Source organism: Pinus tabuliformis, chromosome 4_1 (assembly GCF_031772625.1).
Source record: "Pinus tabuliformis cultivar Carrire ecotype Pingquan chromosome 4_1, CPIR1, whole genome shotgun sequence".
Taxonomy (NCBI): domain Eukaryota; kingdom Viridiplantae; phylum Streptophyta; class Pinopsida; order Pinales; family Pinaceae; genus Pinus; species Pinus tabuliformis.
The window spans coordinates 995,230,437-995,374,615 of record NC_142303.1 but is presented as its reverse complement, the minus strand read 5'-3'; the positions used below and the strand labels follow the sequence as shown (position 1 = coordinate 995,374,615).

The following is a 144,179-nucleotide window of genomic DNA, read 5'->3' as shown; positions in this document are numbered from 1 at the left end:
AGGGTTGTAGCCCTCTGTAGGTTGTAGCCTGCATACTGGTAAAGGACTGCACCAGTATATTGTAAAAGAAGTTTCTCATTAAAGAAGAAAGAGACGAATTGCAGCAGGTGGTTTTCACCCACATTGGGTTTCCACCTTATATCATGGTGTTCATGTGTGTGGCTCTTGTGTGATGTTCTGTTCTGTTATACTGCACCTGTTTACTGTTAAATTGCTTAATAATGTTCTGATGCATTTACTGAAGATAAGATTAACTGAATCATAAGATATCTGCATATACGCTAGTTGCTTTAGACACAGTCGCGTGTACACACGGATTCACTTAACTGAAGTCGCGTATATGTTTCTGAGTATGAAATTGAAAAGGTTTTATTGATCTGATAATACTGATTCACCCCCCCTCTCAGTATTATTTCCAACATTCACCTCCCCCTCTCAGTATTATTTCCAACAATTGGAATCAGAGTAGGTCCTTTGGTAAAAGCTTGATCACTTGAAGGAGATCTCTAGAACAATGGGAAAGAAAGAGCGGCAAAAGAAGAAGACAGCTCAAAGGAACAATGACAACCTGCCATTAGGTGGAAGCAAGTATTCAGATCCTGAATCACCTCAGATTGAAGATGGACAAGCAAATGAAGCAACAGATAAAATCATAGATCAACAAGATCTACCTAGCAAAAGGGAGAGTGCCCTCAAAGAAGAAATTATCAGCTTAAAAGCTCAGTTGGGATGTGCCTCAAGAACTCGTCAAATGTTGTAGGTGCTGAATGAAGAACAAGAAAATGAGATTATCAAACTAAGGCAACAAATGGAAGAAGGAAGAAAGTCTGAAGAAATCTTGAAGAAGTAATGTCTGGAAAGAGAAGAACAACATCAGGTTGAGGTAAATATCTTGAAAGGTAAAAGAGAAGAAAAAGATAAACTATTACGATTTCAAGATAGTACTAAGATCTTGGATGATATTCTTAGTAGTCAAAGGTCTCCTGCTATCAAAACTGGTCTGGGTTTTCATGAATCTGTTGAAGGTGGATCTAGCTCACAAAGTAAGATAAGGAACTCTAATGCAAAATCTGAAGTCCTCAACAAGGACATGAGAGGACAACAGCCAAGGAAAGGAATTTCTCAAAGAAAATCTTTTGCTGCTAATTATGGAAGTGATAGATGATTATTTCCTTCTATGAATAATGTTGAATGTTATGTATGTCATAATCTTGGAAATGTTGCAGCCAGATGCAGAACTAGAATGGTTCAAGACCATCACACAGAAAGATCATCACATTCGAGGTACTTTAAGGGATATTGTTTTGCTTGCAATATGTTTGGTCACAAAGCCATTAACTACTATAGAAGGAATATGAAACATGTAAGATGTTATGCATGTAACAAGCTTGGACACATAGCAAAGGAATGTAGGAGAAGATTTTGGGCACCATACCAAAAGGAGAAAAATTCATCACAGTTAAAGATATGGAAGAAAAAGGAAGTACAGCCAGAAAGATGTGGCATAGCAGAGTACACAGACATGACAGACTCAGAGGAAGCTGAAAGTGTGGAACATCAGTGTTCTAAATCTCATATGCAGGTATCATGAAGATAAGTCGCGTATATACGCGAGTTAGACGCTGCACAGTCGTGTATATGATGTTCTGAAGAAAAGTAGCAGTACAGAAGTCTGATATGGTTCAGTCACTGCTTGATGATGACTTGGCACAGGCTCAGGGGGGGCATATACTTCAAATAATGCATTGTTGGCATTATTGTTAGAAGTCTTTGGTGATGATGCTTATGTGGCTAAATGATACATCTTGCTGATTGATCAAAAGAATGTTATTGCAGGTTACAGAACTGGATGCTGATGCTTATGGTGTAGATCATATTTAGTGTATGATAGTGGCTAATGACTATCATGGTCTTGAATGGATTGTTGGTTTTTAAAGAACTTGCATGTGCTTAGGGGGAGCATGGATGGATTGGTACATCTTGGCATATACAAAGGGGGAGCCCAATCAGAGATTTCAGCAGGTACTCAGGGGGAGTATGGACAACAGAGGGAGAGAACTTCTTGGTCTGCCCTTTTCCCTTGATGTCAAAGGGGGAGGGTGACTTGGTGTGGTGGTTGCCATCAAGTCCAAAGGGGGAGACTGTTGGCATTATGATACAGGTGTTGTCCTTGATGGCAACTCACTTAGAGGTATGATACAGGTGTTGTCCTTGATGGCAACTCACTCAGATGACAGATCACAGTGCAACAGGTCAAGAGAGATATATACGCATGTTAACCTTGATTAAAGTGTGTATACACGTGGGTCAGTAGAACAGAAGACACGTATACGTACACACGCAGGTTCACAGAAGGAAATGCATGTACATGTCGGAAAACTAAGTATTGGTCCATGGTATTTTGATATTGGTTCGTGGTATTTGGTCCGAAGTGTTGACCCCAGGTATTGGGTCCAAGGTATTGTTTCTACATGGTTTTGGACCATGGTATTGAGAGAAGCCTAAACCTAGATAAGGAGAAGATCATTAGGCCAAGGGAACTGTGCAAGTGATGGATATCTGATGGAGTGTGAGATCCAGATGTTGATTATGGGTTGGTGATGCCTTGCTTGATCTGAACCAAGGTTGAACTCATGTGGAGGATGATCAACGATGGAACAAGATCTTAAGGCTTATCATTGTATGGTTTGATTATGGATAGAATAGATCTATTGACGTATGTTTATTGTATGAATGTTATGATCTGGGTATGACTGATGTCTGGAATAGCTGCAAAGTTATGAGTAAATATTTGCAGATATGTACGTGGGTTGGATTTGGTTAAAGTGCGTATGTACGCGGGTTTGGTTCATCATAGTAGCGTATGCATTATATTTGAAGTTGTAATTGGATTTGGTTATTGTTGCAGAGTTTTGTTGTCTGTTATGCATTCTGGTGACTGTGCTGTTGACAGGGTTTTCAGAGATTCAATATTGGGTGATTCAGAGATTGATGATGGAAGTATAGTTGATGATTGTATTGCAGTGATGATTGTTTTGTATTTATGGATCCAGTATGAAAATGTATGAAACGTGGTCCATGGAAGATCGTAGAGTTCAGTAGGCCGGTGCTTACATACTGGTAAACATATTGGCCAGTATAAGATCCAGGGAGTTGTAGCTCCCTTCCAAGAGCAACTGGAAAACGAGTGAAGGTTGGAGCCTTCAGTAGGTGGGTGCCTACGCACTAGTAAATGAATTGGCTAGTACAAGAGCTAAGAAGGTTGTATCCTTGTATAGGTAGAAGCCTGTGCACTGGTATAAGAATGCACTAGTACTATTGTAAAAAGAAGTTTCTTATTAAAGGAATATAGAAACGAATTGCAGCAGGTGGTTTTCACCCACATTGGTTTCCAACCTTATATCATGGTGTTCATGTGTGCTTCACATCTGTTATGATCTGTTCTGTTTTACTACACTTGTTTACTGTTCATAATGTTTTGATGCATTCACTAAAGATGAACTAACTAAATCATAAGTTTACTGGATGTACGCTAGTTGCATTTAACATAGTTGCGTATATACGTGGATATCCTTAACTGAAGTAGCGTATATGAATCTGAGTATGAAAATGAAAAGGTATCTGATTTGCTAATACTGATTCACCCCCCGCCCCCCCTCTACGTATTATTTCCAACAAAAATGAAATAATGGTATTACCTTATTGAGCCAAAAGAAATTACATGGTTAATTACATTCAAACCAAGCTTTTCCTTTATAGATTTCACATACTCCAATGTTCCTCTCTAATTAGCAAAAATTCCATTAACTTCTTATCCCTTGGAACCCTTCACAAATGTTTAAAATCCTAACCTTTCTTCCATCCTAATTTACAAATTAGTCACCTTCGCATTGTTTAAATCATTTCCTTGGAAAATTTCAAGATCAAGCCTAATTCCTCAATTTTTCCCCTCTTCTCATTGTTTGAACTACTACGTTGACCAATTTCAATATTAGGCTTGATTACTTATTCAAGTTCCCTTATCATTATTTGAGTTGATGCTTTGGCTAATTTCAACATCAACCATAATTCCTCAATTGATCCCCCATCTCATTGTTTTGTTTGATGACTTGGTTGATTTCAAGATAGATCTCAATTCCTCAATCAATGCCCCCTCTCATTATTTAAGTTATTGCCTTGGCTTGATTACAATATCGATCTCAATTCTTTATTCAAGCCCCTTTCTCACTATTCAAACGATGTCCTTGGCCAATTACAAGATCAACTCTAATCTCTCAGCTATGCCCCTTTCTCATTGTTCAAACCACACCCCTGGCTAAGTTGAGTATTGGGCCTAATTCTTTAATCATGCACCCCATTATTGAGGTTTGAATTTATTTAAATGTGTCTATATTAAAAGCTAAATGAAGGATTATACTTTAAAGAAACATGTGTCACTATGAAGAGAAGACATAGTAAGGGATCTTTGTGTTAGCATCTTAACCATTTTCAGATGAAACTCGCATGCAAGGCCCTAATTTCCTAGTATTAAGAAAGAAAAATCACCAAAAAGTATGACTTAAGAAAACATTCATTTAGTATCCCACTAGATTAAAGGATAAAGAGAGAGATAAGTCCCCAAAGATTCTTTCTAAACCAAATATTTGACATTCCTTCCCCCAATGATGTATAAGGGAATATTCTCTTTTACATAGGAATTCCTTTCATTCAAGACTAAAATAAAAAGGGAAATAGTAGTTGAAGAGTGTGAAATAGAGATATAGGTGATCCGATATCAAAGATCTACCTAAAAGTATCACAATTTTGTAATAGTGAATGTCTTTCTCCTCTTTCCACTTCTCATCTCCTTCATTCTTATTCATATTTTAAGCATTCTTTGAGTAGTAAGCTTTGCAAAGGGAAACAAGAAGGCCTAGAAAATTATTTATAATCCTGATCCCCAGTTCATTTTTTGACTGATAAAATGATTGTTTCAATTCTGAGACTACAACCGTAGTCCCCAAAATTGGAACTACTAATTGATTATTGATCTACTGAATTTATTGTAAAATCAAGACTGAGGTTGCTACCATTGGTCAAGAATAAATTCAACCAAGTTATGTGTGTCTTAGCTCTTCATTTCATATTTTATATAAAGTAAGATAACACGTTCATGCTTGTCTTTCCCATTGGGTTTTTTTTCTAATGGATATATTCTAGGAAAGTAGTTCCATCTCCTCCTTAGCCCATATTTATTTACTCTAAGTTATTCTCTAGCCTAACTAGATTATTGTTCCCATAATTTAAAATTTCATAACCATAGTTGTATCATATTAAAAGTCCATTACTTATTTGAATTTCCTCAATATTAAAATTTGACATCCTATTCATATCTAAAATCAATGGAGCTTGACTCCATGCTCCACTTTTTCCTATTATAAATCCAATCTAAATTTAATTTGTTAAATAATTTCTATTTGGGAGACAAACAAGGAAACTTACCTTAAGAAATAATAAGGGTATCCCTTTGGCCCAAGAATTGACTTGACGACTTTGAGAGACATAAGAAGGTGTATCTTGCACACTATGTCATTGCATCCCCTCTATGAGAGATAGACGGCAATGTAACAAACAACAATGAAAAGTAATAAACTAATTAGATAACTTATGTGTAATACTTATCCATTAGTTACCTTTCCAATCAAAAAAAAAAACTATTTTAAAAAATCTCAAAAAATAAAGACCACTTTCCAACCATCATGGAAAAAAGAAAATAAGATAGTGGCGGGAAAGTAATATCTTACATGGATATTTGGTTGACATTTATCTAATTTAAAAATTAACCACCTTCTCAACTAACCAAATAAAATAATCACTTTCAACATTCTTAAAATTTATATTAAAATAAAACGACTTTCCAACCGTTATTTATTAACAAACCATGACGAAAATCCAACAAAAATGGAAAATAATAAATTAACAAATTATGTCTAACTTTTATTCCGTATAGATATAAGTATTAATAAGTAGGGTCGGCCTGGAGTATGCCCTAAAACTGCTTCTTCTTGGCTAAGAGCTCGTCTTCCTCGGACGTAAGGAAACAGGTTAACGGCCCAAGACCCAGAGGCATCTGGCAGGAGTGAGAGCCTGCTCCCGATTACGGACCACCAGCAGGGTTATGCCAGGTGGCGTGGTTTTCCTATTTAACAGTGATGAGTCAAACCTAGCATTCGCGGATAACAGCCAGAGATGGCTGTCCTCACTGTTGGTTTGACACCTGAGTTGATAGGTTTTACCACCTTCGGAAAAAAAAGTATTAATAAGTAGGGTAGTTGTTGTTTATAACAAATCACGACGAAAATCCAACAAAAATGGAAAATAATAAATTAACAAATTATGTCTTAACCTTTATTCCGTATAGATATAAGTATTAATAAGTAGGGTAGTTATTGTTTATATATATAGATAACCATTTTCAAAATTCTCCAAATTTATAAGGAAGAAAAACACAATTCTCCAACCATCATTGTAAAAAAGGAAAATCCAACAATTCTGGAAAAATATTAGATTAGTTTGAAAAATCATTACCATATTTATTCAATTTGAAAAATAATTGACCACTTTCTTAACCACTACAATAAAATGAATTTGAAAATTAATTCACTTTTTTAACCATTAAAATAAAATGAGTAGCAATGGTGAAAATAAGGACCAATTCCCAATTCATATAAGGAAATAAAATAAAATGAAGAACTACTTTTAGCAACTACCAAATTTAAGGTGAAATAAGGAACACTTTCCAATTTATATAAGGAAAAGAAAAAGTAGACGATAATAGAAAAAAAGTTATGGACAATTTTTTTTCAAATTATCATAATGTGTTGTATGTACTTCAAACAATAATAAAATTGTAAAATGAATTATATGAATATTTGTTTAATCTTTTTTTTATTAAATTTTTAATATAATTAAACATTTTTTTGGTAGATAAAGGTTATATATCTATATATATATATATATATATATATATATATATATATATATATATATATATATATATAATTGACATTGAAGAGAATGATAACAAGTTAACTGGGATGGGTGACCTCCGGGGAGGTCCTGGTTACAGGCTGCAAGCCTCTGAGGTTATGATTGACGCTATGTGATTTATTTCACTAGTTTCAATCCCACTTCTTCACCCTTGTGAGCATCACCCAATGCAATGAGCGCTAAGTGGACTATTCAAAATTCATGAGAAATTAGTCCATTACGACTACCTCTCATGGAAATGGACATAGATGAATGACTTACTTAACGCATTTGAATCCCAAAAAACGATATCTAATATAATGCACTACGAAAACCCCCAATACTTAATTCAAAAGAGTGAAGGGAACTCTATTTGAATGGTTCATGAGGCGCAATACTTGCTAAGGTTTTGCAAAAGGGGTAGCAAGCTAAGTGGGCTTGATTGTGGGGAAAACTCCACAGTTAAGCGCACTTGAGCCAGAGGCAAACTCATGGGTGACCTCCTGGGAAGTCCTTGTTATCGGGTGCAAGCCCTGGAAGTATCTAAGTTAATAATTATTTATTTAATATTGAATGATGGCAATTTTTTTTATATAATGTTCATATTATAGTACACATGTCATGTCATTAGAGTATAGATAGATATAATGAGAGTTGTACAAATTGTACACATGTTATTTTTACATATTTTTTAAAACTTATATTTTCTAAATTATTATTTTTAAACTAAAAAATAAAACTAATAAAAATGGTCTATTCAATACTTTACACCAATGAAGAAATGGAATTTTTGGATTTAATTATAAATCATTTTTGTTAATGGTACATAGTAATTAATATATAATGTTATTTTTCAAATTATTTATATCTATTGTAAATAGTAATTAGTGATATAGTACATAGTAATTGATAATAGAGTACACAAAAGTCAATTCTTGCCATCATTACACAACAAGAGGGAAGACATTTCAACCAATCATATTTTAGATAAATAGAAATAAATTTTATTTAAAAATAATAAATTTAATTTCATAATGTTAAACTTTGGATAGATTTTAAATTTTTTTAGTCAAAGAAAAACTAATACCAATTCAAAATCATGAAATTTACAATAAAAATAAAGAAATTATTTCTGGGAAAGTAATTATTCTAAGAAGCACTCAAAAAAATTATGTATTAAAATAAAAATAAGTATATATTAAAATATATTTTTACAGTGAAATAAAAATAATGTATTGATCTATGGTATTTATCTATAGTATTCATGTGGGCGAAAGACTCTTTAGAGTAGGAAACACCAGTTTTGGTCCAACTTAATTCTGTATCTACCAAGCGTAAAGAGGGATCAAATCTTTTTTCACTCTAAAAGACATTTGCATCTCAAGAGACTTGATCACTTAGGAATTTTGGTAGATCCAAAATTAAAATAAATCTAAATTGGTAACTTAGTTTAAAAATTTTAGTTAGAAAAAATATGCACGTTTCGGCTTTCCAAACTCAATATTCTAAAAATGATGAGAAAGCAATAACCTACCAAAAAATTGATACTTAATATTTTATTAATATAAACTTTGATCAGATTTCTAAGCAAAAGAAAATAGATACTGAATATTTTATTAGTATAAACATTGATCACTTTTCTTACCCAAAAAAATAGAAGAACCACTTTCAGCCCTGATGACCAAATTTACAATAAACGGAAGATTCATTTTGAAAATATTGTGGGAAAAAGAAAAATCTAATAATGAAATAATAGACTAATCATTTATATCTATCAGACTAATCATTTATATCTATCAATTATCCTAGGTACTCGTAATGGTTAAGTCCTTAAAATTTATTTTACAATTTTTTTTTTTAATTTTTAATCATTTTCATTTATTTTTAACATTGTATTAAGACCATTTCAATGTTTATGTATGTGATTAGGTTCCATATTTTCTTATGCATTTTTTCTAGCACATTAAGTGAGTTTATAATTAAATATGAGTGAAATAACATATTTTTACTTATCTTTATCATTTGTATTTTCCATTGGTATAATTTTGGTGATGGTTATTTTTATTTCATTTTCACTCATTTAAGATTTGTCATGGATTTGATCATCATTAAATATTAAATATATTGGATGTGAATTAATTTTAGAACATATATAAGGTTAATTTGATTAGTCTTAAATTATTAGCAAAGATTTTGTAATTATTTACCATTTGATTTTTAATGTCTACTTATTGGTAAATGGTTGTAACTAATCTGAACTAATTATTGTATATCTTATTTTCAAATCAACTTTATGTATAAATAAAAGTTTCTTTCCCATTTCAAAAGGAGGACTATTGGAACATATGCATGTTTGAAATTATGATGAAATATAATAAAACTTCTTGATATTTCTCTTTACATAGTTTGTCATTCTTTAATTATGTTAATAGTATGTTTTGATTTAGTTTACAATGTTATAAAGTAAGTTTATACCTTTCTCTTTGAAGAATTGAGCTCACTTCAAATATATCATGGTAGCCTTTTATTTCACATGTCTTCATTTAATTTCTTTATGCAAGTGTATTTCTCTTTATCAAAGTTTGTTAACCACATAGTAATGATTCATGAAAAGAAATAGTCTTATTGAGGTCAAAGATAACTTGGTGATAGAACGGTCTTAATAGCATGATATTGTTCAAATATGTGATCATTACCAAGATTGAATTAGTTTTCTTTGAGTTTAAAAATTATGGTGTTTCATTTATGCAATTTGATTCTTAACTATAGGAAAGCAGCCACATACATTGTTATTCAACCAAGTGAATAGATTGTTGAATGAGTACTCTAACTGTCAAGAGATTGTAAGGACTTATGGATCTACAATTCATGTAAATTCCAATTCAAGTGGATGATGTAGTCATGTAATGTTAGATAATTTATTGATTTGCATTTGATTATGAATTTACCTTTTAGTTTGGAGTCTTTCTCTATTAGAGTATTATATTATAGTGCACATACAATGTCCATATCTCACAAGCTTACAAATTTAAATATATAAATTGACTTAAAATAATTAGTGTAATTGACAAAAAAAAATAGAATAACTACTTCCAAAATTCAATATATTTATACTAAGGAGAAAAATCATTTTTGAACTGTCATTGAAAAGAAAACTAATAACTATGGAAATATAGAAAATTAGCTAGAAAAATGGTCACCATATTCTTATAGTTTGAGAATTAGTTACTTTTGCCAACTACTCAAATTTAAAAACCACTTTTAACAATTACCAATTCCAAATCTACAATGAAAATTGAAACTACTTTCCAACCCCTATAAGGAAAAAGAAAAGCTAATGGACCACATTTGTTCAATTTGGCCATTTCAACCATTTCAAAAATCATGAAACCTACAATAAAAATAAAGACCACATTCCAACCATTGGTGAAAAAAGAATGTTGTTAAAGGAAAATAAAAAATTAATGAAAAACATTTGTCCAATTTGGTCAATTGAACCACTTTAAAAAATCTTGAAACCTACGAAAAAATTAAGGCCACATTCCAACCATTGGCGAAAAAGAATTTTCCCACAAGACAATGTGGGAAAGTAATAGATAAAGTAGAGAAATCTTTATTTTATTTTTTCACAAGAAAAATATCTTTATATTCTATATGGGAATTATATATGTTTCGGCATGCCTTCAAGACACTAATTGTATTCAACAAGAGAGCTTAAAGTCATTACAATATATAGTAACCATTTTAAGCAATTTCAAAATTTATAATAAAAATAATGACTAATAGTGGGAAATTAGTACCCTAGTAAGAGAATATATGTTTGAAGTTTATGTAATTTGAGAATTAGCCACTTCTCAACTAACAAATAAAATAATCGCTTACAACAATCTCTAAATTTACATTAAAAATAAAAACCACTTTTCAATTTTTATGGAAATAAAGCAAAATCTGAAAATAGTGAAAAAAACACTAATCTACCTAGAAATCGATACTTTATATTTTGTTCAATATGAATATTGATCACTTTTGTAAATAAAAAGTAGAAAAACCATTTTCAAGAGACTCACTTTCAAACCATTTAAAAAAAAAAAACCATTAATGATGTAAAATAATAAACTTCTAACATTTATTCTTTAAAGATATTGGTAAATCATTATTGGAAAAAGCATCCCACAATTGTTGAAAAGTAATAGACCAGCTAGAAAATTGATTATCATATTTATCGATTTTTTAACGTGTAAAATTAATAAACCATTTTTAATAATCGTCAAATTTCTAACGAAAATAAAGATCACTTTCTAGCTCATAAGGAAAGGAAGAAGCTCATAATGATGTGAAAGGAAAAAATGTTATGGACAATTTTTCTAATTTGGTTATTTGAATTATTTTTCAAAATCATAAAATTTACAAAAAAAAAAAAAAAAACATATTCTGACTATTGTTTTATGAGAAAAATATATTTATAGTTCATATGAGGGATATATATTTTTGGGCCTTCAAAGGATTATTCAAACCCCAAAAAAAAGTTAGAAGCTATTATAATAGAGGTCATATGTCACTTGCAAGAATTAAATTGATTCATGTTCTCCTAACAAGAAGAATCATTCTCAACAATCACCATAACATTCTTTTTTTTCAAGAAAAAAAAAGCTATATCTTTCATTATAAAAAAAATCATTGACATATGGTCTTCTCCACTTCCTACCTGTTGTACCAAAATAGTTACATATACTTGTTGTGTCTTACATAGATTTTTGACAATATCTATCTCTCTATACTATCCTGCTTCTATCTCTATGAAGACAAGTTCTATTTTTTCCTTTACACATAAAGCTAACTACCTCTAAGTAGATGTCAAAAAACAAAATACATGATTTTCATAGTTTTATGCCAGAAATAACAATTAATATCACATGACACTCTAGTCCTATAACTTCCCATCATATCATGTTATATCTAGTCCACTAAAGGCATCCATTTTCAAAAGCCTAGAAGCTAATCTTTCGTTCTGTAATGCATCCTTCTATTAACAATAAGTTTGTGTGGTTATTTTGTTCTTTGTAGATATGGGTAATAGAAACCCTTCTGGTTCATTAATCAACACCCTGATCCCGCTCTTCTAACCCGCTCTTCCAGTTAGAAAGCTCAAGAGTTTCTAATTTATATCTCTTGCTTGCCCATTCAACAACTACCTTGGATTGTGCTTGCCCATTCAACAACTACCTTGGATTGTCTTAGAATATGACGATGTCCTCAATTCCAAGCCATTTGGAATAATATAAGACTCCCCACAATACAAAAAGTTTTTCCCTGGTGTTGAATCATTTATCGCTAAACTAGTGGAAACTATAAAAGTCTCCAGACCCAAATGGATGGTCATCTGGTTCCCACGGGACTTGAAAGACCACCATAAAATTATACATTTTTAGCCTTCTCCATTTTCGATCAACATAATCTAGTGAAACAATTTGAGAAGATTTTAATTTTGAATTGATAAGATGGTTGTTATTAACGAAGAAAAAAATTCAACACCATTGAATTCCCTATTACAACAAGATTGTGTAATATTAATATCAATTTATTTGCAATCCCGTCAAATTCAAAATAATTTCAGGCTAAAATTATTGATTATATTAATTTCCTTTCTCTTTTAAACAACCATAAAAATATCAATTCATAATATAAAAAACATCAAATTCACTTTTAAACAACCAATAAATATCATTTCATAATAGAAAAAAATTCAAACGTTAGAATTTTATTTTTAACTTATTCTTTCGGGGAAAATGGCCTTTCCAAGTCTATTCAAAATTAGATTTCACTCAAAACTTATGACGAAGAAATATAAAAACATAAAAAATATTTAAAATATGCCACTGAAATCTAATTAAAATTTTGGCAATTACATGTGATCCACTCAAAGAAACTGAAGGAAGGGCATTTCATTTTATTTTTTAAATTGTTTATGGTTAATATGAAACAAAACATGTATGATTCAGAGAAAGGTGTTTAAGTGCGCTTTATCTCATTATGTACGTTATTATAAATGGCTACGGTAAAATTGTTGTGTGTTCGAAGGATTTATGGTTTTGTTTGAAGTTATTGCACATAAAACAAGATTGATTTATTTTGGGCAAGTGAAACCGTTGAAAGAGAAGAAGATCAAGGTTATCAAAGATGTGGAGTTGTAGATTAATATAATATGGGGATTTTTTATGGAACCAGTGAAAGAGATGTCTGTGGTGTGGGTATAGTCATTTTCTTCTCCCAAAATCTGATGACTAAATGAAAAATAGGTATTGGCCAAGGCAAAAAAAAATCTTCTGAACTCCTTTCTAAGTGGTGTGCCATGAGGATTACCTTTTGGATTTAGGTAAAAGTATTCACACTATATGGGGATTCAAATTTTCTTATGGATTGGTTCAATGGAAGCATTGACTTAAGTGTCCTTCACTTAGATTTGTGGCAAAGGAAAGTCCAGCAGGTACATAAGACTTTTGATGATGTTCAAGTTCTTCCTACATATAGGGAAAATAGTGTCATGGCCGATAAGTTATCCAAGAAAGCTCTCCTATTAGATGTTGGTTTAATTTTCAATCTTAGATGTTTCTAATGGTAATTTATATTTTGTTTTATCCTTTAATTTTTTTTATCCTATTCAAATAAAATTTAGTTAAATTTCAAGATATTTTAAGGACTAAGATATGTCTGAGATTTTATTCTCATCTCAGTTATTTAAGTTAGGAATTGTACTACTATGCAACCAAGGCATTGTACATTTTGATTTCCTATGAATATCAAAAGTATGTTGCTTCTTAAAAAAAAAAGTTAAAGTCATTTTTATTTTAAATGTATATCTTAACTCTAGACTCTTTTTCTTCTATTAAAAAATTGTGCCTAGAGAAACTCTCAAGCAATCATAGTCCTACTCAGGATTGGACCACAAGACCTATGGGGACCAAACCTCCCCATCTAACTATTGGACCACATCCTGAGGACTATCTTAAAGTTGGACTTATCATACGATAAAATGGATCAAATCCCTTGAGGTGAAAACCTCCTTTTAGAGTGAAAAAATCGAAGAAAGGTTTACACCTCGAGGGATTTGACCCCTCTCAATGAATAATAGACAAAGTTAAAATGAAACTACATTGGTTCTAGTCATGAGTAGGAACTTGAAATTTTTAGTTGATCTTTATTGTGTATATGTATATGTTTGACATGAACATGATCCTTTGAAATTTACATCATTATGAATCCAAATAATAAGAAAGTAACAATATTTAGTGATGAAGACCCTAAATAATAACAAAATGAAATGATTAAGTTATTAAATCCTTCTCAATCTTCTAGGGAAGGATCATTGTCAACCTATCTTATTCAGTTTTTAATATAGTGACACTATCTCTAAATAATAAAAATATGTTTATGTCAAAGATGAATATGATCATTTAAAATTTACTTCATTTCTTCTATTTGTTGAGAACATATAGAGTATTATTCAAAAGTATATTTACAGAATTACATGAGAAATAAATTGAATAGAAATAAATTAACAATGATGAATGATAAATAAATGTACATTGAAATCAATGTATATACACATAAATCAATATGTTGATTTTGATGTGCATGTCAATTTCTAGATGTGTTGGTTTCAGTGTACATGTCGATTTTGAATGCATTAATTGAATATACATGTCAATTTCTATTTATATTTCAATTTCTATTCAATTTATAACATATGATTTCATTGTACATCTCAATTTTTATTTCTATTCAGTATACATAAACAAAATTCATGATTTAAATGTACATGTAAATTTCTATTTCTATTCAATATCAATTTCTATTTCTATTCCTATGTCAATTTCATTTTTTCTCGAAATAAAAAATCTTTATATTTTATTAGATAGAAATATAGATATTTCTCCCCTCGTAGGGGTCGGCTATTGATCCGTAGGTTTAGCTAAAAATGAGACATAAAATGTTGTATTTTAAAAATGTCTTGCATTGAGAAGTTTGTTTTATATCTTTCCTAACATAGGGAATTACTTAAAAGGCTCACTAGATTAAATATGACTATCGGGATCTACATAGTGGGTATTGATGTAGGAGCATCTAGCTAAGGCACCATGATCGGGTGTTGGTCCATGCCAGTTTGGAGAGTTGAGTTAGTATATTATTCGTTTTATATGTTTAGTTTGTCAGAGTAGGAGATAGGATTTGTTTTTATCTTAATCTCAGTATTAGTCAAAGGTAGGTTGGTCGGTTAGGGTTATTTACTTGTTTGTCTTTAATAAATAGTAGATTAATAATTGTCCTGTCATTTTAAGAGAAAAAGACAAATGTGTCTAAATGTAAAATCTTGCCATATAGACAGAACCAAATACTTAATAGTTATGTAACTATAAGGTCTACAACTGAAAGTAACTACACAGTTCCATTAAATGTAGACAAAGCATATAAATGTAACAATGAAAATCATGGACAAGGTTCAACATTTTTGGATACAAATAATAAAAAGAGACAGAGCACAAATTTAACTACCATCCATCTGTACTATCGTTTATATGCTGTGCAATTATATTTTTATCTATTGTTTAATTGATTCAGAAATAACAAGCAGAGTGCAGGCCTACAACATTATGTTTTTTCCTCTCTTAAAAGAAAACAGAGCACTGTAAGTCGCATGAAAGTTTCATGACCAGAACGGACAAGCACGCAAATAAAGCACGCGGCCAGGAGAATGTCCATACAACGAAAACAAGTGAACGAAGAAAACAGAGTCCAGGCACCGACTGAATAAACCAAGACAGAGGTAATTCATTACGAACTATCATACACCATTTTCTTTCCTTTTTAAACAAAACAGAGTCAGAGAGAATATATAATTGCTATTAAATAAGAGTCCAGTGTTACATTGTCAAAACGAATGGAGTAAACAACGACCGCGAGACAGGGCAGACCCTAGTCAAGGGTTTGACATTGTGAAACCCTCGAGCCTAACTAAAGAGCAAGACCAGAACGAAATACAAACTGGAAATTGTAAACAGAAGTATGCCCAGGTCGTGAAACGACTCAAATAATAGACAGCAACCGAATAGCGAGGTGCAGCCACTAGAGAACTACAAACCCTAGCTACAATTTAACAGAACTATGGTGACAGAGCCTACCAGCAGAGCATTGAAGGGTTTGAAAACCAAATTGTTGAAATCATCCATGCCCGAGGTTGAATTCCCGACCTGTGCAACTAGAATGAGCCAAAGTTAAACACACCACACATAATAGTGAACGAACAGTGAAACAATACAAGTAAGGGAAGAATATAACTCACCTGGGAGCGCGATAGAACAAAGACCCTCATGCAACAGAGCCACAGAACACCAGAAAGACCTGAGACAAGAGGAGCAGACGTTGATTAGTCCCTAAACCAGAAAAAGGTAGAGATAAAGCAAGGAGAGACAAATTACCTGAAGATATAGCCGAGTGAGCCATTGTGCCTGAGACCTGTGCACACAGGAACCATAACATAAAAACGATTTTAGCAGCAGAGCAGTATCAAGGAAAACAACCAACAGCAGGAAGGAATGGCTGGAAGTCTGGCCAACCAAACCAGAAATCGATTCTAGGTACCAGCAGACGAAATAACCCACTGTGCAGAAGAAAACAAGCAAACTAACCTCCAGAGTTCAAAATAGGTCATACAACAAGGAATAAAGTTGCCACAACAACATAGGCGAGTCCGTGAAACCATATACGTTCACAGACAGAACTAGCACAGAGCATTTCCATAGAAACGAGGACCAGAATAGAGCATTTCCAAGAAACCCTCGCAGAGCTCCCACAGCAGAGCGAAATACCGAAAATGACCAGAATGCCAAAGGGTTTTGTGTAATGACCAAGCGGGAAATGAGGACCGAGGCAGGAGTACAGGTCAATTTCATATTTATGAGCCTTATTAAATGATTGCAACCACCAACATAAATATCCACTATTCATATCCATAATCAAAAGCCAAATCATCAACCAAATCTGCATTTATCATTAGCACCGGACAACCTTATATTAAGTTATACGTTGGAGTGTGGGATGGGTCCCATCATATTGTTATCAGAGCCAGGTTGAAATTGACTGAAGAAATGGAGGTAGGAAGGCGAGGTCATGGCAGAGGTGTTCGAAGGATAGAAGAGGAAGGACTGAGAGAGAAGATCAGGATTCTTACTGCCCGTTTGGAGGCAGTTGAGGTAGGGAGAAGAAGAGATCCCGAAGTAGGTGATGATAGTGAAGAGGAAGCTGAAGCGACAACAGATGGATCGGATGGAGAGGGCCCAGAAATGAGACTATTGAGATCTGTCTTAGTGGCAAGCAGTAAACCCAACCCAGAACTCCCAAATTATGACGGTAGCCTATCCATAGAGGTTTTATTAGACTCGATCAGCGCGCTGGATAAGTATTTCAAATATGAGGAGGTTAATGAAGACCGCAGAGTTAAGTTCGCTGCAAAGAAGTTGAAGGGACATGCAGCCCTGTGGTGGGACAGTGTCCAAATAGAGAGAAGGAGATTGGAGAAGTTGCCAATCAAAACCTGGTCAAGGATGGTGGCCAAGTTGAAGGGAAAATTTCTACCAAAAGATTATCAGATTGCACTACATAGGCAAGTGCAGAATCTGAAACAGAAAGGAATGACAGTGAGGGAGTACACGAAAGAGTTTTATCGAGTGAACCTAAGGGCCGGTTATACAGAGGATACCACAAAAAATACAGCCAAGTATATAAATGGTTTAAGGCTAGAAATTTTAGATGAAATTAGTATTCTATCTCCAAAGAACATTGAAGAAGCGTATCAGAGTGTGATGAAAGCTGAAGAGAAAATTACTAGAAGGAAGAATGCCACGAGAGGATGAGGAACTGGCAGGGGAAAAGGCCAGCCATATGGTAGAGGGCAGACTACTAGTAGTAATGAGGAAGCCAATAGTTTCAGAGCTTCTAGATTAGCAGACAAAGGTGATAATGCGAGAGGTGGTAGGCCATATCAGCGAGGCAGAGGAAATGGCTGAGGTAGAGGAGTTGGTTATCAATGTTACATGTGTCATAAGTGGGGGCACAGATCATTTGAGTGTCCAAAGGTAGACCAAGCTGGACAGAGGGGTGCATATGTTGCACAACCAGAGGAAACATAGGCACCTCCCCAAGAAGCAGAGAATGCTGCAAAAATAGGTGAAGCCCTAGTGTTGAAAAAGGTGTTGTTAAAACCAACCAAGGAAGCCACCGAACAAACACAACGAAAGTCTTTGTTTCGAATAGTTTGTAAGTCACATGGTAAGTGTTGCAAACTAATTATTGATAGTGGTAGTACAGATAACTTAGTGGCCACAGAGATGGTGGAAAAGTTAGAATTGAAGCAATTGAAACATCGCAACCCTTACAAGGTTTCATGGCTGCAAAAAGGCCATCAGTTGTTGGTGGATGAACAATGGGAGGTGGAGCTTCAAATAGGTAGATATAAGGATAAGGTCATTTGTGACATCATGTCGATGAATGTATGTCACATACTTCTAGGCAAGCCATGGTAGTATGAAATAAAGGTGGTGCATGATGGATTGACGAATTGTTATAAGTTTGTCAAGGATGGAATCAAGCACACGCGTGTGCCCAACAAGGAGGAAGGGACATCAGGGACAAGTGAGCCAAGAGCATTGTTGGTTAGCCAAAAACAGTTTCTGAAGCAGGTTAAAGATAGCGAGATGGGTTATGCAGTTGTAAGAAGGGAAAAAACAATGTTGTTGTATATAGAGGCATTAGATTTACCCCCAGAAATTCAGCAGATGTTGAAGGAATTTACAGACATTGTGGTGGATGACTTGCCAGATAAACTGCCCCCCAAAGAAGCATAAGTCACCATATTGACATCATACCCGGAGCCAGTTTGCCGACTAAGGCAGCATACCGAATGAGCCCCAAGGACAATGAAGAAATTAGGAAGCAGGTACAGGAACTACTAGACGAAGGATTGATAAGGGAAAGTTTGAGCCTTTGCGCAGTTCCAACAGTTCTCACTCCTAAGAAAGGAGGAGAGTGGCGGATGTGCATAGACTCAAGGGCCATCAACAAAATCACCATCTGGAACAGGTTTCCACTGCCACAGATGGACGACATGATGGATTGTTTAAGCGAGGCAACATATTTTTATAAGATAGACTTGAAGAGCGGGTATCATCAGATCCGGATACAAGCGGGGGATGAGTGGAAGACAACCATTAAGATGAATGAGGGATTGTATGAATGGATGGTTATGCCATTTGGACTGAGCAATTCACCCAGTACATTTATGCAGCTAATGAATGAAATGTTGAAAGAATACATCGGAAAATTTGTGATAGTGTACCTGGACGACATATTAATTTTCAGCAGGACAAGGGAGGAGCACCTTCGACATGTTCATAGAATGTTGTAAAAATTACAGCAGAATAAACTGCTGATAAATCTAAAAAAGTGTACTTTTTTTCAAAAGGAACTGATTTATTTGGGCTTTGTAATAGCAGAAAATGAACTGAAGATGGATCCGGAGAAGATTGCATCGATAGTTAATTGGCCATCTCCGAAAAGCTTATTTGAAGGTACGTGGCTTTCATGGACTAGCGAGTTTTTACTAGAAATTCATAAGAAATTTTAGCAAAATTTGTGCACCTATGTTGGACACCATTAAAAAGGCCAGTCAGCCTTTTCGATGGACTGATGCAGCGGAGAGAAGTTTTCAGCTACTAAAGAAAAAGATCACAGAGAGGCTGATCGTGAGATTGGCAGATTTTAAGAAGCTTTTTCAGGTTTGTTGTGATGCTAGCGGTATAGCTATTGCAGCTGTACTCAGCTAGGAGGATTAGCTTGTTGCATTTTTCAGCAAGAAGTTAAATGAGAGCAGACAAAAATATTCGTCTCATGACAAGGAGTTCTATGCTGTTATACAGCCATTAAAACACTGGAGGCATTATTTGTTGGGAAATGAATTTGTGTTGTTTTCAGATAATTTTGCGCTACAGTATGTAATGCAACAGCAGAAGCTGAACCACAAACATGCCAAGTGGGTGGAATATTTGCAGAGTTTCACTTTCGTGTTGAAACACATCAGCGGGCAGGTCAACAAGGTGGTGGATGCGTTGAGTAGGAGGGCCTTACTTCTGCAGGAGAGTACTGTACAAGTGCTGGGTTTTGAGCACTTGAAGGATTTATATCAAATGGACATAAATTTTAAAGAAGCCCATGAGGTATGTCAGAATCCGTTGGTCAGAGATAACAGTCCATGCTTGGACTACAACTTGCAAGAGAAACTATTGTTTAAAGGAGGATAGCTATGCATTCGTGACTGCTCGATGAGAGAGAACATTATTCTAGAGAAGCACAGTGTAGGTCTAGCCGGACATTTCGGCATAGACAAGACACTCGAGCAGCTCAGTCATTTCTACTTTTGGCCAAAGATGCAAAGGGATGTACAATGATTTGTGACCAGATGTAAAGTGTGTCATTTGGCGAATGGTCACAGTCAGAACACGGGACTATATACACCGTTACCAGTTCCACGCAGACCATGGGACTCAGTTAGCTTGGACTTTGTCTTAGGTCTACCTAAGACACAGTGAGGTTACGACTCAGTGATGGTAGTAATGGACAGATTCTTGAAGATGGCACATTTTATCCCTTACAAAAAAACTAGTGATGCCACTCACGTGGCCCACTTGTTCTTCACGGAGATTGTCAGGCTACATGGGTTGCCTGAGTCTATTCTGTCGGACAGGGATGTGAAGTTTACAGGGATATTTTGGCGTACCCTGTGGAAGAAGATGGATACAAAGTTGAGTTACAGCTCTGCTTATCACCCGCAAAGCGACGGACAAACAGAGCTAGTAAACAGGAGTCTACGAAACCTACTACGAAGCTTGATTGGTGAGAATTCATGGATGTGGGATTGAGTTCTTGCTCAGGCAGAGTTTGCTTATAACAACTCACCTAATCGCAGCACCGGTTACAGTCCATTTCAGATCCTGTACGACATGCATCCTCACAGAGTGCATGAGTTGCGAGATCTCGGACTACAAGAAAGGAGAAACACAGATGGAGAAGATTTCACTAACTCGATGAGAGATTTGCATGAGCAGGTGAAAATTAAATTGCAAGATAGCAGCCAAAAGTATAAACAGAAAGCAGATTTGAAGAGAAGGGAAGTATAGTTCAATGTAGGAGATGAAGTCATTGCGCATTTGCACAAGGAACGCTTCCCTAGAGGTTCATACAATAAGTTGAAGTATAAGAAGATATGCCCCTGCAAAAATCCTCCGGAAATTTTCAGCGAATGCCTATGAGATACAGCTGCCACTAGGGATAGGGATTTCACCCATCTTTAGTGTAGCAGGCCTATTCCCTTACACTATTGACCTAGAAGAAGAAGAAGATAGAACCACACGGCCTACACGGAATACCCAGGATGGAGGAGAAACATGGATGTGACAGATGCCTTACGTTCAGCCTCCCAAGATCGAGAGCATCCTCGATACTCAGCTGGCCAAACGAACTCGGCGGAAGGAGTATCTGCAGTACCTAGTCAAGTGGAAGAACCATCCTATTGAGGTTAGTTCGTGGCTTGATGCCAGGCAGATTGAGCAGACAGGTTCTTCAGTCGAGAAGCTCATGGACCAAAGCCATGATTTCTTTTTACCGCGGGAGCCTGATGCATGAGCATCCAGCTAAGGCACCATGACCGGGTGTTTGTCTTTGCCAGGTTGGAGAGATGAGTTAGCATATTGTTTGTTTTATATGTTTAGTTTGTCATAGGAGGAGATATGATTTGTATGAAAAGGTCAAAGCTGGAAATGTTTTGTATGTTGATGGATTGAAGCACAATGTTCTGAGTGTCAGCCAGATGTCTGATCAAGGAACCGAGGTAATATTTAGATCAAATGGATGTCATGTTCATGATCTTAATACAGGTGAAACAGTAATCAAAGGTAGAAGAACTCCAAATAATCTATATATATTTGAAGAAGGACAACAACAATGCTATTTGAGCAAGGATGATGAACACTGGTTATGGCACCGGAGGTTGGGGCATCTAAGCTTTTCACAAATAAGGAAAGCATGCAAATATCAGGCAGTTCGTGGTCTTCCAGATATCAAAATTCCAGACAACACCATATGCAAATCATGTCAATTTGGAAAGCAAACCAGAACTAACTTCCCAGAGAAGGAAGGATCAGCTAGCATGCCTCTTGAGCTAGTCCATACGGATGTATGTGGTCCATTTAGGAAAAGGACACCTCGAGGAGAAGAATACTTGATATTATTCATTAACGATTTCTCCAGGTTTGTTTGGTTAGGACTTATGAAGCACAAAGACGAAGCATTCGAAAAATTCAAATCCTTCAAAGCCTTGGTTGAAAATGAATCAGGTTACAAAATTAGGTGCCTCAGGTCCGATAGAGGTAGGGAGTTTACCTCAAATGAATTTTTCGATTTCTGTGAAGAACATGGAATAAGAAGGGAATTCTCTAGAGCTAGGACTCCTCAGCAAAATGGAGTGGTGGAAAGAATGAACAGAACAGTCCAACAAATGGCTCGTGTTATGCTTGATGAGTCTGGAACTCCTGCAACTTTCTGGGGTGAAGCTGCATATGCTGCGATTGTTATTCTTAACAAAACAAATGTCCGAGTGAACAGCACTCAAACTCCTCATGAGCTCTGGTATGGTGAGACTCCTTCGGTAAAGCATTTCAAAATTTTTGGGAGCAAATGCTATATTAAGAATACTGATGAGCAGCTTGGCAAACTTGAACCTAGAGCAGATGAAGGCATTCTTCTTGGTTATTCTCCTTTCAGCAAAGCATATAAGTGTTACAATAAAAGACTTGGAAGAATTGTTGACAGTATTGATGTAGTGGTTGATGAAAAAGGATACATCCCCAGGCAAGTAAATCATGAAAATATGGATGAGGATGAAGACTACTCTCCAAATCAGGCAGATGATGAAGAAGAACCCCAAGAGGCACCAGAGGAATAGATAAGGATATAAGAGAAGACTCCATCCAGATATGTTCAAAAGAATCATCCAGAATCTCAAATTTTGGGGCACAAAGAGGCAGGTATACAAACAAGAAGAACAATAGCAGAAGCTTCAAGCTATCTGGCATTGCTCTCTTCCACTGAACCACAAAATGTAAAAGAAGCGCGCAAAGATGAATGCTGGGTCAAGGCAATGGATGAAGAACTCGAGCAGATCGAAAAGAACAACACTTGGGAGTTGGTCCCTAGACCAAAAGATAAGAATGTCATAGGAACAAAATGGATCTTCAAGAACAAGTTGAATGAAAATGGGGAAGTTATTAGAAACAAGGCCAGGCTTGTTTGCAAAGGGTATGCTCAACAGGAAGGAATAGACTTTGAAGAAGCTTTTGCTCCCGTAGCTATACTTGAGGCCATCAGAATGTTGCTTGCCCTCTCTAGCTTTCAAAAATTCAAAGTATTTCAAATGGACGTGAAATCAGCCTTTTTGAATGGAGACTTAGAAGAAGAAGTGTACATTGAGCAACCAGATGGCTTTATCCTTGGAAATGATCCAAATCTTGTATGCAGACTTAAAAAGGCTCTCTATGAGATTAAACAAGCTCCAAGGGCTTGGTACTATCGGTTGGACAAATACCTTCATCAACAAGGTTTTTCAAAAGGATCAGCAGATAGAAATCTCTATATAAAAATTGAAAATAACAAATTACTAATACTTGTTGTGTATGTAGATGACATTATCTTTGGAAGCAATGAAGAAGCTATGAGTCAAAGCTTTGCCTTGGTGATGCAGAAATAATTCGAAATGTCATTACTTGGAGAATTGACATATTTTGTTGGATTGCAAGTCTAACAAAATGAAGGCGGTATTTTCTTGTCTCAAACCAAGTACCTCAAGCAGATCTTGAAGAAGTATGGCATGGAAGATTCGAAACCAGTATGAACCCCCATGGTTACAGGATGCAGCCTTAACGTAAATGATGAATCAGCAGCAATGCATCAACCAACCTATAGATCCATGATTGGGAGTTTGCTTTATTTGATAGGTACACGACCAGATATTATGCATGCAGTGGGAATAGTTGGAAGGTTTTAGGCAAATCCAAAAGAAACTCATCTTCAGGAAGTAAAGAGAATCTTCAAGTACCTTCAAGGAACTCAAAACTATGGCTTATGGTATCCTAGAGATACAGATCTCACACTTCATGCTTACATAGATGCAGATTGGGCCGGAAGCGTGGATGATAGGAAGAGCACAAGTGGCGGTGCATTATTTATGGGTTCCAGATTAGTATCTTGGTTCTGCAAGAAACAGAGTTCGATTGCTTTATCTACAGCTGAAGTGGAATATGTGGCTATTGCATCTTGTTGCACACAACTCCTTTGGATGATGCAAACCTTGCAGGATTTTCAAATCACTTGTACTCCACCTGTTTCTATCTTATGTGATAATACAAGTGCAATAAGCATTTCAAAGCACCTAGTCATGCATTCAAAGACCAAGCACATACCGATCAAGTATCACTTTCTCCGGGAACAAGTGTTGGAACAAAAAGTCAAATTGGAGTATGTTCCTTCTAAGGAACAAATTGCTGATATTCTCACCAAATCACTAACGTTTGAATATCTCAGACAGAAGCTGGGAGTCGTTGACGCTTCATCCTGCTATTGAAGCTTGTCTGTTCCAAAGAAAAGTTGGTGTACACGGGTTGGATGAGGGGTATCCGCGTACATACGCTGATTTATGCAGGTGCAGTCACGTATATGGAGTTCTGAAGAAAATCAGCAAGGGCAGACTCTGTTTGGAGAGAGTCTGAGATGAGTCTGTCAGATACCATCAGGAACAGGTTCAGGGGGAGCAGTTAATCTCCTAACAATGCATTGTTGGCATTACCTTAGAAGTTCTTGGTTCTAGTATTCAAGATGTTTTGGTTCAGGTGGATCAGCTGTAGAAAGGAGATCAGAAGGATAACATGATTGCTGATATCTACCGTGATTGTTAGCGCTGCTGATAATTGTTATTGGTGATTTGCATAGTCCTGATATTTCATCTCTATGTCATGTATATCTTTTTCTTATCAAGGTCATGTAACGGCCTATTTTGGTTTCCCCACTATGCCTGGGATGATTGATGTGATAGGTTGTCACCCCACCCACTTGGTTGGGTGGATGATCCCCACTTGGTTGGGTGATGGTTGTATGTATTGAGTCTTTCGGTAGGAAGGTCTTTTATGATGTATAAGTCATGGTTCTCCTTGAAGAACATCTTTTTGCAGATCTTTCCTACAGTTAGGGGGAGCATGTTCAGCACGACAGAGCAGAGATTTCAGCATGTACTCAGGGGGAGCACAGCCCTTTGCCCTTGATGACAAAGGGGGAGAATGACTTTGAGGATTTTGGGGTTGCCATCAAGTCCAAAGGGGGAGATTGTTGGCATTTTGGCACAGGTGTGGCGCTATGGCACAGGTGTTGTCCTTGATGGCAACTCTCTTTGGTGACAGATCTCAGTTCAGGTGCTCAGAATGAAGGAAATCTTGTATACACAGGTACACCTTGTAGAAGACGTGTATACACGCGGGTTATACGTTCTGAAGTCGCGTATCCGTATACATGCACTTTTATGCACATAAAAGCGCGTACATGGTGGAAACTTACTTTTGGTCCGTGGTTGTTAGTCCTTGGAATTTGAACCCATGGTTGTGGACCATTGTATCTCGTCAGACGAGTTGACCCCAGGTTTTGGGCCCTTGGTATTGTTTATTATGGTTTTGGCCCGTGGTATTGTGCAAGGCCTATAACTATAAAAGAGGAAGGAGATCATGTGGCAAGGGATTATCTGAATTATTTGAATATCTGATATGGTGATAGATCTGGAATACTGGTGATTGGGTTATGGTGTAGATCTAGATCTGAATAAAGGAGGAACCTGAGCGCAAGAAGGATAAGGACTATTGATGGATCTAAATCTCAAGGCTTGAACATTGGTATCTCTGTATGATTTTGAACTTTTATATGTGGCGCACTCTCGATCTATAAATCTGGGCTAACTAATGTCTGAATACTTAAAAGAATAAATTATCCTTTATAGATCTTGTTGAAGCCCTGAAAATCGGGTCGACAACAAGGGGGATACCCACCCGGTCCGGACCTTGGTTGGCAGCTCCTTATCCGTTTGGTATAGCGGGTCCGACTGGGGATAATGGGACCAGTTTCCCAATCTAAGGGGTGTGTGTGTGTGTAGAGTTGGATGATGCTGATCTAGGAGTATTTTAAGCTAATTTAATTCAAACTTCTAAACTAACTCTATGCTATTGTAATCTAATAAGAAACAACACATCTAATCTACGCTAACCCGGGGTGTATTTCTTCTATTATACGATCTAAAAAGATTTCGAACAATAACTGGTAATAAAGATCATTCAGCTCTCATAAGAATAGAAATCAATTAAGATAAACCACTTTGCATAAAAAGTTAAGCAAAACAGTTGTGAACAGCATACTGCATAATAAGTTATTCATATATCAAGCACAAATAAGTGACTCCACCATACAGAAGTGCCAAAAGGTAACCCACACATTCATGCATTAACATATAAACAACTGAAAACTGCATATCACTTTAAGAATATAAGCAGAAATTGGTCAAGAGATAAAAGTACCATTTATGACTGGTTCCACTCATAAGCTTCAAGCAATAACGATTTATCTCTACTTGTTCTAACATGTACTAAGAGTACAAAAGTGCAACATCAGTAGAAGACATTAAATGCAAACATTGATAAATCTCGATCCATCCATTCATCAAAAACTCCCTCCGAGGGTGCAAAAGTGCATGTTCTGAGGACGAGTTTTTTGACAAATTTCTGGACCCTTCTCCAAATGCCTGAGAAGGGTTTAAATACTACTAACTAATTAATCTTAATTACATAAATTTAGGACACGGCTTCAAATGACCGCCCTTCTACTAAAGCAAATTTATTTCTAAAAATTGAATCTAATTTCTAATCGTTTCTGTATTTGCTCCTTAGTGCTATAAGCAATGCAACATTCGCCTGGGAAGAGTCGGCTGGTTGTCTTCTCCTTTCGTTCGAGCGATGAAAATAGAAATAACAAGAGCTGGCACTGCTTTCTGACAAACTAGAAGATATTTTCGAAAATATTCCTCTGGCTTGGTGTATTTGCTGTGTGTATACTTGGTATAACCCAAATTTCTTTCAAACTGATTGTGCTGTTGCTATTTCGGTTTCCGGCCGTGTGAATGACTGAATAAGTTAGGGACTTTGCTCTCTGAACAATTTTCTGTATGGAAAATTGCTTCCGTTCTTTGTTCCAGGCTTTTCTGGAGTGTCTTCCCTCTTTAGCGTTTTTCTTTTTGCTTTACCCAGTCTGAGCTTCAGGATCTTTTGTAAACATGCTGCTTTTGTGCGCCTTTGACTCTGAGTCTTGGATAGTCTATTTCCATCAGTATCTGTTGAGTGATACTCTGGAATCCGCGGTCCTGCTGCATGCGGCATCCGTTTGCGAAGGCATCTCTTCTCTGTTCTTCGAGTATTGACGCTTTCCCCTTTTCCTTAGCTGTTTCCTGCACATTGATTTATATTAGTTGCTGCCTTACAATTTACGCAAAGGAAAAGAGTAATGACGAAAAGATTGACATGAAAGCTTTAAGTTCCAATGAATGCATAATCATGACACTCATAATGACTTGACTATTCGAAAAACACAACACAATCCTTCCTGGATACTTTGGCATACAATCATTAATTTCTCTTAAGGCGCACGCCCAATTTTGGTCTACAGACAGCTTTCCTTGAACACTATGTCGAGGGAATTTTGTGATGAGTGATTCCTGCGATTCGCATCACAGTATCGAGGATTGCGATGTCGAGATGTGTCATCACAGGAATTGATGGTCGCATTCATCGCAGATCGCAAATCACAGATCGCAAATCGCAAATCGCGCTTAATCATCCAATCACTGTGTGCTGTTTATGCGATGTTGCGATATGCGACGTTGCGTGTCGGCCGTCGGCGATTCCTTAATTTTTCATTTTAAGAGCGCTTCTCAATATATGCGATGCGATGAATTTCGCGTCGCTTCTTCGCAGCTTATTTATGCACATAGGAAAACGCTTCACTCTCTCTTCGCGATGCGATACAACTTTAGGGAGTTAAAATAAAAAAATTTTGATAAAATGTTTTTTGGATTTATTGTTAAGGGTCCCCATTTTCTTGGTGTTATTGCTAATACCAAACAAAGAGGGGGGTTTTTGGTGACCACAACAGATCTGTATGCAGGATCAATGAATTGAAGGGGCGTATACACGCGTTTTCTGTGAATGAAATACGCGTATATGCAGGTTTGTTGTGATACAGAAGTGTATACTTGCAGGTTGATGAACAGTGAAGTAGCGTATATATCTTGATTTATGTTCTAGCTGCTTCTGTTTTATTGCTGCAGTGCTCTGGGTTCAAAATTGGTGTTTGATTACAGTTACTGTGTTCTGGGTTCAGTGGTCAGAGAAGTGCTTATTTGTTTCAGCTTTTGATTGGTGAAAAGGAGTTTGGGTTATGCAGAAATTCTTGATGGTTGATTGATGTTACTTGTGGATCCAGTTTGAAAATTTATGGAACGAGGTCCCTGAAAGCAAAGAAAAGGTTGCAGCCTTCTGCAAGTAGAAGCTTACGTACTAATATCTCAAGCTAGTACAAGAACTAAGGGGGTTGGAGCTCCCTTCCAGGAAAGCTGGAAAACGAGAGAGAGCTATAGCTCTCTGCATGTTGCAGCTTGCGTACTAGTAAAGTTTGCTCTAGTACAAGACATTGTAAGAGAAGTTTCTAATTAAAAAGAAGATAGAGACGAATTGCAGCAGGGGGTTTTCACCCACATTGGGTTTCCTCCTTATATCTTGTGTTCTTGTGTGTGACTGTCTTCTGCTCTGTTTCACTGTTTCTGATACTGTTTATGTGCATCTGAATCACAGATTAATAACTGACATCTGAAAGATAATTCAAATTATAAGTCTGCTTGATATACGTGGGTTTCTTTGTCTATAGTTGCGTATATACGCGGTCTTTATTAACTGAAGTAGTGTATATCTTCTGGAATTTAAAAAGGAAATATTTGGCTTGATAATACTGATTCACCCCCCCTCTCAGTATTATTTCCAACACCTCAACCTTTGGAACTAAATGTTCCTCCTCCACATGTAGCTCAATCTCCCTCTCAAGAGATACTCGCATGGCCTTCTCCTAATCAAACTTGACATCCCTGCAAACCACCGTCATTCGACTGGTTTTCATGTACACCGGATAGTTTTCGGGAGTATCAGTGTACCCCACAAAGATCCCCAAAAATCACATGGCAATAAACTGATGACCCAAAAATCCTAAAGTGACCAACATCTGGCCTCTTACCGGAATAGGCTTCCTCTGGTGCTTTACTTTCAACTATCCGATGTGGACTACGATTCTGAACATAAGCCACTGTGTTGCATGCCTCATCCCACAAGTGTAGTGGTAGGCCCTAATCATGCAACATCACCCTTGCTCCCCTACTATGCTCCTATCCTTCCTCTTGAAAACCCCATTCTGTTGAGGGTTATGAGGTTCCGTCAAATATCATTTAATCCCTCTCATTGCACAGAAGTTCTTATACTCATTGGAGACATATCCTCCACCGTTATCACTCCCTAGAGCTTTAACCTTCTTGCCTGACTCTTTCTCAACCAATGCTTTAAATTACAAAACTTTTTGAATGCTTGATCCTTTCTTTGCATGAAAAATATCCAACATTTATGAGAATAGTCATCTACAAATATAACATGATACCTGCGTTTTGCGGTGGATACTCTCAACAATTGTCCACACACATCTGAATGGACTCTCTCAAGAATAGACTCTACTCCACTGTCTCTGTTTCCAAAGGAAGACGTGGTATATTTTCCCAAATTACATCCCTTGCATGTATCAACTTGCTCAAGCGTACCTTTGGGAAGACCGGTAGAGATTTGCTGCAACATATTCAAAGCCCCATGATGCAAGTGCCCCAATCGCCTGTGCCACAACTCACCAATGTCTCAGCTCAACATCTTTTCCGCTTTTGAACTCAAAGCAACACAATCCTCTACCTCTACCTTATAGAGATTCTAAACTTGAATCCCTATCTTCTTTACTTGACCTGTGGCTTGTGTCTAAGGAACACCTTTCCTTCCGAAAAGATCACGTCATAGCCTCTATCCTCAAGCATGGAAACAGATACCAAGTTCTTCACCATTATGGGTAAATTCATAACATTCTTCAAGGTGAGTAGATCTACATGCTCCCTATGAAAAGTAATAGTGCCCACACCATTAACACTATACTTACCATCATCACCCATCTCGACAGGATCTTGAGATCTTTCTCCTCCAGTTCACTGAAAAACTCTTTGTCACCAGTCATGTCGAAAGAAGCTCCACTATCTAAGTACCAAACACTTCCCATCATTGGAGACACCATGCATGCAATGAGGGAAAAGTCCAATTCGAATTGGGAGGCCAAAGCCTCACCTGCCACTCCTCCTGAGGACTTCTCCTTGGACTTCTTCAATGGAAATATGTAGTAAAGTGACCCATCTTATGACAATGAAAGCATTTAAATTTTGTCATCTCCTTCTTCTTACCTCCATGATAAGAATCTAATTTGGAATGAGAAATTTTACCTCTCCCCTTCCTTGCATTAATCCCTAAGGCACATTTCTCTTCATCATCAGTCTTTGATGAGAGCCACCCCTGGTGTTCCTCCTGATCTCATCTTGCATCAAATTTGACTATAGTCGTTTCTAGTCTGGTAGCTTCTCCCGACCATTGACCGAGACCTAATAACTATGCCAACTCTTTGGGAGTCCAAGAAGAGCAATGCTGACCATATCCTCCATGGAAACTATGATTCCAACACTTCCAAGTTCATCCCGATATTGAGTGAACTTGGTCAAGTACTTTGGAATCATCTCGCCTTTCTCCATCTTTATTTTACGAAGTTTATCCCTTAGTGCTAACTTCCTTTGATCACTTCTATTTTGATACAAGTCCGTCAATATTTTCCACATAGCATGTAGAGTTTCCTTGCCATGGAGACTTGAGAAAATGTGGTCTCGAACTCCCTCAATGATTATCTGCCTTGCCTTTTCCACACATTTCCTCCATTCGGCTAGGTTCTGTGCATCTGGAGCTGTTGGCTTGGGGACTTCTTGATCAATGAATTCCTTCAAGACATTATCTTCTAGCACAACCTCCATCTTGTCCCTCTTGGCTATGAAATCCAAACTTCCTTTCAAGGCATACTCAAGCCTCAACCCATGGAACACCATCTGCTGATCCTGAAGTATGTATGCAAATTTGGCTTTCACCTGTAACCTAGAAACTCAAAACTTCAAAATCTCCTCTAGAGAGATAATTTCAAGATAGAGATATCTCCCTCATTCTTATTCCAATTCGGCTGATTATATTTTTGAATTTGGGTATCTTTTCCCAAGGAATCCAAATCTACAATTTGTTTCTCAAAAACTTTCATAGAAATTCTCAGAACGTCTCTACAAACTCTCTGCCCAAAAAGAAATCTTGCCCTGCTACCATGCAGAAAAACCTGTAGATTCACAAGCTAATGCAATTTTCTAAAGCAAGAGACAAGGATGTACTTCTACTCTTTATAGTGGAAGCCCATAAACATTGAACAAACAATAATCAATAAAGGACGATAATCAAAGGTACATAACACAATAAATATCTGGGGAAAGTGACAGCTCAAAACCCCACTATCTGTTTTGTATTAATCAGGAAAATCAAGATGAAATTATAATGCTTGTTCTCTCTAGAACAATCCCAACACTCAAAAAATTCAATCTCCAACTAATAAGCAAGCTCAAGGCCAAATCTTAGCCAATTCACAAGCTCTCCAAGTCTATATTCCAATGTGTAATTCCTATGAAGGATGGCTTATATTTAAAGGGAAATAAACCCTATAAAAATAACGCAATACCTCAAGGATCAGTTCTTGATTGCAAGCACTATCAATGCAACTCAGAAAAATCTAAAACAAATAGTACACTGTCCCTGCAGTCTAGTCTTAACTGGGTCTTTCTCAGGAATCAACATGCATGAGTTTTCGATGGTGGAATCTTCAGTTAACTAGAGTAGACTAATTAGGTCACTATTGTCCCAACTAACTGTTTACTCACTATTAGTTCTTGAAACTGATTGGGATTATTTTAACTGGACTTAACTCAATAAATTGATTTAAGTAATTACAACTCATTCATAACTCATCCTAAACTCCTATAAGTTAGGTAGAACATATACATGTCTTCTAAAAGACTTCCAATTCTAATTTCCTAAATTAATTAATTTAATTAAACTTAATTAATTGTTTTCAAATTGATATGAGGAAAGAATTATATTTTAATTCAAAGTTTAATTCAAGGACAAATTAAACTCCAATTTATTGTTGTCATCTCTCAACAATTTTATGATATTGATTTTTTATTCAACCACTTTAAAATTGTTCAAAACAATTTCAAGCATTATGTTTAAAAGAAATTAGATAAAAACAATATCATATGAATTTGAAAATTTCAAACTCATATGCCATTGGATAGAGGGTTCCTTGATGAACTCCACCACTTAAAGACAAACTTTGCTTGGAGTCTCCTATGGTACAAAATGGTGTTGCATAAAAAATCTGCAGAAGAGGAGCTAAAACACTGGTTTTTAGGCCCTCAACAACTTGATCGAGTGTTTGAAATTAAAATTTCAAATAGCTCGATCGAGGGTTTAACAAATCGACCCTGGATCGTGGTTAAACAAAGGCTCGATCAAGCTATCATAATTATCCTTCAGAAAAAAAGAAAAAAAAAACAAACAAACAAACAAAAAAAACAAAAAAACTTCAATACTTGTCTATAAGCAAATCATAAGATTTATTTATTCCACAATTTTATTTATAATTTTATAAATATTCAAATATATTTGAAACTCTAATTTTCCTTAATTATAAGTTGAAATTTTATTTTATTTTACCAAGAAAATAATTATAATAATATATAGATAACATTTTTCAATTTTGAAATTCTTAAAAATAATAATTGGTTTATTGTTTTGATTTTAAATCTAACATTTTTTAATACTTGATCAAATATATATATATATATAGATATATATATATATATATATATATATATATATATATCTATATATATATATATATATATATATATATATATATATATATATATATATATATATATATATATATATATATATATATATAAACATAAACCAAATTATAATAAATAAATTAAATAAACAACAAACTAAACTAAACTAAATTTTATAATATTATTACTTTAAAAATAATTTCATACACACATTTAAATCTAGATTACTCAAATTCAAATTATTCAAATGATATTTTAAAATTTATGATTTCTTTTCTTATTTATTTTAAATATATATTGAAAACCTAATTCAGGAGTAGATATATATATATATATATATATATATATATATATATATATATATATATATATATATATATATATACTTCGCACTAGTGTAGACTGAGGACAAAATTGAGTGCAATCACATTTTATAGGTTGAGAGAGAAGTGCAATCACATTTTACAAGTTGAGAGAGATTTATAGTCGCATTTACCATTGCATCCATTACAACTGTATTAATTATAACTTACAACTATTACAACTACGTGAACTGCAATCATTTCTTTTCCTAAACAAGTGTGTGTCTGTGTGTGTGTGTGTGTGTGTGATTTTAAAAGATATGATTAAATATACATTTCACATCAAATTTACATTTTTGAGATACACTTATTCATATAAAAAATTATAATATTTATTAAATCAAATTAATAAATTTTGTTATGTTTAATAATTTATTATTTAAATTATAAAATTTAAAATTTAAAGACTAATTTAAATCATATTAAAAAATGTTTAATTTACTAAATTATAAATATAGGAATACTACAATTTCAATTGTAAGTGGGATAGAATCATTTTTCAAATTTATACACCAAACCACTAGAAATGAAAAGAGAAATTAATCCACACCATTGTTAATTACTTATTCAAATGTAATTAATAACTAATTTGTTTTTCTTAAACTATCGAGTACTTAAAATTTTAAAGTTTTCATATCATTATCGATATTTACATAAATTTTAATTTTTTGAGCTTTAAGGCTCGATGGAGTTTTAGGGCTCGATCGAGCCATAAAGCTCGATTGAGCTCCTAACCTAGGACTACACAGGAGCTCGATTGAGAGTTAGTTTTAATGCTTCATTGAGATATTTTTTTAGCGCTTGAGGAGATCGATCAAGCGCTGAAAATCACTCGATCGAACACTTAAATGGCTCTATCGAGAAATTGTTTTTTCTACCCAAACGCACCCTCTCTCACCAAAATGTGTAACCTATCTCCATACTTTCTCCCTAGAAGCTACTAGGTTGAAGTTACTGGAAGTTGCTAGGTCAAAATTGTTGGAATTTGGTGGGGTCGAAGTTGTTGGAAGCTACTACGTCAAAGCTAGTGGAAGTTGACTTCGAAAAGATAGGTTCTATTGCAGCTTTTTCTATCACATTTCGCACAAGTTCTTAAGAATATATAGAAGCCTCCTAGAGACACCCTCTGGGTTGATTGGAGACCATTTCTTAGGACATCGTAAAGAGATGAGTGCCTTTGAAGTTTATCTAAGGGATTATTGTTGCACTCCATATTGTCATGTAATTGGAAAAGATAATTCAGGGGGCTTGGTTCAATAGTCCTTCATCAAGGTAAACTCAAGAAAATACATGGATCTAAATACACAGGGGGTAAATAGGGCTAGTCTCAAAGAGGAATGTCTTGGTTCTGGTGGCCAACACACAATAATAGGTAGCCTAATATTGGTGCTGTAGGAGAGGTGAACATGAGGAAGGAGAAGAGGGAAATCAATGCTGAGGGCTAGACAAAACTCAAAATATTCAACAACAATATCTAGTATAAATTTAGAAGAACGAGGAGATAAAAATTCTGAAAGAGTGGAGGGTGAACTAAGGTCCCAAAATTTATGGTTCATGAATACGATTGTCACCAAATATCCTTAAGAAAATCTATGCACATTACAGGTACTGTAGGTTATTAATTAACTCAAGTAAATATGTAGTTAACACATGTACTATTACTACTCACCAACAAATATACAACCATGAATGAGAAAGATACCAGTAGCTTCATTATACTATTTCAAAGGAGGAAATACATGTATGAAGTGATAAACAAAAGGGGAAAACATACTATTGATTTGTTTGGAATCACCAGAAAATTTCATTAATCCTTCAAGATAGAGCCAAAATCACCAGTCCATTAAGTTTATCAATTGTATAACTGAAGTCCCTCATGAACAGACAAATAGAACTAAACTGGAACCACATAATTCTCGCCCTTGGGTGTAGAATATCGAAACCATTGTTAATTATTTCTTCCCTCCTTATATAAGTTTAGTGGAAGCTTTGAAAGTAGTTACAAAAATATATTAGCGTAAGCTCCAATCATCTAGATCACTAGTTGTCTTGGCGTGTGAAGGCTTGCTGCCCAAATCATTACAAAGGATTTGATTCCTTCTTAAAAATCACTAAATTACAGAATAAAAGCTAAAAGGAAAATTGAATGATGATGGAGGAAAATATCTCCATGTCGTTCCTGTGATAGCCTTTGATGAGGATATGTCTCTAACATGATGCTCCTCTCTTGCTGCTTGGCCAGTTCACCAGTCGCTTTCTGCCTTAACTGCTTGAATTCCCCACTCTAAGAATGATCAGTCATGGAATCACAATTTCCAACTAATCCATCACATAATGCCTTGTATTTCACTATTGGAGTGCTATATTCCATGTAATACAACCATAATGTTCTATCAAAGCTTATGCCTTATTAGAACCTTTACTCTTAAAATAATTACAAAATAGCAAGTTTGGATGTTCGTTTGGCCCACTTTGTTTAGCCCCCTTTCTGCATTTCTCATCATATGACTAGGGGTTTTGACCAAGTGCTTAGCCTTAAGGCATTAGGGCCTTTTGTTCATGTTTGGGGGCTGTCCTTCCTTTGTAAAATTATTTTCACCCTTGGCTCTATAACTTCCTCTTAACCATGCGCTAGCCCAATATCAGATCCCCTCTCATTGGCGGTTTCCAATCGGGGACATAACAGGGGAGTTGCAACATGTTCATTCTTCGATCACCAATCTTTGATTATGACATCTTCTTTGTCACGTGGCACCTCATGAATGGTGACATGTGTCACCTTGATTTTTCCCATAGGTACCCTCAAAATGCCATAACTGACTGCCACGTGTCCTTTCGTATCGCCACGTCATGCTGAAATCAACTATCGTATTTCCTTATCAAAGATAATCCTATGTCACCACATGTCCTTATCAGAGCCAATCTTGTGCCACCACGTGTCCTTATTGGACCTAATCCTATGCCACCACGTGTCCTCCTCGAGGAGAGAGAAGAGGGCCTATCTGCCCTTGGTTTTGCAACGAAAACATTTGTAAACTTCTTTTTGAGTTCCTCGGCGGTTTTACACTATATCGGAACCTATTCGATATCTAAACTTTAAAAAGTTGTCACATGTTCAGAAGTTATGATTTCTAATTGTGATGTGATGATCCCTTGATGCTCTGATGCATTGGATCCCCAATTTTCTTAGCGTTACTGATGTGAAATTATCGATATGTGATTGTTGATGTGCCCTGATCTCTAATATATCAGACCTATGATACACAATGTGCCGATATGCCATGATGTTGGATCGTTGATATGTGACCTCTGATATCGAACCTCTGATATTACCTCTTTCCTAAGGCCCTATCTTTTGATCTAGGAGTCCATTTTTGGAGTTCTACATATCATTAGAAAGCTTGCTCAGTTAAATTTCCATTTGAGAGTGTCCAATTTAGACTTTGAGTCCTTCTGAGGCTTGGAATATGCCTTCAACTTCTCTGCTCTTTTGCATTCTTTTGACATCATTTGGCACCATTTGAAGAATTTTACAGTAGGTGATAACATGTTCATCAAGAAGGAAAGTTGAATTGGTCTTGGAGGGGTCTTTGAAAAGGGTCTTAGGTCTTGGAATTCATAATTTGAGGTTATATAAGAAGATAATAATTCTTGTGTATTTTCCTCTCAAGTGGAGAAGTTTTGGCCTTCGTTGATAGCCTACATTTGGTGTCCTCTTGTCTCATCGATCTTCACAATTTGGTAGATGTTTGATTAAGAATACTAATAATAATCAAGAGGAAGAATAATTTAATCAGGTTAAATAAAAATAAATCACAAGCAATTATTAAAGTAAGAGAAATCACTTAATATAGTTGCCCCTCGATTTCTCAACATGGTAACATAGGTAAGGTTGCAAGACAAGAAGAGGCAGCTTGAATATCATCCACTTTAAAGGAGGATAAATAAGGGTAGATTAAGCTAAGGATAATCAATGAGTACCATCCATCACATCACAAGCATCACATCATCAAAAATCGTGGAAGAAGAAAAAGGCCCCAAAAACCCTACCTCCATTGAAAGAAGGACACAACATTTGAAACACCTTGGGAATCATCCACATTCTACATTATCATCCAAGGAAGAAAGAAGAAGAATTTCCATCATCATAAAATAAATCAAGGTGATATCCCTCACATTGAAGCAAAGATCACATCTCACACATCCTTGAAGAAGATCGTCAAGGAAGCAACATCATTAAGAAGGCATCAAGTTGAAGATATCATCATCTAGGAGAATATTCACTTGACAAGTAAGTATACGCATATTTATGTTTGAGTCTACTATCAAAATGAATTCATTTGGCAAGGAAAGTAATTAAATGGTTCGGTAAACAAATTTCATGGCATGGAAAAGATCATATATTTGATCCTCATATAGTTTGAAGTTATTGGATATGTTAAGGGTTTAGTCTAGAAACCATATCAAGAGAAAGCTCAACTATAGAGTTTAGGCTTCTGTGATCCATATCAAGTTAAGAAAGATTCTTCGGGGAAAGCTCAACTATCAAAGTATATTAAAGGGGAAATCAAGGATCAAAGAATCCTCATAGAATCAATCAAGGATTCCCTCATCCCTTATGTAGGAAAGTTGGATAAATTAAAAGATATCTATGAAAAGTGTAGAATTGTTTTTTGTAAGGAATGAAGGAAAAGTTATATCATTAAGAACCGAATTACAAAAAATGAAGGTATCTTAGGATGAATTGGTGGCCTCATACCTCAACTACAAATATTAGGAGAAATAATGTTTGATAAATAAATTACCATCGTTGTGCTCAATGCACTACTTCATGAATGGGGTAACTTTGTATCAAGTATCTATGGAGAGAAAGAACCGACTCCATTCAGTGAACTTTTGTCATTATGAAGAAACTAGGTTGAAGGTAAAGTGTTAGGTCCCTATACTACTAGTGTAACCCCTTAATGTTAGTAGTACAACCCCCTTATTATATTGTTGTGCCCATGTAGTCCCCATATTGTTATTATTGTGCCCCATAGAAGCCCACTATTGTTATTATTGTGCCCTTACATTATTATTGTTATGTCAGCTCTGATTATATTATGACCCCTTAGACTCTTATATATAGAAAGGAGGTCTTGTCATTTGTATCATCCAAAAATTGTTCATTTGTGTAATGTAAAGGAGGTTGCCCCATCGAAGAGGCTTATTTCTAAGGCGTTGATCTATCTTTTCTATCTTTTTGTGAGCTGGTTTCATAACATTTGGTATTAGAGCTCTAGATTCTAGGGTTTCGCTGCTCCAAATAGGTAATTGTGGAATTTTCGCTATAACCTTTTTTATGCGACGTTTTAGAAGCCAAAAAAACAACCCAATTGATAAGAAAGCATGCTGAATCTTGTGTCTGAATTTTAGATCTTGGCTCACTATATTTTCGGATATATGATCTAAGGAATTTAGAGTTTTTACAAGCTCCATAATTTCATCTAAAACAGGTCATCGTCGAATTTGCGTTGTAACTCTTATGCTACAAAGTTTCAGAAGCTAAAAAAAAAGACCCATTTGAGAAGAGATCGGTCTAAACCTTGGTTCTGAATTTTATATCATGTATATCTATATTTTTGGAGATATAAACTGAGGAATTTAGGGTGTTAGCAGACCCCCGAATTTCATTCCAAACAGGCCACCTTGGGAAAATCGTCATAACTTTCGCTTTGAGCATCAGATTGAATTTTCGTCAGAAGTTACAAAAAGAGGACGGACTATAGTTTGTTTGGGTATCATTTTCAGAACCTAAGGTTGAAAAAGTGACCTGCGTTATGTCATACAATGTCGCTCTACTAAGCGAGACTATACTCAGGTCATCGTGGGAGATTTGGCATAACCCTTCTTTGGAGAATCCAATTTTGATCAGACTGGTGGCATTAGAAAGAGAACAGAGAGGGCTACTGTAGGTCGTGATTTCAAAATTGGAAAATCTGAAATTACAGAGTTACATTCGTTTGAAGATCGAACTCCTAAAATCAAGAAAATGTGATATGAGGAAGTTTGATGGAAACGATCCGATAAATTGGATACTACATATGGAGAAATATTTTGATCTACATGGTGTACCACTGTTACAAAAGGTACTTATTGCTTCTATTTATTTACAATTGAATCAATTTTTTATGGTATAAAGGGCTTTGTTCTCGTAAACTACTTGTCACGTGGTCAATTTTCACGAAGGAAATGATAGCACATTATGAGGATACAAAGAGAAACACATTCTTTAGCCAAATGATAAATCTCAAACAAAAGAGTTCAATGGCAAAGCACATTGAGGAATTCCAAAAATTGAATATAAGGGTAAATGATATTCCAGAGAAGAAAATGGTTGATGTCTTCATAGGGACTTTAAAGGATAACATTCAACACGAGTTTTGTCTTTGGGAACCTGATTCATTGGAGAAGGCATTCATGTTGGCAAGAAAAATTGAAATCGAAATTATGGAAACAAGGAATGCCACCAATCACGACTATAATTATGCAAGTGTTTTTTCTCCAAGCCTTCCACAGCCTACAAGCTTTACACCACAACAATTGGAAGAAAAAAGAGAAAAAGGGCTTTGTTACAATTGTGATAGAAAATACACTAAAGGACATAAGTGTGCTGAGAAGAAATTATTTTACATAGATTATGAAGAGGAGGAAGGAAAGGATGAAGGAAAATCAAAAGAAGAGGATATACACCAAGAACCCACTTCAGAGAAACAAGAAATGAATTTGACCATATCTTGTAAAGCATTGGAAATAATTACCACTCCTCAAACTCCCAAGATAGAAGGACATATCAAGAAGAGAAAGGTTCAAGAAGTGAAAGATAGCATCGAGAAAGAAGAAATGGATCCGACCATATCTTGTAATGCATTGACTAGAAATACCACTCCTCAAAATATCAATATAAAAGGACATATCAAGAAGAAAAATGTTCAAGAACTGAAAGATAACATCGAGCATCAAGAAATGAATCCAACCATATCTTGTAATGCATTGGAAGAAATTACCACTCCTCAAACTATCAAGATAGAAGGACATATCAAGAAGAAAAAGGTAATATTGTTGATTGATTCAGGCAGTACCCATAATTCTATTCATTGTAGGATAGCCAAGGAATTGAATTTCTTCCTATATCCAGCACCAGAGTGTCAAGTGATGGTTGCAAGTGGAGGAACCATAAATTTCTTTGGAAAGTGCCATAATATCAAGATATCCATGGGAGAATATGTATTGAATAGCCCAATGCTTTCCATTCCAATGGGTGGTGCTGATGTTTTACTAGGATTCCAAAGGCTACAATCTTTGGGTAAGATAGATTTTAATTTTCAGGAACTTTTCTTGAAATTTTTTTGGGAAGGAAAGGAAGTTGAATTGAGGAGTATCAAAGAGAAATCAAGAAAGATAGTCAACTCTAACATCATGACAAAGATTCTAAATAAATAACAACGGGGAGTAATTGCACAATTATTTTCACTAGAGGACCCCACATCGAAATCATGTATTTCTCCACATCTCCAAAACATTTTGGACAATCGTTCAAAGGTATTTGAGACTCCCAAAGGCCTCCCACCTATTTGTGATCATGTTCACGCTATTCATTTGATTCCAAGAAGTGTTCCTCCAAACATCAAGCCTTACAGATATCCATATGCCCAAAGGAGTGGGAACTCATTCAAAAGTTGTAGAAGATCCCAGTTCAAACAGTATTGCAAGAACTTGACAAGGAAGGAAAAATCATATTGAAACCTGAAGCAGTCACAGAACTGAGAAACTGACAGCAATGAGATAGATCAATTTCAGAGTATCTCATCAAGTGGAAGAACTTACCCACTGAATATTCCACATGGAAGGACAAGAATTTATACAGAAGCATCAAGAACTACTCAAGCGTTGAGGACAACACTTTTTGAAGGAGAGGGGCATGTTAGGTCCCTATACTACTCGTGTAATCCCTTATTGTTATTAGTACAACCCCCTTATTATATTGTTGTACTCATGTAGTCTCCATATTGTTCTTATTGTGCCTCATAGAATCCCACTATTGTTATTATTGTGCCCATACATTATTATTGTTATGTCGACTCTGATTATCTTATGACCCCTTAAACTCCTATATATAGAAAGGAGCTCTTGTCATTTGTATCATTCAAGAATTGTTCATTTGTGTAATGTAATGGAGGTTTTCCCCTTGAAGAGGCTTATTTCTAAGGCATTCATCTATCTTTTCTATCTTTTTGTGAGCTGGTTTCATAACATAAAGAGCGATGTTGGATAAAATGAACAACGTCAAGCATATGCAGTCATGCCTAGGAGAAAACGAAAGTTTGGAATGTTTGATCCTCGATAAAAGAAGAAGATCAATATGTTAAATATATAATGATATGAATGTAATCAATATGGGAACTTTAAAAGGAATTGTGCCAAACTCATGAAGAAAAACAAGAAGAGAAAGGAAAGAAATGAACCCTAAGTTACCGAAGAAGTGGAAGAATTAGAAAAGAAGAAATCAAAGGAGGAAGTGAAATATCTATACTATGACCGAGGTAATCTCCTTCACATAGTTATTTTCAGTTATATAAAATGATATGAAGCATCACAAGTATGATAGGATGTATTATAGCAAGATAGAGATGACATCATTGTAGAAGCATGGAAGGATAGTTGAAGTAGAAAGTCTACCTGGTTATAGAAGTCATCATGATAGAAATGGCATCTCCATTGAAATCATATAAGGACAACCAAAGTAGAAGTATATATGGTTGGAGGAAATTCATCTAGCAAGATAGAAGATAAATAATGGTCATCATACATCATTATTAGAAAAGGAACATTTGTGGAATGAGGACAATCAAGATCCTCCAATAGAATCTTTATGAGAAGTTCCACCTTTACTTAGTAGAATCAAGCATCTCGTCGATTGTATACATTCCACCTTATGTGGGATCCACTAATAAGATATGATGACCAAGATTTGCAACATGTCAGGTTGGTTGAGTTACTTTCATCTTCAAGCAAGGAAATGAAGCTAATAGAAGTAAGTCTAGATTACCAAAAGGAGGACGAGGTATGTATATATAGTCATGTCATCATACAGTTAGAGATAGCATGGTTGAATGCTCTATCTCATGATCATGTCTGAAGAAGAAGAATATTTTCCATTATAATGATGCATGAAGGCGTGCAGACAATGTGCCTTTAACTCCTCTACATATTGATAAGATGAGATCAACATAATATGACCTCATGGAGAATATGAGGTAGCTGAAAATCATAATTCTACATTGAAAGGACCATGTAAAGAAGATCCCGAGGAACACAATATGTGAAGAAAATTAAAGAAGAGTTCATGGGAAGATGAATCTATAAGATAAAATAAGGAATCAACATATGATATTGATTAGAAAGGTTAGCTATGACATCTCCATGAAGAAGGTATCAAGACCTTGATATGTGTGCTAGAAAAAGAAGAACCTTGGTAATGTATGTTTTGGATATGGATTCATACATGTGCAGGATGTTGACTTTAGAAGTTGATATATTGAAAAAGGTCCATCATAAAAAGGTAACTTCGATTTATTTCTCATTTTGAATTTTGAGAAATCATCTGGTTGGGTTGAAACATGGCTATCAAAATATCGTTGTAGATGTAACCTACAACTAGTATTGATGAGATTGGATGGAAGATCCTAAAAGAAGCATGACTTGGAAAAGGTAGTTGTATGAACGATAACCATACGTGAACTAGAAGATCACTTTTCGATGAAGAGAAGGATGACATGACTATTTATCAACACTATGGTTCATTGAAGGAAAGTGATGGATAATATGGTCAATGCCCTACGAAGAAGATCTAGAATATGAAGGCTCCATGACGAAGAAGTTGAAGTGCATGACATTAAAATGAGGAGCTCTACTATCAACTGATAGTACCATGATCTCCACCAAAGAGAAGATAGTTTTTGTTGGAAACAGGCACCTAATTGAGAGGGAGCTTAAGCAAGTCCCTGGTTAAAAGGGAGCTTGGGAATAATCCTTTTGATAGGAATGTGTAGATCCTCCCTAGCTGAGAGGGAGAGATAAACACATAATTTTTGTCTTCATGCTATGATGAAAGAATGGAGGGTTGGGTAAGCATCTAGTTTCTAATACTCTTTGAGGATGTGGTAGGGAATCCAGTAGGTAAGAGTAGTCGAGGAGGAAATTCCTTGAGGATGTGTCATTCCAAGACATGAATTGTCCTAGAAGGACATACCTTGTGAAAATTTGGGTGGGGTATGTTAGGCCCCTATACTACTAGTGTAACCCCTTATTGTTATTAGTACAACCCACTTATTATATTGATATACCCATGTAGTGCCCATATTGTTACTATTGTGCCCCATAGAAGCCCACTAATGTTATTATTGTGCCCTTACATTATTATTGTATGTCGGCTCTGATTATGTTATGAACCCTTAGACTCCTATATATAGAAAGGAGGTCTTTTCATTTGTATCATCCAAGAGTTGTTCATTTATGTAATGTAAAGGAGGTTGCCCCCTCGAAGAGGCTAAATTCTAAGGCATTGATCTATCTTTTCTATCTTTTCTTGAGCTGGTTTCATAACATTTGGTATCAGAGCTTTGGATTCTAGGGTTTCGCTGCTCCAAACAGGTCATTGTGGAATTTTTGCTATAACTTTGTTTCTGCGACGTTTCAGAAGTTGCAAAAAAACCCATTTGAGAACAAATCATGTTGAATCTCGGGTCCAAATTTCAAATCTTTTAGCGCTATATTTGCGGAGATATGATCTGAGGAAGTTGGTCTTTTTACAGTCTCCTGAATTACATTCCAAATAGGTGACCTGGGGAAAATCATCATAACTTTCTCTCTGGGGATTAGATTGAAATTTTGTAAGAAGTTACAGAAAGAGGACGGACTTTAGTTTCTTGTATGCATTTTTCAGATCCAAAGGTCGAAACAGTGACACGTGGCACTTCATACAAGTTCGCTCTTCTAGAAAGGTCTAAATCAGGGCATCTTAGGAGATTGTGCATAACTCTTTCTTGGAGAATCCAATTTGGATCAGACTTGTGGAATTGGAAAGAGGACATAGAGGGCTACTGCAGGTTTCAATTTTATAACTTAAAGATCTGAAAGTACGTAGTTACAGTCATTTCAAGTTTGAGCTCCTAAAATCAAGAAAAAGCAAGATGAGGAAGTTTGATGGCAAGGATCCAGAAAATTGGATACTTCAGATGGAGCAATGTTTTGATCTACATGGTGTACCACTGTTACAAAAGGTATGTATTGCATCTTCATATTTACAACCAGATCAATTTTTATGGTATGAAGGGCTTTGTTCTCGTAAAAAACTTGTTATGTGGTCAATTTTCACGGAGGAAATGATAACACATTATGAGGATACAAAGAGCAACACCTTATTTAGAGCAACACCACAACAATTGGAAAGAGTAAAAGGGCTTTGTGACATAGTGGAAAGCAAAATTATGGAAACCAAGAAGCATACCCCTCACAACTATAAAGATGGAAGTGTTGTTTCTCCTAGCCTTCCACAACCTACAAGGGTTACACCACAACAATTGGAAGAAAAAAGAGAAAAAGGGCTTTGTTAAAATTGTGATAGCAAATGCACTAAAGGTCATAAGTGTGCTGAGAAGAAATTATCTTACATAGAATATGAAGAGGAGGAAGAAAAGGGTCAAGAAACATCAAAAGAAGAAGATATATGCCAGGACCCCACCCCAAAGAAAGAAGAAATGAATCAGACCATATCTTGTAAAGCACTGGCAAGAATTACCACTCCTCAAACTCTCAAGATAGAAGGACATATCAAGAAGAAAAAGGTGCAATAAGTGAAAGATCACATTGAGAAAGAATAAATGAACCCAACCATATCTTGTAATTCATTGGTCGAAATTACCACTCCTCAAACTATCAAGATAGAAGGATATATCAAGAAGAAAAATGCTCAAGAAGTGAAAGATCACATTGAGCATCAAGAAATGAATCCGACCATATCTTGTAAAGGATTGGAAGAAATTACCACTCCCCAAACTCTAGAGATAGAAGGACATATCAAGAAGAAAATGGTTCAAGCAGTGAAAGATCACATCGAGCATCAACAACAAGTTCTCCAACTTTTAAAGGATAACGCCACTTCGGTGCAAAATCAAACGAAACAACAGGTAGATCAACATCGTAGTGAAAAATGTTTTGATGTAGGTGATTGTGTATTTTTACTGCTACATCTCAAGAAAGATATTTATGAGAAGGAAATGTTGGCAATACTACATGCATTTAAAAAATGGCGACCTTACCGAATGGGAAGACTCTTCAAGGATGAGGATGTGGAAGCATTGTTTTGTGCTATTTCTATTATCCAACCAGATTGGATAAACAAAGCAAGGGATGAATGGAAGAAGGACGAAGAAGTATGGCCACTTATTCAAAAGTTGCAAAAGATCCCAATTCAAACAATATTGGCAGAAATTGAAGAGGAAGGAAAAATCATACTGGAACCTAGAGCAGTCATAGAAACAAGAACCTGACAGCTACGAAATTGATCAATTTCAGAGTATCTCATCAAGTGGAAGAACTTACTCGGTGAAGATTCCACATGGGAGGACAAGAATTTTATACACAAGCATCAAGAACTACTCAAGCATTGCGGACAACGCTTTTTGAAGGAGAGGGGCATGTTAGGCCCCATACTACTAGTGTAGCCCCTTATTCTTATTAGTACAACCCACTTATTATATTGATGTACCCATGTAGTGCCCATATTGTTACTATTGTGCCCCATAGAAGCCCACTAATGTTATTATTGTGCCCTTACATTATTATTGTTATGTTGGCTCTGATTATGTTATGACCCCTTAGACTCCTATATATAAAAATGAGGTCTTGTCATTTGTATCATCCAAGAATTGTTCATTTATGTAATGTAAAGGAGGTTGCCCCCTCGAAGAGGCTGAATTCTAAGGCGTTGATCTATCTTCTCTATCTTTTCTTGAGCTGGTTTCATAACAGGGTATGTGCCTTAAGAGACAATGTTTATCATGTCTATAAGTCATTTTCTCTCCCTCATTGTGCCATGATCTGGTGGAGAGATACAGTTGTTAGTCAAGGCCTTGCTATGTGACAATGCTTGTTGGTATGATGAGATGCAATGAGATAAGCTAAAATAATAACTTATGAGATGGCTGACCAATCCAACTCTTCTTATGAGAATTATTCAGTTTGAGAATGTCTAAGTACCATGTATGGATTATGAATACCTCCCTAGTTAAGAGGGAGTGTTGAAATGTGTAACTAGGTTCAGTATTCATAATGTCTATTGTAATCATGATTTTATGTATTTTATGAAAATAGAAAATGAAATTTATTATTGTCATTCTTTATGCATGGGTTTCATACTCAAGGTAAATTTATTTGTAAGTCAAGCACCCATTGAGTGCTTCTAGGTTTCCCATAGAATTATGAAGTCAAAAGAGTCATTTTCATACATGTAAGACCCCTTTGGGCATGTTGTATCTTGTAAAGAAAATTCTTGTAAAGTCAAAAGTGTCATAAAGACCCTCCAAGAGGTTGTCAATCAAGTTGGCCTATAAGAAGGATCAATTCCACCTTAAAGACAACAATTCTGCCTCATAAGAAGCCTATATATAAGGGAACCTCGACTTCATTTTAGGAGACAATTTCATTAAAGCAATAAAGAAATTTGACCTCCAAAAGAAAGAAGCTGCAAATGATGAAAATCAAGAAGAAGAAGAAGAGAAGCAAGATTTAATTTTTGGACCTCTCTCTCTCTCTCTCTCTCTTGTTTTAGGGTTTCTAAAGTAGCTACTAGACCAAGATTACAAAAGTTATTAGGGAAGTGGAAGTTCTAGAACAAACTACTAGGAAATCAAATTTGCAAAAGAAACTACTGGGAAATTTGAAGTTGTTTGGGAGGTCGAAGATTCTAGAAGCTGTTAGAAGCATCTAAGTTGAAGTTGCTAGAAGGTTCTAGGTCAAAGTTTCTAGAAGGTTTTGGAAGCTACTAGGTTGAAGTTGTTCGAAGCTACTAGGTTGAAATTTATGGAATTTGTTGGGGTCGAAGTCGTTGGAAGCTACTAGGTCGAAGTTATTGGAACTTGACTTTGAAAAGAAAGGTTTATCAAGAAGGAAAGTTGACTTGGCCTTGGAGGGGTCTTTGAAAAGGGTCTTAGGTATTGGAATTCATCATTTGAAGTTCTATAAGAAGAATAATTATTGTGGGTTTTCCTCTCAAGTGGAGAGGTTTTACCCTGGCTAACAACCTATATTTTGTTTCCTCTTGGCTCATTGAACTTCATAGTTTGGTAGTTATTTGATGATAAGAATACTAATAATAATAAATTGAAAGAAGAATTTCATAAGGTTAAATAAAAATACATCACAAGCAGTTATCAAAGTAAGAGAAATCACCTAATCACTACAATAAAAAAGGACATTGGTGAGGGGTGAAAAATGTCACCATAAGCTCATTGATGACGATCAAAAGATCATTCGTCACCAAAAATAGAACATCACCAAAAGTATAGGTGTTGTAGTGACATACAAAGTTCATCACCAATAATGATTTATAATGACGAATAGCGATCATCACCATTTCATATGAGCAATGGTGACGGACCATAGCCTCCATCACCAAAGGTGGCGTCACTAAAAGTATAGGTGTTGTAGTGACATTCAAATTTCATCACCAATAACGATTTATAATGATGGATAATGACCGTCACCATTGCATATGAGCAATGGCGATGGACCATAGCCTTGGTCACCAAAAACTCAACATCACCAAAGGTGGCATTGCCAAAAGTATAAGTGATATGGTGACATTCAAGATATGTCACAAATATTGATTATAATGATCGATAGTGACTGTCACCATTTCAAATAAACAATAATGATTTATTGTGATGGATCTTTAATGGCTGTCACTATGATGCATATATATGGTGTCATTCATTGATCGTCACCAAAAGCCACATTACCAGAAGTATAGGTGTTGTGGTGACATTCAAGGTCCGTCACGAATAATGACTATAATGACAGACAACGACCGTCACCATTTCATATCAACAACAAAGATTTATGGTTACGTACCTTTGAGGGTCGTCACTATTGATGTGTATATATGGTGGCATTCGTTGATCGTCACCATTTCATATTTTTGGTGAGGGTCGAAAAATGTCACCAAAGCTCATTGGTGATGGTCAAAAGAGCCTCTGTCACTAAAATTTGATCATCGCCATTCCATATGGATGTCAGGGTATGATGGAATCAAACCACCAACCTCCTGATTGTAAAGCGCGTGCTCTTCCATTGAGCTAAAACCCTTTAAAAAATTATAATTTTAAAAATTAGACCTTGAAACTTCATAAGTTGTAAATTCTACAATTTTAAATAAATTAAAGTCTCAACAATATTTTACTAAATAAGAAAGGCAGCATCGAAGTTGCAGGTCCCTACCTAATGGTTATTGAAGTTATGAAAAGTGTGTGGATGAAAATTAGTTATGTATAAGAGAATAAATATGTTCAGTTGAATACTCAATTAGAAGTGAAACTTTGAAAACATTTATAACCTATAAATGACCTATAACTAGCAAATGCACCAAATATTGCAAAGGAAATGTCATAAGTGGATAACAAATGGAAGAAGAGGAGGCAAGGACTTGGAACCCTTGTACATCTTGGCATGTATTAATACTTGGCACATCTTAGCTTGTTTGACATGTCTTTGTACTATTTGGAACATGTTAGCATGCCCTAGCATTCCCTAACACACCTTGGCAATCATGAACTCACAACTAGCATTACATTTTTCCATGACTTGGGAACCTTACATTCACTAGAACACATTGGCACTCCCTAGTTTCCATGCCCTCTGTTATCCTCCACAATGTCCCAGGCCGATGAGGAGATCGATGGAGGTAACCACAGACCAAGCTTTTAGTTTGGTAGTTAGCCCTACCAAACCAGAGAGCGCTCTCTCTATAAAATCACAGCCAAGAGATGACTGGAATGTAAAGGACTTTAGGCTAGATAGCTAGGCTCAGGTGGGTTTTTGGAAAATTTAAGGACTTGGAACTCTCTCCATCGATGTCTTGTCTAGTAGGGACTTTGTCAAGGAGGCAGGGACTTGGAACTATTTCTAGAATGAAGCACCTAACATGCGTGACAGAAGCTTCTTAGAATAGACTACCTCCTACCTAGAAGAGTGTCCCCTGCTCAAAATATAGAACCCTTCTCTACTGTGCACTTTTCTTAAAGATAAATCTGTGCATAAAATAGTACTAAGAAAAACACCTAAATTAAGAAAAGTGAGCATCTAAGTCAAACTATAAAAGTATACTAAATATGGCTCTATATAGTTTGGGGTAACACTAGACAAGCATGCTTGCATAAAACAACCATAAGATGCCTAAAATCGATGCGCTTCTTTCAATGTCTCTATACCCTCACAACAAAATTGGAATCTGTAGCATGTGCCCCAAGGCTATATGCATCTCCTGAAGGTGTAGATTGAAAGGATCTGCTGAGATGAACTACTATTGAAGGAGAAAAACCTTCAAAACAATAGATAAAGTCTACTGTGAATTCAACCCATTTGCACACAGACCAAGGCTGCTACTGGGTACACGTCTCCGTTGAATGGAAACTGAAATGTATTGTGGTGCTACTGAAGAAAAAACAACTTTAGTGCAACATGGAAAAACTATAACAGATATTGTCACTATGGTCTCGATTGTAGATGATCTCATCATTTTAGGTAACAACTCCGATAATTGAAAAACCAAAAGGTGAGCTGCATAGATAATTTCAAATGACAGAGTTGGGCATACTTTATTATTGTTTAGGAGTGTTAGTATAGAAAATGAAAGGTAGCCTGTTGCACCTTTTTGTCACAGGCGAAGGATGAGAAGAAATACATAAAATATTAAATAGCATGGTATAAGTCGATTGCAAGTTCTTATGAAACGAGAATGGAATTCTCCTTGAGCGGGTTCTAATCTAGTGGGTATAACTTTAAATAAGAAACTTATAGTTATGAGGATGGAATTGTCTCACAATTCATGAGAAGTCCCAAATTTGTTCACTAGAAAGCGGAACAAACATCTTTGCAATAGATTCAATCTCCCTTTAGAGTTATAGAGGAATTCAAAATTTTTGAAAGGGTCAGTAATGCTATAGGTCAATTTTATATCCTTGGAGAAAATTTTCAATTTCAAATATATAAGAGTGGTTAAAACGCTGGTAGAAACTGATCTTCATGAAAATACTAAGATTGCCTGCAGATACTGAGATTTCCTAAGGAAAGTGGATTTTAAACTAGAAGTTGGACTTCTGAACAGTGAAAAGTCCCATTTCATTGGGTTGGCTCTCATACAATTCTATGGGAAGATTGGTGTCTATAGATTTTAATTTGGAGGCCAGTTTGAATTCTAGACAAGGTAAAGAAAAGGAGCAAGCAAATCTCAAGACTGTTGATTCAGATGTTGTTCCAACTTCCAGCGTTGGAAGGTGATAAGTGCTAGTTTGAGGTATGTGGTCCTAAAATGGTTGAAGGAACACATGATTTTCCTGTGACTTTTCAAGGTAGGTCCCCTTTTATCAATTCCTCATGATATCAAATAGTATTAAAAGAATCCCCTTCCATTATTGGATTCTTTTAGTAACTAGTTACAAACAATTTTGTATAGTACTAAGAGAATCCCCTTCCATTATTGGGAATAATCTCACTATTCCACATTAGCACCCATCATGCCCACTCGGCCATCTGAAAAATGAAGAAAGAGTGTGTTTCCTCACCCTCCTTGTACCTCCAATGTGCGACAACTCCAAACTCAATTTGCTGATGCATTTCTTTAGTCTATGTTTGTATTTCAAATGGAAAACCATCATCCCCAAAAACAACAATATGCAAATACTGATACCTAAAGCGTTTGGACTACAACAAGTGTTAGGAGAGTAACCCAAAAATCCCATTGGTTTGTTCCTAACTTAATCTACAAATGACGCAACTTCAATAGAGCAAAATGATGAATATCCCAAATCAAAGAAAGCAGAAAATATATATCCTTTGCATAGGCAAATGTAGTGCTAAATTAAAATTCCTATATTTTGGGAGTGGTAGCAATGCAAAAGATTTTCAAAGGGGATGTTGATGAATGATGTAAGTAGAAGCATCTGTTATCCAACATATCAAATGGAATTAAAAAAAAAAAGCAATTTCATATTAAGAAATAGTGAAAATTATGACACCGCCACCATGAAAAACATGCGTATATGCCACAATGAAAAACTTGCTGATATGATTGGTGATATGCCATTTAAGTTGTACATTCTCCTATAATACCTCAAAAATTTCATCCACAGATCTGTAACAATTGATTTGAATGCCCTCTTTCACGAGATATTTCAGCAACTGATTTGCTACTTCAGAATGTTTGATGATCATCAAGAAGGGGTTTGTTAAAAGAACCTCCCTCGCCTATACTACCACTATGTGATCTCCCTTGTCATAATTTATTGACCTACTCAAAGCTCAAGCCTTTCATCTCAGGAACAAAAGCAAAGACAAAAAGGAATGCAGCCCCAACAATGGCGACCAATACTATAAATGTTTTGGATGTGCCCAACACATCAATCAAAGATAGGAATCTATCTGAAACAATCACATTAAATATCTGGCAAACTGTTGCAGCAATGCCTCCACACATACTTCTATATTTTGAAGGATAAATTTCAAAATTGATTGTCCATGCAACTGGTCCCATGCCAGGTGAGAAGAAAACTATATATAAAACCAAGCCACAAACAACAAGTCAACCATAGGGAAGAATTGAGGGAGTGAGGGCAAGATGGTTGAACCGTAGCCACCTCTGCCCCTAGTTTGTGCCTTTCCTTTGTTTCTTGACCAAGTCTTCAAGACTTCCCAACTTGCTGTCAACATTGTTGCCTGTTTTGGGGGAAATTATTGCACATAGGTTATTCATTACCATGCCTATGTGAGCTAGGAGTCGTGGTTTATGTTTTTGCTGGTGTGCGTCGTTTGTGGTCTGGATGGAGTGGCATTTCACCATGGACACATTCTTCTTCTGGTGCAACATTTTTATGGTCGTTGCAGGTTTAGTTGGGTTTTACGCCCTGTTTTTGGGTTTGGCTTTTGGTTGGTGGTAGCTACGTTTTGCACTTGTGTCACTACATATTGGAGAGTTGAGGGAGCAAGGATGAGGTGGCTGACCCTAGCCAACTTTGCCTCTGGTTCGTGCCTTCCATTTTTTCTTAACCAGGTCTCTGGGGCTTACTTTCGACACTGTTCTTGGGTGCTTGTTCGCCATGGGCACCTATCTGGTGCAACGTTTTTTTGGTTTTTCATTGTGGTTGTAGCGGGTTCCATTGGGGTTTATGCCCTGTTCCTTCTATTGCCCTATTTCTGGGCTTTTTGTTCTGGGTTACTTGGGTGGCCTGTGCCCAAAATATATTATGGATTTTAGTAGTTTTTTACCATAGCTATGTGTATGCACCTGTGTCACAAGTCGTCTGCTCGCTTTTGTTACCTTAATGGAGTTTAAGTTTTCTGTTGGGGTTTTTGAACCCGTTTTGTAAATGATTTGATGCCTGTTTTGTTTGGTTAGAACAACACAAAAATTGGCTTACGACCACTATTACTACATATTCTATCATCATCTACAACATGTAATTTTCAAATATCAATGAAAATTATGATTTTTCTAAGGGAGAAAAACAAGCCAACCATAGCTAATTGGACCCACATCACTGTACCAAGAGAAAAAATGATGGGAATAGTATTGCTTGGATTTTGGCCTTTTATTAATGAGGTCTAAGAGCATTAGTTCTGCCAGAGCCCCCAATACGGCACTTAGCCTTATAGAAGCCCCCAAAATTATACAAGCCATCCATCAAACATGCTGTGTTCCTAACGTTTGTACCTATGATTTACTTATTGATGGATAATGTAGGGAAAGTAGAGTGTCAGAGGCTCTTGATCTTGTGAATGATCTCATTTCACAAGGAGTCTTTGTGCCTCAAATTAAAACTTACAATGCATTTATCGAAGGTCTTTGCAGGATAAGTAATTTGAACGATGTCAGTTTCCTCTTGCAACAAATTCATCAAAGGAGATTGAAACCAAGCATTGAAATTTATACAATTTTAATTGAAACTCGTTTGCAGAAGGGAAGCCTTGGACATGTTACCAAGCTACACAATCAGATGGTAGAACATGATCTTCTCCTTGACATGGCTAGCTATAGTTCATTCATTAGCATACTTTCTAAGCTTGGAATGGTAGAGGAAGTGAATAATATTATCTTTCAAATGTTAGACGAAAAATTGGTTCTTACATCAACGATTTTCATTGCAGTTGTGGAGATCAACTCCCTCAAGAAAAATGTTGAACAGCTAAATAGAATCCATGATGACATTATTAGAAAAGGTATAGTATTGAATGTTGCAACCTATACTACATTGATTGAAGGGTTGTATAAAGGAGGCCAGCTGGAAGAAGCAAATAAATGGTTTAGTGAAATGCAGGAAAAGGGTTTGACTACCAAAAAAAGTAGTTATGTCAAACTTATATACGGCAATTACACCAAATACTTAAGTCTTCATTGTATTGATCATGCCATGAGATAGTTTTTGAAAAAGAGAACTACTCTTCGGTTACATGTCTAGTTCTTTGATTACCAAGCCCTCACTATGGTAATTGTGTATGCCACTGTAGTCTTAGAATATGTGCAGATAGAAACCCATCCAAACATCATAGTGTTAATCATACTTTCATGAATAAAATAATTTCTAATTTAAATCATGACATGATCAATTGTCTAACGATAACTAGCAAAGAATGATTTGCCTCTTAGAAATACAAGATGGTGTAGGTAAATATATTGACCAAACACTGAACACTAAATCACAGTGCTACTAACAGTCAACATGGTATCAGAAACATGCTTAAGTGTAGCAGGTCTTCCATCTGGTTACTTCCTTAATCAGGCTCTCAAATGCATAATGATCTGACCAAATCTGCCAACATATTTCTACATCAAACATCATCATCCCAAAAGAAACCTAAAACAGGCTGCTTTATGATATGATAACATTGCAAAACAAAAATAAATCTGCAAGCTTTAGTTCAGCTTCCTCCCCTCCTAGTACCATAAGTTTCACTTTCCTTGAACTGAACTAGCTTTCTCCCATACTCTAGTGTTATAATGATATGAAACATGATACCGAAACAAATGATAGCCCAACCAAACTGATGTCAAACTTTCGTTGGATCACAACAGTTATCTGTTGCAACCCAATTAATGCTATATATGATACCTTGCCCAATCTCTACTTCACCACTTCCATTTGAAAGAGGACTGCAACCCAATAAATGGAAATGTGAAATAGCATGGTGGTAAAGATACCCTCCATTCCCTTGAGTATACTTGTAACCTGTTCCATCAGGACATGATTCTGACATGCTTGTAACTTCTGATCTTGACAACCTTGAATTACTATGTACCTCTAAAGAATTAATATTTCCATTTTCAGACTGCAAAGCTTCAATGCTTGATGAACTAACAACATGTGCATGTTTTTCCATTTGTTAATTTCCCATCATCATCATTAACCTTTTTTGTCTCCAATGATTTTATATTTAGGAAGTACCCACCACATCCCCTTGCTCTTCGCATTGCATGAATATGACGAGATTCATGGAGATAAGGCTGAAGAGCAAACATCATAGTATGAGAAACAATACATCAAAAGACAGAAAACATGCTAGTATATCAATAACCAAATATGTTGAGATGCTTAATTTAGAAGATGAAATCAATAAAAATTTCCTTAGCCAAAAAAGGATGATAGAAAGTGCATTTGAACCAGTGTCTTGAATGAGCAGGGATTCTGACACAAGGGAGTGGTCCTTCCCTAAAAAATATAGGGAACAATGCCAACCCGGGAGCATTTTGTACATATGATTATTAGAATGTGTGTGTGTGTGGTCCTAGCAGTAGTCCTGTGAGAAAATCGGACAGAGAGGCCCTAAAATGCTCCAATGCAACATTGTTTTGAACAAACATGGTAGGTATTTGAGAAATAATTATAAACACAATTATTTCTTACCCTCCTTAGTTTGATGAGCTTATTTTCTAAATCTACTTTGGCTTGAGATTGTCAACGTCGCAAAATTCCACGGTATTGTTTAGCATTGACATAGAATGGTTCATCTTCAATCACATCAGATACTGAAATCAAATGAGTTATCTCTCCAAATTCCTCATTTTCTTTATGGGCTCATATTAATCTAGGTACAAAATAGTCTTGATGACTCAAATTTGACACGACTAGAATTATCAAGTAAACTAGTCTTTCAACACCAATGTCTGGGCATTACGAAGGTGTCAATTATAATGTAAATTGTTATGATGGATAAAGAAATCATGCATCCTATCAGGTATGGGGATCATACAATGGGATGCCTCTGCATATGATAGAGAAATGTAATCAAGTTCCACAAAAGTGACTCATTAATTGCCAGATAAGCAGTACAATTTCTTTCAATTATAATATATTACATATAGAGAATGCAAACTCCCTCCAGACAATTGTATCTTTTCTACATCCAAGCTTCAAGGCTATTAGTCGTTTTAATATTCAAACGAATTCTTATTCATAGTCCTCAGAGTCATGGCCACATGCAAACCAAATGCACAATGTACATTACAAGGCACATCATAAAGAATTGAACTAAACTAGTGACTAATATGACAACTAGAATTGACTAGTTCACCTTCTTTCAGAAACATGACTCATGATGTTAGATTGACAAAGATCAGAAGCTGAATAATCTACCAAGTATCTTATTAGAATCAAATGTTATTCAATAAAACCTCATTAGTAGGTGTAAAACTTGCCATTTATTTCAAAAGGGTGTTCCCATCTTTAGTGAGCTTAATGTATCCAATGCCTCCAACAAGCTTGTCAAAATGCACAAATCAACATCTCCTACTTATAAAACCTTCACATGAGACTACATTGTAATCTCATTAGCAAGAACAAAATTACAATGAATATACCATAAAATCTGGTACAAATGAACAATATTTCCAGTTTATTTGATGGACAAAAGCCTAACTTAGGAGATAATCAATGTTCTAAGAAATTATATTAGACAATTTGGAAGCTGTTGAGGCCTCGAAAATCGCTGCCACAACAAAGGGGAAACCACCCGGTCCGGAACCTTGAAAGTAGCTCCTTTTCCGTTGGGAATAGTGGCTCCGACTGGGGATAATGGGACCAGTTTCCCAATAATAGATAAAAGTGGGGTGGATGAGTAGCTTATGCGGTAGGATAGTGATAAGCGAATAACTAAAACTATCAGCAAAATATATAATCTAATAATCTAATCCCGGGACTTATCGCTTGGTAAAGTGTAGTGTTTGATGATCTGTACTTTAGGGCAGGCATATAGATGACTCTAACACTTAAGCATAGATGTTTAAACCATTTAAGATTGCTCTGCATAATTAGTTATGTAGAGCGATTATAGCGAATTACTACACTTAATCATTTATATCATTGATACATGCATGGGTGAAAGAGATAACAAATCACCAAAACATTCAATAGTGAAACGAAATGAAGATTCGTTGTTATATCGCATACATGCATTAAACAATAGCAAAGATAATAACACAGCAATTCATATAATAAGAAAGAACACAGATACAGATAATAGTACCATGTAAGCTGCTCGATCAATCCAGTATATTAATCACTATGTCGCAGTCCTTCCTTCAAATCAGAAAGCATTCCCAACAACAGACAGTCGTGCGCAATTGTGTAAAACAACCTTCTAATCAAAATTAAGAACCGTTGGTCGAGTTTCACAAAAGAATATAGACTGAAGCACAATAGTGCAAACTTCAGCCTTTAAGTCTATTACAAAATTTTACGACCCTTTCCAAAACAATGAAAGGGTCTATAAATACTATACTAATCTAAATATCTAAACAACTGAAAAGCTATTAAATTGGCATCAATAAATGTTTTTTTTCCATCTTTCTTGGTGATCTAGTAGTTGGCGGAAATGCTTCATTCGGTGGGTTCTTTGCCTTTACTCCTTAGCTGACATATCGCCAGCATTGGCTCTACTTCTGGTGGAGTGTTGAGACGCGAAGTTAGCTGGGCATCATATGTAGCATCCTGAATGTCGGGGATCAGGCATCCAAGGGCATCTGTTAGACACTTGAGAGCAGACCTTTGAGTATGTGGCTTCATTAGAAAGAGCCAATATGCATCAGAGGTTAAAGTATTTACTCCGGTAATTAACTTCCTTTGTTCCTCCAAGTCATGATAATTTGTTTGTTCAAGCATATCTGCTGTTGTTATGCTTCCAGGTGTGCACTTGGAGATCATGTTTGCCAAATAAAGTGTATCATTGACTAGGTCGATCATATTGCTGGCAATTATTTTACACCTGGAAGCCGCCCTTTCTGCTTTCATTACCTGAGTGTTCCATTCCGTGAAGAGTATGTCCTTGTACGCTTCATGGATTCGGGACAAATTCGCCGCTTTCCCTTCAACAGTGTCTTGCCACTCAATATAATCGGATATGGCTTCTTGGGCCTGATCTAGCTCATTTCTAGCCTTCTCTATTTGCTCACACACTGTTGTAGATATTTCGCATAATGACTCAGCCTTAGCAAGTTGTTGACATAGAAGTCTGATCTGAGACAGTAATGCACTATTTATTTGAGTTGCCTCTGCTCTGAAGACTTTCACATTCTGTGTGCTCTTGATACCTTCGAGCTGTGCTGATAGTTGAGCTATTCGCTCATCTTTCGATTTCATCATCAGCTCATTTGATGCTTTCAACTGTGACAATGCCTCCGACAATTCTTTTGCCTTCTGAGTTTCACTTTGGTTTATCCTTTGTCTTTCAGTTTGCAGTTGCTGGGTTAACAAATTGTTTTCCTGCTGTTGAGCCAGCAACTACTCTTCCACCTGTGCTGCTTTGTTTTTCGCTTCAATTACCTCTGCCTGTAATGCATATATTTCATGGTCCTTAGTCTTCAACAGAAGACTTACCTCCGATGCTTTGTCGATAGTTGCTGCAGAATAAGCTCCCGCGAATTGCGACAGCTTTGTTAAATCATCGGAGGGATCCAAATCCTCCTTCCAGACCATATTGCCCGTGACTGTTTGCTCAGGAAAGATAGAAGGTTGATCAAGCCTTCGTCTTTTCTTAGAGCGCTTAATAACGGCTCTATGCTTTGGGCTGTAGAAAATATCCAGGGAAGGAATTTCTTCCACCTGGAGAATAATTTGATCGGAAGGGTCCTTATTGATTACCTCGACATCCTGTGAAATGGGTGGGCCGCTGGTTCCTCCTAGAACCTGAGAAGAAGTGGTATCGGGCGCATCGCTTGTTTTAGAGGTGTCTGTGTCTTTGGAGCCTTCCTTACCACTGATAATGGAATCGAATTGGTTCCATTGTTTAATCAATTCAGGATCGGTGGAGGTTTGCTTATGTTGCTCTGTATGGGATTTGCTCCATTCTTTTTCTTGTTCTAACTTCTGCTGTTCTTCAAGTGCTTTTCGCTGCTTCTCCTCTTGCGCTTTCCGCTGCTGCTCCTCCAATTCCTTTTTCTGCCTATCTGCTAGTTCTTTCTTTAGTTTCTCTTCTTCCTTCTTCTTCCTCTGCTCTTGATCCTTCTGTGCCTTTTGCTGCCTTTCTATCTGCTCCTTTTTCTGCCTCTCTGCTTGCTCTTTTCTTTGCTTCTCAGCCTGCAGCTTCTTCTGCCTTTCCTCCTGTTGTTTATCCTGTTCTTCAGTTGTAACAGGAGGTGGATGTATCTCTTGCCGACCAGGCTCGCTTGAGGAAGACGCTGGGGTTGTGGATAATAAATCTAGAGGCAGAGTTTGCAACCTCTGCTCCCTAAGTTTGTTAAACTCAGTCAACGCCTCATCATTGTATTTCATTCGCGCAAGCTCTTTGGCACGGCCGATTGTATCGGCGGCGATGAACATGTCATCAAACATATCCTCTTGATGATCAACTTTTGTTAATTTCGCCTGTTCTAGGGCAATGTAGGCGATTTTATTTGGATCATAGAGTCTGTTTGAGATAGTGGCCAAGGATAAAGCTTGCATTTTTGTTGCTTCTTTTTCTGCATGCTTGTAATCAAGCAGAGTAAAAACCCCAATTCTTAAAGGAAAAGAGGGCCAACCTCTCTTCTTCTCCTCTTTGAGAGTTTGTGTGACACTCTCGGCCATAATCTGGTAGCAGATTTCCCGGGCTAACAGTTTGCCTGGGATATATAAAGGGAGGACATGCGGCCTAGCCTTACTCCCAAAAACTCTGATCTAGGTGAAATGCTCCTCTCTGAACTAGCTTGCTACGGCTGTTAAGTCAAAAGAAGCTTCATAGGAAATTCTGGGAATGGGTTTGTCATAAATAGAATAGTGAATGGGCGCCATGAAACCATTGCAAATTTGATATAAATGGTCCTTGTAAGAGGACTTCCACAATTTCTGATGGTATAAATGAATGGGTGTTGGATCTTGGGTGGTCCATCTCCAACCGAGGACATGGAACTCAGAATTAAAACACAGGGTATCCATAATGTAAGCAGTATAATAAAACGGTGGAATTTTCCTTTCTTTAACTATGGTTTTGGCTCTAAATTCACGAACAGCTGTGACCAACTTATCAGAAAGAATAGTGGCCCAATCCATAATTATACTATTGACCGCCGCTTCCATTAGGGGAACCATGTCAATATTGATATTAACGGAGTCATGTAATCCCCACAATCTACACATCATAATCCCCGCATAGTAATAGGGAGAAGCCAAAGAAACGTTGGGGTACTTACCCGAACTTTCATGCTTGTGTTTGGCTGGGTTCTATCTCCAATCTCGGAGGGGTTCGGATGGTGATTCATTTTCTTTTGCAAATTTCTCCACGAAGGCTCTGTTATAGACTAGCTCCGGTTCAGGCAAATGATACATTCGCCTCAGGTCATCAGGCTTGAACGACCCGAAAATCCTTCCATCCCTTGTATGAAAAGTTCTATCAGTGATGGGGATTTCTTCAATTGCCCAGCGCACCACATCTGTGTAAGGGAGAACCTGCTCTCTGGCCGCTATTCTGTGTAAAAAGGAGTCGGCCAAGTCTTTGAGAGTTGCATCAGACTTCCTTAGTACATCTACACTAGCCGTTCTCACTGTCACTTGCGGTTGCTCGGCCTCCCACAGATTATATGTGCCCTGCCATGTGGTCCTAGCAAGACCAGTGCACGTAGTGTCCGAGATAAGGCCTTTCTTCGAAATTGTAGCAGCTTGACCTGCAACAGGTGTTGTAGTGGAACCGGTACCCCTCTTGTGTTTCTTCCCCATCATGTTCAGGCTTTTCTCAACAAACGAACTCTACACAAATGCGAGAGAAATCGTAACATGAAAAATAATGAAGACAAAGCATAATGGGAAAGATATATATCATTTGAAGCGTGGCGATATTAATTTTCAAAAAGTGGCTGCGGATCCAATCACTGGTAAGAGATCGCATATGCATTAATGGTGTTTTTAAGGCCTGCTACCCATTAAATGACCTTTACACTGTTATTCAGCTGAATGACCCCCTAACGCGTGCAACAGATATGAAAATGCTTTAGACGCAAGTATTCGTTAATCGAAGGGGCAAAGTTATTAAATACGCATGCATTACCTTATCCTTGCATTTAACGGCATTTTGAAATCTGCGCTTTATCAACCGGATTTAAATATAATTTTAAGGCTCAAAGCAATCACTTTTCGAAAATGCCGATTACCGATGAACAATGTCGCATCGCATCGGAGGAGAGAGTTACACTATCGTTTGAAAGAAGTCCTGGCGAATGCCGATTGCGACATCGCATCGGACTGTCGTGTGAACACATTACCAGATGCATATTAAGTGATTTGCCGACCTCCGATAGCGATATCGCATCGCATCGGGGAAAAACCTGAGCGCCTTATGAGAGTGCATGGGATTCCGCCGACGGCCGATAGCGATATTGCATCGGGTCAGGGGTTTATAACTTAAAGTGTTTTCCCACAGGAGGCAGTGCCGATAGCCGATCGCCGATATAGCGTCGCATCGGGGTGTAAGATATGTGCTCTTTTTGTGTATGCATTGAATACCGCCGATCGCCGATAGCGATATCGCATCGGCAAAGACCAAAGTGCCATTTAAATGCGTCTCTCTTGTTATTGCGATATGCGATCTTGCGATCACTTTATCGCAATAACAAAAGATTGTTTTATTTTGGGAACATTGTTATTCGAAAAAGGCTTCAATTCGCAAACACATTTGATTATCATATCCTTTTCGAACAAAATCATTAATGCCAATTAATTTATTTTTTAAGGGACCCATTTCATATGTTGATTGTAAAGAAGTACAGATGATATGAAATGGGGGGTTGTTGTAGGGCACAACAATTGGCGATTCATTGGTAGAACCAGTTATCTCTGAAATTAATACAAACACTCAAGCTTTTCAAAAATAGAAACTCAATCAGAAGAAGAACTTCTAATATAACTAGATATTCATGTGTTCTGACTAAAGTGAACTTCATTTTGTCAACTTCTTCCCATTTAGTTTCAAGAAACCAAATACATAATAAGTTTCAAAAATAAGTCTTTATTGGTTGATAGTGATAAAATAGAAAACCTTCCCACATCAGCTTTTATAATTAACCCCTTTGTCATAGATAGAGCCTCTGTTGCCAGCAAACATTTATAGTCTCGACAGGGATACCTTTTAACCATAGTATTGCCCACTTTTCCATTCACATAAGAGTGTGATTAACAGAATGAATCCATAAAATGTTTTCATATTTTATTTTTCATCTGTTTTTTCTTTGAAATTAATAAGATAAAAAGCCACTGTCCTGGTTTGGTGGCCAGCTTATGACAATGCCATTCACTGGTAATAATCTAACTGATCAAGCTGGCTCGTGATGAGACCCCTTGTCTTGAAATTTCAAGCCATTACCCTGTTTTGGTAGGCAGTATTGGTAATGTCAGTTAACCTATTTTCCTATGAACATGGTAAGCAGGCTTATGATAAGACCTCTTATCTTTAATCTTTTATATTTTAGAATTACACTCTGAGTAATCATAACCTTTAGTGAATGGGGTGAACAATCTTCTCCTTAAGAGCAAATGGATGACAGGTGAAGAGTTGAAGATACTGAAAATGGGTTAGCTTCTATCTTTTAACAGATAACCTTTGGAGACTAGTTTTGAAAACAGAAAATGATTTAGAACTTTTACCTCTTGAGAGGAGTCTTCAAAATTTAGATTATAGTTTCAGAACACAAGGATATCTAGTTTCCTAGAAACTATTTCTTTTGATTGAGGGTTCTATTATCTAAAAACAAATATTTATATTATTTTTGTGAGACAGCTTCCTCAAACAGAACAAAAGGTCAATGGAGATACTCTACAGTTTTATTTCCTACCAATCCTACAAACTACGCAAATCTATAAAAGGAGAAGGGGTTACCTTCTCAATTAAAGAATTTCTTCAGGATTAGGCCATTGACGGGGAGAGAATCTCTCAACCCTGATAAGTCTTGCAATATAAAAGTTGAATGGCCTATCTTTTCACAGATCTGAAATGGTCCAAGCCACATTTTCTGAAATTTGGTATGCTTACCTTTATCTTCACGGGCCTTGTCCCATTTGAGAACTAAGTCACCAACTTGAAGTTGTTTGGAACCGGATGATGCTGATTCGAAGGATGCTTTGATGATTTTTTGATGTCTGGCATGAGTGATTCTGGCTTTTTCCCTCTGTTCTTCTAATTTGAGAATTTGGTCATGTCTAAGTTGGATAGAAGAAGAAGGAGTTTCTTCAATGTACTGTACTAGGGCTAAAGATGGAAGAACAAGATTTGTAGGCAACACGGCTTCTTTTCCATATACCAAATTGAAAGGAGAGGTCCCTATAGAAGCCTTTTGTGTTATTCTATCAGCCCATAATGCAAAGACCAAAGATTTATGCCAGTTTCTATGATTTTGTTCAACAGTTCGCTTAATGATTTTGATGAGATTCTTATTAGTAGATTCAGCTAAACCGTTTCCCTGGGGATAATAATTGGAAGAATATTTCAGTTTAAACCCCCTTTTAATAGCAAAATCATATATAGCGTTTCCCGAGAAATAGGAAGCATTATAAAAAACAAGAGCGTTTGGAACACCAAACCTGGTAATGATGAATTGGTCAATGAACTCGATAATTGCCTCTGCATTTGCCGCTTTCAAAGGAATAGCCTCTACCCATTTAGTAAAATAATCAGTAGCAGTAAGGATATACCTATGTTGTTTGGAAGATGGTGGAGTAATTTCCCCGATGATATCTAATCCCCATTGTTCAAATGGCTGTTCAATGTTGACAGGTTGCAGAGGGAAAGCTGATTTTCGTTGTCTTCCACCAGATGTTTGGCAATTAAGGCATTTTCTTACGTACTCATGGAAATCTTTAAATAGAGTAGGCCAATAATATCCAGCATGAATAATCTTGTGAGCTGTTGTGTCAGCTCCAAAATGTCCCCCAGCTGGTCCATCATGTAGCTCCTGCAAAACCTTTTGAGCTTCAGGTTTCTCAAGACATCTTAACAGGATAGAATCATAATTTTGTTTAAACAACACATCATCAATGAGAGTGAAATTCTTAGCTTTTAACCTAATGGCCCTTTTATTTTTGTAAGATAAATTTGGAGGAGCATGACCGTTCTTCAAATAAAATATCAAATCAGCATATTGAGACTCAGAATCAGTGACACTTATTTGATTGATGGATTCAATCTGATCCTCATCGCTTGATTCGTGAATGTTTGATGCTCCTGCCAATATCCTGCAAAAACCTTGGCCCCTAACAATCTTTGCTGGCTTTATTTCTAAGTCATACTCTTGAAGCGCTGTAACCCAATTGGCTCTTTTTTCACCCAATTCTTTCTGAATTAATAGTTGTCTTACCGCTGGGAAAGGAACTATAACTTTTGTGTGGGTTTTCAAAAGGAAGGGTCTATAATGTTTGACTGCTTTGAATACAGCAAAGGCTTGTTTCTCCACATCAGAATAATTTAATTCGGCACCTTGAAGATTTGAACTAAAAAATGATATGGGTGCTTCTAAGTTGTTATCATTCAGTTGTGTGAGTACTGCGGCATATGAAGTGTTGGATGCAATAGTATATAGTGTAAAATGATTAGAAAAATTTGGAGTATTCAAGGCTGGGGCATTAATTATTGACTGTTTGATAACATCAAAAGCTTGCTTTTCTTCTGATCCCCATTTGAAGACTGAATTCTTCTTGATCATTGTCTGAAGTGGTAATACAATCTGCGAAAAATCTGGAACAAATCGTTTGACAAAATTAATCTGACCCAAAAATGACTGCATTGATTTTTTGTTATGAGGGAAAGGGATTTCAGAAATTTCATTAATCCGATCAGGATCAATATAAATACCATCTTTGGATACTATAAAGCCTAAGAGTTTTCCTTGGTCAAGAGCAAAGAAGGACTTCTTTGGGTTTAGAGAAATACCATATCTTTTGCATCGCTGAAAGATCTGATTTAAGTCGTGCAAATGATTATCTCTCTTCTTAGAATACACAGTAATATCATCTAGATAGACGACTACTGATCGATTAATTAACCCTCTGAAGGCCATGTCCATAGCTCTCTGAAATGTCGCTCCGGCATTTATAAGACCAAAAGGCATTTTCTGATATGCATAGGTTCCCCATTTTGTTCTGAATGTAGTTTTAAGCTGGTCATCAGGATGTACCAGAACTTGGTTGTATCCGGAGAATCCATCGAGAAAGGACATCAATTCAGAACCTGCCACCGATTGGAGAATTTGCTCCATAGTAGGCAATGGGAAGTTGTCTTTCAAGCTTGCTTTATTGAGGTTCCTGAAATCAATACAGATTCGAATGTCGCCATTTTTCTTTCTGACTGGCACCATATTAGAGACCCAGTTTGAATGTCGGACTGGAAAGATAATCTTGGCTTTCAAGAGCTTGTTAAGTTCCGACTTTATCTGGCTCTCCAAACTTGGATGTATTTTTCTTAGCTTTTGCTGAATCGGTTTCTGATCAGGAAGCATAGGAATGGTATGCTGGATAATAGATGTATCATATGTCTTTAAGTCATCATATTTCCAAGCAAAAACCTGTTTGTTTTTTCTTAACAATTTAATAAATGCTTCCTTTTCCTTCTGAGATAGTCCTGTTCCTAAATTGATGTTTTGAGGAGACTCATTGGTTCCTAGATTTATCAATTCAAACCTAAGGGTAGAACTCTGAAGCTTTGTATTAATTACAGGTTTAAACCTGTCTTTGATATCATAAAGATCTTCTAATTTTACCACTGGTTTAGGGATCAAATTTTCTTTGGGTACTTCTTTCATCTGGGAATCATGATCATCTTCCTCAATAACTTGCTTATCATAAGATTTCTCAGAAGTTAAAAATTGCAAAATATCATCATCATGATTAAATACTCTCCAATTAGTGACATTGTCAGGAATTGAAGGTCTGAAAAGTAATTCTACAGAAAATCTATCAAGGTTGTAGTCTTCAGAAGGTAGAAGCTTTGAAGCTACATTGGCTAGTAAATCTGCGGCTGAATTTTGAGATCGAGGTATAGAAGAAATGTTAAATGCCAAAAAGTGTGAGGTAAGCTCTTGAACGAGCGATTGGTAATGTTTAAGGTGAGTCGAAAGGCAATGAATTGCATTTCTAACCTGTTTGACAATGATTTCCGAATCGCCGAATACCTTTAGATATCGTACCTCCAGGCCGATTGCTTTGTATAATCCTTGGATTAAAGCTTCATATTCGGCTGTATTATTAGTGCACTCAAACTCTAACCTACAAGACAGCATTGTCTTTTCTCCTTGCGGACTAACCAAAATGCAAGCTGCTCCTGAGCCTTCGCTGGACTTAGAGCCATCAAAATATAAAGACCAAAATAAAGAAGTATTAACTAAAGTATTTACATTTTCCTGAGCATCATTAAAACATCTGGATTTATCTGTTTGTGAAAAATTTTCAATTTGAGATGCAAAATGATTGACTGAAAAAGGAGATGGTTGGGCAACAAAGTTGCCAAAGAATGATTCGGTCGAATAGTTCCCCAAAATATTGTTATTGAATGCCACAGGTTGGTTTTCTTGCTCGAATTCAGTAACTGTGTGGGTCATATGCTTCTCACGATCGATCCTTATTTGATTTGGCTTTCCCTTGTAGGGAAGCCACATATGTGACCAATCTGTGGAAATATACCCATGTAGTTTTTCAAACCAATCTCTGCTTAAAATTAAACCATAAAATTCAGGTATGTCAGCGATTAGGATGTCAATCCTTTGAACAATTCTGGGGTCGGCTGACAACCTGATGGTTACAGAATTAATTTCTCCCACAACCTGCACTTTAGTTCTATCCAACTGTACAATATGAATGGCAGACTTCTGGGGTTCAATGTTCAGCTTAGAGCAAACTGAAGCTGGCATTATATTAGATGAGGCCCCTGAATCTATTAAACAGTTGTGTAGGTTTCTATTATAAATCTCATAAGTGAGCAGGAAGGGTGGAGTGTGAGAATTTGATTTATCTCCGATTAAGACTGAATCGGTAATTTCAACCATACCTGCGGGAGGCTGGCCTGAATCGTTGGCAGCTCTTGCACTGGGAAGGGGAATAGAGGGAACAACATTTAATTCTTTGAGAAGTAGCTTTTGCTGATGTTTCAGTTTACTAAGTTCAAACATGGTTATATTTGCCTTGGTTTTCTTCATGTCATCAACAATGTTATATTCCATTGAATCGGATACCACTAGAGTCTTGGATGTTGAAGGAGAACTAGAAGTTGAAGGCTGGTTTTGAGGAACTACCACAGGTGACTTCTTTGGGGGAACTTTTTCCTTTGCTGTAGTAGCGCCTGCGCTCCTCTTCTTTGAAGTTGCCTGGGCGGGTTCAGGAGTGCTTTTACTTCTTGTAGTAACCAGAAAGGCTTCTTCTTCCTTCTCCATATCAGAGTTTGGGAGTATAAAATCCCACATTCCGTGGCATTCAGCTACTTCTTCTTCATCATCGGTCTGTGAAGGTGTTTCCTCTTCCTCTTCTTCTTGGTCCGAATCAGCGTTAGATATAACATTAGGTGGCTTTGATTCGGTTCTCTTAAAAGTCCTAAATGGTCTTTTGCTTGAAGTTTCGGCCACCTGCTTTTTAATCTCAACCATTTCATTAGACAATGTTTTAAGGACCTTTTGTAAACCTTCCATGTCATATGGGTCCTTCGGGGTTTTCTTCTTGGAATCTTCTTTGAACGAGACTTTTTTAGCTTTTCTATCTTCTAGAGCAGCTTTCTTTTCAAGAGCATTGATGCGCTTTTCAACGGCAAGTGCCTCTCTCATATTTTCAGCTAAGGTAGGTTTGCCAGCCCTGTCTACAAAAATGGCTATGTTGGCAGGTAGGGCAGTGATGTACCATTCGCTTCGGATTTGCTCACTTGGTTTAGAAGCGGTAGGGATTTTATTCAGTAGTTTATTAAATCTGGCATTAAACTCCTTTATTGGTTCCCTGTGCTCTATTCTCAAATTGGAGAGGTCATTTATTAAAGTTGCTAGGGACCTATCATCTCCATATTTGGTGAGAAACTGCTCTTGGCATGTATTCCAACTGGTAATCGAACCAGAGGGTAAGGAAAAATACCAGGATCCTGCTGATCCTTGTAAAGTGTAGGGGAAAAGTCTTACAACAACATCTTGCTCTGTCACTCCTTTTAGGTTAACTGCTAACATGAAGTTGTTGATGTGTTCTTCAGCCTGGATCCCATCATCTGGATTGAATTTAGGCAACCATTTTTTGGGGTCATTGGGTAGATCATGCAATGGTCCAGGCATGTTGACTGCTCCTGGCCTAGTCCATGGATCTGCCATTATAATGGCGACAGTGGTTGGGACTACTGCTGGGATTCCGGATGTGTTGGAAAGGGTTGAAGATGAGGAGTGAATAGATTGGGATATTGAGGCTTTTGTTCCCTGGTGAACGACAATTTGTAATGGAGGAGTGGGTGGTTGACTTTGCAGATGAGGAGATGAAATGGAGGATGTGGAAGAAAAATCCCCAGTATCAGATCCTTCAGTATTTTTCTTTGGCTTTTTCCTTTTGGGTAAAGGAAACTCAGTTGGTTCAATACCAAGTTTTTCACTCTGAAGTCTGGTAAGAGGATGAGTGAGGTTGAACTGCGAAGTCGCACTGCTTTCTGATATCTCAGATTTCTGTGGTGAGATCGAGAAGCTCTGAAGTTTATGGATTAGAGACTGGACTTCAGGAGATTCAAGACTTAGCTGTTCTGGGATATGATGGGATTGAGCAGTGGTGGTAGATTCCTCTTCTTCTTGGTTATGGGCTGGCGAACCAGCATGTAATTGAGAAGAACGAGGAGATTTGGAGGGAGAATTACTCTTAGAATGACTTGCCGATTTGGGTCTGCTTGCCATTCACAGTCAGGCCCTCCTTCTAGCGCCAATTTTGTTGAGGCCTCGAAAATCGCTGCCACAACAAAGGGGAAACCACCCGGTCCGGAACCTTGAAAGTAGCTCCTTTTCCGTTTGGAATAGTGGCTCCGACTGGGGATAATGGGACCAGTTTCCCAATAATAGATAAAAGTGGGGTGGATGAGTAGCTTATGCGGTAGGATAGTGATAAGCGAATAACTAAAACTATCAGCAAAATATATAATCTAATAATCTAATCCCGGGACTTATCGCTTGGTAAAGTGTAGTGTTTGATGATCTGTACTTTAGGGCAGGCATATAGATGACTCTAACACTTAAGCATAGATGTTTAAACCATTTAAGATTGCTCTGCATAATTAGTTATGCAGAGCGATTATAGCGAATTACTACACTTAATCATTTATATCATTGATACATGCATGGGTGAAAGAGATAACAAATCACCAAAACATTCAATAGTGAAACGAAATGAAGATTCGCTGTTATATCGCATACATGCATTCAACAATAGCAAAGATAATAACACAGCAATTCATATAATAAGAAAGAACACAGATACAGATAATAGTACCATGTAAGCTGCTCGATCAATCCAGTATATTAATCACTATGTCGCAGTCCTTCCTTCAAATCAGAAAGCATTCCCAACAACAGACAGTCGTGCGCAATTGTGTAAAACAACCTTCTAATCAAAATTAAGAACCGTTGGTCGAGTTTCAAAAAAGAATATAGACTGAAGCACAATAGTGCAAACTTCAGCCTTTAAGTCTATTACAAAATTTTACGACCCTTTCCAAAACAATGAAAGGGTCTATAAATACTATACTAATCTAAATATCTAAACAACTGAAAAGCTATTAAATTGGCATCAATAAATGTTTTTTTTCCATCTTTCTTGGTGATCTGGTAGTTGGCGGCAATGCTTCATTCGGTGGGTTCTTTGCCTTTACTCCTTAGCTGACATATCGCCAGCATTGGCTCTACTTCTGGTGGAGTGTTGAGACGCGAAGTTAGCTGGGCATCATATGTAGCATCCTGAATGTCGGGGATCAGGCATCCGAGGGCATCTGTTAGACACTTGAGAGTAGACCTTTGAGTATGTGGCTTGATTAGAAAGAGCCAATATGCATCAGAGGTTAAAGTATTTACTCCGGTAATTAACTTCCTCTGTTCCTCCAAGTCATGATAATTTGTTTGTTCAAGCATATCTGCTGTTGTTATGCTTCCAGGTGTGCACTTGGAGATCATGTTTGCCAAATAAAGTGTATCATTGACTAGGTCGATCATATTGCTGGCAATTATTTTACACCTGGAAGCCGCCCTTTCTGCTTTCATTACCTGAGTGTTCCATTCCGTGAAGAGTATGTCCTTGTACGCTTCATGGATTCGGGACAAATTCACCGCTTTCCCTTCAATAGTGTCTTGCCACTCAATATAATCAGATATGGCTTCTTCGGCCTGATCTAGCTCATTTCTGGCCTTCTCTATTTGCTCACACACTGTTGTAGATATTTCGCATAATGACTCAGCCTTAGCAAGTTGTTGACATAGAAGTCTGATCTGAGACAGTAATGCGCTATTTATTTGAGTTGCCTCTGCTCTGAAGACTTTCACATTCTGTGTGCTCTTGATACCTTCGAGCTGTGCTGATAGTTGAGCTATTCGCTCATCTTTCGATTTCATCATCAGCTCATTTGATGCTTTCAACTGTGACAATGCCTCCGACAATTCTTTTGCCTTCTGAGGTTCACTTTGGTCTATCCTTTGTCTTTCAGTTTGCAGTTGCTAGGTTAACAAATTGTTTTCCTGCTGTTGAGCCAGCAACTGCTCTTCCACCTGTGCTGCTTTTTTTTTCGCTTCAATTACCTCTGCCTGTAATGCATATATTTCATGGTCCTTAGTCTTCAACAGAAGACTTACCTCCGATGCTTTGTCGATAGTTGCTGCAGAATAAGCTCCCGCGAATTGCGACAGCTTTGTTAAATCATCGGAGGGATCCAAATCCTCCTTCCAGACCATATTGCCCGTGACTGTTTGCTCAGGAAAGATAGAAGGTTGATCAAGCCTTCGTCTTTTCTTAGAGCGCTTAATAACGGCTCTATGCTTTGGCTGTAGAAAATATCCAGGGGAGGAATTTCTTCCACCTGGAGAACAATTTGATCGGAAGGGTCCTTATTGATTACCTCGACATCCTGTGAAATGGGTGGGCCGCTGGTTCCTCCTAGAACCTGAGAAGAAGTGGTATCGGGCGCATCGCTTGTTTTAGAGGTGTCTGTGTCTTTGGAGCCTTCCTTACCACTGATAATGGAATCGAATTGGTTCCATTGTTTAATCAATTCAGGATCGGTGGAGGTTTGCTTATGTTGCTCTGTATGGGCTTTGCTCCGTTCTTTTTCTTGTTCTAACTTCTGCTGTTCTTCAAGTGCTTTTCGCTGCTGCTCCTCTTGCGCTTTCCGCTGCTGCTCCTCCAATTCCTTTTTCTGCCTATCTGCTAGTTCTTTCTTTAGTTTCTCTTCTTCCTTCTTCTTCCTCTGCTCTTGATCCTTCTGTGCCTTTTGATGCCTTTCTATCTGCTCCTTTTTCTGCCTCTCTGCTTGCTCTTTTCTTTGCTTCTCAGCCTGCAGCTTCTTCTGCCTTTCCTCCTATTGTTTATCCTGTTCTTCAGTTGTAACAGGAGGTGGATGTATCTCTTGCCGACCAGGCTCGCTTGAGGAAGACGCTGGGGTTGTGGATAATAAATCTAGAGGCAGAGTTTGCAACCTCTGCTCCCTAAGTTTGTTAAACTCAGTCAACGCCTCATCATTGTATTTCATTCGCGCAAGCTCTTTGGCACGGCCGATTGTATCGGCGGCAATGAACATGTCATCAAACATATCCTCTTGATGATCAACTTTTGTTAATTTCGCCTGTTCTAGGGCAATGTAGGCGATTTTATTTGGATCATAGAGTCTGTTTGAGATAGTGGCCAAGGATAAAGCTTGCATTTTTGTTGCTTCTTTTTCTGCATGCTTGTAATTAAGCAGAGTAAAAACCCCAATTCTTAAAGGAAAAGAGGGCCAACCTCTCTTCTTCTCCTCTTTGAGAGTTTGTGTGACACTCTCGGCCATAATCTGGTAGCAGATTTCCCGGGCTAACAGTTTGTCTGGGATATATAAAGGGAGGACATGCGGCCTAGCCTTACTCCCAAAAACTCTGATATAGGTGAAATGCTCCTCTCCGAACCAGCTTGCTACGGCTGTTAAGTCAAAAGAAGCTTCATAGGAAATTCTGGGAATGGGTTTGTCATAAATAGAATAGTGAATGGGCGCCATGAAACCATTGCAAATTTGATATAAATGGTCCTTGTAAGAGGACTTCCACAATTTCTGATGGTATAAATGAATGGGTGTTGGATCTTGGGTGGTCCATCTCCAACCGAGGACAGGAAACTCAGAATTAAAACACAGGGTATCCATAATGTAAGCAGTATAATAAAACGGTGGGATTTTCCTTTCGGTAACTATGGTTTTGGCTCTAAATTCACGAACAGCTGTGACCAACTTATCAGAAAGAATAGTGGCCCAATCCATAATTATACTATTGACCGCCGCTTCCATTAGGGGAACCATGTCAATATTGATATTAACGGAGTCATGTAATCCCCACAATCTACACATCATAATCCCCGCATAGCAATAGGGAGAAGCCAAAGAAACGTTGGAGTACTTACCCGAACTTTCATGCTTGTGTTTGGCTGGGTTCTGCCTCCAATCTCGGAGGGGTTCGGATGGTGATTCATTTTCTTTTGCAAATTTCTCCACGAAGGCTCTGTTATAGACTAGCTCCGGTTCAGGCAAATGATACATTCGCCTCAGGTCATCAAGCTTGAACGACCCAAAAATCCTTCCATCCCTTGTATGAAAAGTTCTATCAGTGATGGGGATTTCTTCAATTGCCCAGCGCACCACATCTGTGTAAGGGAGAACCTGCTCTCTGGGCGCTATTCTGTGTAAAAAGGAGTCGGCCAAGTCTTTGAGAGTTGCATCAGACTTCCTTAGTACATCTACACTAGCCGTTCTCACTGTCACTTGCGGTTGCTCGGCCTCCAACAGATTATATGTGCCCTGCCATGTGGTCCTAGCAAGACCAGTGCACGTAGTGTCCGAGATAAGGCCTTTCTTCGAAATTGTAGCAGCTTGACCTGCAACAGGTGTTGTAGTGGAACCGGTACCCCTCTTGTGTTTCTTCCCCATCATGTTCAGGCTTTTCTCAACAAACGAACTCTACACAAATGCGAGAGAAATCGTAACACGAAAAATAATGAAGACAAAGCATAATGGGAAAGATATATATCATTTGAAGCGTGGCGATATTAATTTTCAAAAAGTGGCTGCGGATCCAATCACTGGTAAGAGATCGCATATGCATTAATGGTGTTTTTAAGGCCTGCTACCCATTAAATGACCTTTACACTGTTATTCAGTTGAATGACCCCCTAACGCGTGCAACAGATATGAAAATGCTTTAGACGCAAGTATTCGTTAATCGAAGGGGCAAAGTTATTAAATACGCATGCATTACCTTATCCCTGCATTTAACGGCATTTTGAAATCTGCGCTTTATCAACCGGATTTAAATATAATTTTAAGGCTCAAAGCAATCACTTTTCGAAAATGCCGATTACCGATGAACAATGTCGCATCGCATCGGAGGAGAGAGTTACACTATCGTTTGAAAGAAGTCCTGGCGAATGCCGATTGCGACATCGCATCGGACTGGCGCGTGAACACATTACCAGATGCATATTAAGTGATTTGCCGACCTCCGATAGCGATATCGCATCGCATCGGGGAAAAACCTGAGCGCCTTATGAGAGTGCATGGGATTCCGCCGACGGCCGATAGCGATATTGCATCGGGTCGGGGGTTTATAACTTAAAGTGTTTTCCCACAGGAGGCAGTGCCGATAGCCGATCGCCGATATAGCGTCGCATCGGGGTGTAAGATATGTGCTCTTTTTGTGTATGCATTGAATACCGCCGATCGCCGATAGCGATATCGCATCGGCAAAGACCAAAGTGCCATTTAAATGCGTCTCTCTTGTTATTGCGATATGCGATCTTGCGATCGCTTTATCGCAATAACAAAAGATTGTTTTATTTTGGGAACATTGTTATTCGAAAAAGGCTTCAATTTGCAAACACATTTGATTATCATATCCTTTTCGAACAAAATCATTAATGCCAATTAATTTTTTTTTTAAGGGACCCATTTCATATGTTGATTGTAAAGAAGTACAGATGATATGAAATGGGGGGTTGTTGTAGGGCACAACAGAAGCCTATACGTAAATTTCGTTGATCAACAACAACAGTCCTAGTAGATGTAATACGTTTGGTAATATCAAGAAACAACTTCAAGTCCCATGTAATTTCACTTCAACTAGTGATTGGGAAAATAAATGGTAATGTGGATAAGGTTGAAGTTATGACCATCAAATACGAGCAGGGAGAAGAAGCCCTAGTGAACCAATGTACAACACACACACACACACAAAAACACACACACACATATATATATATGAAAAATGTTTTCCATGACAAATTGGTCTGGAGGGAGTTCTGCATTCTCTATATGTAACATATTATAACTGAAAGAAACTGTATTTCTTATCTGGTAATTAATGAGTCACTTTTGTGGAACATGATAACATTGCTTTGTCATATGGAGAGGCATCCCATTATATGATCAGCCATGCTGCCCATACCTAATAGGATGCATGATTTCTTTATCCACCATAACAGTTTACATTATAATTGACACCTTTGTAATGCCCCGACATTGGTGTTGAAAGACTAACTTACTTGATAATTCTAGTTGTGTCAAATTTGAGTTGTTAAGACTATTTTGTACCTAGAGTACTATGGGCCCACAAAGAAAATGAGGAATAAGCAGTAAAATTTCTTTTAGTTATAAAAAAACTTAAACAAGAAAGTTGATATGTGGTGACTCATAGTCTTACAACTTTTTCTGCTTTTCTTGTCGAAACATAAAGAGGAAACTCAGAGGTATAGAAAGAGATTCCAAAGAAACCAAACTTCAGACCTTCTTAGCCGCAAGGAGGTCTAGCCTACGCATAAGGAGGCACAAAAAAACGTACACCTACATTTCTGATAGTGTCAGGAGAATACATTGTTCATTTTTTCTTGGTTTGAATTGTTAATGTCAGCCAGAAATGGTACGATTGTTGGGAAGCCTTAGGGACCTCACTTACAGTTGGGAAGGTAATGGAATAAATAGATTGTCAAAAATATTTTTATTCCTAGATGAAGTAAATCTTGGATGCATAGAATGTAGTATGTACATGCCCTTCAATCAAGGGTTGGCCTAAAACTTGTAGAGTCTTTAGGTCCTTGGACCAAGGATTTCATGTTAGATTTTTGGAGTGACAATACAACGAAGCTGACTCACAAACTTATCATATACAACAACATCGTTTATTTGAGTGTTCTTGGCATCAACAATCATTACATAAATAAGAATTACAGTAAAAGAAATATTTTCATATCAACACCTTTAGTGTTAGGTTTTTGGAGTGACAATACAACAACAACATTGTTTGGTTGACTAACTTGGCATCAATAACCATTACATGAAATAGAATTATAGTAAAATAAATATTGTTGTAACAGAACCTTATACCTAGCAAGGTGACACCTTGTAAGTATGCAAGAAGTGCAATTGGAGGCCACAGAGACTGTTTACAAATTTATGTTTGCATATAGAGGAAGCCAACCATGAGTACATTAAATAATTTATTGCCATTTTTTTTCTTTGTGCGCAACAGAAACTAACAGATATGTCTAGAATTCAACACTGAGAGCATACCAACCCAAACTTCTACTCGGAACTTCCCAAGAAGAAGGTTATGGTAACTCCAGTTTATGTGCTACTCAATGAATTGAGGTGGAATAGTTAAGATATCTGAAGATAAGATGGCCTGCAGTTCAATATCCCTCATTCTAACCTCTAGCCATGCTTAAATCAGGTTTTTAACCAAATAAGTACCAGGATACGTAATGGGCCCTCAACAGAATTATACCATACTTCCTATGGGCTCAGAATTTAAGGCTCTCACAAATCCTCACTTGTCCTTTTTTCAAGGATGCATTATGTAATGTTGCTTCTCTACCATCAATTTCTCTCTCGTAGATATATCATTCTGTATGGATAAATTATACACTTTGAATAATACGACATATGTCTCTTCAATCTCTACAAGTGTTCTTCATATGTGCAACTGCAAGTTTGATATGGCAATGATGCCAAGCTACAAAGTTAGCATCTAGAGACTAGGAGGTCAAAGCCCTAACTAAGAATTGAGATAAAAACAAGGACCCCGAGTCACCAAGAATAGTTGAAAGCTAATGAAGTTGTCCTTGAATAACCATAGAATGTAAGTCTAGTACCCACCACCAACATGATCTACCAAGACCACATTGGTAGATATTGAGTACTTTTGAGTTACAAGCATTTATGAAGTGATTTAAGCATTCAATTCACATTTATTTTCTTTATGGCTGCATTGTCAAGTGGCACTAGTCTACCTTACATCTCTCTCTCATGGAGATATCATTGTGTATTGATAAAAAAATATTGAATACTATATCAAATGTCCCTCCTCTCGTTACAAGTGTTCTGCATGTGTGCATGTGCAACTTTAAAATGGTATTGATTCTAAGCTAAAAAATCAGCATCTGTCACATAGCAATCGAGGAAGTATATGAATGTTGAAAAGTAAGTGTGAGGGACTAGAAGCTTTGGTGACAGGTAAAAGAATTATATCAAAGAAAATCAAGAAACAATAATATTATGGAAAATTTTATAATAGCTTCATGACTAAGATCAAGGATCATGAAAATCATATGCACCTCTGGTAAAAGTATTGGGCATTTCAAGACAACCTGACTTGCCATGCCACTAAGAAAGGTAGAGGGTTTATCCTTTAATAGTCAACTTTGTGCACCAGGTTTTTAGATTTTCTTCCACTGAGGCTCCTCCCCACATACCAAATTTTGTTTTGTCATATATATGTAAAATAGGAAAGCCTTCATGGTTAATTTGTTGTATCAATTCCACAAAATGTTTTTCAAAAAGATATATTTGTATCGAAACTTCAAATCTATAACTCACATAAATGAAAATTCAAATTTGTGACACTTCCATTGATGTGATTCAATTTAATCAAGCTGAAAGTGGAATGGAATGACCATTGAAGACTTTTCTGGTTGTTTTTTTTTGTCATATATATGTAAAGTAGGAACTTGATTTTACTGGGAACTCATCCTCTTCAGATGGAACCATAGAGAGGGTAACGGTGCTTGCTTCCACTCATTGAACAATTACAGTGCTTGCATTTTGGGGACAGTGCTGCAGTGTGGTGCGGATGGTTTCCACTTGATTTTGAAATGACACAGCATAATGTCATTATGAACTTAATTTCAATATGGGTTGGGCTTCCCGATCTATATAAATACTCACTCGTTTGAAGCCACCCATCATTTTTACGGTGTGTGGGATATGGAATTATATCCTTGGATGGTTGATTTGAAACTCTTGCATCCTTGCCTTCATTTGCTAAGGAAAACTACTAGTTTCACAATTTCATCCTTACTTATAACTTTGTGCTTTTAGGTTGAGTTTGAACAGGGCCTATTAGTTTCAATAAGATAGTATCAGCGGCCTAGTTTCATTCTTCAACCCATACGTGGTTTCCTAAGGTCAACCGATACATAACAATGTGCAAACAAAGTGAGATGGTTGCACAAGGATATCCCCGGGATATCTTCTTTTTCCATTTGATATGGTTGCGATATGAACCCCATATGCTCACTCTCACCATGTTTGAATAATCCTGCCTGATATTAGTTAGAATGTGTGCTCTCAGTTAAAAAAAGCCTGTTTGAATCAGAGGTATTGGAGGGTTGACCTATTGACGCTGTAAGGAGTAAGTTAGGTAGCGGGGTACCGGTGTGAAGCCCGCCCCAATCCCCCGAAGGGCAAGGGGTTGAAAGAAGAAAGAGTGAAATCAGGCGCACGATGATGATTCATTAGTTGCTCCCATTCGGATAATGAGAATCTATGAAGTTCTGTGGGTAATGCCAATCCCTTTCGAGAGTGAAGTGTTGCGGTGACCCCGCCTTATCCACTGAATGAGAAATCTTATTTGGGGAAATGTGGCTTGGAAATGATGTGATCAGAGTGAACACATGAGGATTAAAACAAGCTATTAATGGCCTTCTTTGAGAAGGATTCTAGAAGCTTTTGCTTGGAGTCGTGGAGAGTGAACACGAGAGATTAGACAAAAAAAACTACCTAAATTACCGATTAGGGAAGGGTAGAAACTCTGCTGCAACTGAAGGTGGTATCACTTTCCATTGGTGCAAAAATTGGGGATGACGATCAACTACTATTTACCGAATCAGGGAATTATTCATAGTTTTTTCTGATGATGAAGGAAAAGGAAGAGACCATAGCCTTTTTACCTATTCACGGGCTTGAAGAAACCATTTTCAAAAAAAATACTAAGTACACATTATTGCTTATAACCCATTAATACACAGACCATGCTAGAGAGAATAAACATAACTAGATGTTTCACAAATGCATTTAATATGAAGTTAGATAGCTTGCTCAATTCCACCGTGGAAGTTTTCTCCGAGGTCTCATTAAGGTTTCGAGCACCCTTTTCTCCTGCAGATTTTTTCTCTGAGCTCAGTGTTTCTAGTGCTCTTTTCTAAGGCATATTTTTTATCCATTGTCTTGATAGGGTTTCCAGTACTCTCTTCTATAGCGAAATTTTTCTCTCTGGTCTTATTACTATTTTCAGTGCTCTTTTCTAAAGTAGATTTCTCCTTTTCATTTTCCTTCTCTCATTCTTCGAGCTCTTTGAAGCACTTCTTCATGCCATTCTCCCAGCCATTGAAGTGGTCTTTGAGATATTTCCACTAGACATTGAAGTTTACCATGGCCAAAGAATGGAATTGCATATCCAGGAACGCCTTGTGGAGCCGCTCCTTCTTGGATGGCACCTCATCCATGGCTGCCGAGATCGAACTCGCTACTAAGTTTTTAGTTTCATTTTATAAACTAGTGCCCATTTTCACTTTCATACTAAGTTTTTAGTTTCATTTGATAAACTAGTGCTCATTTTGACTTTCATACTAAGTTTTTAGTTTCATTTGATAAAGTAGCATGCATTTTCACGTTCGCCCTAAGTTTTTAGTTTCATTTGATAAACTACTACCCATTTTCACTTTCATACTAAGTTTTTTAGTTTCATCTGATAAACTAGCACCCTCATGCGTGTTTTTGGTTGGGTTTGAAAGATCATCCTACCAATAATCTAATTTTAAGATTATCCTTTCTACGTAACGATTTTTTTGTTAATTTTAAGATTATCGTTTTTATGTAACGATTTTGTTGTTAAATTTTATGGAGGTAGATGTATTGTATTTTTGGAAAATTTGAATGTTAGTTTGTTATTAAAATTTATGGAGATAGATATATAGTATTTTTGGAATTTAAATGTTATTAGAAGGAAACAAGTTCTTTGTATTGAAAAAATTTAAGTGTAAGAAGGAAACATGTGCTCTTAATTTGTTATATTGAAAATATTTAAGTTTTCTTGGATATTAGGTGGGTGCTAACAAAATGAGTTTATAGTAAATATTTAATAATTAAAAGCATGTGTTAATTTCTTAAAAGTTATATGACAAATTTGGAAGGAGTAGGGTATGTACGTTTCTTTAGGTTAAATATATTCAAATTTTTAATTGAATGGGTTTGTAAGACCTGATGTTTTTATCTCTTCGAAAATGGAGTCCTCTCCAAGTCCCTCGCATAGTTTAGCTTGTCATAAGAAAAGTATATGTTTTTCCTTAAGATGTAAACATTTCATTTTAAGCAATGTGATAATGTGGTTTCAACGAGGCATTAAAAGATGGAATGAGCATGCAGGTTTGGGATGCTAGTGTTATGTTTTACTTGAGGCATGGGTGCATGTCCAAAAAGAAATTAACAAGGGTTGAAGAGGTGGAATATAGTTAGAGGGATTCGGGGGTAGTGGTCTCACTTAGAGGTGTAGACAAGCACGTTATGCACCATGAGAGGTTTTGAAGCTAACTTAAGGCATTTGACAAGTTGTGGGAAGGCAACTTGGTAGTGGTACTAAGTGACCTTGATTGAGGTTCATACCCTCTCCTTGCACTACCACTTTGCAAGGTGAAGAAGAAATGTGAAATATATGTGCAACCCACTAAAGAAGTTGGCAAGGTTGTTGCAACATATATAGGTGGTTTTTTCGTGTTTCAAAAGGAGGTGTTGGAACTTGGAAGGTGACCATTTAAGTAGATTTCTCATGGAGTGTTAAGGAGGTGCAAGGATTTGATAAGGAGTGAATTACACAAATCTAAAAAGATAGGCCATATTGGGTTAGGATATTACTGTTTTTGGACATCCAAAGTTGAAGGTGCATTTTATGAAGGTGTAGTCTAAGCGCTTGGGTGTGGGTCACATGTTATGAGTATCTTGGACCTCTGGTGTCTGTTAGTGGTGTTAGTGAATTTATGTTTTATGAGAACTAACTAGAATGTGTTCCATGAAGGCAAGAAGCACATAAGTTTGATATGGCTTGACCATTTTGCATTGTAAGGTGTCTTATGCCCTAGTTTTGAGGAGACAATTAGAACCATCCTTGAGTGTGATGGGTTTTAACCATGGACTTAGGTCCACTTGCATGGGTTGAGGTGTAAAGGTTCCCCATGAGTTGAGGAAAATGATTCCAATGCTTATCTATATAGAGTGTTTATGATAAAATATTAATGATTTTTTTGTTTGGGAATGGAAGACGAAGATAAGAAAGAAGAGGCATTGAAGTTTGTTGTAAATTAATCAAAAGAAAGGAAAAATGTCTCCTTTTAACGGGATTATTCAAGTTGCCTCTTCAATGGGACTAAATTTTAGTTGGAGCTAGGGATTTGACCTCTCAAAGGCATTGATTGGGTACTCTAGAATTCTAAGATCTAACATATATAGAATGGTCAATTAGATAGATTTATCTTGGGAACATATATAGAATGGTCAATTAGATAGATTTATCTTGGGCAAAGGTTGCAAAGGCTAAGGTGCAAATCTCGCCTTTTTAATGTGGTTTTTAAACCTTCCTTTTGAGAATGCTAGAAGCAAGGTCATGATCTTGAAAGGAGGTTCTTGGTTTTACCAAAACAAAATGCCAATTCTTAATCCATGGTGTGATTCTTTCTATTTGATTTTGGCCTTGAATGTTGAGATCTATCTTTGGGTCGAGTTATCACTATGTTGTTTCACTTATGCATTGAGAAGGTATTAAGGGCTATAGAGGATAAGATGGTTATTTTACAATACCCTTCCCTTGAAACCCTACTAATAGATGACATGCCCCATTTTTTATCGTAATATTTTAACCACAAGCTCTTCCTATGAGGATGCCCTTGAAGGGAGGGTTTGTAAAGGAAGTGGAATCATGTTGAGTCAAGGGAGGGGTATAGATTGTAGGTGTCTCTAGAGATATTGAAAAAGGTGAAGAGGAATGGAGTTTAACTCCTATTGCAATGCCTTCTATTTCACCATTCGAGGTGCTAAAGAGCACTGACTTTAAGGTAGATAGGTGAAAGCTCATGAAGATCTTAAAAATGAGAAGGTAGGTGTGATTTAGCATAGGATTGATTCTTCAATGGTTGACTTTTTGGGTGAGAATTCCGAGTAAATGGAAAAAATTGAAGCCCTACCACTTATAGATTAAGTAGATTATGAGAAAAATTTTCCTAAGATTCAAAGAGCCTCTCCACATTTGGTCTATGAGATCCATGGGAACTATGTTCAAGTGTTGATAACTTGTGTTAAGATATCATCTTTGATTCAAGGCACCTATACTTCTTCAACTAGTGGTAATTAATATGTGCAAACTAATTATCTAAAATATGTGTTAACTGATCAAATCATGGACACACAGATCAAGAAAACTCACTAGCAGAAGATCCAATTATATCGGGTTGTCAAACTTGGTCAACTCCTGCACCTAGGCAAGTGGCTCACCAGGGACTAAGTTCGACAGAAGTTTTTCCATCTCATGGAGGCACTGAATGCAATGGGGAGCATCTCTTCCTAAGGGTGGAGGAATGATCCAAGTGGATATTAGTGGCCACCCACCTATTCGACTTGGACCCCCACCATTGTTTCTTTTAGTTTTTCAATTTCCTTAATTGTAGCACAAGTTACTATTTTTAGTAGTTTTTCATGTCCTGAACTGCTAGATTCGTTTTGAGGCCCTAAACAGTGTTCTTTTGCAAAATGGGAAAACATGAATCTTCAACTAGCATGAGGGAGTGACATGGCATGCTAGGTAGTGCTAAGTCATGGTAGAGTGCCAGGGTGACATGTGGCCAAGATGTTTTAGGTGCCAAGGTGTGCCAACATGTGCTAGGAAGTGTTGGGGAGTGTTAGGGAAACAAAAGGGAGCACTAAGTCAATTAATGCATGGAAATGAATGAATAAGAGTTTGTGACAAGAAGTTTCAGTGAGCTCCAGGTGTTCTAAGGAGGGAGTGACAAGGTATGTTGGGTAGTTCTAAGGCATGCTAGAGTCCAAAGAAACATGCCAAGATGTGTCAGGTGCTATGGTGTGCCAATGCATATCATGGAGTATTATGGAGTGCCAGGGAAACACAAGGGAGTGCTAGTTTCAAATGCATGGAAATGAATGAATAAGAGTGTGTGACAGGGAGTGCCAGTGAGTTATAGGTGTGTTAAGGAGGGAGTGACAAGGTATGTTAGGTAGTGCTAAGGAATGCTAGAGTGCCAGGGTGGCATGGAAAGATTGTGCCAAGTGCCAGAGTGTGGCAATGTGTATCAGGGAGTGTTAGGGAGTGTCCCCTTGACTTTCTTTGAGGTCAAGCAACTTGGATCTTTTCCATATGGTTTTTTAGATAGCCAAATGTGTTGTTCCCCCATCAAGATAGTGAGGTTCAACAAAACAAATAAGAGAGGCTTTTAATAACTGCATAGTTGATGAGGTGGTTAAACTAAACTATCCGCCATGAAAGGGCACCACCATGAGAGCAATTATGGTTGAGAGCTAAGAAAACACCAATTCCTTCCTGCCTACTATTATGGTCCATTATGTGAACCCCTCCTTCCTTGTAAATAGTTAGCATGATAGTTACTCTAGCAGAATTTTGCCATAGTGTCAAAACCTAACTTTGAGTGGTTCAATGAGGAAATCCCACATTGGCGATATCAAATGGGAAAAATGGCATTTCTGGGTGTTCCCATAATAGTCGCAGGATGCCTTCGATTGAGAGGCTCAAAGAAACTTGCATTGAGACATTGAACCTTCCCCATCCAACTATGATCATCCGCAACCAAAATGCGAACCCATCCTTCCTTCCTTACTTCCAGCTGTAGGGTTTCAACTCATCAAATGTTATATGGAGGGAGGTCAGAGGCTTGTCAAAGCGATTAATGGTGTTCTATTGATTAATGATGGTTTCACCCCATGTTAAGGTGTGTATCTATGCAAGAGGAGGTGTGTTTTGATAAGATATGAATAAAATATTTTGAAAGGTAAAATATGTTAATCTGTCCATGGAGATGAATTTTGGAAAACAAAAAAAGGTTTCGGTTAAGCATGGAACCAAGAAAAATAACCTCCTTCAGTTTTTTTACAAGTTTTATGGTTAAAGATATATGAGTTTGTCTTCCTTGTTGCTCTTTTCGCAACGCTTCTGGACGGTCAGTTTTGGAATCAAGTTTGAAGAGGCTAAAATGATGTTTTTGCATAGTTTAAAGGCTCCAGGGTGTGATGGACATCTCCAAGTTTCTTCATAGGTCTTCAACAACACTCAAAATCTCATTAAAGTCATCAAAATTTCAAGTCAACTATTTGTTGCGCTTCTGTCGAGATTTGTTGCGTTTATGTGTGACCAACTTCAAGCTTGGATTCTGAACAAATGGGAAAGTATTTTTGAAAACGGGAGGACATTTTTGTTCATAATATAACCAAAAACAAAAGCCTCTCTCATTGTTTACACGACAGTTACTGTCTTGGAGTTACAGGTGGCACTTTGAGACTCGTTTTTCACAATTTCGCTAGGCCAGAATTGCTGACAAGGTTCTAGAACTTTTTGAAATTCGACTTGGTGGACCTCCAACTTGGCATGGTTGACCTCAAGTTGGAGAAAGGGAGACTTTGGGTTGGGCACAATATTGTTTTGCTAATGAATTGGTTGGGTTCCCAAGTCACAAACAAAGTAAGGTTATCTGTGAGGGTGTTAGTGTCAGTCAGTTTAGTGTGTCACCAATGATCAAATATGCTCTTACGAGGTGTTTTTAGGGTGTTAAGTCAAATTTTTGTCATTACAGTGAGTCTTCAAATAAAAATTTGGTCATTGGATAGTGTGTCTAGGGTTATTTCCACTGTCTCAAGAATTTCATATGTCGATCACTTTCATCACTCAATTGAGTCTACCATCATGAAAAAATAATTAATATCGCTTCAGTCACATCATCATGGTCTCCATTCATCTCAGTGTAACCATTAGGTCATTAGGGTTAAGGTCACAAAATCAGTCATTTCATGTATAAATATGTCAAATGAAGAGTAGCAATAGGTAAATTTTTTCAATAACACTTGATTTCAAATGTAATTTATGTTTTTATATGTAATAATTTTCCTAAGGTTCTAAATTTACAAGAAGAGGTCCTAAGGCTACAAAACTAAAAAACAGAGTGAATTGGTGAGGTGGTCCATCTTACCTCATTAATTACTTAGACACCAAAAGAAAATTATAAAAGCACATGGAGGAGCTCATTCACACTCATTTGCACTTATCTACCATCCTAGCATTGAGATCCCCCATCTCCTTCACAAAAAATTGTGATTCCATAGCCCTCATTGGAAAAAATTGACTCTTGTTGTGCAGAGAGAGCCTTCGATGCACACTTGGAAAGCACGCTCAGGAAGCCTTCACTGTGCATGGGGCATAGTTGTCCAAAATTGTTGTTTGACCACCATAATTCAATTTTCAAAGCTCCTCTTGAGTCATTTCATCCTATATGCTCTATAACAAACAAGTTTAATCATTTTCATGCCCTCCTTTGCCTCATATGTTAAGAAAATGATCAAATACTTCTTCTTATAGGGTTTACATTATTTTCATGGTTTTGATCCTCAAATGATGAGTTGTTGCCCTAAACCCTAGATTCCTTGTCCCTACACCTCTGTTTGTAGCTAATACACCATTTCCATCCATGACAATGACTTATCCCCTCATTTTCAATCATTTTCCTCTAAACCCTAATCTACCCTATCTCTTTTCTAGGATAGGCATGTGTTTTGGCCTTTTCCACCCTCTCCCCTCACTCATTTCCAAAAATTCCCTTTTCCCCTACTCACTGACATCATCCCCTACCCTCCTAAATTTCCTTACAAATTTAGGCAACTCCTAAGTCCATCATACCACCTCATTCCCTCACAACAGCAAATTTCATTGTTTTTTCTTGCCTTTCACCTAGGGTTTGAAGTATGAAGCTTGACTCATCAACATCAGAGAAGAGGAAGTAAAACAAGGGGGGAAAGATATTCAGGTTTGAGCCCTGTAATTGCAATGAAATCACCTCCTCCCCATTTGTCATGAAATGCTTTGAAGATATCAATTGTTTAGGGTTTTTTCAAAGAGTGCGGGAAGTAGGTTACCATGAGCATCTCACAGGTATATTTTCCCTCACCTTGAAGGAAGACAAGATCACCATTGCAGGGACTGATTTCATGTTTTTAGCGGATGCCATCTCTCAAGCTACAGGCATACCAACCCATGGTGAAAACTAGTTCAAAGGCATGAACCTAGACCTAGAAGAGTACAAACCCTACTTGAAATCACAATACAAAGGAGTTGACTCACATGTTTTCCCATTCAGATACTTGTTGGAGAGATATGCACCATTGATGAAGGTTTCCATGAAGTTCTTCACATGTGAGGGCAGATTTTCCAGGCTATATCAATACCACATAAGACTAGTCATGCACTTTATAGCTGCTTAGTCTCTAAATTTGTCCAGCTACTTGTATAGGAGCCTTATCAAAATGTTTGAAAGGGTGAAATTGAAAGGAAAATTGCATTATCCCAGCCTCTTTTACCATAGTCTGATAAAGTTTATAGTACTCCATCAGTTGACAGAGAAGAACATGACATGGGACACCTTTATTGAGGCAGCCTTGAAAACACATATAACCACTTCACCAAGCCAACACCAAACCATGTCAGTACATCCCATGGAGGTGGGGTCATCAAGCAAACATGATGAGGTTTCTAAGGCACCTAGGCTTGAGGTGACCAAGACATATGAGAGAGGCATAAGGCTTGTGTTTTCTCCTCAAATTAAGGAACGGGCCAAGCTTACTACATCAGCAGAACAATGATCACCATCACATCATGAGGCTTCTTTGCATGACGAGGAGCCCATTGAGCATGACTTTGACCTAGTTGATTTGGAGGCATATGATGAACATCAAACCATGCAACAAGTCATCAAAGAGAAGGATTCTTAGATCATGGAGCTCAAGGACAATTTGGAAAGGGCCAAATTCATCATTTCATTCCTTGAGCAAGAAAACAGTCAACTTAAGGCAAAACAACTAGTCATGGAGAAAGAGCAATTCAAAGCCAAGAAACAAGAGATGAAAGGCAAGAAATTTGTGGACCATGAGGACACTAAGAAGCATGAAGTACATGTGGCAAGGAAGAGACCAAGGAAAATGGGTATTAGGAAGGCACTTCAGAGGGAAAGAGAACAAAAGCCACCAATGGAAGAATTGACCTTTGAAGATAAGATGTCCATGGAAATAAATGAGGACAGGGATTTTTTGCTGGAAAAATTCAATTTCCACCTTGAGAAGCTACTTGGAAAGGCCAACGAGGATAACAAGTTGCAAAAGAAAATGGCCATCCATTATTACACAAGGAATCAAGTTGCCAAGGTTAAAATCAAGCAGATGAAGGAAAAACTCAAGGAAACCCTAATCAGCCAAGAGGAGAAGGGTAAGTTATGTTTTCTTGCGGATGCATCCATAATTGCATAGCATACGTCATCAGGCATCTCTAGAAAAATTTTGGGAGGATTTGGAGAAAATTTTGTGTTTTGGTGCAGACTGGTGCAGACTTGCAATGTCTTCGGCAATTTTCTATCTAGGAGCGCAGCAAGCTCACACTGTGCTTCTTCCTCAGGGCTCCAAATGATCAAAAACCAGAATTTTTGGAAATAATATGACCCCCTCTCAAAACCCATTTTCCCACTTTCCTAGTCTGGGGCTCAGTTTTTGAAAATTTTGCAAAAAAGAGGCCAAAAAATCACCTTTCTACCCCTCTTTTTCCATTTCGCTGTGCACTTGGAGATGCCTTGGAGAATGGAAATATCTCAGCCAAAAATGGATCCTTTTGAGTGAAAAAAATACTCTAAAGACATACACACTCTCCTAGATTTTGAGAACTGGCTTCAGATGTAGATTTTGACTTTAGAAAGGCACTCCAAAATGAATTCCAACAATGCCTTGTGCACTTGGAAATTTCTGAGATTTTTGTAAAATTTTCACTGTGTAATTTTTTCTAACTCCTAGTTTGACTTGGTAAAAGTAAAAAGGGTGAAGTAGATGACTATGAGGGGTAAAAGTAAATGTAAATAATGAGTGGTTAGTCTTTGTAACCTATTTTGATGTAAATTTGACCTCATTTATGAGAGAGGTTGCAGGTAAAGTTAATTGTAGAAGTTGTTTTTAACTTCGCTAGACATTAGAGTTTGGTTAGAACACATCATGGAACAGTTCCTAGAGTCATGGATTTGACCCCTGAGAGTGGGGAGATGTTGTTTTTGTTTTTGTGTATCAATTTCTTAGTGATAGAATGGGTTGGATTTCGAAGGAGAGAACTATTGTTGCTTGTACTTGGACATTTTCTGGAAAACAAAAGACATAGTTTGCAACTATTATCTAGGAATTCATGTGCAATAAATTTGTGATGTTTTTTTTTCTCTGTTATAACTTTATATGAAATATATTCATCTTCTCTTTCCATTCATCATTTCTTCAATGGTTTTACTTACAGTTTATAAATAGAATTATTTTCATAAGGCTCTGTTTTGATGGAAAAATCATTATGTGATACTTTCTTTCTTGCTTAATGAATTCATGTTTCATGCTCACTAAGACCTTTTTCTTCTTATAAACACTACACTACACTGACAAACCCTAATATCCATCACAAAATTAATGCTATATTGCTCCTTTATACCTTTGCTGATGTAACCCTTTGATCCTTTAACCTAGCTATTTGTTTTTTCTCCCTTATCTAGCAACAAAACCCTAAATTTTCCAAAACCCACCTAAGCCTAGTGATCTAGCCTAAAATCTTTTACATTCCAGTCATCTCTTGGCTATGATTTCATACAGAGAGCCCTCTCTAGTTTGGTAGGGCTAGCTATCAAACTAAAAGCTTGGTTTGTGGTTACCTCCATCGATCTCCTCATCAGCCTAGGACATTGTGGAGGATAACAGAGGGCATGACAACTAGGGAGTGCCAAGGTGTTCTAGTTTATGTAAGGTTCTCGAGTCATGAAAAAATGTAATGCTAGCTGTGAGGTCATGACTGCCAAGGTGTGTTAGGGAATGCTAGTGCATGCTAACATGTTCCAAATAGTACAAAAACATGTCAAACAAGCTAAGATGTGCCAAGTGCTAAGGCATGCCAAGATATACAAGGGTGTGGTAATGCATTCCAGGGATTGTCAAGGCAACAAAAGGGAGTAACAAGTTAAAATACAAGGAATTGAGCACATAGGAGGGTTAATAAGTCATCAATTTACCTTTTCCACGAGGGACATGCTAGGCACACCAACACTAGGTGCCAATAAGTTCCAAGTGCCAAGTGTTAATGCATTCTAAGTGCCAGATCTTCCTTTGTTTCTTCTCATCTAGTTTCCAATAATTGATCTCAAATAACTTTAATATTAAACCATGCCAAAGCATACCAATTCATCGCAATGCCTACCAAACATGCTAAGACTTGCCAAGTGCCAATGTGCGTCAGGAGTGTGATGCATGCTATGAAGTGGCAGAGAATATCGAAGAGTGGTAAGGTGTGCTAGAGAGTTCCAATGCATGCTGAGTAGTGTTAAGGAGTACTAGGAAAAAACAAGGGAGAACTAGGTCAGAATGCATGGAAGTGAATGAATATGAGGGTGTGTTAGGGAGTTTCAATGAGTGCTAGCTGTCATGCCAAGGAGGGAGTGATGATGTATGCTAAGCACAAGTAAGGCATGCCAGGGAATATCAGGGCATTTCAAGAAGTGCTACAGTGTGCTAGGTTGTTCCAAGGTGTGCTAACATGTGGAAAATAGTGCTAAGGCACGCCAGGTGCTAAGACATGCTAGGATGTGCAGGGTGCTAGAGTATGCCAATATGCATCAAGGAGTTTCAAGGCAACAAAAGGAACAACCAAGATAAAATGTAAGGAAATGAACACATAAGAGGGTTAATAAGTTGGGACTTTATCTTTTTCAAATGAGGCATGCTAGGCACACTAATAATATGTTCCAAAACATGACAAGTGTCGTTGTGTGCCAAGTGCTAATGTTTGTCGATGCATGTTATAGACATTTTTGGGCACTATAACCCCAATCATACATGTCCATAAACCAAGGGCTCATAAGTCCCTAAAATTGTTGCTTCACACCCTAAAGGAACAAGATCAGCAGATTACATCATCTCCCAGAAGTTCTCCATAGAAAACTGCTTAGAACTGGTCAAAGCTGGACCATACAGACTTCCCAGTGCAGAGGGTGCGATGCATCTCACCTGCTCAGTGTAAAGGGTGAGATGCATACTAGAAAGCCCTTCTATAGGGTGCGATGGGCGAGAGTAGACAAATGGCAGAGACAGTTTGCAAGGTGGATCGTCATGGAATCTTATAGAAAAATCTCCTGTGACACTTGCCTCTCTGAATTCACCCAACGATGAGTAAGAGATCATCAATCTCCAAGTGGAATCAAGAACTGTCAAAGAGAGGACACTAATCAAAATCCCAGAAGCTGACTCACCCCCCTGCAATAATCTATATATGGATCCCTCATCACAGAGATCCAGAGGCTGTAATTTTGTATCTTGTAAGGAAGTGTTGTTGGTTTCTTGGTGGAATAACATAGTGTTGGGTGATCTAAGCTTTTCATGAGGTGAAGAAGGGATTTCATGCTGGGAGGATGACACTGGGTCAGATCAATGGGTTTTAATCCTCTCTTCTAATCTTTATATCAATAAAGCTATTCAAGTTGTTATGCTCTTAACCTGCAAAATAATACCCAGATATAGAATATGCGCAGAAAAGATACCCAGAACACAAAATATGCGAAGAAAAGATACCCAGAACACAGAATAGCAATGATTTTATTATTCAAAGAGCAATGTTCACATGCCTCTTCATGGGGGCAACTGCAATAGAGCAGAGCTCGATTACAAAATAAGACACGATGCTCCTCGCGGGGAGTCTCTATCCTTTATATATGACTCATACATGCGATACCACGGGTCAAAACCATGAGTTTTATTAATACCATCTATCTAATACTACGGCTACGGCCCATTTGCAACTAATTGTGGTCCCGTCATTAATTTCGGTTAATCACTTACAAAATATATGTGCTTTATTGACTCTTTGACTATGACGTGATCCCAAGACATAAATAAGGGGGTTAGGGTGGGACCCTAACATGCCCTACCCCTTAAGACTAGCCTTGTCCTCAAGGCTGGAGCTGCGGAGAGTACTGAAGAATAGTAGCTGGTTCCCAAGTTGCATCTTCTGGAGAGGTGTCTTTCCATTTGGCGAGGACTTCCTTAATCATGCAGCCGCACAGGTGCTTGTCTCTTGTGGCGAGGACCTGTTCGGGTTGAAGCCAGATTGACCCTTCGTCGTCCAGTTCAGGTAGACTTGTTTGAACTCGACAATTGTTCCCAATTACTTTCTTGAGGCATGATACATGGAGAACTGGATGGATTTTTGTAGTAGGTGGCAAGGCCAACTTGTAAGCCACTTCTCCAATGCGCTGGAGTACTTGGTAGGGTCCGTAGAATTTTGGAGATAACTTCTGTCAACCCTTGTCTTTGAATGATGTTTGCTTATATGGTTGCAGCTTCAAAAAGACTTGGTCCCCTTCTTGAAACTGGCGCTCTGAGCGATGCTGGTCGACTTGTTGCTTCATGTGGTTCTGAGCTTGATGAAGATTCTCTCTAAGATGGGTGAGCATGGTGGCGCGGTGTTGTAGGAGTTGATCCACTGCTTGTACTTTGGAGCATCCCTGGAGATAAGAAATAGGGGAAGGCGGAAGTTGACCATATACTGCTTCATAAGGAGTCATTTTAGTAGAGGCATGATAGTTGGTGTTATACCACCATTCCGCTAGAGGTAACCACTGTACCCAAAGGTGTTTCTTTTCTGAAGTGAAACACCTGAGGTATGTTTCTAGACATTTTTTGACGGCTTCGGTTTGACCATCCATTTGCGGATGATAGGAAGTGCTGAGTTTTAGTTGACTGCCCTGTATCCTGAAGAGTTCTTGCCAAAAATTACTGGTGAAGATCGGGTCGCGATCAGACACAATAGAAGTGGGCATGCCATGTAGTTTGAATATCTGATCCATGAAAGTTTGCGCAACCAAAGTTGGTGGAAACGGGTGGGGTAGGGCACAAAAATGAGCATACTTTGACAAGCGGTCCACCACCACCATGATTACTGACTTGTTCCCTGATTTTGGAAGACCTGTAATGAAATCCATGGAAACCTCCGTCCAAATTGATGTCGGAATGGGTAATGGTTGTAATGTGCCTGGTGTGTTAACGATTTCTCCTTTGTGGCGTTGATAGACATCACATTCTGCGACAAAATTAAGGATGTCCTTTTTCATGCCGGTCCAAAAAAATGATCTTCTGGTGCGAGCATAAGTTTTCTGAAAGCCCGAATGTCCTGCAATGGGAGATGAGTGCAATTCGACCAATATGCGACTTTTGAGGGTTGATGTTGGTGATATTACTACTCTGTCTCGGTAGAGAAGAATATCATCCTGCTAGGAGTAGCCCTTGATGGAATTTGGATCGACCTGCAATTGAGCAATGAGTTGGGATAGCCCTGGGTGTGAAAACCATTCTCTGCAAGCTTCTTCAATCCATTCTGGAATGGGGAGGGAAATTGCTAGCAGAGTACTTTCTTCCTCAAATTGGCGAGATAATGCATTTGCTACCCTATTGTCTTTCCCTTTCTTGTAAATGATCTCATAATCATATCCCAGCATTTTATCTAGCCATTTATTTTGTTGTGGGGAAGATAGGCGTTGCTCCAGAAAATATTTAAGAATGTGATGATCTGTGCGGATTTGGAAACGTCGCCCCAATAAGTAAGGGCGCCAGGTGTCGACTGCATGTAAGATGGCCATCATTTCTTTTTCATAGGTAGATTGGCCCAGATTCTTCCCACTTAGTTGTTGGCTTGTGAAGGCCAAGGTTCGCCCTTCCTGTATTAAGACTGCCCCAATACCTGTCCCTGAAGCATCACATTCAATGAAAAAAGATTTGTTGAAGTCAGGTAGTGCTAAGACTGGAGTAGAACACATGGCGTTTTTGAGGGCTGTAAATGCCTGTTGGGCTTCCTCATTCCAGAAGAAGGAATTTTTCTTTAGGAGTTGAGTGAGGGGCTTCGCTATGCGGCCATAGTTGCGGACAAATTTACGATAATAGCCGGTGAGTCCCAAAAATCCTCTTAAGCTCTTCAAGGTCTTAGGTTGAGGCCATTCTTGCATTGCCTGGATCTTTTTGGGGTCCACCTTGACACCTTCCCGCCCCACAATGTGGCCCAAATACTCAACTTCTTCCATGCCAAACGAACACTTGGAAAATTTGACAAATAATTTATGTTGGCAGAGCAGTTGCAAGAGTAGATCTACATGGTGAAGATGTGCAACCCAAGTGCCACTATAGATGACGATGTCATCGAAGAAGACCAGGACAAATTTCCTGAGATATGGTTTAAGAAGGTGATTCATAAGTCTTTGAAAAGTAGAAGGGGCATTACAAAGACCAAATGGCATGACCAGGAACTCATAATGGCCTTCATGAGTTCGGAACACCGTCTTGGGAATGTCGACTTCCTTCATGCGAATTTGGTGGTAGCCTGAGCGAAGATCCAACTTAGTGAAGAATTGAGCCACATTGAGTTCGTCCAGCAAATCGTCAACCACCGGGATGGGAAATTTATCTTTGACTATCAGCTTATTGAGGGCCCTAAAGTCGGGACACATCCGCCACTCTGTCTTTCTTGAGCACCATGACCACTGGGGATGAATAAGGACTAACGCTGGGACGAATGACACCTGCTTCCAAAAGTTCCTTGATTATCTTTTCTATTTCATTCTTTTGGGTGAATGGATATCTGTATGGCCGCACGTTTGGGGGTTGGGCCCCTGGAACCAATGTGATGCTATGATCATGTTCCCCTCTCGATGGTGGAAGCTCCTTAGGCTTGTCAAAGACCTGTCGATGTTTATTTAAAATTTGTTGCATCTCAGGATGAATTTGTAGGGACTGGGTTTCAACGACCTGGATGGCATTGAATTGAGCTACCACGCCATGATTTCCCTTTTTTAACAATTTTTCCATCCTATGCGAGCTGATGATCGAGGGGGCTCCCGCTTGGAGGCCACAGAGGGTATATGTGTAGTTGTTTTGCTTAAAACTCATATATAACTCCTGGAAATCCATTGTGATTGGCCCAAGAGTGCGAAGCCATTCAGCGCTGAGGACAATGTCGCATCCGCCCATGTGAATGGAAAACATGTGTGTTTTCAACTGATAATCCCCCATTTCAAGTTTGACATTTTCACAGCGGCCTTCACATTTCATTGTGCCCCCATCCGCGATTTGGACTTGGAAGTTAGAGACTGCGTGTACAAAGCAATGCACTGCGTTGGCGACTTTTTGATGGATGAAATTATAGGTACTTCCACTATCAATCAAGACTACTACTGGGCGATGTTTAAGAAAACCCCTGATTTTGAGAGTTTGAGGTGAAGAAATTCCTGCCAACGCATTTAGCGAAATAACTGGTTCGTTAGATACCATCTCCTTTTGGTTGTCTTCTTCTATCGCCGCAGGTTCCTCAAGTGGTGGATCTTCCTCCGTTGAACTGTAGTCAGTGGCATCTATTTGAAAAAACTTGGGCTCCTTGCATTTACGACCAGGGGAATATTTTTCATCATAGTAGTAACATAGTCCTTGCTTCCTTCTTGCGGCCATTTCCTCAGGTGACACCTTTTGGACCTTAAGTGTCTGAGTCGTGTTGTGAGCTTGTGGGGGACGACCTTTAGTGGGGAAATTGGGGCGGCTGTATTGGGCTGTTATGGCATGTTCCACCTTACGAGCTACCTGGCAAGCCTCGGTCCACGTGGGAGGGTGGTGGAGTAGAGCTTGAGCTTTGATGGCTTCTTTAAGACCACTGATGAAGCATTCCATGTAGAACTCATCTGAGAGACCCTTAGTGCGGAAGGCTAAGGCTTCAAAAGCGGTGATATATTAATCCACTGTACCCGTCTGTCGGAGCTTAGTGAGACGTCCCAAAAAGGAGTCTTCCTGTTCATAGCGATCTCGAAGAGCTTTGGTAAATTGGGCCCAACTCTAAAAAGGTCCACTGCGACATTGATGCCATTCTGCCCATTGCCATCGTTCATTGTCCAAGTACATGGTCCCTACCATAAGCTTAGTCCAATCATCTAGGAGACGATTCATTTTGAAATACTGGTCCATTTGTGCTAGCCATGCGGACATGTGAGAACCCTCAAATTTCTGCATATCCAACTTGGGAGGTCACTGACTGGGTGGTGAATGGGTGTGCCAGACGTGACGAGAGTGGCTAGACTCACCCTCATGGTGTTCATGGCCATTATACGGTTCCTCGAGGGCTGGCTCCTTGCCCTTATCGAGTTCTTGCCGTACCTGGCTAATTAGTCCGCCAATCATATTTTTGAGTTCGTTCATATCTGCTTCAATTTTGTCTAGCCTTTCATTGGCCATTGCTTGAGCTCTAGTTTCTACCATACACCAACTTGATGAAAAATTGGGACCGCCAAATTTTTTTTTCTAATAAATTGAATGGTACCACCTTGCTCAGCTCTCCGTCCAGATTCTGATGGGCTAGATCACCAATAAGCACCTCGGAAGATCTCAGACTCTTTTTTTTTTTTTTAAAACTCCTAACGAAGTTTTACTCCTTCTTTATCAATACTGCAGTCGCCAAATCCTCAAAATGTCAATGCTGCCAAAATTCCTGCGAAAAGTAGACCCCGGTATAGGAACCCTTCTCAACAACTGCGATCTGGTGGATCTGAGAGATCTGAATGGTGGCACAACTGCTGCTGCGTATCTGATGGAGCTGCGAGACTGATGTCTGCTGCTGCGGCACGTCTTTGCACACGCGGATCTAGAATAGATGATGTGTGATCCCCCGATAGAAAAGGGAACTATGGTCTAGAGGAGTGTCAGGTGCTACAGATCGCAATATACATAAGGGTCTGACAGTAGTACTCGACCCAATGTTTCAGGGCTCTAACTAAGGAGGATCGACCGTACCCTTAGCCGTACAACCCGACTACCCTATCGTACGGGTGAGTAATCTCTCCAAGTGCTGTTCTCGGTGTACTGTAGCCACAAGACGGCCGAAGGTTTATCTATGGCGAGGTTTCAAGGAGCCTAGGGGCTTCCTATATACCCAGAGGGTACGTGGAAGACAGTCCGTGTGTGGTTCTGTCTAATGCGATACTACTGAAGGGGTACCCATAGGGGTTACAAGGGAGTCCAAAAGACGTGACCACCTCTTGTATTTCCTGCGTGCATGCCTGCCCAAATCCGCAGGTCTATGCTCTTAACAACAGATCTCGTGGTTTAAAGACGCCAGAACACGTCTCTAGCCAAAAAAATTTTTGCTAAAAATTGGAGATCCCACCGAGCCCTGGAAAGTGCTCTGATACCACTTGTTATGCTCTTAACCTGCAAAATAATACCCAGATACAGAATATGCGCAGAAAAGATACCCAAAACACAAAATATGCGAAGAAAAGATACCCAGAACACAGAATAGCAATGATTTTATTATTCAAAGAGCAATGTTCACATGCCTCTTCGACGGGGCAACCTTCAATAGAGCAGAGCTCGATTACAAAATAAGACATGATGCTCCTCGCAGGGAGTCTCTATCCTTTATATATGACTCATACATGCGATACCACGGGTCAAAACCGTGAGTTTTATTAATACCATCTATCTAATACTACGGCTACGGCCCATTTGCAACTAACTGTGGTCCCGTCATTAATTTCGAGTTAACCACTTACAAAATATATGGGCTTTATTGACTCTTTGACTATGACGTGATCCCAAGACATAAATAAGGGGGTTAGGGTGGGACCCTAACACAAGTTTTCCTCCACATTCTTGTATGTCTGATAGTATATGCATTTGTGTGGTCAATATATATCTGGTTCTATATTGTTTATGATTGTATATCTCTACACTTCGAAGGTATTATGCTGCTTCGACTTTATAGGTACTCTTTGAAGCGGAGTGGTCAAGGGAGAAGCGGCAAAGACCTGTTGGTGAGGAGAAGGGACAAGCGAAGAACCGAGCTGAAGATCGAGGTTGGTATTCTTTGATCCTCTCCTATCTACTTCTCATAAAGGAAAACGAAAGTAACTTTAATCTGTTTGTTTCTAAGATAGCTACCCGTCTTAATGGGACTAGAAGCTTTGCATAGACACTAGATTTCCCGATAACAATGCAATATTATGCCAAGGTGTTCTAGGGCATGTTAGGGATTGCACGGCATGCCAACACATCATAGGAGAGTTTTATGCTATGCTAGGGCATGCCAACACATGATAGGGGAGTGTTATGCTATGCTAGGGCATGCGAACATGTGCTTTGGCTTCCTACTCATGGCAAGATGTTCTAGGTACAAAGATGTTCCAAGACATGTGGGGTGCCAAGGAATGTTAGTGTATTGTTCCAAAGCATGTTAAGGTGTGTCATGAGTGTTGAGGAGTGTTAGGTCTCTCTCATTATTATAATTGATAGAACTTGATTATGTATTAAATAATATAGTTCAAAGTTCAAACACACTAGTGGAACTTTATTTAAAGGAAATTTGCTAGATAATAAACCTAATAGAGATGAATCATGTGTTGATTCATAGGAAAAATATATTCTTATGACTTGAGGGTAATGATACACACTAATTAATTCTTAACAAATTGATTGACTATAAACACTATGACCTTGGACACATAATGAAAAAGACTCCACAACAATGGTTGTAAATCATTTCTTTTGACAAGAAATATAGTAACAGGTACATAGCATCACAACTCATTGGAATGATCAATGATGATGAACATTTTTTGACCGTCACCAAAAGTAACCAAAAACAGAATTCGTGAGGGTCAATAAAAGATCGTCACTAGAAGTGTCACCAAAGAGAGAATTAGTGATGGGCCTTTAATGACCCTCACCAAAAGTCTAGGTTTTAAACCCATACAGAAATTACCTACATACGAATTCTAAAAACGTAGAAAATAAACAATGCGAGAGCATGATACATAAAACACATATACATAGAGATTTTCCCCTGGATCCCAAAACTGGGACTACCAGCTTGATTTTTCATTTTTTTTGTTCCTTTCAATGTTACAGTACATATTTATACATGTCGAAGCATTCAAAACCATGGAGCGAAAACCATCACGTCCAAAACCATGGACCATAAACCATTGCGTCCAAAACCATGTGCGAATATCATGCACAAAACCATAGGTAGGTCCACCAAACCTAATATATAGTCCAAACCCCCTGTGACCCCCCCGCTACGCAATTGGCGCAATGAACGGGGGGATTTTCCACCCCTATAACCCCCTGGATAACTACGTGGGCTAGTCGTGGAAAGAATATAACACAACCCAACATTCTCCCACTTGTTGTTTTCTTTCCACAGGGGGCCACAAGAGAGCTTAGTCATTTATCCAGCCCTGCAATAACCATTATTTCTCTACACCAAGAGAACTTCTTAGAGCTCACAGATTTTGTCAATGCATCTGCAGTATCCTTCAAAGTTTCCACCTTTACCAGCAACACCTTTTTGTCTTCTATCATATCACCCACAAAGTGATACTGAACATCAATGTGTTTTTTCTTTGAATGATATGCAGGGTTCTTTACCAAGAAAATTGCACTTTTTCTATCACAGTCTATCCTTATAGCTCCTTGTACTAACCACATACTTGAACACAACCTCTACAACAAAATTGCTTCCTTGCTTGCATGAGTGGCTGCCATGTATTCTGCCTCTGTAGTTGACAGTGCCACTATAGATTGTTTCTTACTCATCCAACTGACTGCACCTCCAAATAGGTTAAACACATACCCACTTGTAGATCTTCTCTGATCTAGATCTCCAGCCTAGTCTGCATCAACAAAGCCATGAATATCCAACACTCTGTCCAATCTTGGTCTTCCTTGGTAGAACAAACCATAATCACTAATGCCACACAAATACCTGAAAGCTCGCTTCACTGCTGTCCAGTGCTCCTTCCCTGGTTTTGACATAAACCTTCTCAATACTCCCACTGCATGTGCAATGTCTGGTCTAGTATAGACCATTGCATACATCAGGCTACCGACTGCACTTGCATATGGAACATGAGACATGTCCTCTTCCTCTTCTTGTGTCTTGGGACACTGTTCAGTAGATAACTTCACACCAACAGGAATAGGAACCTTCACCGGTTTACTATCCTGCATATTAAACCTTTGTAGTATTGTCTCGACATACCTCCTATAGTTTAACCAAAGATTCCTCTTTGCCCGATCTCTTTTAATTTACATGCCCAAACTATAATTTGCAGCACCAAGATCTTTCATGTTGAATTTGGAGGACAATTGGGTCTTCAAATCCTGGATAATTTCTTTTTCATTTCCAACCAGCAACATATCATCCACATACAAGACCAGATAATCAACACGGTCACCAATTAATCTAAAATACACACAATGATCTACTTTTCTTCTGGTGAAGCCGAGTCCCCGTATAAATGTATCAAATTTCTGATACTGCATCCTTGGTGACTGTTTTAACCCATACATAGACTTCTTTAACTTTCATACCAGTTATTTCTTACCCTTCAATGCAAAGCCTTCAGGTTTCTTCATGTAGATTTCCTCTTCCAGATCACCGTGAAGAAATGTTATATTCACATCCATCTTTTCTACCTCAAAATCAAAAGCAACAACAACAGATAAAAGTAATATAATAGAAGTTACCTTGGCAAGAGGAGAAAAAATATCACCAAAATCAATTCTCGACACATTGGAATAACCTATTGCTACCAACTGAGCTTTCTATTTCTCCACCTTTCCTTCTATAGTTGTCTTCTTCTTGAACACCCATTTGCTGCCAATGCGTTTCCTTCTAGCTGGCAACTCCACCAGATCCCAAGCCTCATTTTTGTGAAAAGATGCCATTTCATCAACCATGGCCTCTTTCCAGAGTTTTCCATCCTTTGAATCTACTACTTCCTTCACAGTTCTGGGATCATCGTCAGTAATATATAAAGCAAAATTTAAATAGAAAGTAGATGGACTATACCTTTCCAGCTACCTTATTTCTTGAACTGATCTTCTCACACCCAGAGTTTGTGGCTCTTCATCTTCTGATTCCTCCTCTGCTGTAGAGTCTGATTCTTCCTCCTTAAGCTCAAACTCTATCTTCTCAGGTTCCTTTGGTTGGAATTCATGTTTAATAACATCTTTCACCTCTCTGAACACCACATCTCGATTGTACACAACCTTCCTTGTTACTGGGTTCCAAAGCTTATAACCCTTTAAACCATCCTTATACCCAATAAAGATGCACTTTTCTGATTTACTATCCAACTTGGTTCATTTCTCTTTTGGAACATGTACATATGCATCACATCCAAATACCCTCAGATGTGAAAGAGAGGGTTTCTTACTAGTCCATACCTCTTATGGAGTCTTATCCTCCAATGCTGATGAAGGTGATATGTTGACCAGGTAACATGCTATCTCCACTGCCTCTGCCCAAAATTCCTGTCCTAACCCGGCACCACTGAGCATGCTTCTTGCCCTTTCCATCAATGTCTTGTTCATTCTTTCTACAACTCCATTTTCCTCAGGTGTGTATGGAGTAGTCTTCTATCGTGCTATACCACACTTCTTACTGAATTCTTCAAATTCCTTACTGCAAAACTCTCCACTATTATCTGTCCTCAACACCTTTATCTTCTTCTCTATCTGGTTTCCCACCAGAGCCTTAAATTCTTTAAACCTATCAAAGACATCACATATCTTCTTAAGGAAATATATCAATGTATTCCTTGAGAAGTCATCTATAAATGATACATAGTACACAGACTGACCCAGTGATGGAACCTTCACAGGTCCAAACACATCATTGTGCACAAGTTCTAATATATGTTTTTCCCTCTTACCACCAGAGGGGAAACTCACCCAATTCTGCTTCCCATATACACAATTTTCACAGAAATCAAATTCCAAAGAGCTATTACTCATACTTTCTACCATACCTTTACCATGAAGTATTTGAAAACCCTTCTCTACAATATGTCCAAGCCTTTGATGCCACAACATGGTCTTCTCTCCAAAGACTACAAGATTTTCTGCTCCACTTTCAGGAACCACAGAATTGTTGCACCCATCAACAAAAGTGCTATCTTTCAGCTTGTACAAAGTTCTAATTCGAGCTCCCCGCATCAACACCAGTGCCCCCCAAACCATATTGCAGGTATCCTTCTCGAACACTGTTTTTACACCTGCATCATCCACCTTGCTTATAGAAATCAGATTTATGTCCAATGCAGGAATATGCAGAACAACTCGAAGTGTTCTAACCCTTCCACCTTGCAACTTCAACTTTACTTTTCCATGACCAATGATTCTAGCCTTCCTGTCATCCCCTAAGAAGACATCACCACCATCATATTTCTCATACTCACAAAACCACTCTCTATGGGGAGTGAAGTGAAAGGATGCACCTAAGTCAATGAACCATGCCTCATGATCTATGTGTGTACTTGAAGAAGCCAAGTACACATCCCCACCTTCATCTGATATGGTTTTCGCCTCTGTAGAAGGAACATCATCAGATCCCCTTCCTTTATCAGGAGCTTTAGATTTACAATCCCTTTTGTAGTGCCCTTCCTTTCCTCATTTCCAGCACACCACCTTTGCAGGTTTTCCTAGAGATTTCAATCTCCCTCTACATTTAGATCTCCCACTCGATGACTTATTTTATTTTTTTTGTTCTGGGACTGTCCTCGTACAGATAAGGCATCACCATTCTAGCTCTCCATATTTTTCTGTCTCATCTCCTCTATTAGCAAGGATGATACTATTTCATCAAACTGTAAGGCAGTTGTATTGCTACCTATTGCAATAACCAGACTATCCCATGAATCTGGTAGAGAACACAACTAATTGATGCACTTATCTTCATCTGAAATTTTAATATCAATAGATAATAACTGACTTACCACAATATTAAATGCATTCAGATGCTCTATCACCGAGTCTCAATATTTCATCCTCAGGTTTACAGCCTTTTCTGCAGGAACAATTTATTCACCAGAGACTTAGATTAGTACAAAGTCCCTAACTTGTCCCACAAAGCCTTCATTGTAGCTTCCCCTAATACATTCAACAATACTAAATATGAGACACATAATCATATTGTTCTCTTTCCCTTCTGATCCAACTTCTTCCATTCTTCATCGGACACTCCCGTTGGTTTAGTACCCAGATCTTCTGCGCTCCACTGATCTTTATCCACCAACAGATCCTCCATCTTGATTTTCCACATCTCAAATCTCTAACCATTAAATTTCTCAATCTCTATCTTTCGACTGCTAGCCATCTTCTTTCACCACTAGAATCGATCTCGCAGATCTCCCACTGAATAGGGTCTACCACAGGCTTGAACAAAACCCCTCAGCAACAAAGGTGTCCCCTTGAAGCCAAAACAACTCTAATACCAAATGTAGGTTTTAACCCCATACAGAAGTTACCTGCATATGAATTCTCAAAACACAGAAAATAAATAATGCAAGAGCATAACACGTAAAACACATATACATAGATATTTTCCCCTGGATCCCAAAACTGGCACTACTAGCTTCATTTTTCATTTGTTTTGTTCCTTTCAATGTTACAATACATATTTATACATGCCAAAGCATCCAATACCATGGACCGAAAACCATCATGTCCAAAACCATGTGTGAAATTCATGCACAAAACCATAGGTAGGTCCGCCCAACATAATATAGGGTCCAAAAAACAAAATTTTCCGGGGCGCTGCCCCGGACCCATAGAGGGGGATTACCTGCACCTATCAAAAGCACTATGATCCCCCTGCTATGCAATCAGCGCAATGAAGGTGGGGCTCCGCCCCCCCTCTAAACCTCCGGTTAATTACGTGGAAATAATATAACACAACCCAACAAAAAGTGTCACCAAAGAGAGAATTAGTGATGAACCTTTAAGGACCCTCACCAAAAGTGTCATTGAAAATGGCTTTGGTGACAAACCTTAAAGGACCATCACTATATACACTTACAACAATGTTTTTTTAAAGACTATCACCATATATGACATTGGTGACGGACCTTAAAGGTTTGTCATAGGCATGAAGTGACATAAAAAAATCATTGGAATGATCAATGATGACAAACATTTTTTTACCGTCACCAAAAGTAACCAAAAAGAGCATTGGTGATGGGTCAATAAAAGATCGTCACTAGAAGTGTCACCGAAGAGAGAATTAGTGATGGGTCTTTAACGACCCTCACCAAAAGTGTCACCAAAGGGAGAATTAGTGATGGGCATTTAACGACCCTCACCAAAAGTGTCATTGAAAATGGATTTGGTGACAAACCTTAAAGGACCATCACTATATACACTTACAACAATGCTTTTTTAAAGACCGTCACCATATCCGACATTGGTGACAGACCTTGAAGGTTCGTCACGGGCATGACCCTCACCAATGACCTTTTTCCTTGTAGTGAATCTATTTGCCCCTAGATTTCTCAACGCACAACCCCTTTACACTCAAAAGAACCAAATCCAAATGAACAACATCCTTAGAACAAAAGTTGGAAAGCCTATTATGACATCTATGAATATGATAAATCTCGAGTTCTTGAAATATCTCCTATAGTTCTCTGATCTTCTATTACTGGGGATGAATAAGACACCACTCCAATCTGCCTTTTGAATTAAACCAACTAATGACAACTTCAGAATCTCCAAAAATTTGTAAGGAATTTATCCCCAGTTGTAAGCCAAAATAAAAAATGCCCCACAAATGTAATACCTCAACAAAATTATTTGTCCCCTTCCATCCACAAACAGAAATTTTAAACCAGTGATTTTGATTTATAAAAAAAATTATCCGTGCCCCACAATTTCCTGTTGAAGTACAAATCGAGCCATAAAACAACCCGCATGGTGTAGAGGGATCTAGAAATGGACCCTTCATTTTATTTACTCTGAGCTGAGCCCATGTTAGTTTAAAATTGATTCTAATTCTTTAAACTGTCAAGCCTCGAGATGATTTCATATTATCAAATATCACTGAGTTACGATGTAACCAAACAATCCATACTACAATAAATGGATGTTCAAAGAAATCTAACTTCCTGATTTTCTCTGTCCATACATATAAACACCCTGAAAAGGTATGATATCTAAGAAATGATGGGAACTAATAGCTTGTAAAAATATCAAATGAGATCTCTATTGTAAAAGGACATTGGATGAAAATATGATCTACAATTTCCCCATCTCTATGACATAGAACATACTAATTAGGTCCACCCCAACCTCCTTTTTGGATATTTTTTGTTGTCAAAATTTTGTTATGGCAAGCCAACCAAATGAAAAATTTGATTTTTAGGGGGAAACGCCATTTCCAGATTTCTTTCAGCCATCTACAACTAGGATTCAATGCCTCTTCCTCTTCACATGCCAAATAAACTAATTTTATTGTCACCTTTCCATCCACCAGATTCCTTCTCCAAATCCACTTATAATTTTCCTCCCATAAGCAAATACCACTTTGATGAATAACAGTCACAGACTTGTTCCATTCCCTTGCTAATTCTTCTGAAAGTCCCAGCTCCATTGAATTCTTTTAGCTTTGATCCCCTAACCATCTTGCTTGAAAAATGTCAATAGAATGAAAGATCCCTCTCATATTCAATGCCAATATAAGTTTATAGGACATAGTCTGAGAAGATCCTTCACCCATCCAAGGTTCCCAGCCCAGTTTTTTTGAATTTCCATTTCCTATTGCTGGGACAGGAAAAAGGTATGATTTCTCTTCGTAAAATGCTTCATTTATCATTCATACTTATACAATTATCTTTGTTTATAGATTAAAATGAGGAAAATATCAGTTAAAGTTGGATGAAACTATTTGGTTATAGAATAGGCAAATCTAGTATGAAAAACTGATTCTTTGCTATCTTTGTGTGCCGAGATGTGGATTGGGAAAAAGCCGTTCAGTTGACAAAACAACACGAGGCCACAAAAGCAAAGAGTGACAATGTCTTGGGTAGACAAGGAAGCGGGAGATCAACTCGAACAATGCTATTTTGTCACATGATCAGATTATATATTGTCAAATCCTCAGGATCCCCTAATCCTGAGTATTCGCTTTTATCCAGATACTCTTTTATGTTATATATAGGGCCAAAAGGAAATTAGATATAGTTCAGACTTTGATAATCTGTAATTATTCTTTTTGAGAACATATACATTGTTATATCAGTGACTCTATCAGCTGTTACTTGCAATTAATGAAAGGAGGTTGTGTTTGATACATCTTCGTATTCTGAGTTCTTATTAAGAAGAGGCTTTTGGCTACTCTGGACCTAGTCACAAGAAGTTCTACTACTCCATTTTTTCATAGTTTTTATATTTAGTCTTTGCTATTGATTTAATGTTTAGTTACTCCATTTATCGTAAAGGTTTGGGATATTGATTCATACTACTGTTCAATTAGATTCAGAGTGAAGCTGTGTAACATACTTAAGTAGCATTTTGATTGGAATGAGTGAATTAGTGTTGATAGCAGATTGTTGTTCATTTGAATAGATGTTATCATAGGTGTTGGAGATAAGATTAATTAACTTCTACAGATTGCAATATAGATCGTTTTCTATTTAGTAATCCTTTATCACTATTTTTGGTTCAATTACTGATTGTTGTTCAATTACTGATTATTGTTCAATTACCAATTGTTGATTGTTGTTCAATAGTTATACTTTCTTTACTTGATTAGTATTAAGTTTATTTGAACAATTCCAAGTGTAATTCTTATTTCTATTCAGTTTCAATTGATTTCGGAACAAGTTGCATAGAATTGCAGAGTGCGTTAAGAGTATTTCTTCCATAGATAGTTCTTTTCATAATTGTGTGAGTTTTATTGAAGAGTTAGCCATTAGTGCTTGCAATGATTCATCATTAGATAACCTCTAGATTCACTACATATACTGTGATGACACTCTTGAGATAAAAAGACTTAGCTCGGGTTGAAAACTAATATGGGGATTAAGATTGCCTATAAAAAGACATCTTAGTGAGCCAAAATTTTGGTGTTGTTGCTGGGGAGAGTGTTTCAAGTGATTATTTTTGTTTTTGCTGTAGAAGAATTGGGTTTTAAAAATGGAAGGTAAGAACCTGCTTACCTATCAAGTAAAGTGCTTGCTTACTTACTCGCTTTAAAACAAAACCTTAGAGGTTAAATAGGAATTTGTTTTTATGAATGACTAGAAATAGAAAAAGAGCAGAATTCTCCACCAAAACCCACAAAACCCAAAGGATCGGTGAACCTTGGGAGAACAACCTTTGTAGACGACATCGTAAGAAGAGCACAGTCTCAATCATTAGTACGATTCCAGGTTATACCTCGAAAAAGTTCTACTATTATCCGTCAAGCAACGGGCTCACCATTTGTAGCTCATGCTAAGATTCAAAGCCAAGTCGGAGGATCGTAGCAGAGTTTTCGAGCTACAATAAGTTTATACTTTGATCCTCTATAAGAGGGAAAATATTGTAACCTAAGAGAAGAAAGAGGATAAACTAGTGTGGTTGCTAAAGCAGAACCACAACTGTCTAAACAAGGATCTCTTGAGATCCCAAACCTAGGTAGTTATGTAAAGCCAACTCGGTTGCTAACTCTCTGCTTACTCCAAAAGCACCCCTTGGAATCCCTGAAGATTATTGGCACATCTTTGATGAAATGGCAGATCAGCCACCCTAAGGTCAAACCTCGACATTAGAGTATCCCATAGTCGGCCATGTGGCCAATACTCCTATGAAGGCTATTCCTCTACAGAGCATCCCAACCTTCCATGGGATGATCATAGAGGATCCTGATGCTTTCCTGTTTGAGTTTGATGTCCTCTGTAGAGGGTATGATTATAACACCGACCCCAAAAAGCTGAAACTATTCCCTTCCACTCTAAAAGGGGCAGCTCTAAGATGGTTTATGGCTCTAGGTGGGTGAACCATCAATTCTTGGGATGAAATGAAAACCTCCTTCCTTAAAAGATACCAGGACTTTTGTAAAACTAGGGAACTGAAAGATGAGATTTTCAAGATAATTGTAAAAGATAATGAAACACTAGAAGAATATGTAGAACGATTTAATTATAATTTGCAGATGTCTCCACACACTTCCCTACCAAAAGAAGTCCTAAGAGCTATCTTAATTAAAGGAATGAAAGAGGAATGGGTAGAAACTCTAAACTTAAAAGGAAAAGGAGATATTTCTCAGGAAGATTATGATGAAATTGTTCGTTTGTGTATCAGGTGTTTGAGGGGAAGCACATGCACAGGAGCAGTTGGCCGATATCCCATGAGCAGAGGAAGCAAACAACATGGTGGAGGTGTAACATGGATGGAGATCGGTAACCTCCTGGAAGATTTTAAGACAGACATCCTGGGCACTCTTACAACACAGCTGGATGTGCTACAGGCTAAACAAAAATAGGCATTAGCAAAACAAAATTTGGCCATCTTCTGCCCACGTTGTTGAAAGAAGCACAACCAATGGGAATGCCTATTAGATATGGTTCAATTGTGCACCATATGTACTAAGGATCATGACACTGAACAATGTCCATCATTGCCCAGGCTGAAAGCAGTATTCAAAGAATCGGAGGAAGAAACAAAATCACTATATCTGATGAACCAGCATTGACAATGGCAAGCTAAACCTACATGTATGTCACAAGACACACCCCAATTATTTTCTTCCTCGCAGTTTAAATAATAGCAGAACCTTGGGGTAGCCTGGCAAGGCCAACCACCCTACCCAAATTGGCGGAGCCCACCATTCCCTATGACATCCTAACCAACACAATCTTTTCTAGGAAATGGCTGGCCAAATTCTCCTTTTACTCCTCTTTGGCAAGGAAATCCCTATCAATCCCAGTGGCCCGCTTCCACCTCTCAAAATCTGAATTGGTCTACAAATTGGCAGCGACCTCTGGGGATATTTAATTTACCTATGGGGAATGGCCCTCAGCCTCAACAAACACTCTCAGCTCCCTATACATTACAACATAATTCCCAGCCTCTACTGTGGCCACAGTTACCAACTCAGTCGAACCCAAATCCTAATAACAAACCAATCGAGTTGGTACAGATTATTGAAAACCCAGAGTATGAGATTGAGAAGAAAGAATGTAATGAGCTCAAATTAAGGTTAGGGCATGTCATCATCCCTGAGGGAAACAAGGACCAACCTTCAATTGAAAATGTAACTCCACCTGTACATATTCCATCACCTGTACATATTCCACCACCTATAAATAATAATGAACCAAAGTAAGGGGAAGAAGCAAATTAGTATGATGACCATGAGAAAATTATAGTCACTTCTCCTCCATTCCCGGAAAGACTAATGATACCTAAATCGATCGCCTACCCTGATTTCGATCTTGTAGGGGAACTAAAAAAATTGTGTATTAAGATCCCTCTCCTTTAGGCCATTGAAAACATTCCCATCTATGCCAAAACAATCAAAGAATTGTGTGTAAGGAAGCATGTGAGGAAGGTAAAAACCTCACCCACTATCCAGGTTCTAGGAACCCTATCCAATTTACTCTTGGGAGAGGAAACTCCAATAAAATACGAAGATCCTGGAAATCACATAGTTACAGTTTAGATATATGGCCGCTCTTTTCCAAATACACTAGTTGATCTAGTAGCTACCATTAACATATTAACAACAGAAACTTCTCAAGCACTTGGTATTACAACCTTGGAACCAACCACCACTTTATTAGAACTTTCTGATCGATCAGTGGTAAGACCAGAAGGGAATTTACAAGATATCATAGTTTCTATTGACTCATGGGAATATCCAGTAGATTTCCTAGTTATAAACCCAAGGAGTAGGTTGGATGGGCATGTTTTGATCCTGGGCCGACCTTGGCTGGAAACATTTGATGCATATATTGGCTCCTGAGAAGGCAACATGACTATTACAAAGGGGGATGCTGTAAAAAATCTGGTGTTATATCCTCCTTCTAGGCCAAGTTTGCCCATTGTAAAAATATGTAAGCAGTCACCAGCGTACCTGGAAGAGAGCATTCGTTCACCACTCACAGTAGCAGAGGCATTGGAATTTAAAGATCAGACTGAAGATGACGTTATCAACAATTTTATAAATCAGCAAACTAATGTGAGTAATGTACAGTGTCAGATGTTGAAAGTAATCCTTGATAACGAAGCCATGGAAGATCCCTTGAACGATACAGATGAGCAACATATTCAGACAACCCTTGCTCATAACAGAAAACTAGTTGAGATCGAGCCAAGCAAAGTTCTAAATATCAATGATAATCTAGATAACGAACAACAACAAAATCTTATTTAGGTGTTACAGAAAAATAAATGGGCTTTTGCCTGGGATTATCCTGATATGAAAGGGATAGACCCACAACTATGTACACACCACAATTATACAAAGAAGGATGCTCGATCCATTTGGTAGCCTCAATGGAGATTGAACCCACACCTCAAGGATATCGTGAAAGAGGAATTGCAGAAGCTACTGGATGTAAACTTTATTTATCCTATCTCAGACAGTAAATGGGTCTCTCCATTTGTGGTCATCCCTAAGAAAAATGGGAAGTGGCGTATTTGTGTACACTATTGGGAGTTGAACAAGGCAACACAGAAGGATCACTTCCCCCTACCGTTCATTGATCAGGTCCTCAATACATTGGTAGGGAAGCAGTTCTTCTCCCTTTTAGACGGCTTCATCGGTTACAATCAAATTCAAATTGCCCCTAAAGATCAGGATAAAACAACCTTCACCTATCCCTGGGGCACATTCGCATACAGGGTATTTCCATTTGGCTTGTGTAATGCCCAAGCCACGTTCTAGATAGCTATACTAAGCATCTTTTCCAATCTAATAAATGAAGGACTGGAGGTATATATGGATGACTTTACTCCATATGGGAATGATTTTGATCAAGCATTACAAATTTTAGAAAAGGTCTTAGAACAATGCATCGATACTGGGTTATGTTTAAGAAATGTCAAGTGTCACATGATGATGACATATGGCATGATCCTAGGACATTACATCTCTGCAGCAGGAATACAGGTAGATCCAGCAAAACTACAGGTAATTCTTTTACTGCCTACCCCCTGCACACAAACAGAGGTACGTAGTTTCTTGGGATATGTAGGTTATTATCATAGGTTTATCAAAAAAAATTCACATATTGCAGCACCTTTATATGCTCTAACTAGAAATGTTGATTTCGGTTGGTGTGACAAGTGTGACACAACTTTTGGAGGATTAAAGAAACTAGTCTCAATAGCACCAGTATTACATGGACCAAACTGGGAGATGTCTTTCCACATCTCCACGGATGCATTAGATGCAGCTATAGGCGTTGTCCTTAGCCAGGAGGAGGACAAGAAACCTTATGCTATATATTATATTAGAAAAAATCGCACTTCTACAGAACTTAATTATATAGTGACAAAAAAAGAATTCTTAGTTGTTATTTATGCAATAAACGAATTTAGACACTATAAAACTGCCTACCAAGTCTTTGTGTACACTTATCACTTTACCATTCGGTATCTAGCTAATAAACCAATCACAAATGGTCGAGTAACACAGTGGCTATTACTTTTGCAGGAGTTTGATATTACCAATAAGGATTGTCCGGGGAAGGAAAATCTAGTTGCTGATTTTCTATCTCTAATCTCGAAGGTTAATCATCCACTGCCAGTCAATGATCAATTTCCAGATGAACACCTGTTTTCCATGGTAGTTAAGATGCCATGGTTCGCAGATCTAGCAAATTATCTAGCAGTAGGGAAGCTACCTAAGCATTTAACGACAAGAGAAAGAAAACTGATTGTTCAGCGTAGTGCTCGGTTCTCTTGGATAGGCATATATATTTTTCGTACAAGGGCCAACATGTGTATAGGTGGATGTATCCACGAGGATGACATCCATGACATTATGAAGGCTTTCCATGACGAACCCTGCGGGGGACATTTCATAGACCAAAGGACAGGACATAAGGTATTGCATATGGGCTATTATTGGCCCACTATTTTTAATGATGCTAAAAGATATTCCCAGGCCTGCGATAGTTGCTAAAGGATGGGCCAGCCTAGCTAATCGGATGAAATGCCTCTGCAGCCATAATTAGTAATAGAACCCTTCGAGCATTGGTATTGGACTTCGTAGGTCCATTCCAGTTGCCATCCAATCAAAAGGCCTACATATTGGTAGCCACAGATTATGTGACAAAATGAGTGGAAACAATAGATTTACCAAGAGAAACAAAGGAAGCAATGATTAACTTCCTTTTTAGGCTATTTGTGCGGTACGGATTACCGTGAGAAGTGACCACAGATGGGGGAAAGCAATTCAAGGGCACAAGATTACTGCCACTCTCAGAATCCATCATATTACGCACATGATCACTTCTTCGTATCACCCGCAAGTGAACGGGCAAGTCGAAAGCAACAATAAGGTTATAGAAGTGATTCTGACCAAGAATGTGTCAACACACCAGTGAGATTGGGCTTCTAGACTACCAGAGGCCTTATGTGTCTATCGTATGACTTGGAGGAATACTACTGGATACTCTCCATACTAGCTTGTGTTCAGTAAAGAACTAATATTTCGAATCGAATTTGAAATAAAGACTCTAAGGATGGCCCAGGAAGTGGGTATGGACTTAATAGAGACCCAAACCAAGCGTATTCAGGAGATTAACAAACTAGATGAGGCTTGATTGCTTTCATTGCAACGAACTGCAATAATCTAGCAACAGAGGGAAAAATGGCATGACAGCCTTATCAAGAAGAAAACACTTCAGCAAGGGGATTGGGCACTCCTATACGATTCTAGATTCTAGGGCTTCCTGGGCAAGTTGCAAACAAGATGTTTCGACCCTTATGAGATTCAAGAAGTACATAATAACGGTACTCCTACCTTGACTATCATAGATGGATCCGACCATTCCTTTAAGGTAAACGGGCATCGAGTGTGCCACTATCATCAACCGCTTACCAAGGAGTCTTTCTACGAGCATGTATGCGAGGACCCCTCCATGCAAATTCTAGTTGCAAGGAATGATAACCCAGCAGCTTTTCCTTTAAAAAATTGAAATTTCCTAAGAAATTGTAAATAATGTACATACCTTTGTAGGTATCACCATGTAAACATGAATTTTTTTTAGGAACTTTCATTTTCCTCTTTTTGTTTTTGTTGTTCAAACAATTGAATGTTTGTCGTTCAATTGATTGTACAACACGTTTGCCTTTGTTGCATTTTGTTGTTCAAACAATTGAACGTTTGTCATTCAATTGATTTAACAACACATTTTCTTTTTGTATTTCATCGTTCAATTGATTGAACAAAACATTTTCTTTTTGTATTTCATCATTCAAACAATTGAACGTTTGTCATTTAATTGATTGAACAACATATTTTATTTTTGTATTTTGTTGTTCAACCAATTGAATGGTTGTTGTTCAATTCATTGAACAACACATTTTTCTTTTTTGTATTTCATTATTCAAACAATTGAACATTTGCCGTTCAATTGATTGAACAACAAATTTTTCTTTTTTTTCACTACACAAACAATTGAAAGTTTGATGTTCAATTGATTGAACAACACATTTTTCTTTTTTGTATTTCGTTGTTCAAACAATTGAACGTTTTCCGTTCAATTGATTGAACAACACATTTTTGTTTTTTGTATTTCATTGTTCAAACAATTGAACTTTTGTCATTCAATTGATTGAACAGCACATTTTTATTTTTTGTATTTCATTGTCCAAACAATTGAACGTTTGCCATTCAATTTATTGAACAAGGAATTTTCCTTTCTTTCTTTTTTCACCATTCAAACAATTGAATGACTACCGTTCAATTGATTGAACAACACAATTTTTTTTAATTTATTTTCGCTATTCAAACCATTGAACGACTGTCGTTCAATTGATTGAACAACAGACTTTGTTTTCATTTGTTTTCACTATTCAAACAATTGAATGACTGCCATTCAATTGATTGAACAACTAATTTCATTTTTACTTTGATTTTGCCGTTCGAACAATTGAATGACCGTCGTTCAATTGATTGAACAACACTTTTTGTTTTTGATTGATTTCATTGTGCAAACGATTGAATGATTGTTGTTCAATCGATTGAACAACACATTCATTTTCGATCTTGATTTTTCCATTCAAACAATTGAACGATTGTCGTTCAATTGACTGAACAACACCTTTTAAGAAGATAAATTGTGATTCAATTTTTCACATTTTTTTCTTGATCATTATGCCATTTTCTCTTCTTTTTGTATTTAAAATAAGCACCATTTGAATCGATTTTTTCCTCTTCTAAAGAAAAACAGTAATAATAATATCGTTATGACTTCTAAAATCATTTTGATGATTATCTTTATCCATAAACTAATATGGTGTATATTTACAATGACAGCCTGAACATCTTTTATTTTGGACACATCATGAAATTATTCATTATCCTTAATCCATGTTGGCTTATGTTTATACTCCCAAATGGGTAAAACTCATTGATATAATGATAAGGGGATAAGAGTATAACACTTTCATGGCATCTTTTTACTTCTTACACCATCCTTGACTCTTAAGGAGCAAATGAGCCTCCCTTTTTCTACAATAAGAATTCCAAAAGAAAAATAAAATATCAAAATCCTTAAAGCATTGGCTAAAGAGGATAGAGGGTCTCATCATGAGTGAGCCTACCATGATCATAAGGATGTAACAACTGACATTCCAATTTGGCTACCAAACCAAGGCAATGACCTTCTTGATCATTAATATGTCAGAAGAATAGGGGGTTTAATCATGAGCCAGCCTAATCACTTTGTTACACCCTGGTGAATGGCACTATGGCTACCTAGTCACCACGCCAGCATAGTGGTCTCTTTATGACAAAGAAAAGAAGAATTAATCATAAGAAGGACTCTAGCTCATTTGGGAGTGGCTAAGAAGCAACCCTGTCGAGGCCATGAATGCCTATTGGCAGCAGTGGATCTGCTTGTGGTATTGGAGTATCATCTTATATTGACATATGTTATCTAGATCTTATCACCTATGAATTTATTTCTAATGATAATTTCCATTTAGGTAGCACTTTTATAGGTTGAATAGCATGGTGACTTTAATCTATATTAATTATATTCCATACGTCTGATCATTAAATGACAGTCATTAAACACATATCGTCGATTATGCTGATGTGATTAATTCCTCTCACATTAAATATCTTTGACATAATGACTTGAAATTGTTGTTTTTATTTGATTTTTCTAATTCATGTCTGACGGCGAATATTACTTAAATGCTTAACCGATTTGCGCACTGCGTTTTTTGATTGGTTGTCGGCATTTATTTCGCATTAGTCTATTTTCTTGCTTTTCACGTGATGAAAGAACGTGGATGCCCTTTTCTCGTTAGAGGGGGGATGACCTGCGTATGCACACCACGTATCATAGTTATGAATAATTGTATGGGAATCATTCGGATTACCTCCGGAGTACGAACTGTATGATGAGCATGAATGTGTAATAATTAGCAGGAAATTCTGATTGGACTAAGAATGGCAACCATTATGGCAGGCATGCGAACTTACGATTTTGCATTAAGTATGGCTGACAAGATGAAGGACTTAACTAAAAATGATAATAATTTTCCAAGAAACATCATTTCCCTGTTAATTGTTGTAATATACGTTGCTACTGTTTTGCAGTACCGGGGTAAAACACAATTGTATACAAGAGAACCAGCCTCAATTGCAGTAGCCATGGGTGGAAGAGCTATCCGGAGTGAACCTCCAGTACTGATGGTGTTAAATCAAGCTCGCAAAATCCTTGAATGTGTTGGCTGGCTGCAGTATTTAAACAGATTGCAGGGATTTCATGAGGAGCTAACGCTGGAATTTCTGTAAAATCTGCATAACGGTAGTATAGTGGTAAAAGGTATAAGCATGATGGTTTCTGAAGAAGTCCTAGCCAAAATCACCGGACTTCCAGCAGAAGGGGTGAAATGGGCAGATAAATGGGTCCTTTTATACAGTGTAATTGAAGCATTCTAGGACCCGGTTGAGAGGCTGGTACGAATAGGGAAATGAATTCATCCTTCAGTGTTGCAGCAATCGTGGCAAGAAATGGCGGTCATTGTCCAAAGATACATCACCTGTGACGACTGACATGATGTGGTAAAGCCCCGAAAACTGAAACTTCTAGCCATTTTAAAGAAAAGAATTTCAGTTAATTTACCATTTTATCTGAATTCCCTATTACACGATGTCGCCCGATGGGTAAGTACAGCCAAGGACCCACAGAGTGTAGTCAGCCATCATGGGTTAATTAAATTAATTATCACAAATAGATTGGCCCAACAACAATTAACATAGGACGGTATCATAAATCCTACCTTGGCTCCATCCCCAGAAAATATGGAAACAGAGCAGCAAGGGCAAAGAACCCCAGGCCCAAAGAGAATACTAAAGAGAGAGAGTCCCTCTACACCCTTAGAATCCACTAAGCGTAGGCGCTCTGTGTAAGTGAAAGCCCAACGGCGCAACCCAATCCAAGCAGAGGAAGCCAGACCATCCTACACACGTCCTCTTAGTCTGTAAGACCCTCCTTTGCAAGACTATGAGAAGGAATTGGCCAAGGTATTGGGAAGCATGGGAGTGTTTACCGAAGTAGAGAACATCCAAGGACCATTGGAAAACAAAATTGTACCCCTAACCGGTCAGCCCCTGCTGACAGTCTCGATCATGAGAAAACCCAACCATGCACTGATGCCATGGAGGAATAAAAGGAGTCAATTCCTTTTATGGAAACACCGCTCGAAGCCGAGGAGGATGAAGGAGGAGCCAACAGAAAAGAAACTCAGACAGTAGGCACCAGTCCAGTTGATCCCCCAGCAGAAGGAAAACTTGAAGACGAAAACTTGAGAGATGCCAATCAACCAAGTGATACTCCCTTTTCAAAGTCCCTTGCGGACGAGGCCTACCAATGAGAAGACCCTATGAATGATAATTGTTCAGGAGATAACATTGAATTGGGATCCCCTGAAAATGAAATAGATAATAATAACAAGTTGGAAGGAGAAATTCCACCAAAAGACACAGTTCCAATTGGGAACATCCTTGATGATGACATAGTACAGCCTATACATGAAGCAGAGGATAACGCAGCTTCAGACAAAGGCCCTAGAGTATAGAAGTCCTATAGAGCTAGGCTTAGAAAGATGCTCAGAAAGTACAGAAAATAGAAGCAAGTAATCAGGCAGCTGAAACATTGGTTAAAAGAGGCAACCAAAACCAGGAAAGTGAAAGTAGAAATGGAAACTACAAGAACACAAACATAACAATGTTTAGTGAAGGATGATGAGACTCAGACATAGTTTCTTGTGGTCTATCCAAAAGAAACCTAGACTGAGCTAGCTATGATAGAAGACATTGCCATGCGAACTAAGGACCCCTATATCTTTTCACAGGGAACTCAAATGGACCACCCCACTGTGGACACTGTTGTTCAAATAGATGTTGAAGAAGATGCTCAAGTTGATTGTATAATTCAAGAAGGAACTGAAGCTGCTGTGAATACTGACCCTATGGAGACCCTGGATGAAGAGGCCCAAACAGATGAAACACCCCTTTACACCTCCTTGGTAAGAGAGGCCATCATCAGAAAATTAAAGAATGAGCTATTGGTTGTTCAACAGGAACTGGCTCAGCACGAGGAAAAGGTGGTCAACCTGCATGAACATGAGGGGTTAAGGAAGAAGTTTGAAGCACTTACCAGGATTGAAGATGAGACCTTTGCTTAGTATAAGGCTAAGCAAAAGAAGGTTGAAAGATTAGAGGGTTAATTGTTAAAAGCTAGAGAGAAAATGGAGATTGTCTGCTCCCTTTATTTAGACACCCTATCTTGCCGAGCTCCCGCCACAAATTATGCTTTATTTCTCATGGAAAGATACCTCCTATTAAAAGTTAAGGCTGTTAAGGCTAGTAAACTAGCAGAGATAAAAACTACTCCCGACTTTATCAAATGATTTAGAGAGCACGATGAGAAGGTTCAACGCCTCCTTTGTGAACTCTATATGCATAATTTTGTTTTAGAAGATGACAGGGAGAGCCACCCTGTCCCTTTTATAGGAGACATCCAATTTCAGGAATTCCTCTCATTTGCTGCCAATCAGCTAAAATGGGCCAAGGCTCACACCACTTTCAAAATACATGAGTATGGCATTGACCTATGGGTCAGATGGGAGCCTACACAGCCATTACTCCTATCTGTCAGGCATAAACAATTTATGAAGCGGGACGGTGTTGTAGGAAAATTGGGGCCACTCCATACTATTGTTCAATTAGATTCAGAGTGAAGCCGTGTGACATACTTAAGTAGCATTTTGATTGGAATGACTGAAATAGTGTTGATAGCATATTGTTGTTCATCTGAATAGATGTTATAATAGATCTTGGAGATAAGACTAATTAAGTTCTATAGATTTCAATATAGATCATTTTCTATTTAGGAATCCTTTATTTCTATTTGTTGTTCAATTACCGATTGTTGTTCAATTACTGATTTTTGATTGGTGTTCAATTACTCTTGTTGTTCAATTGGGAATTGCAAGTTGATTTGGGGTGTTATAGATTAACAGTGTTGTTCAACAATTATAGTTTCGTTACTTGATTAGTCTTAAGTTTATTTGAAATATTCCAATTGTAATTCGTATTTGCATTCAGTTTCAATTGATTTCAGAACAAGTTGCATAGAATTGCAGAATGTGTTAAGAGTATTTCTTCCATAGATAGTTCTTTTCAGAATTGTGTGAATTGAATTGAAGAGTTAGCCATTAGTGATTGCAATGATTCATCATTAGATAACCTCTAGATTCACTGCATATACTGTGTTGGCACTCTTAAGATAAAAAGACTTACCTTGGGTTGACAAATAATGTAGGGATTAAGATTGCCTATAAAAAGACATCTTAGTAAGCCAACATTTTGGCGCCATTTCCGGGGTGAGTGTTTCAAGTGATTGTTTTTATTTTTGCTATAGAAGAATTTTGTTTTAAAAATAGAAGGTAAGAACCTGCGTACCTAGCAAGTAAAGTGCTTGCTTACCCTCCCGCTTTATAGCAAAACCTTACAGGTTAAATAGGAATTTGTTTTTATGAATGACTAGAAATAGAAAAATAGAAAACGAGTAGAATTCTCCACCAAAACCCTCAAAACCGAAAGGATCGGTGAACCTTGGGAGAACGACCTTCATAGACAAAATCTTAAGAAGAGCACAGTCTCAAGCATTAGTAGGATTCCAGGCTATACCTGGAAAAAGTTCTATTGTTATCCCTCAAGTAGTCGCGTCACCATCTGCAGCTCACACTGGGATTCAAAGCCAAGTAGGAGGATCAGAATAGAGTTTTCAAGCTACAATAAGTTTACACTCTGATCCTCTACAAGAGGGAAAATCTTGTAACCTAAGAGAAGGAAGAGGAGAAACTAGTGGGGCTACTAAAGCAGAACCATAGCTGTCTGAACAAGGATCTCCTGAGATCTCAGACCTAGGTAGTGTTGTAAAGCCAACTCATGTTGCTAACTCTCTGCTTACTCCAAAATCACCCCTTGAAATCCTCGAAGATTATTGGCACATATTTGATCAAATGGCAGATTAGCCACCCCAAGGTCAAACCTTGACATTAGAGTACCCCATAATCAACGAGGTGGACAATGCTCCTATGAAGGCTATTCCCCTGTAGAGCATCCCAACCTTCCATGGGATGATCACAAAGGATCTTGATGATTTCGTGTTTGAGTTTAATGTCCTCTATAGAGGGTAAGACTATACCACCGACCCCCAAAAGCTGAAACTATTCTTTTCAACTCTGAAAGGGGAAGCTCTAAGATGGTTTATGGCTCTAGGTGGGTGAACCATCAATTCTTGGGATGAAATGAAAACCTCCTTCCTCAAAAGATACCAGGACTTTTGTAAAACTAGGGAACTGAAAGATGAGATTTTCAAGATGACTACAAAAGATAATGAAACACTAGAAGAATATGTAGAACGATTTAATTATAATTTGCAGAGGTCTCCACACACTACCCTACCAAAAGAAGTCCTAAGAGCTATCTTAATTAAAGGAATGAAAGAGAAATGGGTAGAAAATATAAACTTAAAAGGAAAAGGAGATATTTCTTAGGAAGATTATGATGAAATTATTCGTTTGTGTATCACGTGTTCGCGGGGAAGCACACGCACATGAGCAGATCGTCGAGATCCCATGAGTAGAGAAAGAAAACCACATAGTGGAGGTGTAACACGGATGGAGATCGGTAACCTCCTAGAATATTTTAAGACGGACATCATGGGCACTCTTACAACACAGCTGGATGTTCTACAGGCTAAACAAAAACAGGTTTTGGGAGAACAAAATTTGGCCATCTTCTGTCCACGTTGTCGAAAGAAGCACAACCAACAGAAATGCCTATTAGATATGGTTTATATGTGCACCATATGTACTAAAGGTCACGACACTAAACAATTTGCATTATCACCCAGGCTGAAAGCAGTGTCCAAAGAAGCAGAGGAAGAAAGAAAACTGGTATATCTGATGAAACAACGTCGACAATGGCAAGCTAAACCTACAGATATGGCAATTATATGTTCCTTGGAGTGGTAGAGATCCCAGATGGCCACTAAACTAAATTCATCTTAGTTAAAAAATTGTTTATGGCTAACATGGAAAAGCACATCTATGATTGACGTAAAGATATTTGAGAGAACTTCCTATTGTAAAGATCATGATCATATATCTTAAATGTATGTTTATTTCAAAGATTCATTTTAACTATGTATCTATGATGTGTTGAAATGGATCAAATTGTTCCTAGCTGCAAACCTCTTTTGAGAGAAGAAAACTTGAAGAAAAATCTTAACCTCTAAGGATTTGTTCCCTCTCGGTGCATGATAAATCTAGAGTTAAAATGGATCTACACTAGTTCTAGTGAAAATGGATCTGCACTAGTTCTAGTGATGAGCAGCAACATGAAGTTTTTAGATGATCATGATTATATATATGTTTTATGAACATGATCCACTAGAATTTATGAATCAAAATAATAAAGAAAGCAATGTTTAAAGATGAAGTTGCTAAATAATAACAAAATAAAAGGATTAAGATATTGAATCTTTATCAATCTATCTTTTTAGTTTTTAATATATAGACACAAATTATAAATGATAAAAATTATGTTTATGTATATATGAGATGGATACGATTATTCAGTTTCCTCCTCAATGTGTTGAGAACATAGAGAGTATTATTCAAAAGTTATTTTTATAATTATTATGGATAACTTGAATAAAAATAAAATAATGTCTTTTTTTGGCATTTTGTTTTGTAAGCTAGAATGCATTAAATTACCAGTAATTTACATAGTGTACAAGCATGTAAGTTCATCTACAGACCTTGTCTGGATTAAACATGTTCAAAAAAATGAAAACATGTCTAAACTAAAACTAGCACAATGCTAGTCATGGGGAAGACCATATCCCCAAGTTTGGGAAACCATATGGTCTCCCTAAGTGTCTTGTAGCAAAATTTTGACATCGAAAATAGAGTTAATATGCAAAAAATCCCTAAAGGAAACTGAGGCAATATTTCCTAGTTCCTGAGGGCACTCCTGTACATGTTGAAATTTAGTTGAAGGGGTCACCTTGACCTTCTCAAATCCATGCTAGTCTTTCCCATTTGATTGTTGTTCCTCCAAAGTAGGTGTTTGCAACTTGTTGCAGTGTGTCTTTTCTCAGCATATTAGTAATTGTTGCCTTGCTACTAATGGCTTGCTCCTTCCCATCATTGTTCAACAATCCTTATTTTTTTGTGGTCCTCTCCTCCATTTTTTCTAGTTTTTGCTTCTTAGGACTAGGAGATTGAGCACCATAAAGAACCAAGTTTGGGGCCATGAAGAGGGACATCCCATGTTGTCCAAAGAATTGGAAGTTGTACGAGATGGGGGGCACTGGTTCCCAACACTCCAACCAAGACACAAAAATTAAACCTTACCTAGTGAAGGTGGAATTCTAACTCAATGATACAATTCTTTACCACCCTTAGAATGTCTTTGTGGTCTCTCAAATTCCTCCCAAGAAGATTTTTCACTGCCCATTGTAAGGGAAAATTTTAGGGGCTAACATTCGTAGGTGGGTTAATTTTCCATGCTTTTAAAAAAAAAAATGATTTGTGAATTTCCAATTTTTTAGAATATGATTCGCCCAAATTTTATAGTATAAGAATACTTTTCCTTAGAAATCGCCAAAATTTTACAGAGACTATACAAAATCATTAGAAATATGAATATTTTTACAAAAGTATCACCAGTCTTTTACACTTTTCATATTAGGGACTATTAATATTTGTCGATATTTCTAAACTTTACGATAAATTTATATGCTTAAACTTTTCCCTACCTATTGACCATTTTCTATATTTCCAATTTCTTCTGCTTCCATATCAACAACCATATGTCTAATATGAAGTGGAAGGTCTTCATCAAATCTATCAACTCTTGGTCTGTTCCATGGAGGCTAAGGTTGACGATCTCCTCCTTTGCCTCGTCACTTAGGTTAACCCCTCTCACTAACCATGGCAACCAAACGTGGGTTTCCTTTAGTGTTGTTGCTCAACTTCATGGCTCTCTTAACACTGTAAATGGTCAATTGAAGGACCCCTAGTAGATTAACCCCTATATCTCTTTCCAATGTTGGATACTTGATTACAAATGATTTTTCATCCACACACCCCAAGGAATGTGGCAAGTCGTGATGGTAGGTGGAATACACCACCATCCTCCCATCATTACTACTCTAGAGTGACCTATCATGGATATCTTAATTGCCTATGATCTTGGCCTGTACACCTCGATCCAAGGCAATAAAAGAACAATGTTGAATGATTAAAAATGTATATTTAAATCAATCGATTTACACATATTTCAATGCATTAATTTTAGTGTACATATTGATTTCTATTTCTATTTAATTCTTAACACATTGATTTCAATGTAAATTTCAATTTGTATTTCTATTCAATATACATATAGATAATTTTGTATTTTGATGTATATTTCTTTCTAACACATTGATTTAAGTGTACGTGTCAATTTCTATTTTGATTTAGTGTGAATTTCAATTTCAGTTTCTATGTACTTTTTTTTGTCTTTTTTCGTGTCAAGTTTGAATTTCTATTACTAAGGAAGAGCATTACAAGTGATGTGTCTCTGCACTACTGGCATGCCCATAGGGAAACTATCCCAGTAACATAGATTGAGTTGCTTCATATTACATGTGTCTCACTTGATAAGCTTAATAGACAAAAAGAAAAAATGCCCTGAGCCCATCCTAGACTTCAAGGGGTTACATAGTTGTTGACTCTAGTCTATAGAGCCCTCTAAACTGAGCCAAAACTAAAAGAATCTACCCATAGTAAATTAAACTAGAGAATCATATCATGGTATGACCTAGAAGAACTTCATTGGCTTCTCTCTAATGCCCAAGGCTCATAGACCCAACTAATAGTTGAGTAGTCACAGACCATGCAAGAGCCACAAGTCTCAAAGGAGTCATAGACCACTAAACCCTAAGGAGAAAATGTAATTGCATAAGATACATAGACCTAAATCCATGAGCCACAGTTTCCCACTAATCCGAACCCACAATTTCTTACCCCGGGAGTCATTACCCGCCACCCTGAATTCGCAGTCACTGTGAACGCCAAAACAAGCATGGGAAAGAGAAAAATATTTAATCAGCCCCAGGCTTACAATCAACAACATTGAGCCAAACCTTGAACCACAATTTTATTCTGACCTAAGTTGGTAAGCATCGGGAGCTCATGCCCGCAACCCTAAGTTTACCAACACCGTGAAACTCGTGACAAGTAAAGGATAGGGAAGACCCTAATGAGCTATAATGACCTTTAGGTCCATGACTAGTGAAAAGGATTTCAACATCAAAGTCGAGGAGTGGAGACACATAATATTGGCCACGGAATTACATTGAGCCTAAGGCTAGACTAATGAAGTCTTCAAAATGTAAAGAACCAAAGAACCCACTAAGAAGGTTGAAACATGATAGTCAAACTGGGAGGCCATATGAGATTCAGAATCTGCACTACGAGCATAAGAGGTCGAAGGTGGCCAAATGCTAAGAAAGTTGTGAGACTTACCCTCCATTGATGGAAGTGAAAAAATATGCCAAGAAGTTGTCCAATTGGAGTGTTGGAAGAGATAATTAACTTGAAAGGCATGATGTCCCTGCATAGGTGAACTAGAATACATCACTTCCTCTAAAGATTACCTTTTCGGATGGCGAACCAAAAGCATAAACAAGTCGGAGGAAGGACACAAGTTGTATATGACACCACTTTTGTTCAGAGTTGTGATTAACCTCTTCAAGTAATTATGCAATGTGATTATGAACTAGAAATACGAGTAGGATTTGGTGTATTACGACCAATGCCAAATTAATGTGATCATCATCAGGGAATTTAACGGGTCTTTCTTGAAAATTGAATGACTGGCTAGGGGCCTTCTCTGTCACTTAGCATTAATTTCCCGATGACAGATGTCATGTTTAAAGACCTGTTGTGTGGGACTTTCAATTTCTATGTCACTTTCAATGTTAATGTCAATTTTCGTATTCAATTTTTAACACATTGGTTTTAGTGTACATATCAATCTCCAGATATATTTATTTAAAAATAATGGAAAATGTACAGTGAAATCAATGCATTTCTTTTAGTGCAATGTCAATTTTAATCTCAATTTTTGTTTCTATTTCTATGGCAATTTCTGTGAATTTCTATATCTATTTCAATTTATGTTCAAAATCTACTACATTGATTTCAATGCCCATGTAAATTTCTAGACATATTTTCCTATAAATGATGAAAAATGTACACACAAAACAAGTTTTCTTAGAGTAAAAAAGATTTGATTATTTGTATACCTATGTCTACACCTTTCTTTTTTGTCAAAAAGACATAAATGATATTTTCAAACATTGATAGTCATTGGTATTTATAGGTTTTGATAGGATTGTGACTACAATCAGTCATCGTCTTCCCCTATAATCTTTCGATGTGTCTATAATATTTTGTATTTGTGCAACTCAATAAATCCTATTGGAAAATTATGTTAAAAAAAACAGTGATATTTTTTTTGTTTCTCATTCCCTTTGTTGGGATTCAAATGCCATCACACAGTTTGCATACATAGATCTCACTTATTCTTCTTTAGAGTACTCTTCTAATGCATGTATATTGAAACCATTGAATTGTTTTATTATACATATACATTTCTATTTCTATTTATATAAATGCATGGTTATTATCTTAATATGATGTTGCTCCAAACTATTAATTCATATATAGATTTCGACCTACTTATTATCATCTATTTCAACAATTATTTTAGTATCTAGCTATAATATTTTAGTATTTCAACAATTATTTTAGCATCTCAACATATTTGTTGATCTCTAGCTATAATATTCTATATTCAGTAGCAACATGTCAGTCAATCCTTGTTTTTTTGCAAATGATTTCTTCTATCTTTGTATGGCACATAATAGACTCTTTAGTGAAGAAACAAATTAACATTCTAAATTTATTTCCTTTTAATTTCAAATTGTTCTTTTCTATATCACCCTCTTGTACTCAAATCTATATCTACTATACCACTTTTCTATACTCTTATCTTTCATTTCCATAAAATGTTCCCACCTTCACTTCGTTATGTTTGTTTTATTTTCTAATTTTTATTATTATTTGAATCTATATTCCACTATTTACATTCTTTCACATTGTTCTTTAGATTTTTTCATATTTGTTCTTTCCTTTTTCAAACCATTCTATACATTTATTCTTTTATCTTCATATATTTTATTTTTCACTCATTTTCTTATTTTACTTTTCTCCTTTCACATGGATGGTGCTCAAAAGTAGGACGCAATTGTTGAATTTTGTAGCTATGGTCAATCTTCATAATGAATATTTTAACTCTTGATGTATTTGAAATAATAAATAAGGAATGTTCTTCATTACCTTTTCAAAAGAGAAACTATATGACATGTTCTTCATGTTGGTTTTCAAAAGAGAAAAATTGAATTGTTTCCTCCAAAGAATCCAAATCAACCTTACTCCTAGTCGAGTCAGCCCCAGTCAAAGACACACCCTTTTAGCAAGGAAGTATACTATATAAATACACTTGTCCTCCATCATTTTTCAAACAATTTGAATCTCCACTATTCAAGAACAATTTAAATCATCATAGGTATGAAGACAGGATGAATATGAGGCACATCCCTAATGAAGAAGGACAAGTTTTTAAGTCAAATGAGGAGGAAATTATGAAACACAGTAAGGAAAAATTTATGAGGTGATCCAAAGTTGCAAGACTGATTTTATTGGTTGTAGGAGCAGTTAAATTTCTAAAATAAACTAGAGTTGTAGGACTGAGTTTATTAAGTGTAAGAATAGGCCGAAACTTGGCCTTGACATACTTAACCAAATCAATTTTAGTGGCTAGTTGCTCTACTTGACTAGGAGGAAATTGTACTAGGTTTGACCAAGTATACTTAGTTGGTCAATTTGACCTTGTGGTCGACTAGATGATCTAGGCGTCTCTCTTGTTGAACTGAAGAATTTCTCCAAGGAAAAGGTTGTTGGGTATTTCTGCCATGTGGATTTTCCTGGGGTAAATGTTTTTTTTCTTGTTTGGTTATCTCTTTATCATCCTACTGATATATTTTTTTACTATATACATCCTCTATGTAACTATCTTATGGTGAATTAGATTGTAAGAAAATGTTGACCTAAGAGAAATAATAATAAGTAATTATTAGTATAGAGGATTCTTGAAAATTCAACATGGTATCAGAGCATGGGTAAATGAGCTGCCTCAAGAGAAGCCAATCTCTTCAAGATATCCTCTAGGATTTATTATGTTATAAATCCTAGTAATATTATGGTTAAAGAAAGGATGAAATCTAGATCTATCTAGTCATATGTGAGATAAAGAACAATAATGTCTAAGCCTTATCAAGAATCCAAGATACCTCAAAATAGTGTCCAAATAAAGAAAATGGGGCCACCAAAATATTGAAAGAGTAAGTTTTGTGTAAAGGGAGGAAGAATGAACCCTAATTCAACCTACTATGGAAGGTAAAAAAGCCTCAAAAGGTTCACTAAAAGTCTATGTCTCAAAAGGACATAAATATGTAGTGGAAGGAGTCATAGTTTAATAATATTGTTTATAAGAAGGCTGAGGCCCTAAGCCTTAATCCATCTACAAAAGGGTCAAAGTATCCTAGACAATCAAGTGGGCCAAGTGAGTTGGAAGGTCGAAATTACTTGAGGCTAGACCTCAGTTCGAATATGGTTGCAGGATATTAACACGGGAAGATAAAGAAAAGTTGAAGACATCATAATCTATTTCAGTGATCAATAAGCCTCAAATATAAATAGGATTACAATTTTTTTCAAAGTTTATTAATCGTGCCTCAATAATGTCTTTGTGTGATCGATTGAAGAAGAACAAGTTATTGATACAGTGATTGTTGAAAGGTTGAACTAAAGAAGCTGAGTCATTAAAATACTTGAGGAGTCAAGTTGTTGTCTCTTTAAGGAAGTAACCCAAATAAATTTGAAAACATCTATGTCTAAAGCATATTTTGTACATGAGTGATGAGATGTTCAAAGGAAAGTAGGAGGTCTTAGAATAGACCAACAAAAGAGTCTGTCAAAATCTGAAGTTTGACGTATGGAATGTAAGGTATGTTTTATCATTTTACTTACAATATTATTTAGGATCAAATGATTGCTTTGGAAACATTCTTGTAGGTCTAATCTAGAGGAAACAACCACTAAAAGGTTGGTTAAAATGTCTTGTATCAATGTTGTGATCATAGGAATATATCAAAAGTATGATTTGTTAGGGATCCTTAAAGAAACCAAAAAGGAAAGTTATGTGAATGTTGAAGGAGTCCCTTCACCCTACAAACTCATTGATGATTTTTTAAGAATAACCTTCAATCATTTCCAAGAAAATATTTTTAATATGTGGCATGAAAGTTATGGAAGAAGAAATGACAAAATTACAACTCGGTGACATTTACTTATGTATTGAAAGATTGAAGTGTGTGATCTAATTTGGAGATGTTATATTGTATCTCAAAATATTTTCAGAAGCATGATATGGCATGAACCTTGCATTTCATATGATTGTTGATAGGGCATCTGAAGAATGGTATCTACTATGAATGCTCAAACTTGGAATATATTTCTTGCACATCAAGGAAAGAAGAAGAATGATCATTATCATGCCTTTGAAGAAATTAGACACTGATAACAAGAGAGAAAGAGGTTGAGTCCCTCTTGAAAATTAGAGATCAGATTTCTTTTGACAAGTTCAAGTCACCTGTAGATCTATTACTGTCATATAATAGTAGGCCAAGGATATAAATAATTGAAGAGACATTGGATTGAAGGTTTTTGTTGCAAAGGTCGTATTTTTTATAATATTGATGTCATATCTACTACTATGGCTAATTAGGTGATGTATATAATGATCATCCCTGAATGATTAAATCCATTATTTCCACATTAAAATAAATATTGGGATCACTACCATTAATGACTAAGTATTTAAGGACAAAATATTGTTGCTACTACAATATTTTTGAGGAGGCCGAAAAGACCAAGGATATTAATTGGAAAAAACAACCTTGATTGATTTATGATAATGATGGAGTTCATCTCATGTCAATTCTAAGTGTAGAAATTGGATAGAAATTACAAGTGCTTAAGATGTCAACCTAGAAAAAAGAGACACAATTGTACTCTACTGATCTGTGGAATGTAAATCATAATTTAGAACAACGTGCATAGACATGCAATAAGAAAAACCACAAATACACAATGATTTCTGGGGGAACGAAAACTAGGAAAAACCCCTCAAACCTTCTTTGCATTAATAGGATGAACAAAGAAACTATTACAATTTCTAGCTCCATCTTTGAGATCAACTTGAAAAAGAATAATGATCCTCTCTGGGAAATGAACAACTCTGGCGAACACTTACCCAATTATTTTCCCACTAAGCCTCTTATTTCCTTGCGCAAATCCTGAGAAAATTTGCCCCCAAAACATAGGAATTTCCTCCAAATTTATTACGCAATTCCCAAGGATTGATCACTGACTGCATGCAACACTTGTACACTCAGAACTAGTTTACAACTGATGTTACACTACCTTGTCATCTCCACTTTAGATGAGGAACTCCAATTCCTTGCATGAACTAGCTAGTTTGGACTGATTGATCAGTTAAGTAATAGATCTCTTAGCTAGATTGTTGTCCCACTACACAACTGACCTTCAACTAACTCCAACAATAGTTAGAGGTCAGTTAACTGAATGTAATTGAAAATAATTGAACTGGATTACTAAACTTAAGCAATCACACATGCATAGTTGAACTTCAAGCACTTTAACTCAAATTTATTAAGCTAACTGAGTGACAAGATCCATATCACACTAGTTAACTACGTCCAAGTTCTCCTATTGATGCGGAAATTCAATTCACTCAATTTGACTAAGGCTAAAGTCAAATTGAACCTTTCTTGCTACATTTTTTCAATAGTCCCTCTTAGTAAGAAAGGGATTTTTTGCCACCCCTATCCTACACCTGTGGAATTCAAATTTACCTCTTAACAATGCCTTTGTGAAGATGTCAACATCTTGCTCCTCATTTGGAATGTATTGTAGCAACATAATTCTCCTCTTCAAATAGTATCGTAGATGATGATACTGGATATCAATGTGCTTGGACCTGTCATGAAATACTAGATTATTAGTGAGCTTAATGCAACTCTGATTATCACATATATCATTGTTGGACCTATCTCTTGACCAAAAAGTCCTGAAAGTATTTTCATCATCCATATTGGTTTGCATGATGCTTAGCTTGCAACCATCTATTCAGCCTCTGTTGAGTTGAGTGCCAAAGACCTATGCTTCCTACTGTACCAGAAAATAGTTGCAGACCCAACACTAAAGATAGCATCAGATGTAATTTTCTGGTTGAATGGACTCCCTACCCAATCCGCATCGGTAAATCCTTGTAGCTTCACTCCCTCTAGTTATCTATACCATAATCCATATTAGGTAGTGACTCTATGGTACCGTAACACATGCTTAGGCCACACCATAACTTTACTAAGTTGGTTGGATGCATAGAACATGTCAGGTCATTTGTTCACAAGATACATCAATGAACCCACAAGCTTCCTATAAATGGTAGCATCAACCTCTTCACCTAAAGTGGCCTTTTCCTTCCTCCAGTTTGTAGCTAGAGGTGTGTCCATGGGCTTACAATTATCCATGTGAAATATCATAAGTATCTCGATAGCATACTTACCTTGAGACATAAACTATTCCCCATCACCCTGCCATACTTCCATCCCGAGGAAGTAATGCATGAGGCCCATGCCTTTCATCTCAAAATCATCAACATACAAAACAAGAATAAGAAAATTACCATCTACCACAACCTGATAGAGTTTATCATCTACTTCATTTTTGGTGAAGCCCAATCCATTGAGATAATTGTTGATCTGAGTGTGCCATGCTCTGGGCACTTGCTTGAGACCATACAAATCTCTCGAGTTTGCACACATGTGACTCCCGATCATATGTCTCAAATCCTTCTAGCTACTCTATGTAAATTTCCTCCTCAACAACACCGTTGAGAAAGGTGGTATTGACATCCATCTAGTGGATTTTCCACCCCATCTATGCAACCAATGCTAGAATGGATCTGATTGAGGAATATCTTGCAACGAGTGCAAATATTTCCTCAAAGTCCACTCCCTCTACCTGAGAGAATCCTTTGGCTAGAAATATGGCCTTTTACTTCTCGATGCTCCCATCCAATGCATGCTTCACTTTGTAGATCCATATTGAACCAACCATTGATTTCCTCTCTTGTCCCAAAATCACCTCCCATACACTATTCTTCATGATGGATTGGTATTCTTCCACCATGGAATCAACCCATACAAGTTGAGAAATTGCTTCCTCAAATGAAGAAGGATTTGTCTCAACGAGACCTATCATGAGAGCCATGTAACTAGTGTACCTATCAAGTGACCTTCTCTACCTACTCTATGATGTAGGGGATCCCAAATTCTCCCTAGCATCCTACACCAATCTATCAGCTTTTATGGTTCTCTTTCTCCCCTCCCTATAATATTCTAGTTGAGTGGGTGCTTCCACTTTGCCTCCTGTCTGCTCCTATACATGTGGCTTCTCCACAACCTCTTGAAGCTCATCCTGAGGCTTCTCCTTTGGATCTAGAAGTTCCTGCTCCAATGGGATACTCATCTCTCATTCCAGAGACCATCTCATAGCCTTGTCCTCATCAAACTTGACATCCCCCCTTACTACTGTCATCCTCAGTGCAGGAAAATACACTCGGTAATTGTGTGGATTTTCAATGTATCCTAAAAAAATCCCAACTCTATTGTAGGCTCAGGTTTCTTCCTTGAATCCTTGGAGACATGACAATAAATTGAAGTTTTGAAAATTCTAAAATGACACACATCAGGATTTCTCCCAGCGAAAGATTCCTCCGATGTGATCATACCAGGTATTCTAAGTGGAGTTTGGTTCTAGAAGTAGACTGTGGTGTTGCATGCTCCTACCCATAGATGTAATGGTAGTCCCTTATCATGCAACGTGGCCCTTGCTTCTCCCACTATGTTCATGTTCTTTCTCTCAGCTACCCCATTTTATTGTGGGTTATGGGGTGCTATTAGCTCTCTTTGAATACCTTCTTTGGCATAGAAATTCTTGAAGGCATTCAAAACAAACTCACCTCCATTGTTGCTACTGAGAGCCTTCACCTTTTTCCCAGTCTCCTTCTCAACCAATGCCTTGAATTCAACAAATTTTGAGAAAAAATCATACTTCTTCCACATGAAGAAGATCCAACATTTTCTAGAGAAATCATCAATAAAAATAACATAGTACTTATTTTTTGTTGTAGAGGCTATAGAAAAGGGTCAACAAATATTAGAGTGGACTTCATTCAAGATAGCATGTACTCCACTGTCTCGGTCATGGAAAGTGGATTTGACATATTTCCCAAATGTGAAAACCTTGCGAACATCTTTCTAATCAAGGGAGCCTTTAGGGAGTCCGGTGGTAATTTGTTGCATGATTTTTAAGGCACCATGGTGTAGGTGACACAATATCTTGTGCCAGAGTTCTCCAACATCTCAACTCTATACCTTTTTAGCCTTTCTACTCAATTTTTTACAACATCTAACCTCAAGTTTGTATAGATTCTTCACTCAAACTCCAATCTTCTTCACTTTCTTGGTAGCTATGTGTGTCAGAAAGACTTTCCCTTTACTAGAAATAACATCATAGCCACAATCCTCCAATATTGATACAAATATTAGGTTCTTCTTCAGCCCAGGTACATACATAACATCTTTGAGGCAAAGAGGAAAGGATTTATCCCTCTCAAAGGAGAAAATACCAATTCCTGTAGCATTGTACCTCCCATCATCCCCCATTTCAATATGCATCTGGAGATCCTTATCCTCCAAGCTGTTGAAAAAATCCTTGCACCCTGTCTTATGGAATGAGGCACCAAAATCAAGGTGGCACACACTCCCCATAATAGTGTTTTCCATGCATACTATTAGGGTGAAGTATAATTCAAATTGTGAAGCTAGTGATTCACTTGTTGCTCATACTAAAAGCTTCTTGGTAGACTTCTTGTGCATAAATTTTGTTTCATAGTGTTTTAATTCATGGAAGTGAAAGAATATTATCTTACTCAAGTCTTTCTTCTTGCCATTATTTTGGCTGGATTTAGGTTTTCTCTGATCTTATTTCATTTACCCTTCTTCCCCTTTCCAATCAAGGGAAAATTCTCTTCTTCCTCAAATTTGGATGAAATTCTATCTCTGTTATTTCTTCTAAACTCTTGTTGAACCAAATCGCACCACAACCTTTCCCAATTTGATAATTTTTCCCTCCCATTCACATAGTCCTAATAGCTATGCCAAGATTATGGAAGGCCTAGAATACCTAGGATCATCAGGTCATCTTATTCTACATTCACCCCAACCCCTCCAAGCTCATCTCAAACTTGTGCGAACCTTGAGAGATACTACAGAATAATGTCATGTTTCTACATCCTAATGTTTTGAAGTTTTTCTTTCAAGGCCAATTTTCTATGGTCACTACTATTTTTTAATAGCTCAATCAGTGTCTTCCATATAGAAAATGGTGTCTCTTATGGATATATGAGATCACATGGTCTCTCACACCTTCAAGAATAATGCTTCTCACCTTGAAACATCCTTTTAGTCCTTCATCCGGTCCTGATGATGAACCATGCTTGTTGGTTCGAAATGCGTCGGCCAAAAATTTCTCTAATGTGATTTCTACCGAAAGACTTTGCTTAATCCTTCTTCCACTGGGATATTTTTTGTTCATCACACTATTGGGGTTTTGTAATATCAGTTTTCACATATTCCAACACATCATTGTCATCAAGCACTACTTCCATTCGATCCTTCCGAGATATGAAATTTGAGCTACCCTCTAGGCCATACTCCAATCTTAGTTTGTTGAAATGCATTCTCCCGATCTTGAAGAAAAATTGTTCTAGAGAAGTTGCTACTTCGAAATTTGTAACATCCCTCGTGAAAATTCCATGTAATAAAAGTTAATAAAGGAAAATAATAGCCACGGTTTATGGGATGCTTATTCCAAGCTTAATGTTGGGCAGGACATCCTAGTGCGGGTGTTCATTTGGTTATTAATGGCTAAGGAAATTGGCAAAGGCAATGGCTAAGGTTTTGGAAAGTCAAAATGGCATTTTTGGCACATTTATTTATGAAAATAATGGAAATTAGGAGAAAATGGAGGTGAATGGTCACAGGTTGCATGTGAGGAGAAAATGAAGGAAAATAATGGAAAATGAAGAAAATAGAGGTCTACATAGACTTTTGTCAGTTTAGTTTTGGAGCTATCTCACTATTCTCTCTCTCATACTCATGTATACTTAGATTTTTCTTGGAGCACTCTTGGAGGGTGTGGCACACATGGATTTTTGGAACAAGAAGGCAAAGGAAGAGTAGGAAAGTGCAAGAGGACATCAAGATAAATAAGTACAATGGGCTTTTCTTGTAGGTATTGAGTTGCAAGTATGTTTTCCTCACTAGTTTTGGCATACATGGGATATGCATGTGGTTTACTAGTCATGATCTATGATTGGCATGGAGGATGGATGGGATTGACACTGGATTTGCCTAGCCTAGCCATTTCCTAGATAGCCATGGTGATTGTGGATTTATTTTCCTGTTTTGTTTTGGTTGGTTCTCATGTTTCCTTATCTTGGGTTGAGTTACTAGTCCTGAAAGCCTTGGTTGGACAAATTCTCTGGAAGACCTTGGTGAGTTGAGTTACTAGGCCTGGAAGACCTGGTTGGAAAAATGCTCTGGAAGCCCTTAGTGGGTTGAGTTACTAGTCCTCGAACCCCTGGTTGGACAAATTCTCTGGAAGCCCAGAATAAGTTGTGGGTTGAGTTACTAGTCCTAGAAATCTTGGATGGACAAACACTCTAGAGCCCTGGAAGGCTTGGATAGAGACCAATTTGATGATGGTTTTGGGATGTCCGACCATGAGCTGGAATCCATTTTTGATGGGTTGAGGTAAATGGCCTCTGGAAGCACTAGATAGTTTTGGATTGCTTTATTATATGAGATCCCACGTTCATGCTTAGAATATGGCACGGGGATGAATGACCAAAGAGAGATTTGGCTAAGACATTTTATGGTCGAGTGGAACATGGAAGTCCCATCCCGAGTTTGGATTTTTCATAATGGATACGAGGTTATTTCGCCTTGTATTTCTATGAGTATTGTACTAGTTTATGTGTGGATTATATGGTTTTTATTTAATTAGTATCCTTGTTTCTATCATGTTGGTTATGTATATGTTTTATGACAGTATCTATGTATGGCTCTCATCATGCTTATACTTGTAAATGAATGAAAAATATATCTATGACCTAATTGATGAAATGGCAGTTAATGTGTTGAGGCATCAATGCTTAGCGATTCTCAGTTAAGTATGAGACCCCTATGCTTAGATATGTTACTTAATCTTGTAGATTACATATTCATGATATGTTTGATGAAATGTTTGTCATGGCTAATAGGGGTCCAGTCAAGGTCTTGTTCAAGTAATTATATTTCTACTATCATTTTTGTATTATCTTACTGTTTTGAAGGTGTCATTCAATTTTGGGAAGTGATGTGGGCTCTAGGCTTCAAAAATTTGCTCAAATCCCATGGATTTTGGCACAAAACTGAGAAAAATAGTCCCTAGATGTTGGCATGCCTTTTCATAAGAGCTTTCAGGGCCTCCTAGATGCTGGAAGGCCTATAGCATGGGAGCGTCTGAAGGTCAAGTGGTCTGAAACTCTCAATGGGACCCAGGGGTTGGTTGGCAGAAAGGTTGGGATGATTCCTTAGAGTCCTAAGGTTGATGTTAAAGGTCTGTATGGTGTTTTTTCGTCAGTACCACTTCCTTAACATAAATTAGAAGGTTGAATCATATCATAGTGGCCTCTTGTTGCATGTTTACCCAGGTTGGCCAGTTACTTGGGTAGATATGGGAGGAGGGTGTTATAGATTGGTATGAGAGTATGGTTCACCCCTTAGACTATATGGGTTGGGTGTGTTGTTCATGCATTCATGTCAGTTGCATGTGTGTCTCATACGATTATATTCCATGTGATTCTTTCATTTTCATGGTGTTGATCATGGTTATAGTATGTCGCGATGTGGAAGTTGATGGTGTTTTGTGGAATGCATCATTATGAGTGTATGACTAGTTACATGTTGTTATATGTCACTTACATGTATCATCCTTGTATTCTTGGTTACATGTTTCAACCTATTTTTACAAGTATTTTTCGTTTATGCTTGATCATATGTGTTTATGCATGTGTGTGGACCATGGTTATTCTTGTGTGTTGTCTGCATCTATGATGGTGTTTTGTCTACATTTATGGTTGTGCATTGTCCATGTACATTGGTACGGTTGATGTCATAATGCATCAGGTCATAGTATGTGTATTTTACACGGTCATGCATCTGTGAGGGGACTCTAGCAAGAATGATGGTTGCATGGTTATATGGTTATGTGTTATTTTTATATATGTTGTCATGATTATGTTATACATGTATCACGCTGATTTGTTGATCTTGCAGACGAGGTATCTTCCATGAACTATACTAAGGAACATTGGTTTATTGTGGTTTGGTTTAGTTAACATGATATACCTTGCAGGAATAAATATGAAATGGCTAGAAATATGGTAGACTATAAAGACTCCCTATGGATCAGATGAGCAGTATGGTGTTGGGAATTTTTCTAATTTTTGGCAGATACACTGAGGAGCTTAAAGGAATGAATAAGGAGTTGTAAGGCAGATAATGACAAAATCATACAAGAACAAGAGAAGCTAGTAGACATAAATGTAGTAAGACACCAAATTTTGTCAGATTTACAGCAACAAGGACCACTATGGATCAGCCATGAGCAGGAGGAAAAAACTAATGGGGCATATGGAAGTAGGTCACATGGTGGTCATAGGTAAAATACAGATGACACAATCAGAGATGGCAGATTGTTGGACTCTCTGGATATGAGAGGGGATAGACACAGGTACCATTCTAGTTTTGGTTCTGACATGCATGATGATCAATATCATTATCATCCTTATGGGAGGAGCGATAAAGGGTATTTGTCAGATGATTTTATGAAAGAAAAGCCACCTACATTTGATGGAGAGGTGAAACAATCACAAGATGTAGAGGAATAGTTGTTTGGTATGAGGAAGTTCTTTAGGTTGCATGACTCTTCAGAAAACATGAAAGCCAAAGTAGCTACATTCATTCTCAAAGGTAAAGCAGAAATTTGGTTGGAATATGTGAATAATGTGAGATGTATACATGAGAAAGAGTTGACTTGGAATGAGTTCGAATGACTATTCAAGAAAAATTACCTATCAGACAAATACTTTGGTGACAAGGAAAAATAATTCAATGATATAAAGATGGGATCTATGACAGATGATGAGTACACTAGCAACTTCTTCGAGCTACTAAGGTATGTGCCTTACCTCAAGGAGGGGAAGTCCAAGATTCAGAGATTCACTAGTGAGTTATCGATGGAATTCAAAGACAAAATTGAGTTCGATGAGTCTAGATCATTGGAGGAGGCCATCTGAAAACTAAAGCATTGCTATGAACAATCGAAGCGCAAATCCGAGACTAAATCAGACTAGAAAGGTAATGTAAAGAACAAAGGAAAATGGGACAAGAAGCAAGTAAGACCTCAGGGAATAGGTAATAAAGAGAATGCACCATCATCAAAGAAGTTCAATGCATCTGACAGAGGACAGGGATTTCGATCAGAAGAACATAATAATAATGCATGTTGGAATCTTATAGTGTTAGAATTGTGGAAAAGATCATCGCAGGAGAGATTGTCTATAGAATCAGGGTGGCAGGCCTCAGATATATAGTGTGTAGGAGGCATAGAATGTTGGGGATGTTGGTCAGAGCATTCCTCATATTTATGCAGCATTAGATAATAAATAGGAAGACCATCAGGCATCTATCATTGAGATGGATGATAAGCTTTGTGATCAAGTTATTTATATTTTGACTGACCCTGGATCTAATTATAGCTATGTTAGTCCCCACTTGGTGGATAGGTGTGGTTTGAGTAAACAATTTCATGCAGAACCTTGGTTAGTGTAGTTGGTTACAGGTACAAATAAGTGAGCTCACCATTGGGTAAGAGCTTGTGCATTTGATTTGAATGGTATGCCTACCGCAACAAATTTGAATGTATTACCATTGGGATCATACAATATGTTGTTTTGCATGGATTGATTGTACCTTCGTATAACCAAGGTGGATTGTTATGACAAGGCCATTAAGTGATTGGATAACAATGGGGAAACAAGAATCTTACATAGAAAGAAGAAAGCCACATCAGTTAGGATGGTGACAACTATGCAGGCAAAGCGCAGTTGCACGAAAGGGTTTATGTTATTTGCAGTGCACATTTCTAGTGACAAGGTAAGGAAGTTAAGGAGGCAATTTTTTTGAGTAGGTACCCAGTTCTACAACAGTTCCAAGATGTATTTCCCCAGTACATTTTAGACTTTCCACCTCACAAGGAGGTAGACTTTTCTATTGAGTTAGTGTTAGCGGCAACTCCAACATCAAAGCAACTCCAACATCAAAAGCACCTTACAGGATGAGTACACCTAAGTTGGTAGAGTTGAAGGAAATGTTGGACAAGGGATACATTAGGCCAAGTGTATCACCACGGGGCGCACCAGTATTGTTTGTAAAGAAGAAAGATGGTACTCTCAAATTATGCATTGACTACGGACAATTGAATAAAGTAATCATCAAGAATATGTATCCGTTACCGAGGATTGATTACTTGTTTAATCACTTGAAGGGAGCATCAATGTTCTCGAAGAGTAATTTGAGATCCAGATATCACCAGGTATGCATCAAAGAGGAGGACATTTACAACATAACTTTCCAGACTAGGTATGGGCATTATGAGTTTGTTGTAATTCCATTCGGTTTGACTAATTCTCCAACTACATTTATGTGCCTGATGAATAGTGTGTTGTGTCTGTATTTGGATAAGCTCATTATTGTGTTCACTAATGACATATTGGTATATTCTAAAAATGAGGAAGAGCATGACGAGCATTTAGCAATAGTGTTGAGGTTGTTGAGAGAGAATAAGTTGTATACTAAACTCACAAGTGCAGTTTCTTTCAAACTAAGGTACATTACTTGGGAAATGTTGTCTCTAAGGAGAGAATTGCAGTAGATCTAGAAAATATAAGGGCCATCACGGAGTGGGTATCTCCGAGGAATGTAGATGAGGTGAGGTATTTCATGGGTTTGTCATATTATTACGGGAGTTTCGTTAGGAACTTCTCACATATCACTTATCCTATTACATCATTGCAGAATAAAGGTAAGAAGTTTGGATGGACAGAAGAGTGTGAGGCCAGTTTTGAGCAGCTTGAGCAATTGTTGACACATGCACTGGTCTTAAAGATTGCAAATTCAGACAAAGAGTTTGTAGTATGCACAGATTCATGGAAGAAAGTACTTGGTGGAGTCCTTATGTAGGATGGATAGGTGGTATGATATGAGTCGTAGAAACTAAATGAGAATGAGTAGAACTACCCAACACATGATCTTGAGTTGGTAGCGATCATACATCCATTGAAGATGTGGAGACACTACCTTTTGGGTAGGAGATTTGTTTTTATGAGTGATCACAATGGGTTACAATATCTATTTGACCAACCGAACCTAAATGGTAGGTAGGTACAATGGTTGGACATGATTAGTGAATTCGATTTCAAGATCATATATATCAAAGGTAAAGAGAATAGGTTGGAAGATGCTCTTAGCAAGCGGATATAGGTAAATCACTTAGTAGCTATGAGCTCATATGGAATAGACTTACATGATAGGATCTTGCATATAGGTTAGCAAGATATCAGGTACAGGTCGTAGTATAGGTACAGGTGCAGGTGCAGGTGCACAACATGTGGACTATGGCCTCATAATAGGCAAATTGGTTAGATTTAGAGACAGGTTATATGCGCCAGATAGCAGTGAGATTAAGATGGTGATCTTGAGAGAATTACATTCAAAACCATATTTTGGTCACCTAGGTTACCAGAAGACACTGATAGTAATGAAGAATTTTATTATTGATCGAACATTAAGACAAATGTAGGAGAGTATGTGGCTAGGTGCTTTGATTGTCAGCGTGTGAAGGCAGAATGTGAGCATGTAGGTGGACTGCTACAACCAATTTCAATTCCAAAATGGAAATGGGAAGTCATTTCCATGGATTTCATCACAGGTTTTCCGACAATGAGACAACAAGATTCCATCATGGTTATTGTGGACAGGATGACAAAGGTTGTGCACTTCATTCCAATCAAGTCTACATTCTCTCCTCGTGATGTATCACAGATATTCATCAAAGATGTGGTCATATTGCATGATGCTTTGAAGAATATTGTGTCAAACAGGGATGCAAAGTTCACTCCTAGTTTTGGAAGGAGTTGTTTGCAGGTTTGGGCACAGAGTTGGCCTTCAATACAACTTATCATCCACATACATATGGACAGACAAAGAGGGTCAATAAGATATTGGATGACAGGTTGAGGATGTATGTGATGCATCAACAACGAAAGTGGAAAGAGTACCTTCCACCGGTAGAGTTCGCTTACAACAATGGGTATTAGGAATATTTAAGGATGAGTTTGTTTGAGGCATTGTATGGGCATAGTTACAATACTCCTATCAGTTGGAGTGATCTAGTTAATAGGGTGTTGATTGGACCGAACATGTTGGTAGACATGGAACAGGAAATGCAGGTAATCAATAAAAATCGAAAGGCAACACAAGATAGGCAGAAGAGTTATGTAGATTAGAACAGGTTCTTCAAGTAGTTCCAGGTTGGGGAACATGGGTACTTACACATCAAAATGAAGAAGAGATCTTTATGGATTGGATCATGTGTCAAGTTGGAACCCCGGTTTTGTGGACCCTTCAGTATTATTGAGAGGATTGAGCCACTAGCCTATCAACTTCCACTACTTCCGACAGTGAAAGTCCATGATGTTTTCCATGTGTCATTACTTAAGAAGTATGTTAAATATGTTGATCATGTGATTGACTGGTTTGTATTTCAGGTGGATCCAAATGGAGAATTCCAGCTCGAACCTCAATGTATATTGCAGAAAAAGGTTCTCATGCTCCAAAACCGAGAAATCGAATAGGTTAAGGTGCAACGGAAGCACTTTATGCTCGATGAAGCTACATGGGAGATGGCGGATCAGATGTGTGCTATGTATCCTTCTTTGATTTCTGGTTGAGGTAAAGCAGCTTTGGTTTGATGTTTTGGTATATACCTTGGTATATGTTTTGGTATAGGTTTTTGTAATGTTTGATATATGTACATATGTATATGGATGTAAATACCACCATGAACTATGTTATAAATCTCCAATAAGAAGTATGGGTGTCATGTCATTATGATGTTATGTTTGTTATGTTTTCATGTTAGTTTTATTCTTAGCAGGTTGAAAATTGTAAATACTGCAATGATCTAAGTTATAATCTCCATCGATAGTATGTTTTTCTTTCAACAGTGTTGTGGTTATAGGTGTTTTTGAGTACCGAGGACAGTGTTCCCCCAAGGGGGGTGGTTCTGTAATAGCACTAGTGAAAATTCCATGTAATAAAGGTTAATAAAGGAAAAATAATAACCACGGTTGATGGGACACTTATTCCAAGTTGAATGTTGGGCAAGAAATCCTAGTGTGGGTGTTCATTTGATTATTAATGGCTAAGGAAATTGGCAAAGGCAATGACTAAGGCTTTGGAAATGAAAAATGACATTTTTGGAACATTTATTTATGAAAATAATGGAAATTAGGAGAAAAGGGAGGTGAAAGGTCGCAGGTTGCATGTGAGGAGAAAAATGAGGGAAAATAATGGGAAATGAAGAAAATAGAGGACTCATTCACAAAAAGGCTTCTGAGGATCAATACGCATACTTTTGTCAGTTAAGTTTTGGAGCTCTCCCATACTCTTTGATACTTATAATTTTCTTAGAGAACTCTTGGAGGGTGTGGCACACTTGGATTTTTGGAGAAAGAAGGCAAAGGAAGAGTAGGAAAGCACGAGAGGACATCATGATTAAAAACTACAACTGACGTTTCTTGGATGTACCAAGTTTCATGCATGTTTTCCTCACTAGTTTTTGCATTCATGACATATGCATGTGGTTTATTAGTCATGATTTGTCATTGCCATGGAGGATGTCCAAGATTGACAGTGGATTTTCATAGCCTTTCCATTTCCTAGATAGCCATGGTGATTGTAGAGATATTTCCTTGTTTTGTTTTGGTTGATTCTCATGTTTCCTTAGGTTGGGTTGAATTACTACCCCTAGAATCCCTGGTTGGACAAACGCTCTGGAAGCCCTGTAATAGGTTGGGTTGAGTACTTATTCCTAGAAGACTTGGTTGGAAAAACTCTCTGGAAGCTATTAGTGGGTTGAGTTACTAGTCCTGGAAGCCCTTGTTGGACAAAGGCTATCGAAGCCCAAAATAAGTTGTGGGTTGAGTTACTAGTATTGGAAGCCTTGGTTGGACAAACGCTCTAGAGCCATGGAAGGCTTGTATAGAGACCAGTCTAATAATGGTTTTGTGATTCCCGACTGTGATGTGGATGGCCTCTCGAAGCCCTAGATGGTTTTCGATTGATGTGTTCTACAAGATCCCATATTCATGCTTGGAATATGGCACATGCATGAATGACTGAAGAGAGATTTGGCTCATCCATTCTATGGTGGAGTGGAACATGGAAGTCCCATCCCAGGTTTGGATTTTACATCATCAATATGAGGTTATTTCTCCTTTTATTTCTATGAGTATTATATTGGTTTATGTGTGGATTATATGGTTGTGATTTCCTTGGTATTTTTGTTGCTATCATGCTAGTTATGTATATGTTTTATGACAATAGCTATGTATGGATCTCATCATGTTTCTACTTGTAAATGAATGAACAATGTAGTTATGACCTAATAGATGAAATGGAATTTAATGTGTTGAGGCATCAATGCTTAGCGATTCTCAGTTAAGTATGAGAACCTTATGCTTAGATCTGTTATTTACTCCAGTAGATTACATATTCGTGATATGTTTGACATTTTTACTATTTGTTTCCATGTTATCTTACTATTATGAAGGTGTCATTCAATTCTTAGTAGCGAACTGGGCTTGGGGCCTAAAAAAGTGGCTCAAATGTTGAGGACATTGGCACAACACTGGGTTAAATAGTCCCTAGAAGTTGTCATGCCTTGTCATGAGAGTGTCCAGAGCCTCCTAGATGCTAGCAGACCTATAGCATGGGAGCGTCCGGGGGTCAAGTGGTCAAAAATATCAGTGGGACCCAGGGGTTAGTTGGCAGAAAGGGTTGGATGGTTCTTGAGGGTTCTAATGCTAATGCTAAAGGTCTGTATGGTGTGTTTCCACCGGTTCCACTTCCTTAACGTAAATTAGGAGGTCGAATCATATCATAGTGCCCTCTTGTCACATGTTTACCCTAGTTGGTCGGTTACTATGTAGATGTGGGAGGAGGCTATTACAAAATTCCTGAGATCCAAGTTCAAAATGTTGGTTCTAATTTGATTTTAGGGCTCTGATACCATGTATAAATTTGATAAAAAATGCAACTACTTAAGCTTTCAATTGGAAAACAAGAGACACAATTCTACTCTATTGATCTATGGAATGTAAATCACAATTTAGAACAACATTCATAGACATGCAATAGGCAAAAACACAAATACACAGTGATTTCTAAGGGAACCCAACTAGAAAAAATACCTCAAGAATTATTTGCATTAATTAGATGAATAGAGAAACTATTACAATTGTTAGATCCATCCTTGAGCTCAACCTGCAAAAGAATAATGGTTCTCTCTGCTCAACGAACAACTCTGGCCAAAACTTAGCCAATTATTTTCCCACCAAGCCTCATATTTCCTTGCACAAATCCTAAGGAAATTTTCCCCTAAAATATAGGAATTTTCTCCAAATTGATTGTGCAATTCCCAAGGATTGACCATTGACTGCATGCAATACCTGTACACTCCAATCTAGTTTACAACTAATGTTACACTACCTTGTCATATCCACTTCAATTGAGGAACTCGAATTCCCTGCATACATTATCTATTTTGGGATGATTGATCAGTTAACTCATATATCTCTGAGTTATATTGTTGTCCCACTACACAACTGACCTTCAAGTAACTCCAACAATAGATAGAGGTCAATTAACTAAATACAACTATAAATAATTCAACTGGATTACTAAAATTTAGCAATCAAACATGTATAGTTGAACTCTGAGCCTTCTAACTCAAATTTACTGAGCTAACTGAGTGGCAATATCCATGTCACACTATTTAACTGCCTCCAAGTTGTCCTACTGATGTGGAAATTTGATTTTGTTAATTTGACTAAGGCTAAAGTCAAATTGAGCCTTTCTTGCTAATTTTTTCAACACTAAGGTTTTAAAATTTGGATATGAGAATTGGAAATCTAGGATTTGAAAAGACTATATAGAAAAGAATTTCTTGGATAAGAAATCCTTAGGGTTTGTGGATAAAACCATAAAACTAAGCTTAGATTTGTGTTTCCGCTGAAAAGAAGAAACCATAGATCATGTAAGGAAGGAATGACATAATGCTGATGATTTGGATCAGGATGATAAAATTGTAAGATGGATGCAAGAAGGCTAATATCAATATGGAGATGACATTTCCCTATAATCCTCAAATGATAAGTACTTCATGTCTCTCTTCTTTTATTATTATTGTTGTTATTGTACTATTATTAGCCTCTTATTCATGTTTCTTTTGCTAATTTGTAATTGTTCTTCCATGGCCTCCTTGTGAAGATTGCAAGTACATATCGAAGGTTGCCAAGGCTCTAGAAACAATGGAAGAACAAATAAAAACTTCTCACAAGAGGACTCTCTAAGAATTGGTTTATGAGAGATATTTTACGAGACGGGATCTGAGCTCAAAGGGAGTAGGAAGATCAACAACTTATGAAGTATACCTTAATTGTGTTGAAAATAAGTCAATGGTGATTTCCAAATAGATTGATGGTACATAGATAAGTACAAAGCAAGAGTTGAGAATACAACGTTATCAGAAAAGGGGTGAGAGGATCATGATAAAACCTTATCTCAAGTTTTCAGGTACGCTTCTATTAAGAATTATTATAATTTCTTTGAAAATTGCACCAGATTGATGTAGATATAATTTTACTTAGTGAAGTA

General features: G+C 37.5%; 1 pseudogene; it reads right to left on the bottom strand.

The window, feature by feature from the left end:
* Nucleotides 1–54,969: 54,969 nt before the first annotated feature.
* On the bottom strand, nucleotides 54,970–111,482 carry LOC149179486 (nuclear transcription factor Y subunit A-8-like; annotated as a pseudogene).
* Nucleotides 111,483–144,179: the final 32,697 nt, after the last annotated feature.